General features: G+C 42.6%; 7 protein-coding genes across 7 annotated transcripts; all 7 read left to right on the top strand.

Moving 5' to 3' along the window:
* Positions 1–6,963: 6,963 nt before the first annotated feature.
* On the top strand, positions 6,964–16,546 carry LOC136053341 (protein maelstrom homolog). The gene is made up of 12 exons (XM_065744105.1): positions 6,964–7,095; positions 7,557–7,643; positions 8,339–8,435; positions 9,696–9,851; positions 10,375–10,416; positions 10,992–11,119; positions 12,468–12,522; positions 13,024–13,165; positions 14,289–14,351; positions 15,159–15,291; positions 15,566–15,644; positions 16,431–16,546. Exons 1-12 carry the CDS (start codon positions 6,964–6,966, stop codon positions 16,544–16,546), a joined length of 1,230 nt encoding a protein of 409 aa, XP_065600177.1.
* A 7,983-nt stretch (positions 16,547–24,529) lies between these two features.
* Positions 24,530–34,130, top strand: LOC136053342 (protein maelstrom homolog). The gene is made up of 12 exons (XM_065744106.1): positions 24,530–24,661; positions 25,143–25,229; positions 25,925–26,021; positions 27,282–27,437; positions 27,961–28,002; positions 28,578–28,705; positions 30,054–30,108; positions 30,610–30,751; positions 31,874–31,936; positions 32,744–32,876; positions 33,150–33,228; positions 34,015–34,130. Exons 1-12 carry the CDS (start codon positions 24,530–24,532, stop codon positions 34,128–34,130), a joined length of 1,230 nt encoding a protein of 409 aa, XP_065600178.1.
* Positions 34,131–42,121: 7,991 nt separating this feature from the next.
* On the top strand, positions 42,122–51,682 carry LOC136053343 (protein maelstrom homolog). Its single transcript, XM_065744107.1, has 12 exons — positions 42,122–42,253; positions 42,695–42,781; positions 43,477–43,573; positions 44,834–44,989; positions 45,513–45,554; positions 46,130–46,257; positions 47,606–47,660; positions 48,162–48,303; positions 49,426–49,488; positions 50,296–50,428; positions 50,702–50,780; positions 51,567–51,682. Exons 1-12 carry the CDS (start codon positions 42,122–42,124, stop codon positions 51,680–51,682), a joined length of 1,230 nt encoding a protein of 409 aa, XP_065600179.1.
* A 7,985-nt stretch (positions 51,683–59,667) lies between these two features.
* On the top strand, positions 59,668–69,206 carry LOC136053344 (protein maelstrom homolog). The gene is made up of 12 exons (XM_065744108.1): positions 59,668–59,799; positions 60,221–60,307; positions 61,003–61,099; positions 62,360–62,515; positions 63,039–63,080; positions 63,656–63,783; positions 65,132–65,186; positions 65,688–65,829; positions 66,950–67,012; positions 67,820–67,952; positions 68,226–68,304; positions 69,091–69,206. The coding sequence occupies exons 1-12, from the start codon at positions 59,668–59,670 to the stop codon at positions 69,204–69,206; spliced, it is 1,230 nt and encodes a 409-aa protein (XP_065600180.1).
* Positions 69,207–77,193: 7,987 nt separating this feature from the next.
* LOC136053345 (protein maelstrom homolog) lies at positions 77,194–86,773 on the top strand. Its single transcript, XM_065744109.1, has 12 exons — positions 77,194–77,325; positions 77,787–77,873; positions 78,569–78,665; positions 79,926–80,081; positions 80,605–80,646; positions 81,222–81,349; positions 82,698–82,752; positions 83,254–83,395; positions 84,517–84,579; positions 85,387–85,519; positions 85,793–85,871; positions 86,658–86,773. Exons 1-12 carry the CDS (start codon positions 77,194–77,196, stop codon positions 86,771–86,773), a joined length of 1,230 nt encoding a protein of 409 aa, XP_065600181.1.
* A 7,991-nt stretch (positions 86,774–94,764) lies between these two features.
* LOC136053346 (protein maelstrom homolog) lies at positions 94,765–104,344 on the top strand. Its single transcript, XM_065744112.1, has 12 exons — positions 94,765–94,896; positions 95,358–95,444; positions 96,140–96,236; positions 97,497–97,652; positions 98,176–98,217; positions 98,793–98,920; positions 100,269–100,323; positions 100,825–100,966; positions 102,088–102,150; positions 102,958–103,090; positions 103,364–103,442; positions 104,229–104,344. Exons 1-12 carry the CDS (start codon positions 94,765–94,767, stop codon positions 104,342–104,344), a joined length of 1,230 nt encoding a protein of 409 aa, XP_065600184.1.
* A 7,991-nt stretch (positions 104,345–112,335) lies between these two features.
* Positions 112,336–122,003, top strand: LOC136053347 (protein maelstrom homolog). The gene is made up of 12 exons (XM_065744113.1): positions 112,336–112,467; positions 113,010–113,096; positions 113,792–113,888; positions 115,149–115,304; positions 115,828–115,869; positions 116,445–116,572; positions 117,921–117,975; positions 118,477–118,618; positions 119,747–119,809; positions 120,617–120,749; positions 121,023–121,101; positions 121,888–122,003. The coding sequence occupies exons 1-12, from the start codon at positions 112,336–112,338 to the stop codon at positions 122,001–122,003; spliced, it is 1,230 nt and encodes a 409-aa protein (XP_065600185.1).
* The last annotated feature ends 7,255 nt before the right edge of the window (positions 122,004–129,258 follow it).

Consider the following 129,258-nt stretch of genomic DNA (forward strand, 5'->3'; position numbering starts at 1 on the left):
CTCTTTAACTCTAAATGCACTACATGATGTTACGATGTGGAATACCAGTACCAAAAATCATAAAACCATGACATTCCACCCCTTATTCCACATCACTACATCATGTTTGATATATATGTATAGAAGAACAGTGATTAACATGCATTATATACACACACACACAACATATATAAGTATATACATGGAATTACCGACTGCACTCGCCCAACATCAAATTCCCTTGTGGTACACACTGAACATCCCCATTCTTCTGCATCACCCACCAAGTGGACCCAGGTCCCTGAGCAAAAACAGTTCCACGGAGAGGTTTGCCCTTTCCAGAAGCTGGAAGGACCCAAACTGCTTTTCCCAACATGTTCTTTACATGTACTACAGGGACCTTATCTCCCTCTACAGTAGGTAGAGATCTGGATTGGGCAGGACCATCACGATTGATGGATCCTCGAGTGTTGACCAACCAGGTGGCTTCTGCCAAATGCTTCTCCCAGTGCTTAAATGTTCCGCCACCCATTGCTTTCAATGTGGTTTTTAACAACCCATTGTACCTTTCAATTTTACCAGAAGCTGGTGCGTGATAGGGGATATGATAAATCCATTCAATACCATGATCTTTGGCCCAAGTATTTACAAGAGAATTTTTGAAATGAGTTCCATTATCGGACTCAATTCTTTCTGGAGTGCCATGTCGCCACAGGACTTGTTTCTCGAGCCCTAAGATGGTGTTTCGGGCGGTAGCATGGGGTACTGCATATGTTTCAAGCCACCCAGTGGTTGCTTCCACCATGGTGAGCACGTAACGCTTACCATCGCGAGTTCGTGGCAAGGTGATATAATCAACCTGCCACGCCTCCCCATATTTATACTTTTGCCATCGCCCTTCTTCCCAAAGAGGTTTCATTCTCTTGGCTTGTTTAATTGTGGCGCACGTATCACAGTCATGGATAACCTGTGCAATAGCATCCATAGTTAAGTCCACCCCTCGGTCTCTAGCCCATTTATATGTTGCATCTCTTCCTTGATGGCCAGAGGTCTCATGGGCCCAGCGAGCTAAAAATAATTCACTCTTGTGTCGCCAGTCCAAGTCTGCTTGAGCCACCTTAACTTTGGCAGCTCGATCTACCTGATGGTTATTTTGTTGTTCCTCAGTTGCCCGGCTCTTAGGAACATGAGCATCTACATGGCGCACCTTTACAACCATATTCTTTATTCGGGCAGCAATGTCTCTCCACAGTTCAGCAGCCCAAATAGGTTTACCCCTCCGTTGCCAACCATTTTGTTCCCGTTGCTGTAACCACCCCCATAAAGCATTTGCCACCATCCATGAGTCAGTGTAAAGATAAAGCACTGGCCACCTCTCTCGTTCAGCAATATCTAAGGCCAGCTGGACAGCCTTTACCTCTGCAAATTGACTTGGTTCTCCTTTTCCTTCAGTGGCCTCAGCAACTCGTCGTGTGGGGCTCCACACAGCAGATTTCCATCTGCGGTGCTTACCCACAATGCGACAGGATCCATCTGTGAACAGGGCATATCTCTTTTCATTGTCTGGTAGTTCATTATATGGCGGGGCCTCTTTGGCACGTGATACCTCCTCTGCTGGTATTGTTCCAAACTTTTTACCTTCAGGCCAGTCCGTGATCACTTCTAGGATTCCTGGATGACTAAGGTTCCCCATCCGAGCTCGCTGTGTAATCAGCGCAATCCACTTACTCCAAGTGGCATCAGTAGCATGATGGGTAGAGGGAACCTTTCCTTTGAACATCCAGTTCAGCACTGGCAGTCGAGGTGCCAGGAGGAGCTGCGTTTCAGTACCGATTACTTCGGAAAGCAGCTCGAACCCCCTCGTACGCGGCTAAGATCTCCTTCTCAGTTGGAGTGTAGCGCTCCTCAGACCCCCTGTACGCCCGACTCCAGAATCCAAGGGGTCGGCCTCGGGTCTCTCCAGGAGCTCTTTGCCACAAACTCCAAGTGGGACCTTCCTTTCCAGCAGCAGTGTAGAGGATGTTCTTTACATCCTGTCCCGTCCGCACTGGCCCCAGGGCCACGGCACGGGCTATCTCCTGCTTAATTTGCTCAAAAGCCTGCTGCTGCTCAGGGCCCCACACAAAATCATTCTTCTTCCGCGTCACCCGATAGAGAGGGCTCACAATGAGACTGTAGTTTGGAACATGCATTCTCCAAAAGTCCACTACACCCAAAAAAGCTTGGGTCTCTGTCTTACTGGTGGGTGGAGACATGGCAGTGATTTTGTTAATCACATCTGTAGGGATGTGACGACGTCCATCTTGCCACTTTATACCTAGGAACTGAATTTCCTGTGCAGGCCCTTTCACTTTGCTTCGCTTGATAGCAAAGCCAGCTCGCAGAAGGATCTGGATTATTCTCTCTCCTTTCTCAAAAACTTCTCCTGCTGTATTGCCCCACACAATGATATCATCAATGTATTGTAAGCGCTCAGGAGCACCGCCCTGTTCCAATGCAGTTTGGACCAACCCATGGCAAATGGTTGGGCTGTGCTTCCACCCCTGGGGCAAACGGTTCCAGGTGTACTGAACGCCCCTCCAGGTGAAGGCAAACTGTGGCCTGCATTCTGTGGCCAAAGGAATTGAGAAGAAGGCATTAGCAGTGTCAGTGGTGGCATACCACTTGGCTGCTTTTGACTCCAGTTCGTACTGGAGTTGTAGCATGTCTGGCACAGCAGCACTCAGTGGGGGTGTGACTTCATTCAGGCCACGGTAATCTACCGTCAGCCTCCGTTCTCCACTGGCTTTACGCACCGGCCATATGGGGCTGTTAAAAGGTGAGTGAGTTTTGCTGATCACTCCCTGGCTCTCTAGCTGACGAATCAAATTATGAATGGGGAGCAAGGAATCCCTGTTGGTTCGGTACTGCCGTCTGTGCACCGTTTTTGTAGCAATCGGTACCTGTTGCTCCTCCACTTGGAGCAACCCCACAACAGACGGATCTTCTGATAGGCCAGGCAAAGCAGACAGCTGCTTAACGTTGTCTGCGTCCACAGCAGCTATTCCAAAGGCCCATTGATACCCTTTGGGATCCTTAAAATATCCCCTTTTGAGGTAATCAATACCAAGTATACATGGAGCCCCTGGGCCAGTCACAATAGGATGTTCTTGACAGTCTTTACCAGTGAGGCTTATTTCAGCCTCCAACATGGTTAACTCTTGGGAACCCCCAGTCACCCCAGAAATATAGATTATGAGAATGAGAAGGCTGCCTGATATCCTTGCAAAGCTGTTCTGTCCTGAAAAGGTCTCAGAAAGCATGAGAAGTGTAACAGTGGATGGAAGGCAAATATATTGCACCTATCTGCCGAAAGACAGTCTGGGGAACCATAAACTGATAAATTCCCGTGCTTCTTGGAAAGATCGTGGCTTGAGCCCTCTTGGAACACATTTTTTTGGGTATGTGAAGTAGGAGGAGAAGAGTGGCAGCGGTCAGCGTGGATTTGCCAAGCCAAAATCATGCCTCACCATCCCACTTGCCTTCCTTGATAGATTTGTGAGTGAAACAAGTATAACAGTGGCCATTTGCCTTGACTTTGGCTTGCTGGATTGTTGAAATGGACTTCTTTTTTTCCTTTGTACACTTCATTACACACGAAATAACTCCTAGATTTCCGAGGTACTATTAGAAGGAGGAAAAAATAATATATAAATATCTTAGCAAGATTTCTTTCAGCAAGCGTACTATTAATGATTTATCAGAATAATACTGTTCTGTTCTTCCCAGTTTGGCGAACAGATCTTGGTAGTCCTGCAGATGGGAAAATGGTTTGTGAGCACTTAAAATCTGGTGTTCTGTTGTTGCTTTCTTTTTCATGCACAGATAAAGCATATGCGTGTGTATTCTTCCGTCTGAAAGCTGAACATAACCAAATAGAAATATACTATTGACTGTCTGGAGTGCCACTCCATTTCTGCTCAGTTCCCATCTTGGGAGGGGTGTGAGTATCAACGTTAGGTATGTATACATTAATTCCTAGGAATTCATTAAGTGTTGTTCACTTCCCCATCTTCTCCCCAAATGTGTTGCAGGCACTGCTTTAGTGGATCACTGGGCAACATTAAATGGAATTGCTGCCATGTTGTTTTAGAGTAACTTTGTTCATCCTTCTGATAAACTGCTGTAAGAGGTTTCTTGGAAAGAAGGTCATTGCCACAAATCCTGAATGAATGAAGCAGCATTAGTGGCAACAAAGTTCCTGACAGTTTTTCAGTGTACACTGACCATATTTTGTGACATGCAATTTTTTGAGACATGTAATACATACATGGATGGGAAAGCACAGGTCTCCAGTTCTGGAGCTGGATTTCCAAGCCAGAGATCTAATAGTCAGGTGTTGGTATATTGAGTAATTTCACTGAATTAAGTAGTTAGTGAAAAAGTAACGTATAAACATTGGCACAACGCTTGCTTTTATCCCCTGGAACGGCCCCAATGCTGCAAAAATTATTTACAAATCAGCATAAATGCTTTAAAGGCCTCTTCTGCCAGCTAAGTTAAACAGCAGGCAACTGCATACTTAAAACATGAGTTTCTAGTTCAATCACAGGGAGATTTTCCCAGGGCCAGGGCTAGGAACACTGATGACACTGTGCTCCAAAGATGATCTCTGCCCTCTTTTTTTTCTCTTCCTTAACCTTATGTAGGAAAAACCTTTCCCTCCTTGTTGCTTATTCATTTTATTTTTCAACCACACATGTGGCCCTAGGAGTGCTATTACTGCAACCTTGTCCTTTTCAGAGTTGATGCACACATTATCTGAATTTTTTAAAAGGATGGACTGTTAAAGGGTGGGTCACAAAGCTGCACGAGAGAAAAGCACACTGTGAAAGAAACGAAAGCAAATGTGCACAGGTTCACTTCTAGCAACACTCACACAGTAATACAAAATAAATATTCACCTTTGGGGCTAAAAAGCTAGATTCTGCAAAAGTTTGTATTTAAAAGATGAGTTATTTCTTGCAGTCTCACTTGAGACATTTAGTATTAATATATCAGGAACTAGTCTGAGGTATAAATGATTTTGCACAAGAGTGATAGTGACTTTAAAAAGTTATTCTCGTTAAATTCACATCAAGATTTTATATGTTTTTAGTAATGTCATTGGCTCTTCCCATAAATTTAAGAGCAAACCCATTCAGTGGTTCACAAACAGCATAACATAAACTGTTTAATTGGATTTGAACAAGATATAAGAGCCTCCAGAAGACTGAACTGCATCCGCTTTTTTTAACCGTCAGAGAAACCAGCCACCAGTGAGATGCAAAAGCAATCTGATCTGACCTTATCTGCCAGCAGTTCCGGCAGTGACAAACGCAATTAGCTAAGTTAAAGATTTTAGCCTAGACAGCAGTTACCTCCTTTCAAGCTAAACAGACTCAGTTACCTAGACAGAAGATAAAGAAAGAAGCTACACTGAGGGGAAAAGGCAAAGTTGTCCTTTGGAAACACATGGAAGTCTTTAGAAGTATTTTTGATCCTTGTGTCTAGGTTTACAGTAAATTCACTCCGTGGTAGAAGATTGGAAGGAATCTTCCAAGCCAGAGCTACATTTTTATTGAGATTTCTGGGACACCTTCAGTTAAGTTGGCTGCATGAGAAGCAGTGAGCTGGCTCTTGTTCTGCTACACCACGCAGGCTATGCAGGAACTGCAACCACATCCTGAAGATGATTCCCCATCAAGGTGGTCCCCATAGGTAAAGGGAACAGCAAGCAATGTGGCAGACATCACACACCTAGGAGAAGAAAAATCTGGCTAGAACTTAATCAGATCTTATGCTGACACTGCCATTTCAGTTACCCTGCTTCAGATCAAACTTACAGTCTTCCATTGCAGGCAATCATATTTCACAATCCCTTCTGGTAACAGATTAAAATTTTCTTCTACAGTTAATTGTGGTTGTTGCTCTGTTAATTTCCTTTTAGTTTTTAATTTATTCTGGCCAGTGACAAGTACTTTGAGAGAGATCAATAGAAGGCTTAAGGGAGGAAGCAACTCATGCTGCTCACCATGATGATATACATCTGATTGTTTCCAGCTTTTATCTTATTTGAACCGTGGCTCAGCATGCAAATTTTCAATGAAACAAGTATCAGGTACTCGATGAGATATATCAAAACAAACAAACAAACAAAAACCCACAAGAGTCTATACAGATGTCTCAGTTTTGTAACAGACAGCATCATAGAACGGTTTTATCCTTAAAGGTCATCCAGTCCAACTCTCCTGCAACGAACAGGGACACCTCCAGCTCCATCAGGTGCCTGACCTTGGGTGTCTCCAGGGATGGGGCATCCACCTCTCTGGAAAACCAGTTCCTGCTTCTCACCACCCTTATTGTAATAAATTTCTTCCTTATATTCGCTCTAAATCTTTTAGTTTGAAACCATTTCCGCTTGTCCTATCACCACAGGCTCTGCTAAAGAGTCTGTCCTCCTCCTTCTTACAGCTTTAGATAGAGAGGTCTCTCCCAGGTCTCCCTGGAGCCTTCTCTTCTTGGGGCAGAACAGCCCCAGCTCTCAGCCTGTCCTCATAGGGAAAGCATTCTATCCCCAGGAATCTTTTTGCGGCCCTAAGACATGAGCTCTCAAAATATTTTTAATAACTAAGCTTGCCTTTCCAAGCAAATGCACGCCTTCTCAGCTCCTCCACACTCCTGTTACGTATCTCAAAACCAAGCTCGGGCCACGAGGCTGCCCCCCAGGCTCGAGCTTCAACGAACTCCAGCTCAGGGCGGCGTCCCAGGGCCGCTGCTGAGGCCGTTAACTGCCTTTGAGAGCCCTCAAGGCCTTCGGCAACTCTGCACCTGCAGGAGGCGGCACTACCCACACATTAAAAGGAAAGCAGGCGCCCTCTAATCCGCCGTACTCCCTCCCCGCCAGCAGCGCCCCTTTGCAGCGCTGTGGTGGTGTGGCTGTGGAGGACGAGGCGTGTGGCCGCCATGTCTCGCTCGCAGCGCTCTCGCAGCCCTTACTATTTCTTCGTGCGTGAGCATCTGCCCCTGCTGCGGCAGCGCGGCCTGCCCGTGAGCCGAGTGAGCGATGGCATTCCTCACCTCAGCCAGGAGTGGGCGGTGAGGGGAGAGGGCTGTTGTTCAGGGGAGAGGGCTGTTGTTCAGGGGAGAGGGCTGTTGTTCAGGGGAGAGGGCTGTTGTTCAGGGGAGAGGGCTGTTGTTCAGGGGAGAGGGCTGTTGTTCAGGGGAGAGGGCTGTTGTTCAGGGGAGAGGGCTGTTGTTCAGGGGAGAGGGCTGTTGTTCAGGGGAGAGGGCTGTTGTTCAGGGGAGAGGGCTGTTGTTCAGGGGAGAGGGCTTGGGGAGAATGGAGGGCGGCCTCAGGGGAAGACCTCTGTGGGATGGCAGCGCCTTTGGGTGCTGAGGGAGCGTGTGCTCGTGGGGTGCCCTGCGTTGAAGCCAAACGGCTTTGTGAGGGAGTTATGTGAGAATTGACAGACTCCGTTTGGAAGCAAGGAAACGTTGATTTGTGGGGTTGCTGAAGGGAGAGGTACAGAGGCATTGATGGTTCTCTTTGCTTCAAGCTGCTGACAAAGGAGGAGAAGATGGTCTATGCAGAGAAGGCTCTGAAGTGGAAGGAAAAGAAATCCTTGCAAGCTGCAGCCAAGGAGGTAAAGGTGCAGGAAGGAGCAAGTGGTGTTTGCATCAATGGGGCTAATTGCTCATTCTGAGTACTGTAAACTGATAATTATCAGCCCTTGTCAGGCAGAGACAATTATCTGGAATGTGAATGTGGATGTTACTCACACTTTATGCCTAGATTGCATCGTGTAAGCCTCTGAGGTTTCTGGGCATCTGCCCAAATCTTTTTGCTGCCCTAAGAGCTCACTGTTCGTGTATGGATGTGCAGGACTTTATTAATAGAACTGCAACTCCCTCTTGGTCTCATAGCCACAGAAAAGTCTAGTTACTCAGGGATTTATCAGCTCAGATGAATACCTATCCTAATCAAAGGCAAATGAGCGTTTTGAGGTTTCTTTATCAAAGTTGTGGGAATTGTTGAAGATTTCAGTCTGAAAACTTCCTTCTATGCATCATTAAGTTGAACAAAACAATTTTTTTTAATACTTCTATTACACTTCAGAAGCTTAGCTGAAATTCCTTCCAACTGTGTGTTGATTGAGGTACTAAGATAACCGTTCTCTGTTAGTATTCTTGCCTTAGCCTTCAAGTCTTCAGGCACTTGTATACACACTAAGAATTTGTTCCACTTAGCCATAATGAGCAGTGGACATCCTGTCTTTCTTTGGTAAGAGGTGATGAATTTCATTAGAGTTAGTTGATGGAGTTTTCTCATCTTTTCTAGGGCCCTAAGAATCCAGTACCTGCTCACGTGACTACAGAGACGTACAGAGTGACATCTCTTCTTGATGCCTCTGCTATATCATGGATGAGTGATCAGGGTACAGTGATCTTACAGTAGCCGGTGCTGTTAGATAAAAGCTTGCCTTCTAAAGATATTCTGTGTTGTACCCGTACGAAGATAGTTTTCATTTTGGCAGTAGTTGCCTTTGTCAGATGTGTGCTTGTTCTTAGTGATGGTGTAGGCCCACGAAGACCTTTCCTCGTGTAGTTGGTGCAAATGCTCCTCTGCATCCCTTGAAATAATTCCACTACCTGTTTTTCTTTTAGCTTAATGGGTGTATTGTTACTAATACATTACTTACAGTTCCCTCAGGGCTTTTTGCTCTGACATTTGTGATTTACAAGGCCTAATCCAAGTTTGGGATAATAGAATGTTCGTACTGAGATCCAAGGGCAAGAAGCTCAAACTAATCTAACACCTATATAATATAAATGATATAAATGGGTAAGTACTTGGTCAGTACCTGTGGGACATCCTGGCTAGTTTCCACGTGTCTTGAAAAGCAAGCTTTTTACCATCTGTACCTCGTCTTCAAATGGATGTTTGGATTAGAATTAAGTAACAAACATGTTTTATTGTGGAAAATGATAGATGGTGACACTTGCAATAGAAGTTAAACAGCCAGTTAATAGAAGCTGTATCTGTGCTGTTTGGTCAAGTTTCTGCTCAAGCCTTTTACCTAACTAGTCTCTTGAACATGTCATAGTTATGCAGGCTCAGAAAATAGTAGCTCTGTTGAAAAAGTGTAATATCTGTTAGCTTTCTCACTGCCAGAATCTATGCTCAGCTGTTGCTATAATGTAAACTTGATCAGGTTGATGATGGTGACTTGAGCTGGCATAACTGATCTTTCAGCTGAGTCCGAGATGCGTTTTATGATCTTGCTCCTTAATATTTCTCAGTGAAAGTCTTGCGTGGTTGCCCATACCGGATTCATTTTTTTTCTTTGTGAAAAGAGCTCCACTCAGGAGGTCTGTCTTCCTTTCCCACTGCAGCTTGTGGAAATCAAGATCCATGTAAAGTAGTGCCAGAACTTAAGCTTGGGACAGGTGGTGCTGAGTATCATAGAATCTAGCCTACTACATCATTTTAGTAGAACAAATAAGGTTTTTGTTTACTTGTTTTGATGAGGGGCACAGTGTAAGGGTGGGTACTATCTTTAACTTCAGAAACAGCATTATGTAGCGTTTGTGACTGTTAGTTAAAGTATTGTTTGGTCATTCAAAACCAATAGAAGATACTTTATTTTCTAATTTTAATTAAAGTAACAAAATTATATCTATTTTTTTCCTTTCAGCTGTGGTTGCAGACATCTTCTATTTCCTGGACATCTACAGTCACGGCAAGCTGCCGTCCCACTGTGATCAGCGCTTCCTCCCTTGTGAAATCGGGTGTGTCAAGTACTCCCTGAAGGAGGGCATAATGGCTGACTTCCATCACTTCATAGATGCAGGTGATTTCCAAGGAAGGGGGGTAGCCTGGAAGTAGTTCATCTTGCTCTGGGTTGAGAGGGAAGTTTTCTAGTGCCAGTTGCTGCTGTGCTCATTAGATTTCTGATATTAAGATAGGTTTCTTTCTTTAGCTACAAGCGATTAGACTTCTACTTTAAATAACTGAGCATTGCTGTTTTCTGCTTGCTTTTGAACATCTACTTAAGTACTTGGTCTGCATGAAGCTTTGTAGAGGGCAGAATAAATCCAAAGGGCACTTCTGATGTTTGTGCTTTATTTCGTGCTGAGGAATGTTTGTTCTGGGCTTAACTTATAAATGCAATGCAATATACTCTTCAAATGAATGCAACTGAAAATATTTGTTTTCAAGAATAGTTGTGGTAGTTGTACAAGGCCACAGGGGAAGGTGAAGCTGCTCCTTTGTATAAATAAAAATCTGCTGCCTATTTCAGAGTTAAGGATCTGTCACTGTGGTGATGGATGACGGTTGTTTCTTTTTCTCCCATTCCTCGTGTTTTTCTGCAGAAGTACCACCACTTGGTTTTCGGTATCACTGCCAGGCTGCTAGTGAGTATCAGTGGAGGAGAAGAAGAGTGCTATGCAAGGCTTTACAGTTTTGGATTCTGCTTATCTGTTCTATATCCAGTTGTTTTGTAAGTCTCACCTGGAAGCTTCCCCTTCTGGGGACTTCCTGTCATCTTTTGAAGAGCAAGGGGTGAGAGGACAGCTTGCTGCAGTCACCTTGCTTATTTCTTGTACCCTCAAACAGCAGAGCTCTTCACTGCTGTGTTTCCCTCGTGACTCTTAAGCAGTGTTTATAGATTGTCTCTTTCCGTTAGTACAATTACTCCCCTTGTGTGCACAGGGAACAAACTTGGCTTATGTTATCCTACGTCAAGTATTTAGATAATGACCTCTCAAAAGGGGTAGATGTGCATGCATCTGCTCACAGCCCAGATTGCTAGCCTTTTTCAGGAAATAAGGTTTTCGTAGCTTCAATTACACATCTTCTCTGTAGGGAAAGAGAGGCATTGTTTTTAAGTATAGATGTATATACATCAAATTACAGAGGAGGGCAGATGGTGGTTTAAGAAACAAAATTTCTCATAAATTAAAATTTTATCCTCTTCACCTTTTGCTAGGTGATGCCACTCATAAGATTCCTCTGTCTGGATTTTGTCTTTCGCGTACTTGCTACCCAGTTGTCATACGTGAACTTCTTAAGTTTGCCCAGCCAGCTGGAGGTGCTTGTCCTCGTTTTTACTGCAAGGTATGATCAGGGTGTAAGGGAACTGTTGAACCACTGATCACCTGAGGTGAGCAGTGAGGCAGCTGTGGGAGCACAGGTGAAGGCAGTGCACCTGTATGACTGGAAGGGGTGGTGTCTGACTCCACCTCTCCCGGACCCCATTTAAGGGCTGACCACCATCAGGGAAGGATCTCTTGTTGCAAGAGATCCCTCCCTTGTGGAGTTTCTTTTGCGAGCTTCAATCTTTGGAAACAGCTGAGTGTTTCTCTTCTTATCAATTGTCTGTTTAGAAGGATTATCCAGAAGATAAAGTATACAATCTCTTTTGACTAACTATACCATTTGGTATTAGTAATTTGTCTTAACCTACACAAGGTCAAAGTAAGGCACTCAAAATCAAAACCTGAGTTCTCTTCCAGTGGGTAATCAAGGAGAGACTTTGCTCTAATGCGCATTCTGTGTGCAAATGAGTGATGGGGGAGGTTGGGACGATGACACACTCAAAGTTTTCTTCCATTATAGAAAGAAATTACCTTACATAAGTTTGGCAGTTGAAACCTGTTTTTTTTGTTTCCAGCTTTTTGCAGGAACTAAAAATGATATGGAACCTAAATAAGCAAGCTTCCTTTTTTGTTCTTTTTCCTTCCACACCTAGCCACACATACAAACCCCTGCTCTGTTAGAGAAAGAAGCTAACCTTTCCAGAAATGAGCGACACAATTTCTGCCTACTTATTCACAGCCTGCGTGTCTGGCTCTGTCTATTGATGAGCATTTCAGACTGTTCTGACACTGTTTGGAATTTTTAAGATTGTACTTAACTTGAGTGTACTGGATAATAGTTGGGTAATCTCGCTTCTCTGAGGATGTTTTTACACTTTAATGACTTTTCACGTGAGAATGCTGTACATCTTATTTTTGCTGAATTGCTGATGAGTGAAATAAAACACTGAGGTTCAGAGGAATGTAAGCATCGTGCCAACTATATATAATTTTTTTTATTCCCCTTGAGCCTAGTGCTAGTTAACTCATAAAAGGAGTGGAGGATCTAGATCTTGGGCTCCATATATAAATACAAGTGCTGTGCATGGAGGGAAAATAACATACAGCAGTTAGTAGAGATGGCTGTAGTATGAGTTAACAGTTAACTTGTCTCCATGTATTAGCCCAGAATTTCTCCTGAGATTTGGTTGGAAGACTGCCTTGGTATTTGATTCCTCTTCAAGGTAATTTTCCGGGAGGTTGTATATAAACATGGACTTTTGTTTTGGGAATGATTTTTTTTAAGTGCAGCCTGAGGTCTTGCAGATATTAAATTATATACTGTACTTATTATGTTCTTGAATGTGACTGAGATTTTCTTTTTCTAGTCTGATGGCAGATTCCGAATCAGCTGGTGTCTTGAACGAATGGCTCGTGTAGCAGGTGGGAAAACAGTTGTTTTTGGCTTTTGTTTCTCCAAGAAAGGAGGGTTATCTGATCATGGACTGCTGTATTGGTCAGAAGGAGTTCAGGTCTCAGGAGTTTCATAAAAGCTGATACTGATAGCTAGAACTGTTGCGTGTGCTTCTTCTCTTCCTCCCCATAAATGCTGCATGGTTAGTCAGCTAACCGGCTAATGAGCAGATGAAGAGTACAACCAGAAAAAGGTGCAGAAGCAGTGAGATTACTGAGAAGGTGAGTGTAGGGGAACAGATGGGGGAACTAGCAGCTTCTGAGGAAAGATGGCCTGTAGGTAGGATATAGTGGAGTAAACTGAGAGAGTATAGGACCTGCCTTGATAAAATGCCAGATATTATTAATATCAGTGGCAGAATAATTTGTTGAGGTTTACGTGACTGTAGGGATAGAAGAAGATGAAGAGTGAACAAAGGCTGGCTGAAAAGAGTGGATGTTATGCTGATGTGGATTTCCTCTGGGCTATAGGTGTTCGGAGATCTCTGGAGCTTCTTACTGTAGAAGACCTGGTAATAAAACTGCACCAGAAGGAATGCCAAAAGGAGCCATCCAACGCTTGGGTGTTTAGAGAGCTAAATGTTGTCCTGTGGGATTTTTCCAGTAATACCAGGTATGTTGGTTTCTTTTTCTGTGGAAATGGGTATTGTTCTGATGTGTCTGGGTGCCTTAAGTGCAGCTTGTGCACAGCTAGGCTAAATTCTTCAGGAAACCATCTCATCAAAAGATTTCTTATCACAGCGTGGCTAAAACAGGAGATGTGCGTTGCTATCTTTCAAAAAAAAAAAAAAAAAAAAAGACCGGTGTCTCTAATGCTGAGTCTGGAGCTTGATTTAAAGGACAGTTAAAAAAAGAAAATATATTGTGATACTTGAAGTCATAGAAGTGAGGAGATTCAGAGCCTTGAGAAGCTGGATTTTAGTATGTACCTCACACTGCAACTGTGATGATGAGCTAGATGTGCTTTCTAGTGGCAGAAAACAAGCTCAAGAGTCAAGTTACATCTCACACTTTCCTGAAGGAATTCTTTTTATAATGCTAGAATGCATGTATTTCATAGGATTGTTTTTCTTCTTTTCCTTACATGTCTTGAACAGTAATGTTTTTACTACTTTTGGATCCTTGTGTTCTATTATATAGTACCTAGAGGCATTGCAGAATACTTAGCACTGATACAGTTAACAGTGGAGAAAAGCTGAAGTATGCTTCTGTTATAAAGAAGAATTAATAATTTGATCTTAATTCTATTGAATTTTTTGTCTACTAGCACTTATCCCTGAAAATCTGCTTATGCTATGGACATCTAGATCACTGAGTAATCACTGCTGTTTCTTTCCTTCTGAAAGAAACTACTACTTCACAGTAGAGGAAAGCATTAAAGAGAACGGAGGAAAAAAAAGTACTTCATAACATTTGCAGAATGAAACGGGGATGGTTGTATTAAGAGGGATTTTCGTTGTAGTGGGAAACTTAAAGATAATCAGAATTTAATGGGGTTTCCTTTTGTCTCTGCCACAGTGTCTGGAAGGTTGCTGGCTAAGTGCAGTTCTCAACTCTACATAAGTCATCTAGATCTGTTAGTAAATGTTGGTCATCTGTGTAATTTTAAATGGATGATCACTGAGACAAAAGATAACCTTTGATGTTTGCTCCTGTTCCTTCTGATCAGGCCAACTGTTCGCGTTGATTAAAGATGTAGATACTTAGACAGTAAACCTCCGTTTCATTTTATGTAGGTGCAAGTGGCATGAAGAGAATGATATACTTTACTGTGCTTTGGCATCCTGTAAGAAAATGGCGTGAGTATTTCACAGGAGTTATCTGCAGTGTGATGGCATTTCATTTTGTTACACACGCTTTTTGGCCCCGATTGCTTTGAGCACGGTGATTCTGAATCTTGAGTTTTATTTATTTCTTGCACTTCCAGGACTTCATTCTATTTTCACTTTAGTTTTTGTATTAATACTGTAAAGCAGTATGCTGCTGTAGCAGTTTGGTATAACGTGATGTCTATGATAATATCCATCACTTGGTCATCACTACCTTCGCTATTGGAGAGCTGAAAGAAATGTTCTTTGTTCAAATTCAGTGTTTGTCTTCAGAGGTTTACTAAGCTTCAGTTCGATGGGAAATTCTCAGTATATTTTAGTCCATCTCTAGAAATTTGTATACTGTTTTACATATAATGTAGATACGCAAGCTTCTCTTTTTTAGGTTGAGGGAAGGACAAATAGTTGGGAAAGAAATGCAGTTTAAGATCTCAGTCAATAGTAGTAATATTATTTGAGAGAAATAGTAATTAATTTTTTATTAAAAAAAACAACCAGTATTAAGCAAATTTCCAGTGATGGATTTAATGCTTATGAGTGGTTACATTTGACAGCATGGGGAAGTGACTGTGTTAATTTGATAGAATATGCTGGTGAACTTGGAAGCATTCAGGGTTGTTAGCTGCTTTGACAATATCCTTTTGCCCTCTGTCATCTCTGCGTCTTGATCTGTGGTGGCCTTGTCAGTTGAAGATCTAAGAATGCTGTGTTTCTGTATATAAGCATTACAACCCTATTAACAAAGCTTTTCTTGATTTCTTTATTTCCCTGGTCAAGTTATTGCATCAGTAGATCTTTCGCTGGTTCGTATGGAGTCTCACTGACAGCTGCTCACCTGCCTCTTGAAGACTTGTATTTCCGCTTCAGTCACAATCTGAGGCAACTGATACTGGATGCTGCACGTTTTCAGGTCAGGTTCTTCAAATTGTTTTCCTGTGTTATTTCAAGTTAACTCAAGTCTTCTAGACAGAACACACTTGGTAATTTCGGGTTAGCCATCTTCTGTTTTGGATGCTTTTTTTTTTTTGAGGAATACTTGGTAGACTGAGAAAAGGAAAATAATCTCTAGCTGGGCAGTTTCTTGTGGTGTGTTATTTATTACTACTACTCCCAGGTATCACAAATAGTTACGCATGCCACTTTAGAGAAGACTTCTTATTTTGAATGCTTATTTCTTTCTGCAGGAAATGAAGGCCAGGGGTTCTGGAAGGGGTAAATGCATCCTTTCTCCAAGTCGAGTTCAAGATCTTGTCCCTTCTAGATGTGAGTTCGAGATTTCCTCATTTGTAAAGGGAAAGAGAGTATTTAAACATAATCCAGTTGCAGCTTTTTCAAATTTCTGGGCTCAGAAGTTACTGTCTGTCAGCAGCATAGAACTCAGCTCTGCGTGAGCTAGGTTTGTGCAGATATCATTGAATTTCTCTAGATGAAATAACTACACTGTTACTGGACCAAAAACTGTGGTCAGTAGGTCTATACAAAATCAGATTTTTCTCATGAATGCTGCTGTTTTATAACACCTTATTGTTTTGTCATATTTACTTCTTTCTTGCATGTTTAGATGCTTTGAGGCAGGGCAACCTTTAAAATACCATCTCTCTTCTGGAGTTGTACCATTTGACTCTGCACATACTTCTTGCAAGTATTTTGTTACTCCTGGATTTATAAAAAAAAAACTTTGCTCCAAGTCCTCTTCTTGGAGCTAAAATCTTTCTAATATAAAGTATGTGCACTTGATTCATTTGTGCAATATGTGGCTAACCTTCAAAATGGAACAGAATAAGGTTTGCAAGACAAATAACTGTAAGAACTCTGAGTTTGCACCTTATGTTTTTGCGTGGATAACACACACTGAATTAAATGCTGAAACTGTTCTAAATATAAATCATGAGATCTTACATGGACTTGGTGGTTATGGAGGGCAGAACCTGTTTCTCACTTTTCCTGTTAGAAATACTGAACACATTCCACTCCACAGCATATAAAAGAAAATTCCATTAGTTTATGCAAGCTTCAAGGATTTATTTCATTTGTAAACTATTTCATTAGGTGATTCTTCACTCCTTTTGAAGATGTCTTCTTATGGAACAAGTACCACACGCGGAAGAGGAGTCACTCGATGGCTGGGAAATACACGTGACCTGAGCTCATCTTTCAGCCACTGAAAATCTTCTTTACATCTGTATCTTTTTCTTTTTCTTAAGGAAATAAACTGCTGTCTGGAGAAAATGTTGGTTGTCTTTACATCTTACGTGCAACTTTTGATTGTTCAAGTTCTTGTTGAAATGATGAAACTGTTACTTACTGGACTTAGAGAAGATCTGGAAGATGTTTTGAAGTTGTGTCCTCTCTAAAAAGAAATGCTATGGTAGTTCTGTTTCTTAATGGATGGAGTGCAAATTCAAGAGTGATTAGCAACATCATTGAATTAGAAATTCTTTAGTGGCCACTCCAGCTTTAAACAAGTGCTGCTTTATTTTTTTTCTTTAGTAACCCCCTTCACCTCATCTGTATATGGAAGATAAAATTTCAGTGTAACTCTCTACAAATGGAGAGAGCAGTGGAGGTATGACAGGATGCACTGGAGAGTATACAGTGTCATGGTCTCAAAGGATTGCTCAGAATTGGTTTCTTCCACCCACTGAGAACTCGAGTAGTCATTCGATGCAAAAAAGCAGATATTCTATGAAAAAGTGTGGTGACAGTTTGTCAAACGGTTTACGGGCAGGTTCGGCCCGGTTCTGTGACGATTGGTGCGGGGGACCCACGCCCCAGGGAAGGGGGAAAGGGAAAAGGGAGATGGGCCTAGGAACAAAACAGCGGCAGCGATCTGAGGAGGAAAGCTAATTTACTAAATAAGATATCGGAAAGCAAAATAACACAATGTAATACAATATAATTGGAATTAAAGCTAATAAATCAAATAAAATGAGCAAGAGAGAGTGTCCGATAAACCGAAGGCCTTACGCTAACGCTGAAGGCGGACGGCAGCGAGCACCCACTGCTGAGTCCATCCCAAAAGGAAAGAGAGTGTCCCGTGACCGCAGACAGTTTTTATCTTTCCCTCTGAGCGTAAACACGTAAGAACGCAAAGCATCGCAAAGTCCTCTGGGGAATGGAGTTCTTCTTCTCTTCTGAGACAGGTATACCTGGAACTATCGATGATCCACGGAGCTGGAGCATTAACTCTTTAACTCTAAATGCACTACATGATGTTACGATGTGGAATACCAGTACCAAAAATCATAAAACCATGACATTCCACCCCTTATTCCACATCACTACATCATGTTTGATATATGTGTATAGAAGAACAGTGATTAACATGCATTATATACACACACACACAACATATATAAGTATATACATGGAATTACCGACTGCACTCGCCCAACATCAAATTCCCTTGTGGTACACACTGAACATCCCCATTCTTCTGCATCACCCACCAAGTGGACCCAGGTCCCTGAGCAAAAACAGTTCCACGGAGAGGTTTGCCCTTTCCAGAAGCTGGAAGGACCCAAACTGCTTTTCCCAACATGTTCTTTACATGTACTACAGGGACCTTATCTCCCTCTACAGTAGGTAGAGATCTGGATTGGGCAGGACCATCACGATTGATGGATCCTCGAGTGTTGACCAACCAGGTGGCTTCTGCCAAATGCTTCTCCCAGTGCTTAAATGTTCCGCCACCCATTGCTTTCAATGTGGTTTTTAACAACCCATTGTACCTTTCAATTTTACCAGAAGCTGGTGCGTGATAGGGGATATGATAAATCCATTCAATACCATGATCTTTGGCCCAAGTATTTACAAGAGAATTTTTGAAATGAGTTCCATTATCGGACTCAATTCTTTCTGGAGTGCCATGTCGCCATAGGACTTGTTTCTCGAGCCCTAAGATGGTGTTTCGGGCGGTGCATGGGGTACTGCATATGTTTCAAGCCACCCAGTGGTTGCTTCCACCATGGTGAGCACGTAATGCTTACCATCGCGAGTTCGTGGCAAGGTGATATAATCAACCTGCCACGCCTCCCCATATTTATACTTTTGCCATCGCCCTTCTTCCCAAAGAGGTTTCATTCTCTTGGCTTGTTTAATTGTGGCGCACGTATCACAGTCATGGATAACCTGTGCAATAGCATCCATAGTTAAGTCCACCCCTCGGTCTCTAGCCCATTTATATGTTGCATCTCTTCCTTGATGGCCAGAGGTCTCATGGGCCCAGCGAGCTAAAAATAATTCACTCTTGTGTTGCCAGTCCAAGTCTGCTTGAGCCACCTTAACTTTGGCAGCTCGATCTACCTGATGGTTATTTTGTTGTTCCTCAGTTGCCCGGCTCTTAGGAACATGAGCATCTACATGGCGCACCTTTACAACCATATTCTTTATTCGGGCAGCAATGTCTCTCCACAGTTCAGCAGCCCAAATAGGTTTACCCCTCCGTTGCCAACCATTTTGTTCCCGTTGCTGTAACCACCCCCATAAAGCATTTGCCACCATCCATGAGTCAGTGTAAAGATAAAGCACTGGCCACCTCTCTCGTTCAGCAATATCTAAGGCCAGCTGGACAGCCTTTACCTCTGCAAATTGACTTGGTTCTCCTTTTCCTTCAGTGGCCTCAGCAACTCGTCGTGTGGGGCTCCACACAGCAGATTTCCATCTGCGGTGCTTACCCACAATGCGACAGGATCCATCTGTGAACAGGGCATATCTCTTTTCATTGTCTGGTAGTTCATTATATGGTGGGGCCTCTTTGGCACGTGATACCTCCTCTGCTGGTATTGTTCCAAACTTTTTACCTTCAGGCCAGTCCGTGATCACTTCTAGGATTCCTGGATGACTAAGGTTCCCCATCCGAGCTCGCTGTGTAATCAGCGCAATCCACTTACTCCAAGTGGCATCAGTAGCATGATGGGTAGAGGGAACCTTTCCTTTGAACATCCAGTTCAGCACTGGCAGTCGAGGTGCCAGGAGGAGCTGCGTTTCAGTACCGATTACTTCGGAAAGCAGCTCGAACCCCCTCGTACGCGGCTAAGATCTCCTTCTCAGTTGGAGTGTAGCGCTCCTCAGACCCCCTGTACGCCCGACTCCAGAATCCAAGGGGTCGGCCTCGGGTCTCTCCAGGAGCTCTTTGCCACAAACTCCAAGTGGGACCTTCCTTTCCAGCAGCAGTGTAGAGGATGTTCTTTACATCCTGTCCCGTCCGCACTGGCCCCAGGGCCACGGCACGGGCTATCTCCTGCTTAATTTGCTCAAAAGCCTGCTGCTGCTCAGGGCCCCACACAAAATCATTCTTCTTCCGCGTCACCCGATAGAGAGGGCTCACAATGAGACTGTAGTTTGGAACATGCATTCTCCAAAAGTCCACTACACCCAAAAAAGCTTGGGTCTCTGTCTTACTGGTGGGTGGAGACATGGCAGTGATTTTGTTAATCACATCTGTAGGGATGTGACGACGTCCATCTTGCCACTTTATACCTAGGAACTGAATTTCCTGTGCAGGCCCTTTCACTTTGCTTCGCTTGATAGCAAAGCCAGCTCGCAGAAGGATCTGGATTATTCTCTCTCCTTTCTCAAAAACTTCTCCTGCTGTATTGCCCCACACAATGATATCATCAATGTATTGTAAGCGCTCAGGAGCACCGCCCTGTTCCAATGCAGTTTGGACCAACCCATGGCAAATGGTTGGGCTGTGCTTCCACCCCTGGGGCAAACGGTTCCAGGTGTACTGAACGCCCCTCCAGGTGAAGGCAAACTGTGGCCTGCATTCTGTGGCCAAAGGAATTGAGAAGAAGGCATTAGCAATGTCAGTGGTGGCATACCACTTGGCTGCTTTTGACTCCAGTTCGTACTGGAGTTGTAGCATGTCTGGCACAGCAGCACTCAGTGGGGGTGTGACTTCATTCAGGCCACGGTAATCTACCGTCAGCCTCCGTTCTCCACTGGCTTTACGCACCGGCCATATGGGGCTGTTAAAAGGTGAGTGAGTTTTGCTGATCACTCCCTGGCTCTCTAGCTGACGAATCAAATTATGAATGGGGAGCAAGGAATCCCTGTTGGTTCGGTACTGCCGTCTGTGCACCGTTTTTGTAGCAATCGGTACCTGTTGCTCCTCCACTTGGAGCAACCCCACAACAGACGGATCTTCTGATAGGCCAGGCAAAGCAGACAGCTGCTTAACGTTGTCTGCGTCCACAGCAGCTATTCCAAAGGCCCATTGATACCCTTTGGGATCCTTAAAATATCCCCTTTTGAGGTAATCAATACCAAGTATACATGGAGCCCCTGGGCCAGTCACAATAGGATATTTTTGACAGTCTTTACCAGTGAGGCTTATTTCAGCCTCCAACATGGTTAACTCTTGGGAACCCCCAGTCACCCCAGAAATATAGATTATGAGAATGAGAAGGCTGCCTGATATCCTTGCAAAGCTGTTCTGTCCTGAAAAGGTCTCAGAAAGCATGAGAAGTGTAACAGTGGATGGAAGGCAAATATATTGCACCTATCTGCCGAAAGACAGTCTGGGGAACCATAAACTGATAAATTCCCGTGCTTCTTGGAAAGATCGTGGCTTGAGCCCTCTTGGAACACATTTTTTTGGGTATGTGAAGTAGGAGGAGAAGAGTGGCAGCGGTCAGCGTGGATTTGCCAAGCCAAAATCATGCCTCACCATCCCACTTGCCTTCCTTGATAGATTTGTGAGTGAAACAAGTATAACAGTGGCCATTTGCCTTGACTTTGGCTTGCTGGATTGTTGAAATGGACTTCTTTTTTTCCTTTGTACACTTCATTACACACGAAATAACTGCTAGATTTCCGAGGTACTATTAGAAGGAGGAAAAAATAATATATAAATATCTTAGCAAGATTTCTTTCAGCAAGCGTACTATTAATGATTTATCAGAATAATACTGTTCTGTTCTTCCCAGTTTGGTGAACAGATCTTGGTAGTCCTGCAGATGGGAAAATGGTTTGTGAGCACTTAAAATCTGGTGTTCTGTTGTTGCTTTCTTTTTCATGCACAGATAAAGCATATGCGTGTGTATTCTTCCGTCTGAAAGCTGAACATAACCAAATAGAAATATACTATTGACTGTCTGGAGTGCCACTCCATTTCTGCTCAGTTCCCATCTTGCGAGGGGTGTGAGTATCAACGTTAGGTATGTATACATTAATTCCTAGGAATTCATTAAGTGTTGTTCACTTCCCCATCTTCTCCCCAAATGTGTTGCAGGCACTGCTTTAGTGGATCACTGGGCAACATTAAATGGAATTGCTGCCATGTTGTTTTAGAGTAACTTTGTTCATCCTTCTGATAAACTGCTGTAAGAGGTTTCTTGGAAAGAAGGTCATTGCCACAAATCCTGAATGAATGAAGCAGCATTAGTGGCAACAAAGTTCCTGACAGTTTTTCAGTGTACACTGACCATATTTTGTGACATGCAATTTTTTGAGACATGTAATACATACATGGATGGGAAAGCACAGGTCTCCAGTTCTGGAGCTGGATTTCCAAGCCAGAGATCTAATAGTCAGGTGTTGGTATATTGAGTAATTTCACTGAATTAAGTAGTTAGTGAAAAAGTAACGTATAAACATTGGCACAACGCTTGCTTTTATCCCCTGGAACGGCCCCAATGCTGCAAAAATTATTTACAAATCAGCATAAATGCTTTAAAGGCCTCTTCTGCCAGCTAAGTTAAACAGCAGGCAACTGCATACTTAAAACATGAGTTTCTAGTTCAATCACAGGGAGATTTTCCCAGGGCCAGGGCTAGGAACACTGATGACACTGTGCTCCAAAGATGATCTCTGCCCTCTTTTTTTTCTCTTCCTTAACCTTATGTAGGAAAAACCTTTCCCTCCTTGTTGCTTATTCATTTTATTTTTCAACCACACATGTGGCCCTAGGAGTGCTATTACTGCAACCTTGTCCTTTTCAGAGTTGATGCACACATTATCTGAATTTTTTAAAAGGATGGACTGTTAAAGGGTGGGTCACAAAGCTGCACGAGAGAAAAGCACACTGTGAAAGAAACGAAAGCAAATGTGCACAGGTTCACTTCTAGCAACACTCACACAGTAATACAAAAGAAATATTCACCTTTGGGGCTAAAAAGCTAGATTCTGCAAAAGTTTGTATTTAAAAGATGAGTTATTTCTTGCAGTCTCACTTGAGACATTTAGTATTAATATATCAGGAACTAGTCTGAGGTATAAATGATTTTGCACAAGAGTGATAGTGACTTTAAAAAGTTATTCTCGTTAAATTCACATCAAGATTTTATATGTTTTTAGTAATGTCATTGGCTCTTCCCATAAATTTAAGAGCAAACCCATTCAGTGGTTCACAAACAGCATAACATAAACTGTTTAATTGGATTTGAACAAGATATAAGAGCCTCCAGAAGACTGAACTGCATCCGCTTTTTTTAACCGTCAGAGAAACCAGCCACCAGTGAGATGCAAAAGCAATCTGATCTGACCTTATCTGCCAGCAGTTCCGGCAGTGACAAACGCAATTAGCTAAGTTAAAGATTTTAGCCTAGACAGCAGTTACCTCCTTTCAAGCTAAACAGACTCAGTTACCTAGACAGAAGATAAAGAAAGAAGCTACACTGAGGGGAAAAGGCAAAGTTGTCCTTTGGAAACACATGGAAGTCTTTAGAAGTATTTTTGATCCTTGTGTCTAGGTTTACAGTAAATTCACTCCGTGGTAGAAGATTGGAAGGAATCTTCCAAGCCAGAGCTACATTTTTATTGAGATTTCTGGGACACCTTCAGTTAAGTTGGCTGCATGAGAAGCAGTGAGCTGGCTCTTGTTCTGCTACACCACGCAGGCTATGCAGGAACTGCAACCACATCCTGAAGATGATTCCCCATCAAGGTGGTCCCCATAGGTAAAGGGAACAGCAAGCAATGTGGCAGACATCACACACCTAGGAGAAGAAAAATCTGGCTAGAACTTAATCAGATCTTATGCTGACACTGCCATTTCAGTTACCCTGCTTCAGATCAAACTTACAGTCTTCCATTGCAGGCAATCATATTTCACAATCCCTTCTGGTAACAGATTAAAATTTTCTTCTACAGTTAATTGTGGTTGTTGCTCTGTTAATTTCCTTTTAGTTTTTAATTTATTCTGGCCAGTGACAAGTACTTTGAGAGAGATCAATAGAAGGCTTAAGGGAGGAAGCAACTCATGCTGCTCACCATGATGATATACATCTGATTGTTTCCAGCTTTTATCTTATTTGAACCGTGGCTCAGCATGCAAATTTTCAATGAAACAAGTATCAGGTACTCGATGAGATATATCAAAACAAACAAACAAACAAAAACCCACAAGAGTCTATACAGATGTCTCAGTTTTGTAACAGACAGCATCATAGAACGGTTTTATCCTTAAAGGTCATCCAGTCCAACTCTCCTGCAACGAACAGGGACACCTCCAGCTCCATCAGGTGCCTGACCTTGGGTGTCTCCAGGGATGGGGCATCCACCTCTCTGGAAAACCAGTTCCTGCTTCTCACCACCCTTATTGTAATAAATTTCTTCCTTATATTCGCTCTAAATCTTTTAGTTTGAAACCATTTCCGCTTGTCCTATCACCACAGGCTCTGCTAAAGAGTCTGTCCTCCTCCTTCTTACAGCTTTAGATAGAGAGGTCTCTCCCAGGTCTCCCTGGAGCCTTCTCTTCTTGGGGCAGAACAGCCCCAGCTCTCAGCCTGTCCTCATAGGGAAAGCATTCTATCCCCAGGAATCTTTTTGCGGCCCTAAGACATGAGCTCTCAAAATATTTTTAATAACTAAGCTTGCCTTTCCAAGCAAATGCACGCCTTCTCAGCTCCTCCACACTCCTGTTACGTATCTCAAAACCAAGCTCGGGCCACGAGGCTGCCCCCCAGGCTCGAGCTTCAACGAACTCCAGCTCAGGGCGGCGTCCCAGGGCCGCTGCTGAGGCCGTTAACTGCCTTTGAGAGCCCTCAAGGCCTTCGGCAACTCTGCACCTGCAGGAGGCGGCACTACCCACACATTAAAAGGAAAGCAGGCGCCCTCTAATCCGCCGTACTCCCTCCCCGCCAGCAGCGCCCCTTTGCAGCGCTGTGGTGGTGTGGCTGTGGAGGACGAGGCGTGTGGCCGCCATGTCTCGCTCGCAGCGCTCTCGCAGCCCTTACTATTTCTTCGTGCGTGAGCATCTGCCCCTGCTGCGGCAGCGCGGCCTGCCCGTGAGCCGAGTGAGCGATGGCATTCCTCACCTCAGCCAGGAGTGGGCGGTGAGGGGAGAGGGCTGTTGTTCAGGGGAGAGGGCTGTTGTTCAGGGGAGAGGGCTGTTGTTCAGGGGAGAGGGCTGTTGTTCAGGGGAGAGGGCTGTTGTTCAGGGGAGAGGGCTGTTGTTCAGGGGAGAGGGCTGTTGTTCAGGGGAGAGGGCTGTTGTTCAGGGGAGAGGGCTGTTGTTCAGGGGAGAGGGCTGTTGTTCAGGGGAGAGGGCTGTTGTTCAGGGGAGAGGGCTGTTGTTCAGGGGAGAGGGCTTGGGGAGAATGGAGGGCGGCCTCAGGGGAAGACCTCTGTGGGATGGCAGCGCCTTTGGGTGCTGAGGGAGCATGTGCTCGTGGGGTGCCCTGCGTTGAAGCCAAACGGCTTTGTGAGGGAGTTATGTGAGAATTGACAGACTCCGTTTGGAAGCAAGGAAACGTTGATTTGTGGGGTTGCTGAAGGGAGAGGTACAGAGGCATTGATGGTTCTCTTTGCTTCAAGCTGCTGACAAAGGAGGAGAAGATGGTCTATGCAGAGAAGGCTCTGAAGTGGAAGGAAAAGAAATCCTTGCAAGCTGCAGCCAAGGAGGTAAAGGTGCAGGAAGGAGCAAGTGGTGTTTGCATCAATGGGGCTAATTGCTCATTCTGAGTACTGTAAACTGATAATTATCAGCCCTTGTCAGGCAGAGACAATTATCTGGAATGTGAATGTGGATGTTACTCACACTTTATGCCTAGATTGCATCGTGTAAGCCTCTGAGGTTTCTGGGCATCTGCCCAAATCTTTTTGCTGCCCTAAGAGCTCACTGTTCGTGTATGGATGTGCAGGACTTTATTAATAGAACTGCAACTCCCTCTTGGTCTCATAGCCACAGAAAAGTCTAGTTACTCAGGGATTTATCAGCTCAGATGAATACCTATCCTAATCAAAGGCAAATGAGCGTTTTGAGGTTTCTTTATCAAAGTTGTGGGAATTGTTGAAGATTTCAGTCTGAAAACTTCCTTCTATGCATCATTAAGTTGAACAAAACAATTTTTTTTAATACTTCTATTACACTTCAGAAGCTTAGCTGAAATTCCTTCCAACTGTGTGTTGATTGAGGTACTAAGATAACCGTTCTCTGTTAGTATTCTTGCCTTAGCCTTCAAGTCTTCAGGCACTTGTATACACACTAAGAATTTGTTCCACTTAGCCATAATGAGCAGTGGACATCCTGTCTTTCTTTGGTAAGAGGTGATGAATTTCATTAGAGTTAGTTGATGGAGTTTTCTCATCTTTTCTAGGGCCCTAAGAATCCAGTACCTGCTCACGTGACTACAGAGACGTACAGAGTGACATCTCTTCTTGATGCCTCTGCTATATCATGGATGAGTGATCAGGGTACAGTGATCTTACAGTAGCCGGTGCTGTTAGATAAAAGCTTGCCTTCTAAAGATATTCTGTGTTGTACCCGTACGAAGATAGTTTTCATTTTGGCAGTAGTTGCCTTTGTCAGATGTGTGCTTGTTCTTAGTGATGGTGTAGGCCCACGAAGACCTTTCCTCGTGTAGTTGGTGCAAATGCTCCTCTGCATCCCTTGAAATAATTCCACTACCTGTTTTTCTTTTAGCTTAATGGGTGTATTGTTACTAATACATTACTTACAGTTCCCTCAGGGCTTTTTGCTCTGACATTTGTGATTTACAAGGCCTAATCCAAGTTTGGGATAATAGAATGTTCGTACTGAGATCCAAGGGCAAGAAGCTCAAACTAATCTAACACCTATATAATATAAATGATATAAATGGGTAAGTACTTGGTCAGTACCTGTGGGACATCCTGGCTAGTTTCCACGTGTCTTGAAAAGCAAGCTTTTTACCATCTGTACCTCGTCTTCAAATGGATGTTTGGATTAGAATTAAGTAACAAACATGTTTTATTGTGGAAAATGATAGATGGTGACACTTGCAATAGAAGTTAAACAGCCAGTTAATAGAAGCTGTATCTGTGCTGTTTGGTCAAGTTTCTGCTCAAGCCTTTTACCTAACTAGTCTCTTGAACATGTCATAGTTATGCAGGCTCAGAAAATAGTAGCTCTGTTGAAAAAGTGTAATATCTGTTAGCTTTCTCACTGCCAGAATCTATGCTCAGCTGTTGCTATAATGTAAACTTGATCAGGTTGATGATGGTGACTTGAGCTGGCATAACTGATCTTTCAGCTGAGTCCGAGATGCGTTTTATGATCTTGCTCCTTAATATTTCTCAGTGAAAGTCTTGCGTGGTTGCCCATACCGGATTCATTTTTTTTCTTTGTGAAAAGAGCTCCACTCAGGAGGTCTGTCTTCCTTTCCCACTGCAGCTTGTGGAAATCAAGATCCATGTAAAGTAGTGCCAGAACTTAAGCTTGGGACAGGTGGTGCTGAGTATCATAGAATCTAGCCTACTACATCATTTTAGTAGAACAAATAAGGTTTTTGTTTACTTGTTTTGATGAGGGGCACAGTGTAAGGGTGGGTACTATCTTTAACTTCAGAAACAGCATTATGTAGCGTTTGTGACTGTTAGTTAAAGTATTGTTTGGTCATTCAAAACCAATAGAAGATACTTTATTTTCTAATTTTAATTAAAGTAACAAAATTATATCTCTTTTTTTCCTTTCAGCTGTGGTTGCAGACATCTTCTATTTCCTGGACATCTACAGTCACGGCAAGCTGCCGTCCCACTGTGATCAGCGCTTCCTCCCTTGTGAAATCGGGTGTGTCAAGTACTCCCTGAAGGAGGGCATAATGGCTGACTTCCATCACTTCATAGATGCAGGTGATTTCCAAGGAAGGGGGGTAGCCTGGAAGTAGTTCATCTTGCTCTGGGTTGAGAGGGAAGTTTTCTAGTGCCAGTTGCTGCTGTGCTCATTAGATTTCTGATATTAAGATAGGTTTCTTTCTTTAGCTACAAGCGATTAGACTTCTACTTTAAATAACTGAGCATTGCTGTTTTCTGCTTGCTTTTGAACATCTACTTAAGTACTTGGTTTGCATGAAGCTTTGTAGAGGGCAGAATAAATCCAAAGGGCACTTCTGATGTTTGTGCTTTATTTCGTGCTGAGGAATGTTTGTTCTGGGCTTAACTTATAAATGCAATGCAATATACTCTTCAAATGAATGCAACTGAAAATATTTTTTTTCAAGAATAGTTGTGGTAGTTGTACAAGGCCACAGGGGAAGGTGAAGCTGCTCCTTTGTATAAATAAAAATCTGCTGCCTATTTCAGAGTTAAGGATCTGTCACTGTGGTGATGGATGACGGTTGTTTCTTTTTCTCCCATTCCTCGTGTTTTTCTGCAGAAGTACCACCACTTGGTTTTCGGTATCACTGCCAGGCTGCTAGTGAGTATCAGTGGAGGAGAAGAAGAGTGCTATGCAAGGCTTTACAGTTTTGGATTCTGCTTATCTGTTCTATATCCAGTTGTTTTGTAAGTCTCACCTGGAAGCTTCCCCTTCTGGGGACTTCCTGTCATCTTTTGAAGAGAAAGGGGTGAGAGGACAGCTTGCTGCAGTCACCTTGCTTATTTCTTGTACCCTCAAACAGCAGAGCTCTTCACTGCTGTGTTTCCCTCGTGACTCTTAAGCAGTGTTTATAGATTGTCTCTTTCCGTTAGTACAATTACTCCCCTTGTGTGCACAGGGAACAAACTTGGCTTATGTTATCCTACGTCAAGTATTTAGATAATGACCTCTCAAAAGGGGTAGATGTGCATGCATCTGCTCACAGCCCAGATTGCTAGCCTTTTTCAGGAAATAAGGTTTTCGTAGCTTCAATTACACATCTTCTCTGTAGGGAAAGAGAGGCATTGTTTTTAAGTATAGATGTATATACATCAAATTACAGAGGAGGGCAGATGGTGGTTTAAGAAACAAAATTTCTCATAAATTAAAATTTTATCCTCTTCACCTTTTGCTAGGTGATGCCACTCATAAGATTCCTCTGTCTGGATTTTGTCTTTCGCGTACTTGCTACCCAGTTGTCATACGTGAACTTCTTAAGTTTGCCCAGCCAGCTGGAGGTGCTTGTCCTCGTTTTTACTGCAAGGTATGATCAGGGTGTAAGGGAACTGTTGAACCACTGATCACCTGAGGTGAGCAGTGAGGCAGCTGTGGGAGCACAGGTGAAGGCAGTGCACCTGTATGACTGGAAGGGGTGGTGTCTGACTCCACCTCTCCCGGACCCCATTTAAGGGCTGACCACCATCAGGGAAGGATCTCTTGTTGCAAGAGATCCCTCCCTTGTGGAGTTTCTTTTGCGAGCTTCAATCTTTGGAAACAGCTGAGTGTTTCTCTTCTTATCAATTGTCTGTTTAGAAGGATTATCCAGAAGATAAAGTATACAATCTCTTTTGACTAACTATACCATTTGGTATTAGTAATTTGTCTTAACCTACACAAGGTCAAAGTAAGGCACTCAAAATCAAAACCTGAGTTCTCTTCCAGTGGGTAATCAAGGAGAGACTTTGCTCTAATGCGCATTCTGTGTGCAAATGAGTGATGGGGGAGGTTGGGACGATGACACACTCAAAGTTTTCTTCCATTATAGAAAGAAATTACCTTACATAAGTTTGGCAGTTGAAACCTGTTTTTTTTGTTTCCAGCTTTTTGCAGGAACTAAAAATGATATGGAACCTAAATAAGCAAGCTTCCTTTTTTGTTCTTTTTCCTTCCACACCTAGCCACACATACAAACCCCTGCTCTGTTAGAGAAAGAAGCTAACCTTTCCAGAAATGAGCGACACAATTTCTGCCTACTTATTCACAGCCTGCGTGTCTGGCTCTGTCTATTGATGAGCATTTCAGACTGTTCTGACACTGTTTGGAATTTTTAAGATTGTACTTAACTTGAGTGTACTGGATAATAGTTGGGTAATCTCGCTTCTCTGAGGATGTTTTTACACTTTAATGACTTTTCACGTGAGAATGCTGTACATCTTATTTTTGCTGAATTGCTGATGAGTGAAATAAAACACTGAGGTTCAGAGGAATTTAAGCATCGTGCCAACTATATATAATTTTTTTTATTCCCCTTGAGCCTAGTGCTAGTTAACTCATAAAAGGAGTGGAGGATCTAGATCTTGGGCTCCATATATAAATACAAGTGCTGTGCATGGAGGGAAAATAACATACAGCAGTTAGTAGAGATGGCTGTAGTATGAGTTAACAGTTAACTTGTCTCCATGTATTAGCCCAGAATTTCTCCTGAGATTTGGTTGGAAGACTGCCTTGGTATTTGATTCCTCTTCAAGGTAATTTTCCGGGAGGTTGTATATAAACATGGACTTTTGTTTTGGGAATGATTTTTTTTAAGTGCAGCCTGAGGTCTTGCAGATATTAAATTATATACTGTACTTATTATGTTCTTGAATGTGACTGAGATTTTCTTTTTCTAGTCTGATGGCAGATTCCGAATCAGCTGGTGTCTTGAACGAATGGCTAGTGTAGCAGGTGGGAAAACAGTTGTTTTTGGCTTTTGTTTCTCCAAGAAAGGAGGGTTATCTGATCATGGACTGCTGTATTTGTCAGAAGGAGTTCAGGTCTCAGGAGTTTCATAAAAGCTGATACTGATAGCTAGAACTGTTGCGTGTGCTTCTTCTCTCCCTCCCCATAAATGCTGCATGGTTAGTCAGCTAACCGGCTAATGAGCAGATGAAGAGTACAACCAGAAAAAGGTGCAGAAGCAGTGAGATTACTGAGAAGGTGAGTGTAGGGGAACAGATGGGGGAACTAGCAGCTTCTGAGGAAAGATGGCCTGTAGGTAGGATATAGTGGAGTAAACTGAGAGAGTATAGGACCTGCCTTGATAAAATGCCAGATATTATTAATATCAGTGGCAGAATAATTTGTTGAGGTTTACGTGACTGTAGGGATAGAAGAAGATGAAGAGTGAACAAAGGCTGGCTGAAAAGAGTGGATGTTATGCTGATGTGGATTTCCTCTGGGCTATAGGTGTTCGGAGATCTCTGGAGCTTCTTACTGTAGAAGACCTGGTAATAAAACTGCACCAGAAGGAATGCCAAAAGGAGCCATCCAACGCTTGGGTGTTTAGAGAGCTAAATGTTGTCCTGTGGGATTTTTCCAGTAATACCAGGTATGTTGGTTTCTTTTTCTGTGGAAATGGGTATTGTTCTGATGTGTCTGGGTGCCTTAAGTGCAGCTTGTGCACAGCTAGGCTAAATTCTTCAGGAAACCATCTCATCAAAAGATTTCTTATCACAGCGTGGCTAAAACAGGAGATGTGCGTTGCTATCTTTCAAAAAAAAAAAAAAAAAAAAGACCGGTGTCTCTAATGCTGAGTCTGGAGCTTGATTTAAAGGACAGTTAAAAAAAGAAAATATATTGTGATACTTGAAGTCATAGAAGTGAGGAGATTCAGAGCCTTGAGAAGCTGGATTTTAGTATGTACCTCACACTGCAACTGTGATGATGAGCTAGATGTGCTTTCTAGTGGCAGAAAACAAGCTCAAGAGTCAAGTTACATCTCACACTTTCCTGAAGGAATTCTTTTTATAATGCTAGAATGCATGTATTTCATAGGATTGTTTTTCTTCTTTTCCTTACATGTCTTGAACAGTAATGTTTTTACTACTTTTGGATCCTTGTGTTCTATTATATAGTACCTAGAGGCATTGCAGAATACTTAGCACTGATACAGTTAACAGTGGAGAAAAGCTGAAGTATGCTTCTGTTATAAAGAAGAATTAATAATTTGATCTTAATTCTATTGAATTTTTTGTCTACTAGCACTTATCCCTGAAAATCTGCTTATGCTATGGACATCTAGATCACTGAGTAATCACTGCTGTTTCTTTCCTTCTGAAAGAAACTACTACTTCACAGTAGAGGAAAGCATTAAAGAGAACGGAGGAAAAAAAAGTACTTCATAACATTTGCAGAATGAAACGGGGATGGTTGTATTAAGAGGGATTTTCGTTGTAGTGGGAAACTTAAAGATAATCAGAATTTAATGGGGTTTCCTTTTGTCTCTGCCACAGTGTCTGGAAGGTTGCTGGTTAAGTGCAGTTCTCAACTCTACATAAGTCATCTAGATCTGTTAGTAAATGTTGGTCATCTGTGTAATTTTAAATGGATGATCACTGAGACAAAAGATAACCTTTGATGTTTGCTCCTGTTCCTTCTGATCAGGCCAACTGTTCGCGTTGATTAAAGATGTAGATACTTAGACAGTAAACCTCCGTTTCATTTTATGTAGGTGCAAGTGGCATGAAGAGAATGATATACTTTACTGTGCTTTGGCATCCTGTAAGAAAATGGCGTGAGTATTTCACAGGAGTTATCTGCAGTGTGATGGCATTTCATTTTGTTACACACGCTTTTTGGCCCCGATTGCTTTGAGCACGGTGATTCTGAATCTTGAGTTTTATTTATTTCTTGCACTTCCAGGACTTCATTCTATTTTCACTTTAGTTTTTGTATTAATACTGTAAAGCAGTATGCTGCTGTAGCAGTTTGGTATAACGTGATGTCTATGATAATATCCATCACTTGGTCATCACTACCTTCGCTATTGGAGAGCTGAAAGAAATGTTCTTTGTTCAAATTCAGTGTTTGTCTTCAGAGGTTTACTAAGCTTCAGTTCGATGGGAAATTCTCAGTATATTTTAGTCCATCTCTAGAAATTTGTATACTGTTTTACATATAATGTAGATACGCAAGCTTCTCTTTTTTAGGTTGAGGGAAGGACAAATAGTTGGGAAAGAAATGCAGTTTAAGATCTCAGTCAATAGTAGTAATATTATTTGAGAGAAATAGTAATTAATTTTTTATTAAAAAAAACAACCAGTATTAAGCAAATTTCCAGTGATGGATTTAATGCTTATGAGTGGTTACATTTGACAGCATGGGGAAGTGACTGTGTTAATTTGATAGAATATGCTGGTGAACTTGGAAGCATTCAGGGTTGTTAGCTGCTTTGACAATATCCTTTTGCCCTCTGTCATCTCTGCGTCTTGATCTGTGGTGGCCTTGTCAGTTGAAGATCTAAGAATGCTGTGTTTCTGTATATAAGCATTACAACCCTATTAACAAAGCTTTTCTTGATTTCTTTATTTCCCTGGTCAAGTTATTGCATCAGTAGATCTTTCGCTGGTTCGTATGGAGTCTCACTGACAGCTGCTCACCTGCCTCTTGAAGACTTGTATTTCCGCTTCAGTCACAATCTGAGGCAACTGATACTGGATGCTGCACGTTTTCAGGTCAGGTTCTTCAAATTGTTTTCCTGTGTTATTTCAAGTTAACTCAAGTCTTCTAGACAGAACACACTTGGTAATTTCGGGTTAGCCATCTTCTGTTTTGGATGCTTTTTTTTTTTGAGGAATACTTGGTAGACTGAGAAAAGGAAAATAATCTCTAGCTGGGCAGTTTCTTGTGGTGTGTTATTTATTACTACTACTCCCAGGTATCACAAATAGTTACGCATGCCACTTTAGAGAAGACTTCTTATTTTGAATGCTTATTTCTTTCTGCAGGAAATGAAGGCCAGGGGTTCTGGAAGGGGTAAATGCATCCTTTCTCCAAGTCGAGTTCAAGATCTTGTCCCTTCTAGATGTGAGTTCGAGATTTCCTCATTTGTAAAGGGAAAGAGAGTATTTAAACATAATCCAGTTGCAGCTTTTTCAAATTTCTGGGCTCAGAAGTTACTGTCTGTCAGCAGCATAGAACTCAGCTCTGCGTGAGCTAGGTTTGTGCAGATATCATTGAATTTCTCTAGATGAAATAACTACACTGTTACTGGACCAAAAACTGCGGTCAGTAGGTCTATACAAAATCAGATTTTTCTCATGAATGCTGCTGTTTTATAACACCTTATTGTTTTGTCATATTTACTTCTTTCTTGCATGTTTAGATGCTTTGAGGCAGGGCAACCTTTAAAATACCATCTCTCTTCTGGAGTTGTACCATTTGACTCTGCACATACTTCTTGCAAGTATTTTGTTACTCCTGGATTTATAAAAAAAAAACTTTGCTCCAAGTCCTCTTCTTGGAGCTAAAATCTTTCTAATATAAAGTATGTGCACTTGATTCATTTGTGCAATATGTGGCTAACCTTCAAAATGGAACAGAATAAGGTTTGCAAGACAAATAACTGTAAGAACTCTGAGTTTGCACCTTATGTTTTTGCGTGGATAACACACACTGAATTAAATGCTGAAACTGTTCTAAATATAAATCATGAGATCTTACATGGACTTGGTGGTTATGGAGGGCAGAACCTGTTTCTCACTTTTCCTGTTAGAAATACTGAACACATTCCACTCCACAGCATATAAAAGAAAATTCCATTAGTTTATGCAAGCTTCAAGGATTTATTTCATTTGTAAACTATTTCATTAGGTGATTCTTCACTCCTTTTGAAGATGTCTTCTTATGGAACAAGTATCACACGCGGAAGAGGAGTCACTCGATGGCTGGAAAATACACGTGACCTGAGCTCATCTTTCAGCCACTGAAAATCTTCTTTACATCTGTATCTTTTTCTTTTTCTTAAGGAAATAAACTGCTGTCTGGAGAAAATGTTGGTTGTCTTTTCATCTTACGTGCAACTTTTGATTGTTCAAGTTCTTGTTGAAATGATGAAACTGTTACTTACTGGACTTAGAGAAGATCTACTGGAAGATGTTTTGAAGTTGTGTCCTCTCTAAAAAGAAATGCTATGGTAGTTCTGTTTCTTAATGGATGGAGTGCAAATTCAAGAGTGATTAGCAACATCATTGAATTAGAAATTCTTTAGTGGCCACTCCAGCTTTAAACAAGTGCTGCTTTATTTTTTTTCTTTAGTAACCCCCTTCACCTCATCTGTATATGGAAGATAAAATTTCAGTGTAACTCTCTACAAATGGAGAGAGCAGTGGAGGTATGACAGGATGCACTGGAGAGTATACAGTGTCATGGTCTCAAAGGATTGCTCAGAATTGGTTTCTTCCACCCACTGAGAACTCGAGTAGTCATTCGATGCAAAAAAGCAGATATTCTATGAAAAAGTGTGGTGACAGTTTGTCAAACGGTTTACGGGCAGGTTCGGCCCGGTTCTGTGACGATTGGTGCGGGGGACCCACGCCCCAGGGAAGGGGGAAAGGGAAAAGGGAGATGGGCCTAGGAACAAAACAGCGGCAGCGATCTGAGGAGGAAAGCTAATTTACTAAATAAGATATCGGAAAGCAAAATAACACAATGTAATACAATATAATTGGAATTAAAGCTAATAAATCAAATAAAATGAGCAAGAGAGAGTGTCCGATAAACCGAAGGCCTTACGCTAACGCTGAAGGCGGACGGCAGCGAGCACCCACTGCTGAGTCGATCCCAAAAGGAAAGAGAGTGTCCCGTGACCGCAGACAGTTTTTATCTTTCCCTCTGAGCGTAAACACGTAAGAACGCAAAGCATCGCAAAGTCCTCTGGGGAATGGAGTTGTTCTTCTCTTCTGAGACAGGTATACCTGGAACTATCGATGATCCACGGAGCTGGAGCATTAACTCTTTAACTCTAAATGCACTACATGATGTTACGATGTGGAATACCAGTACCAAAAATCATAAAACCATGACATTCCACCCCTTATTCCACATCACTACATCATGTTTGATATATATGTATAGAAGAACAGTGATTAACATGCATTATATACACACACACACAACATATATAAGTATATACATGGAATTACCGACTGCACTCGCCCAACATCAAATTCCCTTGTGGTACACACTGAACATCCCCATTCTTCTGCATCACCCACCAAGTGGACCCAGGTCCCTGAGCAAAAACAGTTCCACGGAGAGGTTTGCCCTTTCCAGAAGCTGGAAGGACCCAAACTGCTTTTCCCAACATGTTCTTTACGTGTACTACAGGGACCTTATCTCCCTCTACAGTAGGTAGAGATCTGGATTGGGCAGGACCATCACGATTGATGGATCCTCGAGTGTTGACCAACCAGGTGGCTTCTGCCAAATGCTTCTCCCAGTGCTTAAATGTTCCGCCACCCATTGCTTTCAATGTGGTTTTTAACAACCCATTGTATGTACCTTTCAATTTTACCAGAAGCTGGTGCGTGATAGGGGATATGATAAATCCATTCAATACCATGATCTTTGGCCCAAGTATTTACAAGAGAATTTTTGAAATGAGTTCCATTATCGGACTCAATTCTTTCTGGAGTGCCATGTCGCCATAGGACTTGTTTCTCGAGCCCTAAGATGGTGTTTCGGGCGGTAGCATGGGGTACTGCATATGTTTCAAGCCACCCAGTGGTTGCTTCCACCATGGTGAGCACGTAATGCTTACCATCGCGAGTTCGTGGCAAGGTGATATAATCAACCTGCCACGCCTCCCCATATTTATACTTTTGCCATCGCCCTTCTTCCCAAAGAGGTTTCATTCTCTTGGCTTGTTTAATTGTGGCGCACGTATCACAGTCATGGATAACCTGTGCAATAGCATCCATAGTTAAGTCCACCCCTCGGTCTCTAGCCCATTTATATGTTGCATCTCTTCCTTGATGGCCAGAGGTCTCATGGGCCCAGCGAGCTAAAAATAATTCACTCTTGTGTCGCCAGTCCAAGTCTGCTTGAGCCACCTTAACTTTGGCAGCTCGATCTACCTGATGGTTATTTTGTTGTTCCTCAGTTGCCCGGCTCTTAGGAACATGAGCATCTACATGGCGCACCTTTACAACCATATTCTTTATTCGGGCAGCAATGTCTCTCCACAGTTCAGCAGCCCAAATAGGTTTACCCCTCCGTTGCCAACCATTTTGTTCCCGTTGCTGTAACCACCCCCATAAAGCATTTGCCACCATCCATGAGTCAGTGTAAAGATAAAGCACTGGCCACCTCTCTCGTTCAGCAATATCTAAGGCCAGCTGGACAGCCTTTACCTCTGCAAATTGACTTGGTTCTCCTTTTCCTTCAGTGGCCTCAGCAACTCGTCGTGTGGGGCTCCACACAGCAGATTTCCATCTGCGGTGCTTACCCACAATGCGACAGGATCCATCTGTGAACAGGGCATATCTCTTTTCATTGTCTGGTAGTTCATTATATGGCGGGGCCTCTTTGGCACGTGATACCTCCTCTGCTGGTATTGTTCCAAACTTTTTACCTTCAGGCCAGTCCGTGATCACTTCTAGGATTCCTGGATGACTAAGGTTCCCCATCTGAGCTCGCTGTGTAATCAGCGCAATCCACTTACTCCAAGTGGCATCAGTAGCATGATGGGTAGAGGGAACCTTTCCTTTGAACATCCAGTTCAGCACTGGCAGTCGAGGTGCCAGGAGGAGCTGCGTTTCAGTACCGATTACTTCGGAAAGCAGCTCGAACCCCCTCGTACGCGGCTAAGATCTCCTTCTCAGTTGGAGTGTAGCGCTCCTCAGACCCCCTGTACGCCCGACTCCAGAATCCAAGGGGTCGGCCTCGGGTCTCTCCAGGAGCTCTTTGCCACAAACTCCAAGTGGGACCTTCCTTTCCAGCAGCAGTGTAGAGGATGTTCTTTACATCCTGTCCCGTCCGCACTGGCCCCAGGGCCACGGCACGGGCTATCTCCTGCTTAATTTGCTCAAAAGCCTGCTGCTGCTCAGGGCCCCACACAAAATCATTCTTCTTCCGCGTCACCCGATAGAGAGGGCTCACAATGAGACTGTAGTTTGGAACATGCATTCTCCAAAAGTCCACTACACCCAAAAAAGCTTGGGTCTCTGTCTTACTGGTGGGTGGAGACATGGCAGTGATTTTGTTAATCACATCTGTAGGGATGTGACGACGTCCATCTTGCCACTTTATACCTAGGAACTGAATTTCCTGTGCAGGCCCTTTCACTTTGCTTCGCTTGATAGCAAAGCCAGCTCGCAGAAGGATCTGGATTATTCTCTCTCCTTTCTCAAAAACTTCTCCTGCTGTATTGCCCCACACAATGATATCATCAATGTATTGTAAGCGCTCAGGAGCACCGCCCTGTTCCAATGCAGTTTGGACCAACCCATGGCAAATGGTTGGGCTGTGCTTCCACCCCTGGGGCAAACGGTTCCAGGTGTACTGAACGCCCCTCCAGGTGAAGGCAAACTGTGGCCTGCATTCTGTGGCCAAAGGAATTGAGAAGAAGGCATTAGCAATGTCAGTGGTGGCATACCACTTGGCTGCTTTTGACTCCAGTTCGTACTGGAGTTGTAGCATGTCTGGCACAGCAGCACTCAGTGGGGGTGTGACTTCATTCAGGCCACGGTAATCTACCGTCAGCCTCCTTTCTCCACTGGCTTTACGCACCGGCCATATGGGGCTGTTAAAAGGTGAGTGAGTTTTGCTGATCACTCCCTGGCTCTCTAGCTGACGAATCAAATTATGAATGGGGAGCAAGGAATCCCTGTTGGTTCGGTACTGCCGTCTGTGCACCGTTTTTGTAGCAATCGGTACCTGTTGCTCCTCCACTTGGAGCAACCCCACAACAGACGGATCTTCTGATAGGCCAGGCAAAGCAGACAGCTGCTTAACGTTGTCTGCGTCCACAGCAGCTATTCCAAAGGCCCATTGATACCCTTTGGGATCCTTAAAATATCCCCTTTTGAGGTAATCAATACCAAGTATACATGGAGCCCCTGGGCCAGTCACAATAGGATGTTTTTGACAGTCTTTACCAGTGAGGCTTATTTCAGCCTCCAACATGGTTAACTCTTGGGAACCCCCAGTCACCCCAGAAATATAGATTATGAGAATGAGAAGGCTGCCTGATATCCTTGCAAAGCTGTTCTGTCCTGAAAAGGTCTCAGAAAGCATGAGAAGTGTAACAGTGGATGGAAGGCAAATATATTGCACCTATCTGCCGAAAGACAGTCTGGGGAACCATAAACTGATAAATTCCCGTGCTTCTTGGAAAGATCGTGGCTTGAGCCCTCTTGGAACACATTTTTTTGGGTATGTGAAGTAGGAGGAGAAGAGTGGCAGCGGTCAGCGTGGATTTGCCAAGCCAAAATCATGCCTCACCATCCCACTTGCCTTCCTTGATAGATTTGTGAGTGAAACAAGTATAACAGTGGCCATTTGCCTTGACTTTGGCTTGCTGGATTGTTGAAATGGACTTCTTTTTTTCCTTTGTACACTTCATTACACACGAAATAACTGCTAGATTTCCGAGGTACTATTAGAAGGAGGAAAAAATAATATATAAATATCTTAGCAAGATTTCTTTCAGCAAGCGTACTATTAATGATTTATCAGAATAATACTGTTCTGTTCTTCCCAGTTTGGCGAACAGATCTTGGTAGTCCTGCAGATGGGAAAATGGTTTGTGAGCACTTAAAATCTGGTGTTCTGTTGTTGCTTTCTTTTTCATGCACAGATAAAGCATATGCGTGTGTATTCTTCCGTCTGAAAGCTGAACATAACCAAATAGAAATATACTATTGACTGTCTGGAGTGCCACTCCATTTCTGCTCAGTTCCCATCTTGGGAGGGGTGTGAGTATCAACGTTAGGTATGTATACATTAATTCCTAGGAATTCATTAAGTGTTGTTCACTTCCCCATCTTCTCCCCAAATGTGTTGCAGGCACTGCTTTAGTGGATCACTGGGCAACATTAAATGGAATTGCTGCCATGTTGTTTTAGAGTAACTTTGTTCATCCTTCTGATAAACTGCTGTAAGAGGTTTCTTGGAAAGAAGGTCATTGCCACAAATCCTGAATGAATGAAGCAGCATTAGTGGCAACAAAGTTCCTGACAGTTTTTCAGTGTACACTGACCATATTTTGTGACATGCAATTTTTTGAGACATGTAATACATACATGGATGGGAAAGCACAGGTCTCCAGTTCTGGAGCTGGATTTCCAAGCCAGAGATCTAATAGTCAGGTGTTGGTATATTGAGTAATTTCACTGAATTAAGTAGTTAGTGAAAAAGTAACGTATAAACATTGGCACAACGCTTGCTTTTATCCCCTGGAACGGCCCCAATGCTGCAAAAATTATTTACAAATCAGCATAAATGCTTTAAAGGCCTCTTCTGCCAGCTAAGTTAAACAGCAGGCAACTGCATACTTAAAACATGAGTTTCTAGTTCAATCACAGGGAGATTTTCCCAGGGCCAGGGCTAGGAACACTGATGACACTGTGCTCCAAAGATGATCTCTGCCCTCTTTTTTTTCTCTTCCTTAACCTTATGTAGGAAAAACCTTTCCCTCCTTGTTGCTTATTCATTTTATTTTTCAACCACACATGTGGCCCTAGGAGTGCTATTACTGCAACCTTGTCCTTTTCAGAGTTGATGCACACATTATCTGAATTTTTTAAAAGGATGGACTGTTAAAGGGTGGGTCACAAAGCTGCACGAGAGAAAAGCACACTGTGAAAGAAACGAAAGCAAATGTGCACAGGTTCACTTCTAGCAACACTCACACAGTAATACAAAAGAAATATTCACCTTTGGGGCTAAAAAGCTAGATTCTGCAAAAGTTTGTATTTAAAAGATGAGTTATTTCTTGCAGTCTCACTTGAGACATTTAGTATTAATATATCAGGAACTAGTCTGAGGTATAAATGATTTTGCACAAGAGTGATAGTGACTTTAAAAAGTTATTCTCGTTAAATTCACATCAAGATTTTATATGTTTTTAGTAATGTCATTGGCTCTTCCCATAAATTTAAGAGCAAACCCATTCAGTGGTTCACAAACAGCATAACATAAACTGTTTAATTGGATTTGAACAAGATATAAGAGCCTCCAGAAGACTGAACTGCATCCGCTTTTTTTAACCGTCAGAGAAACCAGCCACCAGTGAGATGCAAAAGCAATCTGATCTGACCTTATCTGCCAGCAGTTCCGGCAGTGACAAACGCAATTAGCTAAGTTAAAGATTTAAGCCTAGACAGCAGTTACCTCCTTTCAAGCTAAACAGACTCAGTTACCTAGACAGAAGATAAAGAAAGAAGCTACACTGAGGGGAAAAGGCAAAGTTGTCCTTTGGAAACACATGGAAGTCTTTAGAAGTATTTTTGATCCTTGTGTCTAGGTTTACAGTAAATTCACTCCGTGGTAGAAGATTGGAAGGAATCTTCCAAGCCAGAGCTACATTTTTATTGAGATTTCTGGGACACCTTCAGTTAAGTTGGCTGCATGAGAAGCAGTGAGCTGGCTCTTGTTCTGCTACACCACGCAGGCTATGCAGGAACTGCAACCACATCCTGAAGATGATTCCCCATCAAGGTGGTCCCCATAGGTAAAGGGAACAGCAAGCAATGTGGCAGACATCACACACCTAGGAGAAGAAAAATCTGGCTAGAACTTAATCAGATCTTATGCTGACACTGCCATTTCAGTTACCCTGCTTCAGATCAAACTTACAGTCTTCCATTGCAGGCAATCATATTTCACAATCCCTTCTGGTAACAGATTAAAATTTTCTTCTACAGTTAATTGTGGTTGTTGCTCTGTTAATTTCCTTTTAGTTTTTAATTTATTCTGGCCAGTGACAAGTACTTTGAGAGAGATCAATAGAAGGCTTAAGGGAGGAAGCAACTCATGCTGCTCACCATGATGATATACATCTGATTGTTTCCAGCTTTTATCTTATTTGAACCGTGGCTCAGCATGCAAATTTTCAATGAAACAAGTATCAGGTACTCGATGAGATATATCAAAACAAACAAACAAACAAAAACCCACAAGAGTCTATACAGATGTCTCAGTTTTGTAACAGACAGCATCATAGAACGGTTTTATCCTTAAAGGTCATCCAGTCCAACTCTCCTGCAACGAACAGGGACACCTCCAGCTCCATCAGGTGCCTGACCTTGGGTGTCTCCAGGGATGGGGCATCCACCTCTCTGGAAAACCAGTTCCTGCTTCTCACCACCCTTATTGTAATAAATTTCTTCCTTATATTCGCTCTAAATCTTTTAGTTTGAAACCATTTCCGCTTGTCCTATCACCACAGGCTCTGCTAAAGAGTCTGTCCTCCTCCTTCTTACAGCTTTAGATAGAGAGGTCTCTCCCAGGTCTCCCTGGAGCCTTCTCTTCTTGGGGCAGAACAGCCCCAGCTCTCAGCCTGTCCTCATAGGGAAAGCATTCTATCCCCAGGAATCTTTTTGCGGCCCTAAGACATGAGCTCTCAAAATATTTTTAATAACTAAGCTTGCCTTTCCAAGCAAATGCACGCCTTCTCAGCTCCTCCACACTCCTGTTACGTATCTCAAAACCAAGCTCGGGCCACGAGGCTGCCCCCCAGGCTCGAGCTTCAACGAACTCCAGCTCAGGGCGGCGTCCCAGGGCCGCTGCTGAGGCCGTTAACTGCCTTTGAGAGCCCTCAAGGCCTTCGGCAACTCTGCACCTGCAGGAGGCGGCACTACCCACACATTAAAAGGAAAGCAGGCGCCCTCTAATCCGCCGTACTCCCTCCCCGCCAGCAGCGCCCCTTTGCAGCGCTGTGGTGGTGTGGCTGTGGAGGACGAGGCGTGTGGCCGCCATGTCTCGCTCGCAGCGCTCTCGCAGCCCTTACTATTTCTTCGTGCGTGAGCATCTGCCCCTGCTGCGGCAGCGCGGCCTGCCCGTGAGCCGAGTGAGCGATGGCATTCCTCACCTCAGCCAGGAGTGGGCGGTGAGGGGAGAGGGCTGTTGTTCAGGGGAGAGGGCTGTTGTTCAGGGGAGAGGGCTGTTGTTCAGGGGAGAGGGCTGTTGTTCAGGGGAGAGGGCTGTTGTTCAGGGGAGAGGGCTGTTGTTCAGGGGAGAGGGCTGTTGTTCAGGGGAGAGGGCTGTTGTTCAGGGGAGAGGGCTGTTGTTCAGGGGAGAGGGCTGTTGTTCAGGGGAGAGGGCTTGGGGAGAATGGAGGGCGGCCTCAGGGGAAGACCTCTGTGGGATGGCAGCGCCTTTGGGTGCTGAGGGAGCGTGTGCTCGTGGGGTGCCCTGCGTTGAAGCCAAACGGCTTTGTGAGGGAGTTATGTGAGAATTGACAGACTCCGTTTGGAAGCAAGGAAACGTTGATTTGTGGGGTTGCTGAAGGGAGAGGTACAGAGGCATTGATGGTTCTCTTTGCTTCAAGCTGCTGACAAAGGAGGAGAAGATGGTCTATGCAGAGAAGGCTCTGAAGTGGAAGGAAAAGAAATCCTTGCAAGCTGCAGCCAAGGAGGTAAAGGTGCAGGAAGGAGCAAGTGGTGTTTGCATCAATGGGGCTAATTGCTCATTCTGAGTACTGTAAACTGATAATTATCAGCCCTTGTCAGGCAGAGACAATTATCTGGAATGTGAATGTGGATGTTACTCACACTTTATGCCTAGATTGCATCGTGTAAGCCTCTGAGGTTTCTGGGCATCTGCCCAAATCTTTTTGCTGCCCTAAGAGCTCACTGTTCGTGTATGGATGTGCAGGACTTTATTAATAGAACTGCAACTCCCTCTTGGTCTCATAGCCACAGAAAAGTCTAGTTACTCAGGGATTTATCAGCTCAGATGAATACCTATCCTAATCAAAGGCAAATGAGCGTTTTGAGGTTTCTTTATCAAAGTTGTGGGAATTGTTGAAGATTTCAGTCTGAAAACTTCCTTCTATGCATCATTAAGTTGAACAAAACAATTTTTTTTAATACTTCTATTACACTTCAGAAGCTTAGCTGAAATTCCTTCCAACTGTGTGTTGATTGAGGTACTAAGATAACCGTTCTCTGTTAGTATTCTTGCCTTAGCCTTCAAGTCTTCAGGCACTTGTATACACACTAAGAATTTGTTCCACTTAGCCATAATGAGCAGTGGACATCCTGTCTTTCTTTGGTAAGAGGTGATGAATTTCATTAGAGTTAGTTGATGGAGTTTTCTCATCTTTTCTAGGGCCCTAAGAATCCAGTACCTGCTCACGTGACTACAGAGACGTACAGAGTGACATCTCTTCTTGATGCCTCTGCTATATCATGGATGAGTGATCAGGGTACAGTGATCTTACAGTAGCCGGTGCTGTTAGATAAAAGCTTGCCTTCTAAAGATATTCTGTGTTGTACCCGTACGAAGATAGTTTTCATTTTGGCAGTAGTTGCCTTTGTCAGATGTGTGCTTGTTCTTAGTGATGGTGTAGGCCCACGAAGACCTTTCCTCGTGTAGTTGGTGCAAATGCTCCTCTGCATCCCTTGAAATAATTCCACTACCTGTTTTTCTTTTAGCTTAATGGGTGTATTGTTACTAATACATTACTTACAGTTCCCTCAGGGCTTTTTGCTCTGACATTTGTGATTTACAAGGCCTAATCCAAGTTTGGGATAATAGAATGTTCGTACTGAGATCCAAGGGCAAGAAGCTCAAACTAATCTAACACCTATATAATATAAATGATATAAATGGGTAAGTACTTGGTCAGTACCTGTGGGACATCCTGGCTAGTTTCCACGTGTCTTGAAAAGCAAGCTTTTTACCATCTGTACCTCGTCTTCAAATGGATGTTTGGATTAGAATTAAGTAACAAACATGTTTTATTGTGGAAAATGATAGATGGTGACACTTGCAATAGAAGTTAAACAGCCAGTTAATAGAAGCTGTATCTGTGCTGTTTGGTCAAGTTTCTGCTCAAGCCTTTTACCTAACTAGTCTCTTGAACATGTCATAGTTATGCAGGCTCAGAAAATAGTAGCTCTGTTGAAAAAGTGTAATATCTGTTAGCTTTCTCACTGCCAGAATCTATGCTCAGCTGTTGCTATAATGTAAACTTGATCAGGTTGATGATGGTGACTTGAGCTGGCATAACTGATCTTTCAGCTGAGTCCGAGATGCGTTTTATGATCTTGCTCCTTAATATTTCTCAGTGAAAGTCTTGCGTGGTTGCCCATACCGGATTCATTTTTTTTCTTTGTGAAAAGAGCTCCACTCAGGAGGTCTGTCTTCCTTTCCCACTGCAGCTTGTGGAAATCAAGATCCATGTAAAGTAGTGCCAGAACTTAAGCTTGGGACAGGTGGTGCTGAGTATCATAGAATCTAGCCTACTACATCATTTTAGTAGAACAAATAAGGTTTTTGTTTACTTGTTTTGATGAGGGGCACAGTGTAAGGGTGGGTACTATCTTTAACTTCAGAAACAGCATTATGTAGCGTTTGTGACTGTTAGTTAAAGTATTGTTTGGTCATTCAAAACCAATAGAAGATACTTTATTTTCTAATTTTAATTAAAGTAACAAAATTATATCTCTTTTTTTCCTTTCAGCTGTGGTTGCAGACATCTTCTATTTCCTGGACATCTACAGTCACGGCAAGCTGCCGTCCCACTGTGATCAGCGCTTCCTCCCTTGTGAAATCGGGTGTGTCAAGTACTCCCTGAAGGAGGGCATAATGGCTGACTTCCATCACTTCATAGATGCAGGTGATTTCCAAGGAAGGGGGGTAGCCTGGAAGTAGTTCATCTTGCTCTGGGTTGAGAGGGAAGTTTTCTAGTGCCAGTTGCTGCTGTGCTCATTAGATTTCTGATATTAAGATAGGTTTCTTTCTTTAGCTACAAGCGATTAGACTTCTACTTTAAATAACTGAGCATTGCTGTTTTCTGCTTGCTTTTGAACATCTACTTAAGTACTTGGTTTGCATGAAGCTTTGTAGAGGGCAGAATAAATCCAAAGGGCACTTCTGATGTTTGTGCTTTATTTCGTGCTGAGGAATGTTTGTTCTGGGCTTAACTTATAAATGCAATGCAATATACTCTTCAAATGAATGCAACTGAAAATATTTTTTTTCAAGAATAGTTGTGGTAGTTGTACAAGGCCACAGGGGAAGGTGAAGCTGCTCCTTTGTATAAATAAAAATCTGCTGCCTATTTCAGAGTTAAGGATCTGTCACTGTGGTGATGGATGACGGTTGTTTCTTTTTCTCCCATTCCTCGTGTTTTTCTGCAGAAGTACCACCACTTGGTTTTCGGTATCACTGCCAGGCTGCTAGTGAGTATCAGTGGAGGAGAAGAAGAGTGCTATGCAAGGCTTTACAGTTTTGGATTCTGCTTATCTGTTCTATATCCAGTTGTTTTGTAAGTCTCACCTGGAAGCTTCCCCTTCTGGGGACTTCCTGTCATCTTTTGAAGAGAAAGGGGTGAGAGGACAGCTTGCTGCAGTCACCTTGCTTATTTCTTGTACCCTCAAACAGCAGAGCTCTTCACTGCTGTGTTTCCCTCGTGACTCTTAAGCAGTGTTTATAGATTGTCTCTTTCCGTTAGTACAATTACTCCCCTTGTGTGCACAGGGAACAAACTTGGCTTATGTTATCCTACGTCAAGTATTTAGATAATGACCTCTCAAAAGGGGTAGATGTGCATGCATCTGCTCACAGCCCAGATTGCTAGCCTTTTTCAGGAAATAAGGTTTTCGTAGCTTCAATTACACATCTTCTCTGTAGGGAAAGAGAGGCATTGTTTTTAAGTATAGATGTATATACATCAAATTACAGAGGAGGGCAGATGGTGGTTTAAGAAACAAAATTTCTCATAAATTAAAATTTTATCCTCTTCACCTTTTGCTAGGTGATGCCACTCATAAGATTCCTCTGTCTGGATTTTGTCTTTCGCGTACTTGCTACCCAGTTGTCATACGTGAACTTCTTAAGTTTGCCCAGCCAGCTGGAGGTGCTTGTCCTCGTTTTTACTGCAAGGTATGATCAGGGTGTAAGGGAACTGTTGAACCACTGATCACCTGAGGTGAGCAGTGAGGCAGCTGTGGGAGCACAGGTGAAGGCAGTGCACCTGTATGACTGGAAGGGGTGGTGTCTGACTCCACCTCTCCCGGACCCCATTTAAGGGCTGACCACCATCAGGGAAGGATCTCTTGTTGCAAGAGATCCCTCCCTTGTGGAGTTTCTTTTGCGAGCTTCAATCTTTGGAAACAGCTGAGTGTTTCTCTTCTTATCAATTGTCTGTTTAGAAGGATTATCCAGAAGATAAAGTATACAATCTCTTTTGACTAACTATACCATTTGGTATTAGTAATTTGTCTTAACCTACACAAGGTCAAAGTAAGGCACTCAAAATCAAAACCTGAGTTCTCTTCCAGTGGGTAATCAAGGAGAGACTTTGCTCTAATGCGCATTCTGTGTGCAAATGAGTGATGGGGGAGGTTGGGACGATGACACACTCAAAGTTTTCTTCCATTATAGAAAGAAATTACCTTACATAAGTTTGGCAGTTGAAACCTGTTTTTTTTGTTTCCAGCTTTTTGCAGGAACTAAAAATGATATGGAACCTAAATAAGCAAGCTTCCTTTTTTGTTCTTTTTCCTTCCACACCTAGCCACACATACAAACCCCTGCTCTGTTAGAGAAAGAAGCTAACCTTTCCAGAAATGAGCGACACAATTTCTGCCTACTTATTCACAGCCTGCGTGTCTGGCTCTGTCTATTGATGAGCATTTCAGACTGTTCTGACACTGTTTGGAATTTTTAAGATTGTACTTAACTTGAGTGTACTGGATAATAGTTGGGTAATCTCGCTTCTCTGAGGATGTTTTTACACTTTAATGACTTTTCACGTGAGAATGCTGTACATCTTATTTTTGCTGAATTGCTGATGAGTGAAATAAAACACTGAGGTTCAGAGGAATTTAAGCATCGTGCCAACTATATATAATTTTTTTTATTCCCCTTGAGCCTAGTGCTAGTTAACTCATAAAAGGAGTGGAGGATCTAGATCTTGGGCTCCATATATAAATACAAGTGCTGTGCATGGAGGGAAAATAACATACAGCAGTTAGTAGAGATGGCTGTAGTATGAGTTAACAGTTAACTTGTCTCCATGTATTAGCCCAGAATTTCTCCTGAGATTTGGTTGGAAGACTGCCTTGGTATTTGATTCCTCTTCAAGGTAATTTTCCGGGAGGTTGTATATAAACATGGACTTTTGTTTTGGGAATGATTTTTTTTAAGTGCAGCCTGAGGTCTTGCAGATATTAAATTATATACTGTACTTATTATGTTCTTGAATGTGACTGAGATTTTCTTTTTCTAGTCTGATGGCAGATTCCGAATCAGCTGGTGTCTTGAACGAATGGCTAGTGTAGCAGGTGGGAAAACAGTTGTTTTTGGCTTTTGTTTCTCCAAGAAAGGAGGGTTATCTGATCATGGACTGCTGTATTTGTCAGAAGGAGTTCAGGTCTCAGGAGTTTCATAAAAGCTGATACTGATAGCTAGAACTGTTGCGTGTGCTTCTTCTCTCCCTCCCCATAAATGCTGCATGGTTAGTCAGCTAACCGGCTAATGAGCAGATGAAGAGTACAACCAGAAAAAGGTGCAGAAGCAGTGAGATTACTGAGAAGGTGAGTGTAGGGGAACAGATGGGGGAACTAGCAGCTTCTGAGGAAAGATGGCCTGTAGGTAGGATATAGTGGAGTAAACTGAGAGAGTATAGGACCTGCCTTGATAAAATGCCAGATATTATTAATATCAGTGGCAGAATAATTTGTTGAGGTTTACGTGACTGTAGGGATAGAAGAAGATGAAGAGTGAACAAAGGCTGGCTGAAAAGAGTGGATGTTATGCTGATGTGGATTTCCTCTGGGCTATAGGTGTTCGGAGATCTCTGGAGCTTCTTACTGTAGAAGACCTGGTAATAAAACTGCACCAGAAGGAATGCCAAAAGGAGCCATCCAACGCTTGGGTGTTTAGAGAGCTAAATGTTGTCCTGTGGGATTTTTCCAGTAATACCAGGTATGTTGGTTTCTTTTTCTGTGGAAATGGGTATTGTTCTGATGTGTCTGGGTGCCTTAAGTGCAGCTTGTGCACAGCTAGGCTAAATTCTTCAGGAAACCATCTCATCAAAAGATTTCTTATCACAGCGTGGCTAAAACAGGAGATGTGCGTTGCTATCTTTCAAAAAAAAAAAAAAAAAAAAGACCGGTGTCTCTAATGCTGAGTCTGGAGCTTGATTTAAAGGACAGTTAAAAAAAGAAAATATATTGTGATACTTGAAGTCATAGAAGTGAGGAGATTCAGAGCCTTGAGAAGCTGGATTTTAGTATGTACCTCACACTGCAACTGTGATGATGAGCTAGATGTGCTTTCTAGTGGCAGAAAACAAGCTCAAGAGTCAAGTTACATCTCACACTTTCCTGAAGGAATTCTTTTTATAATGCTAGAATGCATGTATTTCATAGGATTGTTTTTCTTCTTTTCCTTACATGTCTTGAACAGTAATGTTTTTACTACTTTTGGATCCTTGTGTTCTATTATATAGTACCTAGAGGCATTGCAGAATACTTAGCACTGATACAGTTAACAGTGGAGAAAAGCTGAAGTATGCTTCTGTTATAAAGAAGAATTAATAATTTGATCTTAATTCTATTGAATTTTTTGTCTACTAGCACTTATCCCTGAAAATCTGCTTATGCTATGGACATCTAGATCACTGAGTAATCACTGCTGTTTCTTTCCTTCTGAAAGAAACTACTACTTCACAGTAGAGGAAAGCATTAAAGAGAACGGAGGAAAAAAAAGTACTTCATAACATTTGCAGAATGAAACGGGGATGGTTGTATTAAGAGGGATTTTCGTTGTAGTGGGAAACTTAAAGATAATCAGAATTTAATGGGGTTTCCTTTTGTCTCTGCCACAGTGTCTGGAAGGTTGCTGGTTAAGTGCAGTTCTCAACTCTACATAAGTCATCTAGATCTGTTAGTAAATGTTGGTCATCTGTGTAATTTTAAATGGATGATCACTGAGACAAAAGATAACCTTTGATGTTTGCTCCTGTTCCTTCTGATCAGGCCAACTGTTCGCGTTGATTAAAGATGTAGATACTTAGACAGTAAACCTCCGTTTCATTTTATGTAGGTGCAAGTGGCATGAAGAGAATGATATACTTTACTGTGCTTTGGCATCCTGTAAGAAAATGGCGTGAGTATTTCACAGGAGTTATCTGCAGTGTGATGGCATTTCATTTTGTTACACACGCTTTTTGGCCCCGATTGCTTTGAGCACGGTGATTCTGAATCTTGAGTTTTATTTATTTCTTGCACTTCCAGGACTTCATTCTATTTTCACTTTAGTTTTTGTATTAATACTGTAAAGCAGTATGCTGCTGTAGCAGTTTGGTATAACGTGATGTCTATGATAATATCCATCACTTGGTCATCACTACCTTCGCTATTGGAGAGCTGAAAGAAATGTTCTTTGTTCAAATTCAGTGTTTGTCTTCAGAGGTTTACTAAGCTTCAGTTCGATGGGAAATTCTCAGTATATTTTAGTCCATCTCTAGAAATTTGTATACTGTTTTACATATAATGTAGATACGCAAGCTTCTCTTTTTTAGGTTGAGGGAAGGACAAATAGTTGGGAAAGAAATGCAGTTTAAGATCTCAGTCAATAGTAGTAATATTATTTGAGAGAAATAGTAATTAATTTTTTATTAAAAAAAACAACCAGTATTAAGCAAATTTCCAGTGATGGATTTAATGCTTATGAGTGGTTACATTTGACAGCATGGGGAAGTGACTGTGTTAATTTGATAGAATATGCTGGTGAACTTGGAAGCATTCAGGGTTGTTAGCTGCTTTGACAATATCCTTTTGCCCTCTGTCATCTCTGCGTCTTGATCTGTGGTGGCCTTGTCAGTTGAAGATCTAAGAATGCTGTGTTTCTGTATATAAGCATTACAACCCTATTAACAAAGCTTTTCTTGATTTCTTTATTTCCCTGGTCAAGTTATTGCATCAGTAGATCTTTCGCTGGTTCGTATGGAGTCTCACTGACAGCTGCTCACCTGCCTCTTGAAGACTTGTATTTCCGCTTCAGTCACAATCTGAGGCAACTGATACTGGATGCTGCACGTTTTCAGGTCAGGTTCTTCAAATTGTTTTCCTGTGTTATTTCAAGTTAACTCAAGTCTTCTAGACAGAACACACTTGGTAATTTCGGGTTAGCCATCTTCTGTTTTGGATGCTTTTTTTTTTTGAGGAATACTTGGTAGACTGAGAAAAGGAAAATAATCTCTAGCTGGGCAGTTTCTTGTGGTGTGTTATTTATTACTACTACTCCCAGGTATCACAAATAGTTACGCATGCCACTTTAGAGAAGACTTCTTATTTTGAATGCTTATTTCTTTCTGCAGGAAATGAAGGCCAGGGGTTCTGGAAGGGGTAAATGCATCCTTTCTCCAAGTCGAGTTCAAGATCTTGTCCCTTCTAGATGTGAGTTCGAGATTTCCTCATTTGTAAAGGGAAAGAGAGTATTTAAACATAATCCAGTTGCAGCTTTTTCAAATTTCTGGGCTCAGAAGTTACTGTCTGTCAGCAGCATAGAACTCAGCTCTGCGTGAGCTAGGTTTGTGCAGATATCATTGAATTTCTCTAGATGAAATAACTACACTGTTACTGGACCAAAAACTGTGGTCAGTAGGTCTATACAAAATCAGATTTTTCTCATGAATGCTGCTGTTTTATAACACCTTATTGTTTTGTCATATTTACTTCTTTCTTGCATGTTTAGATGCTTTGAGGCAGGGCAACCTTTAAAATACCATCTCTCTTCTGGAGTTGTACCATTTGACTCTGCACATACTTCTTGCAAGTATTTTGTTACTCCTGGATTTATAAAAAAAAAACTTTGCTCCAAGTCCTCTTCTTGGAGCTAAAATCTTTCTAATATAAAGTATGTGCACTTGATTCATTTGTGCAATATGTGGCTAACCTTCAAAATGGAACAGAATAAGGTTTGCAAGACAAATAACTGTAAGAACTCTGAGTTTGCACCTTATGTTTTTGCGTGGATAACACACACTGAATTAAATGCTGAAACTGTTCTAAATATAAATCATGAGATCTTACATGGACTTGGTGGTTATGGAGGGCAGAACCTGTTTCTCACTTTTCCTGTTAGAAATACTGAACACATTCCACTCCACAGCATATAAAAGAAAATTCCATTAGTTTATGCAAGCTTCAAGGATTTATTTCATTTGTAAACTATTTCATTAGGTGATTCTTCACTCCTTTTGAAGATGTCTTCTTATGGAACAAGTACCACACGCGGAAGAGGAGTCACTCGATGGCTGGGAAATACACGTGACCTGAGCTCATCTTTCAGCCACTGAAAATCTTCTTTACATCTGTATCTTTTTCTTTTTCTTAAGGAAATAAACTGCTGTCTGGAGAAAATGTTGGTTGTCTTTACATCTTACGTGCAACTTTTGATTGTTCAAGTTCTTGTTGAAATGATGAAACTGTTACTTACTGGACTTAGAGAAGATCTGGAAGATGTTTTGAAGTTGTGTCCTCTCTAAAAAGAAATGCTATGGTAGTTCTGTTTCTTAATGGATGGAGTGCAAATTCAAGAGTGATTAGCAACATCATTGAATTAGAAATTCTTTAGTGGCCACTCCAGCTTTAAACAAGTGCTGCTTTATTTTTTTTTCTTTAGTAACCCCCTTCACCTCATCTGTATATGGAAGATAAAATTTCAGTGTAACTCTCTACAAATGGAGAGAGCAGTGGAGGTATGACAGGATGCACTGGAGAGTATACAGTGTCATGGTCTCAAAGGATTGCTCAGAATTGGTTTCTTCCACCCACTGAGAACTCGAGTAGTCATTCGATGCAAAAAAGCAGATATTCTATGAAAAAGTGTGGTGACAGTTTGTCAAACGGTTTACGGGCAGGTTCGGCCCGGTTCTGTGACGATTGGTGCGGGGGACCCACGCCCCAGGGAAGGGGGAAAGGGAAAAGGGAGATGGGCCTAGGAACAAAACAGCGGCAGCGATCTGAGGAGGAAAGCTAATTTACTAAATAAGATATCGGAAAGCAAAATAACACAATGTAATACAATATAATTGGAATTAAAGCTAATAAATCAAATAAAATGAGCAAGAGAGAGTGTCCGATAAACCGAAGGCCTTACGCTAACGCTGAAGGCGGACGGCAGCGAGCACCCACTGCTGAGTCCATCCCAAAAGGAAAGAGAGTGTCCCGTGACCGCAGACAGTTTTTATCTTTCCCTCTGAGCGTAAACACGTAAGAACGCAAAGCATCGCAAAGTCCTCTGGGGAATGGAGTTCTTCTTCTCTTCTGAGACAGGTATACCTGGAACTATCGATGATCCACGGAGCTGGAGCATTAACTCTTTAACTCTAAATGCACTACATGATGTTACGATGTGGAATACCAGTACCAAAAATCATAAAACCATGACATTCCACCCCTTATTCCACATCACTACATCATGTTTTCTATATGTGTATAGAAGAACAGTGATTAACATGCATTATATACACACACACACAACATATATAAGTATATACATGGAATTACCGACTGCACTCGCCCAACATCAAATTCCCTTGTGGTACACACTGAACATCCCCATTCTTCTGCATCACCCACCAAGTGGACCCAGGTCCCTGAGCAAAAACAGTTCCACGGAGAGGTTTGCCCTTTCCAGAAGCTGGAAGGACCCAAACTGCTTTTCCCAACATGTTCTTTACATGTACTACAGGGACCTTATCTCCCTCTACAGTAGGTAGAGATCTGGATTGGGCAGGACCATCATGATTGATGGATCCTCGAGTGTTGACCAACCAGGTGGCTTCTGCCAAATGCTTCTCCCAGTGCTTAAATGTTCCGCCACCCATTGCTTTCAATGTGGTTTTTAACAACCCATTGTACCTTTCAATTTTACCAGAAGCTGGTGCGTGATAGGGGATATGATAAATCCATTCAATACCATGATCTTTGGCCCAAGTATTTACAAGAGAATTTTTGAAATGAGTTCCATTATCGGACTCAATTCTTTCTGGAGTGCCATGTCGCCATAGGACTTGTTTCTCGAGCCCTAAGATGGTGTTTCGGGCGGTAGCATGGGGTACTGCATATGTTTCAAGCCACCCAGTGGTTGCTTCCACCATGGTGAGCACGTAATGCTTACCATCGCGAGTTCGTGGCAAGGTGATATAATCAACCTGCCACGCCTCCCCATATTTATACTTTTGCCATCGCCCTTCTTCCCAAAGAGGTTTCATTCTCTTGGCTTGTTTAATTGTGGCGCACGTATCACAGTCATGGATAACCTGTGCAATAGCATCCATAGTTAAGTCCACCCCTCGGTCTCTAGCCCATTTATATGTTGCATCTCTTCCTTGATGGCCAGAGGTCTCATGGGCCCAGCGAGCTAAAAATAATTCACTCTTGTGTTGCCAGTCCAAGTCTGCTTGAGCCACCTTAACTTTGGCAGCTCGATCTACCTGATGGTTATTTTGTTGTTCCTCAGTTGCCTGGCTCTTAGGAACATGAGCATCTACATGGCGCACCTTTACAACCATATTCTTTATTCGGGCAGCAATGTCTCTCCACAGTTCAGCAGCCCAAATAGGTTTACCCCTCCGTTGCCAACCATTTTGTTCCCGTTGCTGTAACCACCCCCATAAAGCATTTGCCACCATCCATGAGTCAGTGTAAAGATAAAGCACTGGCCACCTCTCTCGTTCAGCAATATCTAAGGCCAGCTGGACAGCCTTTACCTCTGCAAATTGACTTGGTTCTCCTTTTCCTTCAGTGGCCTCAGCAACTCGTCGTGTGGGGCTCCACACAGCAGATTTCCATCTGCGGTGCTTACCCACAATGCGACAGGATCCATCTGTGAACAGGGCATATCTCTTTTCATTGTCTGGTAGTTCATTATATGGCGGGGCCTCTTTGGCACGTGATACCTCCTCTGCTGGTATTGTTCCAAACTTTTTACCTTCAGGCCAGTCCGTGATCACTTCTAGGATTCCTGGATGACTAAGGTTCCCCATCCGAGCTCGCTGTGTAATCAGCGCAATCCACTTACTCCAAGTGGCATCAGTAGCATGATGGGTAGAGGGAACCTTTCCTTTGAACATCCAGTTCAGCACTGGCAGTCGAGGTGCCAGGAGGAGCTGCGTTTCAGTACCGATTACTTCGGAAAGCAGCTCGAACCCCCTCGTACGCGGCTAAGATCTCCTTCTCAGTTGGAGTGTAGCGCTCCTCAGACCCCCTGTACGCCCGACTCCAGAATCCAAGGGGTCGGCCTCGGGTCTCTCCAGGAGCTCTTTGCCACAAACTCCAAGTGGGACCTTCCTTTCCAGCAGCAGTGTAGAGGATGTTCTTTACATCCTGTCCCGTCCGCACTGGCCCCAGGGCCACGGCACGGGCTATCTCCTGCTTAATTTGCTCAAAAGCCTGCTGCTGCTCAGGGCCCCACACAAAATCATTCTTCTTCCGCGTCACCCGATAGAGAGGGCTCACAATGAGACTGTAGTTTGGAACATGCATTCTCCAAAAGTCCACTACACCCAAAAAAGCTTGGGTCTCTGTCTTACTGGTGGGTGGAGACATGGCAGTGATTTTGTTAATCACATCTGTAGGGATGTGACGACGTCCATCTTGCCACTTTATACCTAGGAACTGAATTTCCTGTGCAGGCCCTTTCACTTTGCTTCGCTTGATAGCAAAGCCAGCTCGCAGAAGGATCTGGATTATTCTCTCTCCTTTCTCAAAAACTTCTCCTGCTGTATTGCCCCACACAATGATATCATCAATGTATTGTAAGCGCTCAGGAGCACCGCCCTGTTCCAATGCAGTTTGGACCAACCCATGGCAAATGGTTGGGCTGTGCTTCCACCCCTGGGGCAAACGGTTCCAGGTGTACTGAACGCCCCTCCAGGTGAAGGCAAACTGTGGCCTGCATTCTGTGGCCAAAGGAATTGAGAAGAAGGCATTAGCAATGTCAGTGGTGGCATACCACTTGGCTGCTTTTGACTCCAGTTCGTACTGGAGTTGTAGCATGTCTGGCACAGCAGCACTCAGTGGGGGTGTGACTTCATTCAGGCCACGGTAATCTACCGTCAGCCTCCGTTCTCCACTGGCTTTACGCACCGGCCATATGGGGCTGTTAAAAGGTGAGTGAGTTTTGCTGATCACTCCCTGGCTCTCTAGCTGACGAATCAAATTATGAATGGGGAGCAAGGAATCCCTGTTGGTTCGGTACTGCCGTCTGTGCACCGTTTTTGTAGCAATCGGTACCTGTTGCTCCTCCACTTGGAGCAACCCCACAACAGACGGATCTTCTGATAGGCCAGGCAAAGCAGACAGCTGCTTAACGTTGTCTGCGTCCACAGCAGCTATTCCAAAGGCCCATTGATACCCTTTGGGATCCTTAAAATATCCCCTTTTGAGGTAATCAATACCAAGTATACATGGAGCCCCTGGGCCAGTCACAATAGGATGTTTTTGACAGTCTTTACCAGTGAGGCTTATTTCAGCCTCCAACATGGTTAACTCTTGGGAACCCCCAGTCACCCCAGAAATATAGATTATGAGAATGAGAAGGCTGCCTGATATCCTTGCAAAGCTGTTCTGTCCTGAAAAGGTCTCAGAAAGCATGAGAAGTGTAACAGTGGATGGAAGGCAAATATATTGCACCTATCTGCCGAAAGACAGTCTGGGGAACCATAAACTGATAAATTCCCGTGCTTCTTGGAAAGATCGTGGCTTGAGCCCTCTTGGAACACATTTTTTTGGGTATGTGAAGTAGGAGGAGAAGAGTGGCAGCGGTCAGCGTGGATTTGCCAAGCCAAAATCATGCCTCACCATCCCACTTGCCTTCCTTGATAGATTTGTGAGTGAAACAAGTATAACAGTGGCCATTTGCCTTGACTTTGGCTTGCTGGATTGTTGAAATGGACTTCTTTTTTTCCTTTGTACACTTCATTACACACGAAATAACTCCTAGATTTCCGAGGTACTATTAGAAGGAGGAAAAAATAATATATAAATATCTTAGCAAGATTTCTTTCAGCAAGCGTACTATTAATGATTTATCAGAATAATACTGTTCTGTTCTTCCCAGTTTGGTGAACAGATCTTGGTAGTCCTGCAGATGGGAAAATGGTTTGTGAGCACTTAAAATCTGGTGTTCTGTTGTTGCTTTCTTTTTCATGCACAGATAAAGCATATGCGTGTGTATTCTTCCGTCTGAAAGCTGAACATAACCAAATAGAAATATACTATTGACTGTCTGGAGTGCCACTCCATTTCTGCTCAGTTCCCATCTTGCGAGGGGTGTGAGTATCAACGTTAGGTATGTATACATTAATTCCTAGGAATTCATTAAGTGTTGTTCACTTCCCCATCTTCTCCCCAAATGTGTTGCAGGCACTGCTTTAGTGGATCACTGGGCAACATTAAATGGAATTGCTGCCATGTTGTTTTAGAGTAACTTTGTTCATCCTTCTGATAAACTGCTGTAAGAGGTTTCTTGGAAAGAAGGTCATTGCCACAAATCCTGAATGAATGAAGCAGCATTAGTGGCAACAAAGTTCCTGACAGTTTTTCAGTGTACACTGACCATATTTTGTGACATGCAATTTTTTGAGACATGTAATACATACATGGATGGGAAAGCACAGGTCTCCAGTTCTGGAGCTGGATTTCCAAGCCAGAGATCTAATAGTCAGGTGTTGGTATATTGAGTAATTTCACTGAATTAAGTAGTTAGTGAAAAAGTAACGTATAAACATTGGCACAACGCTTGCTTTTATCCCCTGGAACGGCCCCAATGCTGCAAAAATTATTTACAAATCAGCATAAATGCTTTAAAGGCCTCTTCTGCCAGCTAAGTTAAACAGCAGGCAACTGCATACTTAAAACATGAGTTTCTAGTTCAATCACAGGGAGATTTTCCCAGGGCCAGGGCTAGGAACACTGATGACACTGTGCTCCAAAGATGATCTCTGCCCTCTTTTTTTTCTCTTCCTTAACCTTATGTAGGAAAAACCTTTCCCTCCTTGTTGCTTATTCATTTTATTTTTCAACCACACATGTGGCCCTAGGAGTGCTATTACTGCAACCTTGTCCTTTTCAGAGTTGATGCACACATTATCTGAATTTTTTAAAAGGATGGACTGTTAAAGGGTGGGTCACAAAGCTGCACGAGAGAAAAGCACACTGTGAAAGAAACGAAAGCAAATGTGCACAGGTTCACTTCTAGCAACACTCACACAGTAATACAAAAGAAATATTCACCTTTGGGGCTAAAAAGCTAGATTCTGCAAAAGTTTGTATTTAAAAGATGAGTTATTTCTTGCAGTCTCACTTGAGACATTTAGTATTAATATATCAGGAACTAGTCTGAGGTATAAATGATTTTGCACAAGAGTGATAGTGACTTTAAAAAGTTATTCTCGTTAAATTCACATCAAGATTTTATATGTTTTTAGTAATGTCATTGGCTCTTCCCATAAATTTAAGAGCAAACCCATTCAGTGGTTCACAAACAGCATAACATAAACTGTTTAATTGGATTTGAACAAGATATAAGAGCCTCCAGAAGACTGAACTGCATCCGCTTTTTTTAACCGTCAGAGAAACCAGCCACCAGTGAGATGCAAAAGCAATCTGATCTGACCTTATCTGCCAGCAGTTCCGGCAGTGACAAACGCAATTAGCTAAGTTAAAGATTTTAGCCTAGACAGCAGTTACCTCCTTTCAAGCTAAACAGACTCAGTTACCTAGACAGAAGATAAAGAAAGAAGCTACACTGAGGGGAAAAGGCAAAGTTGTCCTTTGGAAACACATGGAAGTCTTTAGAAGTATTTTTGATCCTTGTGTCTAGGTTTACAGTAAATTCACTCCGTGGTAGAAGATTGGAAGGAATCTTCCAAGCCAGAGCTACATTTTTATTGAGATTTCTGGGACACCTTCAGTTAAGTTGGCTGCATGAGAAGCAGTGAGCTGGCTCTTGTTCTGCTACACCACGCAGGCTATGCAGGAACTGCAACCACATCCTGAAGATGATTCCCCATCAAGGTGGTCCCCATAGGTAAAGGGAACAGCAAGCAATGTGGCAGACATCACACACCTAGGAGAAGAAAAATCTGGCTAGAACTTAATCAGATCTTATGCTGACACTGCCATTTCAGTTACCCTGCTTCAGATCAAACTTACAGTCTTCCATTGCAGGCAATCATATTTCACAATCCCTTCTGGTAACAGATTAAAATTTTCTTCTACAGTTAATTGTGGTTGTTGCTCTGTTAATTTCCTTTTAGTTTTTAATTTATTCTGGCCAGTGACAAGTACTTTGAGAGAGATCAATAGAAGGCTTAAGGGAGGAAGCAACTCATGCTGCTCACCATGATGATATACATCTGATTGTTTCCAGCTTTTATCTTATTTGAACCGTGGCTCAGCATGCAAATTTTCAATGAAACAAGTATCAGGTACTCGATGAGATATATCAAAACAAACAAACAAACAAAAACCCACAAGAGTCTATACAGATGTCTCAGTTTTGTAACAGACAGCATCATAGAACGGTTTTATCCTTAAAGGTCATCCAGTCCAACTCTCCTGCAACGAACAGGGACACCTCCAGCTCCATCAGGTGCCTGACCTTGGGTGTCTCCAGGGATGGGGCATCCACCTCTCTGGAAAACCAGTTCCTGCTTCTCACCACCCTTATTGTAATAAATTTCTTCCTTATATTCGCTCTAAATCTTTTAGTTTGAAACCATTTCCGCTTGTCCTATCACCACAGGCTCTGCTAAAGAGTCTGTCCTCCTCCTTCTTACAGCTTTAGATAGAGAGGTCTCTCCCAGGTCTCCCTGGAGCCTTCTCTTCTTGGGGCAGAACAGCCCCAGCTCTCAGCCTGTCCTCATAGGGAAAGCATTCTATCCCCAGGAATCTTTTTGCGGCCCTAAGACATGAGCTCTCAAAATATTTTTAATAACTAAGCTTGCCTTTCCAAGCAAATGCACGCCTTCTCAGCTCCTCCACACTCCTGTTACGTATCTCAAAACCAAGCTCGGGCCACGAGGCTGCCCCCCAGGCTCGAGCTTCAACGAACTCCAGCTCAGGGCGGCGTCCCAGGGCCGCTGCTGAGGCCGTTAACTGCCTTTGAGAGCCCTCAAGGCCTTCGGCAACTCTGCACCTGCAGGAGGCGGCACTACCCACACATTAAAAGGAAAGCAGGCGCCCTCTAATCCGCCGTACTCCCTCCCCGCCAGCAGCGCCCCTTTGCAGCGCTGTGGTGGTGTGGCTGTGGAGGACGAGGCGTGTGGCCGCCATGTCTCGCTCGCAGCGCTCTCGCAGCCCTTACTATTTCTTCGTGCGTGAGCATCTGCCCCTGCTGCGGCAGCGCGGCCTGCCCGTGAGCCGAGTGAGCGATGGCATTCCTCACCTCAGCCAGGAGTGGGCGGTGAGGGGAGAGGGCTGTTGTTCAGGGGAGAGGGCTGTTGTTCAGGGGAGAGGGCTGTTGTTCAGGGGAGAGGGCTGTTGTTCAGGGGAGAGGGCTGTTGTTCAGGGGAGAGGGCTGTTGTTCAGGGGAGAGGGCTGTTGTTCAGGGGAGAGGGCTGTTGTTCAGGGGAGAGGGCTGTTGTTCAGGGGAGAGGGCTTGGGGAGAATGGAGGGCGGCCTCAGGGGAAGACCTCTGTGGGATGGCAGCGCCTTTGGGTGCTGAGGGAGCGTGTGCTCGTGGGGTGCCCTGCGTTGAAGCCAAACGGCTTTGTGAGGGAGTTATGTGAGAATTGACAGACTCCGTTTGGAAGCAAGGAAACGTTGATTTGTGGGGTTGCTGAAGGGAGAGGTACAGAGGCATTGATGGTTCTCTTTGCTTCAAGCTGCTGACAAAGGAGGAGAAGATGGTCTATGCAGAGAAGGCTCTGAAGTGGAAGGAAAAGAAATCCTTGCAAGCTGCAGCCAAGGAGGTAAAGGTGCAGGAAGGAGCAAGTGGTGTTTGCATCAATGGGGCTAATTGCTCATTCTGAGTACTGTAAACTGATAATTATCAGCCCTTGTCAGGCAGAGACAATTATCTGGAATGTGAATGTGGATGTTACTCACACTTTATGCCTAGATTGCATCGTGTAAGCCTCTGAGGTTTCTGGGCATCTGCCCAAATCTTTTTGCTGCCCTAAGAGCTCACTGTTCGTGTATGGATGTGCAGGACTTTATTAATAGAACTGCAACTCCCTCTTGGTCTCATAGCCACAGAAAAGTCTAGTTACTCAGGGATTTATCAGCTCAGATGAATACCTATCCTAATCAAAGGCAAATGAGCGTTTTGAGGTTTCTTTATCAAAGTTGTGGGAATTGTTGAAGATTTCAGTCTGAAAACTTCCTTCTATGCATCATTAAGTTGAACAAAACAATTTTTTTTAATACTTCTATTACACTTCAGAAGCTTAGCTGAAATTCCTTCCAACTGTGTGTTGATTGAGGTACTAAGATAACCGTTCTCTGTTAGTATTCTTGCCTTAGCCTTCAAGTCTTCAGGCACTTGTATACACACTAAGAATTTGTTCCACTTAGCCATAATGAGCAGTGGACATCCTGTCTTTCTTTGGTAAGAGGTGATGAATTTCATTAGAGTTAGTTGATGGAGTTTTCTCATCTTTTCTAGGGCCCTAAGAATCCAGTACCTGCTCACGTGACTACAGAGACGTACAGAGTGACATCTCTTCTTGATGCCTCTGCTATATCATGGATGAGTGATCAGGGTACAGTGATCTTACAGTAGCCGGTGCTGTTAGATAAAAGCTTGCCTTCTAAAGATATTCTGTGTTGTACCCGTACGAAGATAGTTTTCATTTTGTCAGTAGTTGCCTTTGTCAGATGTGTGCTTGTTCTTAGTGATGGTGTAGGCCCACGAAGACCTTTCCTCGTGTAGTTGGTGCAAATGCTCCTCTGCATCCCTTGAAATAATTCCACTACCTGTTTTTCTTTTAGCTTAATGGGTGTATTGTTACTAATACATTATTTACAGTTCCCTCAGGGCTTTTTGCTCTGACATTTGTGATTTACAAGGCCTAATCCAGGTTTGGGATAATAGAATGTTCGTACTGAGATCCAAGGGCAAGAAGCTCAAACTAATCTAACACCTATATAATATAAATGATATAAATGGGTAAGTACTTGGTCAGTACCTGTGGGACATCCTGGCTAGTTTCCACGTGTCTTGAAAAGCAAGCTTTTTACCATCTGTACCTTGTCTTCAAATGGATGTTTGGATTAGAATTAAGTAACAAACATGTTTTATTGTGGAAAATGATAGATGGTGACACTTGCAATAGAAGTTAAACAGCCAGTTAATAGAAGCTGTATCTGTGCTGTTTGGTCAAGTTTCTGCTCAAGCCTTTTACCTAACTAGTCTCTTGAACATGTCATAGTTATGCAGGCTCAGAAAATAGTAGCTCTGTTGAAAAAGTGTAATATCTGTTAGCTTTCTCACTGCCAGAATCTATGCTCAGCTGTTGCTATAATGTAAACTTGATCAGGTTGATGATGGTGACTTGAGCTGGCATAACTGATCTTTCAGCTGAGTCCGAGATGCGTTTTATGATCTTGCTCCTTAATATTTCTCAGTGAAAGTCTTGCGTGGTTGCCCATACCTGATTCATTTTTTTTCTTTGTGAAAAGAGCTCCACTCAGGAGGTCTGTCTTCCTTTCCCACTGCAGCTTGTGGAAATCAAGATCCATGTAAAGTAGTGCCAGAACTTAAGCTTGGGACAGGTGGTGCTGAGTATCATAGAATCTAGCCTACTACATCATTTCAGTAGAACAAATAAGGTTTTTGTTTACTTGTTTTGATGAGGGGCACAGTGTAAGGGTGGGTACTATCTTTAACTTCAGAAACAGCATTATGTAGCGTTTGTGACTGTTAGTTAAAGTATTGTTTGGTCATTCAAAACCAATAGAAGATACTTTATTTTCTAATTTTAATTAAAGTAACAAAATTATATCTCTTTTTTTCCTTTCAGCTGTGGTTGCAGACATCTTCTATTTCCTGGACATCTACAGTCACGGCAAGCTGCCGTCCCACTGTGATCAGCGCTTCCTCCCTTGTGAAATCGGGTGTGTCAAGTACTCCCTGAAGGAGGGCATAATGGCTGACTTCCATCACTTCATAGATGCAGGTGATTTCCAAGGAAGGGGGGTAGCCTGGAAGTAGTTCATCTTGCTCTGGGTTGAGAGGGAAGTTTTCTAGTGCCAGTTGCTGCTGTGCTCATTAGATTTCTGATATTAAGATAGGTTTCTTTCTTTAGCTACAAGCGATTAGACTTCTACTTTAAATAACTGAGCATTGCTGTTTTCTGCTTGCTTTTGAACATCTACTTAAGTACTTGGTCTGCATGAAGCTTTGTAGAGGGCAGAATAAATCCAAAGGGCACTTCTGATGTTTGTGCTTTATTTCGTGCTGAGGAATGTTTGTTCTGGGCTTAACTTATAAATGCAATGCAATATACTCTTCAAATGAATGCAACTGAAAATATTTTTTTTCAAGAATAGTTGTGGTAGTTGTACAAGGCCACAGGGGAAGGTGAAGCTGCTCCTTTGTATAAATAAAAATCTGCTGCCTATTTCAGAGTTAAGGATCTGTCACTGTGGTGATGGATGACGGTTGTTTCTTTTTCTCCCATTCCTCGTGTTTTTCTGCAGAAGTACCACCACTTGGTTTTCGGTATCACTGCCAGGCTGCTAGTGAGTATCAGTGGAGGAGAAGAAGAGTGCTATGCAAGGCTTTACAGTTTTGGATTCTGCTTATCTGTTCTATATCCAGTTGTTTTGTAAGTCTCACCTGGAAGCTTCCCCTTCTGGGGACTTCCTGTCATCTTTTGAAGAGCAAGGGGTGAGAGGACAGCTTGCTGCAGTCACCTTGCTTATTTCTTGTACCCTCAAACAGCAGAGCTCTTCACTGCTGTGTTTCCCTCGTGACTCTTAAGCAGTGTTTATAGATTGTCTCTTTCCGTTAGTACAATTACTCCCCTTGTGTGCACAGGGAACAAACTTGGCTTATGTTATCCTACGTCAAGTATTTAGATAATGACCTCTCAAAAGGGGTAGATGTGCATGCATCTGCTCACAGCCCAGATTGCTAGCCTTTTTCAGGAAATAAGGTTTTCGTAGCTTCAATTACACATCTTCTCTGTAGGGAAAGAGAGGCATTGTTTTTAAGTATAGATGTATATACATCAAATTACAGAGGAGGGCAGATGGTGGTTTAAGAAACAAAATTTCTCATAAATTAAAATTTTATCCTCTTCACCTTTTGCTAGGTGATGCCACTCATAAGATTCCTCTGTCTGGATTTTGTCTTTCGCGTACTTGCTACCCAGTTGTCATACGTGAACTTCTTAAGTTTGCCCAGCCAGCTGGAGGTGCTTGTCCTCGTTTTTACTGCAAGGTATGATCAGGGTGTAAGGGAACTGTTGAACCACTGATCACCTGAGGTGAGCAGTGAGGCAGCTGTGGGAGCACAGGTGAAGGCAGTGCACCTGTATGACTGGAAGGGGTGGTGTCTGACTCCACCTCTCCCGGACCCCATTTAAGGGCTGACCACCATCAGGGAAGGATCTCTTGTTGCAAGAGATCCCTCCCTTGTGGAGTTTCTTTTGCGAGCTTCAATCTTTGGAAACAGCTGAGTGTTTCTCTTCTTATCAATTGTCTGTTTAGAAGGATTATCCAGAAGATAAAGTATACAATCTCTTTTGACTAACTATACCATTTGGTATTAGTAATTTGTCTTAACCTACACAAGGTCAAAGTAAGGCACTCAAAATCAAAACCTGAGTTCTCTTCCAGTGGGTAATCAAGGAGAGACTTTGCTCTAATGCGCATTCTGTGTGCAAATGAGTGATGGGGGAGGTTGGGACGATGACACACTCAAAGTTTTCTTCCATTATAGAAAGAAATTACCTTACATAAGTTTGGCAGTTGAAACCTGTTTTTTTTGTTTCCAGCTTTTTGCAGGAACTAAAAATGATATGGAACCTAAATAAGCAAGCTTCCTTTTTTGTTCTTTTTCCTTCCACACCTAGCCACACATACAAACCCCTGCTCTGTTAGAGAAAGAAGCTAACCTTTCCAGAAATGAGCGACACAATTTCTGCCTACTTATTCACAGCCTGCGTGTCTGGCTCTGTCTATTGATGAGCATTTCAGACTGTTCTGACACTGTTTGGAATTTTTAAGATTGTACTTAAGTTGAGTGTACTGGATAATAGTTGGGTAATCTCGCTTCTCTGAGGATGTTTTTACACTTTAATGACTTTTCACGTGAGAATGCTGTACATCTTATTTTTGCTGAATTGCTGATGAGTGAAATAAAACACTGAGGTTCAGAGGAATGTAAGCATCGTGCCAACTATATATAATTTTTTTTATTCCCCTTGAGCCTAGTGCTAGTTAACTCATAAAAGGAGTGGAGGATCTAGATCTTGGGCTCCATATATAAATACAAGTGCTGTGCATGGAGGGAAAATAACATACAGCAGTTAGTAGAGATGGCTGTAGTATGAGTTAACAGTTAACTTGTCTCCATGTATTAGCCCAGAATTTCTCCTGAGATTTGGTTGGAAGACTGCCTTGGTATTTGATTCCTCTTCAAGGTAATTTTCCGGGAGGTTGTATATAAACATGGACTTTTGTTTTGGGAATGATTTTTTTTAAGTGCAGCCTGAGGTCTTGCAGATATTAAATTATATACTGTACTTATTATGTTCTTGAATGTGACTGAGATTTTCTTTTTCTAGTCTGATGGCAGATTCCGAATCAGCTGGTGTCTTGAACGAATGGCTCGTGTAGCAGGTGGGAAAACAGTTGTTTTTGGCTTTTGTTTCTCCAAGAAAGGAGGGTTATCTGATCATGGACTGCTGTATTTGTCAGAAGGAGTTCAGGTCTCAGGAGTTTCATAAAAGCTGATACTGATAGCTAGAACTGTTGCGTGTGCTTCTTCTCTTCCTCCCCATAAATGCTGCATGGTTAGTCAGCTAACCGGCTAATGAGCAGATGAAGAGTACAACCAGAAAAAGGTGCAGAAGCAGTGAGATTACTGAGAAGGTGAGTGTAGGGGAACAGATGGGGGAACTAGCAGCTTCTGAGGAAAGATGGCCTGTAGGTAGGATATAGTGGAGTAAACTGAGAGAGTATAGGACCTGCCTTGATAAAATGCCAGATATTATTAATATCAGTGGCAGAATAATTTGTTGAGGTTTACGTGACTGTAGGGATAGAAGAAGATGAAGAGTGAACGAAGGCTGGCTGAAAAGAGTGGATGTTATGCTGATGTGGATTTCCTCTGGGCTATAGGTGTTTGGAGATCTCTGGAGCTTCTTACTGTAGAAGACCTGGTAATAAAACTGCACCAGAAGGAATGCCAAAAGGAGCCATCCAACGCTTGGGTGTTTAGAGAGCTAAATGTTGTCCTGTGGGATTTTTCCAGTAATACCAGGTATGTTGGTTTCTTTTTCTGTGGAAATGGGTATTGTTCTGATGTGTCTGGGTGCCTTAAGTGCAGCTTGTGCACAGCTAGGCTAAATTCTTCAGGAAACCATCTCATCAAAAGATTTCTTATCACAGCGTGGCTAAAACAGGAGATGTGCGTTGCTATCTTTCAAAAAAAAAAAAAAAAAAGACCGGTGTCTCTAATGCTGAGTCTGGAGCTTGATTTAAAGGACAGTTAAAAAAAGAAAATATATTGTGATACTTGAAGTCATAGAAGTGAGGAGATTCAGAGCCTTGAGAAGCTGGATTTTAGTATGTACCTCACACTGCAACTGTGATGATGAGCTAGATGTGCTTTCTAGTGGCAGAAAACAAGCTCAAGAGTCAAGTTACATCTCACACTTTCCTGAAGGAATTCTTTTTATAATGCTAGAATGCATGTATTTCATAGGATTGTTTTTCTTCTTTTCCTTACATGTCTTGAACAGTAATGTTTTTACTACTTTTGGATCCTTGTGTTCTATTATATAGTACCTAGAGGCATTGCAGAATACTTAGCACTGATACAGTTAACAGTGGAGAAAAGCTGAAGTATGCTTCTGTTATAAAGAAGAATTAATAATTTGATCTTAATTCTATTGAATTTTTTGTCTACTAGCACTTATCCCTGAAAATCTGCTTATGCTATGGACATCTAGATCACTGAGTAATCACTGCTGTTTCTTTCCTTCTGAAAGAAACTACTACTTCACAGTAGAGGAAAGCATTAAAGAGAACGGAGGAAAAAAAAGTACTTCATAACATTTGCAGAATGAAACGGGGATGGTTGTATTAAGAGGGATTTTCGTTGTAGTGGGAAACTTAAAGATAATCAGAATTTAATGGGGTTTCCTTTTGTCTCTGCCACAGTGTCTGGAAGGTTGCTGGTTAAGTGCAGTTCTCAACTCTACATAAGTCATCTAGATCTGTTAGTAAATGTTGGTCATCTGTGTAATTTTAAATGGATGATCACTGAGACAGAAGATAACCTTTGATGTTTGCTCCTGTTCCTTCTGATCAGGCCAACTGTTCGCGTTGATTAAAGATGTAGATACTTAGACAGTAAACCTCCGTTTCATTTTATGTAGGTGCAAGTGGCATGAAGAGAATGATATACTTTACTGTGCTTTGGCATCCTGTAAGAAAATGGCGTGAGTATTTCACAGGAGTTGTCTGCAGTGTGATGGCATTTCATTTTGTTACACACGCTTTTTGGCCCCGATTGCTTTGAGCACGGTGATTCTGAATCTTGAGTTTTATTTATTTCTTGCACTTCCAGGACTTCATTCTATTTTCACTTTAGTTTTTGTATTAATACTGTAAAGCAGTATGCTGCTGTAGCAGTTTGGTATAACGTGATGTCTATGATAATATCCATCACTTGGTCATCACTACCTTCGCTATTGGAGAGCTGAAAGAAATGTTCTTTGTTCAAATTCAGTGTTTTTCTTCAGAGGTTTACTAAGCTTCAGTTCGATGGGAAATTCTCAGTATATTTTAGTCCATCTCTAGAAATTTGTATACTGTTTTACATATAACGTAGATACGCAAGCTTCTCTTTTTTAGGTTGAGGGAAGGACAAATAGTTGGGAAAGAAATGCAGTTTAAGATCTCAGTCAATAGTAGTAATATTATTTGAGAGAAATAGTAATTAATTTTTTATTAAAAAAAACAACCAGTATTAAGCAAATTTCCAGTGATGGATTTAATGCTTATGAGTGGTTACATTTGACAGCATGGGGAAGTGACTGTGTTAATTTGATAGAATATGCTGGTGAACTTGGAAGCATTCAGGGTTGTTAGCTGCTTTGACAATATCCTTTTGCCCTCTGTCATCTCTGCGTCTTGATCTGTGGTGGCCTTGTCAGTTGAAGATCTAAGAATGCTGTGTTTCTGTATATAAGCATTACAACCCTATTAACAAAGCTTTTCTTGATTTCTTTATTTCCCTGGTCAAGTTATTGCATCAGTAGATCTTTCGCTGGTTCGTATGGAGTCTCACTGACAGCTGCTCACCTGCCTCTTGAAGACTTGTATTTCCGCTTCAGTCACAATCTGAGGCAACTGATACTGGATGCTGCACGTTTTCAGGTCAGGTTCTTCAAATTGTTTTCCTGTGTTATTTCAAGTTAACTCAAGTCTTCTAGACAGAACACACTTGGTAATTTCGGGTTAGCCATCTTCTGTTTTGGATGCTTTTTTTTTTTGAGGAATACTTGGTAGACTGAGAAAAGGAAAATAATCTCTAGCTGGGCAGTTTCTTGTGGTGTGTTATTTATTACTACTACTCCCAGGTATCACAAATAGTTACGCATGCCACTTTAGAGAAGACTTCTTATTTTGAATGCTTATTTCTTTCTGCAGGAAATGAAGGCCAGGGGTTCTGGAAGGGGTAAATGCATCCTTTCTCCAAGTCGAGTTCAAGATCTTGTCCCTTCTAGATGTGAGTTCGAGATTTCCTCATTTGTAAAGGGAAAGAGAGTATTTAAACATAATCCAGTTGCAGCTTTTTCAAATTTCTGGGCTCAGAAGTTACTGTCTGTCAGCAGCATAGAACTCAGCTCTGCGTGAGCTAGGTTTGTGCAGATATCATTGAATTTCTCTAGATGAAATAACTACACTGTTACTGGACCAAAAACTGCGGTCAGTAGGTCTATACAAAATCAGATTTTTCTCATGAATGCTGCTGTTTTATAACACCTTATTGTTTTGTCATATTTACTTCTTTCTTGCATGTTTAGATGCTTTGAGGCAGGGCAACCTTTAAAATACCATCTCTCTTCTGGAGTTGTACCATTTGACTCTGCACATACTTCTTGCAAGTATTTTGTTACTCCTGGATTTATAAAAAAAAAACTTTGCTCCAAGTCCTCTTCTTGGAGCTAAAATCTTTCTAATATAAAGTATGTGCACTTGATTCATTTGTGCAATATGTGGCTAACCTTCAAAATGGAACAGAATAAGGTTTGCAAGACAAATAACTGTAAGAACTCTGAGTTTGCACCTTATGTTTTTGCGTGGATAACACACACTGAATTAAATGCTGAAACTGTTCTAAATATAAATCATGAGATCTTACATGGACTTGGTGGTTATGGAGGGCAGAACCTGTTTCTCACTTTTCCTGTTAGAAATACTGAACACATTCCACTCCACAGCATATAAAAGAAAATTCCATTAGTTTATGCAAGCTTCAAGGATTTATTTCATTTGTAAACTATTTCATTAGGTGATTCTTCACTCCTTTTGAAGATGTCTTCTTATGGAACAAGTATCACACGCGGAAGAGGAGTCACTCGATGGCTGGAAAATACACGTGACCTGAGCTCATCTTTCAGCCACTGAAAATCTTCTTTACATCTGTATCTTTTTCTTTTTCTTAAGGAAATAAACTGCTGTCTGGAGAAAATGTTGGTTGTCTTTTCATCTTACGTGCAACTTTTGATTGTTCAAGTTCTTGTTGAAATGATGAAACTGTTACTTACTGGACTTAGAGAAGATCTACTGGAAGATGTTTTGAAGTTGTGTCCTCTCTAAAAAGAAATGCTATGGTAGTTCTGTTTCTTAATGGATGGAGTGCAAATTCAAGAGTGATTAGCAACATCATTGAATTAGAAATTCTTTAGTGGCCACTCCAGCTTTAAACAAGTGCTGCTTTATTTTTTTTCTTTAGTAACCCCCTTCACCTCATCTGTATATGGAAGATAAAATTTCAGTGTAACTCTCTACAAATGGAGAGAGCAGTGGAGGTATGACAGGATGCACTGGAGAGTATACAGTGTCATGGTCTCAAAGGATTGCTCAGAATTGGTTTCTTCCACCCACTGAGAACTCGAGTAGTCATTCGATGCAAAAAAGCAGATATTCTATGAAAAAGTGTGGTGACAGTTTGTCAAACGGTTTACGGGCAGGTTCGGCCCGGTTCTGTGACGATTGGTGCGGGGGACCCACGCCCCAGGGAAGGGGGAAAGGGAAAAGGGAGATGGGCCTAGGAACAAAACAGCGGCAGCGATCTGAGGAGGAAAGCTAATTTACTAAATAAGATATCGGAAAGCAAAATAACACAATGTAATACAATATAATTGGAATTAAAGCTAATAAATCAAATAAAATGAGCAAGAGAGAGTGTCCGATAAACCGAAGGCCTTACGCTAACGCTGAAGGCGGACGGCAGCGAGCACCCACTGCTGAGTCGATCCCAAAAGGAAAGAGAGTGTCCCGTGACCGCAGACAGTTTTTATCTTTCCCTCTGAGCGTAAACACGTAAGAACGCAAAGCATCGCAAAGTCCTCTGGGGAATGGAGTTGTTCTTCTCTTCTGAGACAGGTATACCTGGAACTATCGCTGATCCACGGAGCTGGAGCATTAACTCTTTAACTCTAAATGCACTACATGATGTTACGATGTGGAATACCAGTACCAAAAATCATAAAACCATGACATTCCACCCCTTATTCCACATCACTACATCATGTTTGATATATATGTATAGAAGAACAGTGATTAACATGCATTATATACACACACACACAACATATATAAGTATATACATGGAATTACCGACTGCACTCGCCCAACATCAAATTCCCTTGTGGTACACACTGAACATCCCCATTCTTCTGCATCACCCACCAAGTGGACCCAGGTCCCTGAGCAAAAACAGTTCCACGGAGAGGTTTGCCCTTTCCAGAAGCTGGAAGGACCCAAACTGCTTTTCCCAACATGTTCTTTACATGTACTACAGGGACCTTATCTCCCTCTACAGTAGGTAGAGATCTGGATTGGGCAGGACCATCACGATTGATGGATCCTCGAGTGTTGACCAACCAGGTGGCTTCTGCCAAATGCTTCTCCCAGTGCTTAAATGTTCCGCCACCCATTGCTTTCAATGTGGTTTTTAACAACCCATTGTACCTTTCAATTTTACCAGAAGCTGGTGCGTGATAGGGGATATGATAAATCCATTCAATACCATGATCTTTGGCCCAAGTATTTACAAGAGAATTTTTGAAATGAGTTCCATTATCGGACTCAATTCTTTCTGGAGTGCCATGTCGCCACAGGACTTGTTTCTCGAGCCCTAAGATGGTGTTTCGGGCGGTAGCATGGGGTACTGCATATGTTTCAAGCCACCCAGTGGTTGCTTCCACCATGGTGAGCACGTAACGCTTACCATCGCGAGTTCGTGGCAAGGTGATATAATCAACCTGCCACGCCTCCCCATATTTATACTTTTGCCATCGCCCTTCTTCCCAAAGAGGTTTCATTCTCTTGGCTTGTTTAATTGTGGCGCACGTATCACAGTCATGGATAACCTGTGCAATAGCATCCATAGTTAAGTCCACCCCTCGGTCTCTAGCCCATTTATATGTTGCATCTCTTCCTTGATGGCCAGAGGTCTCATGGGCCCAGCGAGCTAAAAATAATTCACTCTTGTGTCGCCAGTCCAAGTCTGCTTGAGCCACCTTAACTTTGGCAGCTCGATCTACCTGATGGTTATTTTGTTGTTCCTCAGTTGCCCGGCTCTTAGGAACATGAGCATCTACATGGCGCACCTTTACAACCATATTCTTTATTCGGGCAGCAATGTCTCTCCACAGTTCAGCAGCCCAAATAGGTTTACCCCTCCGTTGCCAACCATTTTGTTCCCGTTGCTGTAACCACCCCCATAAAGCATTTGCCACCATCCATGAGTCAGTGTAAAGATAAAGCACTGGCCACCTCTCTCGTTCAGCAATATCTAAGGCCAGCTGGACAGCCTTTACCTCTGCAAATTGACTTGGTTCTCCTTTTCCTTCAGTGGCCTCAGCAACTCGTCGTGTGGGGCTCCACACAGCAGATTTCCATCTGCGGTGCTTACCCACAATGCGACAGGATCCATCTGTGAACAGGGCATATCTCTTTTCATTGTCTGGTAGTTCATTATATGGCGGGGCCTCTTTGGCACGTGATACCTCCTCTGCTGGTATTGTTCCAAACTTTTTACCTTCAGGCCAGTCCGTGATCACTTCTAGGATTCCTGGATGACTAAGGTTCCCCATCCGAGCTCGCTGTGTAATCAGCGCAATCCACTTACTCCAAGTGGCATCAGTAGCATGATGGGTAGAGGGAACCTTTCCTTTGAACATCCAGTTCAGCACTGGCAGTCGAGGTGCCAGGAGGAGCTGCGTTTCAGTACCGATTACTTCGGAAAGCAGCTCGAACCCCCTCGTACGCGGCTAAGATCTCCTTCTCAGTTGGAGTGTAGCGCTCCTCAGACCCCCTGTACGCCCGACTCCAGAATCCAAGGGGTCGGCCTCGGGTCTCTCCAGGAGCTCTTTGCCACAAACTCCAAGTGGGACCTTCCTTTCCAGCAGCAGTGTAGAGGATGTTCTTTACATCCTGTCCCGTCCGCACTGGCCCCAGGGCCACGGCACGGGCTATCTCCTGCTTAATTTGCTCAAAAGCCTGCTGCTGCTCAGGGCCCCACACAAAATCATTCTTCTTCCGCGTCACCCGATAGAGAGGGCTCACAATGAGACTGTAGTTTGGAACATGCATTCTCCAAAAGTCCACTACACCCAAAAAAGCTTGGGTCTCTGTCTTACTGGTGGGTGGAGACATGGCAGTGATTTTGTTAATCACATCTGTAGGGATGTGACGACGTCCATCTTGCCACTTTATACCTAGGAACTGAATTTCCTGTGCAGGCCCTTTCACTTTGCTTCGCTTGATAGCAAAGCCAGCTCGCAGAAGGATCTGGATTATTCTCTCTCCTTTCTCAAAAACTTCTCCTGCTGTATTGCCCCACACAATGATATCATCAATGTATTGTAAGCGCTCAGGAGCACCGCCCTGTTCCAATGCAGTTTGGACCAACCCATGGCAAATGGTTGGGCTGTGCTTCCACCCCTGGGGCAAACGGTTCCAGGTGTACTGAACGCCCCTCCAGGTGAAGGCAAACTGTGGCCTGCATTCTGTGGCCAAAGGAATTGAGAAGAAGGCATTAGCAGTGTCAGTGGTGGCATACCACTTGGCTGCTTTTGACTCCAGTTCGTACTGGAGTTGTAGCATGTCTGGCACAGCAGCACTCAGTGGGGGTGTGACTTCATTCAGGCCACGGTAATCTACCGTCAGCCTCCGTTCTCCACTGGCTTTACGCACCGGCCATATGGGGCTGTTAAAAGGTGAGTGAGTTTTGCTGATCACTCCCTGGCTCTCTAGCTGACGAATCAAATTATGAATGGGGAGCAAGGAATCCCTGTTGGTTCGGTACTGCCGTCTGTGCACCGTTTTTGTAGCAATCGGTACCTGTTGCTCCTCCACTTGGAGCAACCCCACAACAGACGGATCTTCTGATAGGCCAGGCAAAGCAGACAGCTGCTTAACGTTGTCTGCGTCCACAGCAGCTATTCCAAAGGCCCATTGATACCCTTTGGGATCCTTAAAATATCCCCTTTTGAGGTAATCAATACCAAGTATACATGGAGCCCCTGGGCCAGTCACAATAGGATGTTCTTGACAGTCTTTACCAGTGAGGCTTATTTCAGCCTCCAACATGGTTAACTCTTGGGAACCCCCAGTCACCCCAGAAATATAGATTATGAGAATGAGAAGGCTGCCTGATATCCTTGCAAAGCTGTTCTGTCCTGAAAAGGTCTCAGAAAGCATGAGAAGTGTAACAGTGGATGGAAGGCAAATATATTGCACCTATCTGCCGAAAGACAGTCTGGGGAACCATAAACTGATAAATTCCCGTGCTTCTTGGAAAGATCGTGGCTTGAGCCCTCTTGGAACACATTTTTTTGGGTATGTGAAGTAGGAGGAGAAGAGTGGCAGCGGTCAGCGTGGATTTGCCAAGCCAAAATCATGCCTCACCATCCCACTTGCCTTCCTTGATAGATTTGTGAGTGAAACAAGTATAACAGTGGCCATTTGCCTTGACTTTGGCTTGCTGGATTGTTGAAATGGACTTCTTTTTTTCCTTTGTACACTTCATTACACACGAAATAACTGCTAGATTTCCGAGGTACTATTAGAAGGAGGAAAAAATAATATATAAATATCTTAGCAAGATTTCTTTCAGCAAGCGTACTATTAATGATTTATCAGAATAATACTGTTCTGTTCTTCCCAGTTTGGCGAACAGATCTTGGTAGTCCTGCAGATGGGAAAATGGTTTGTGAGCACTTAAAATCTGGTGTTCTGTTGTTGCTTTCTTTTTCATGCACAGATAAAGCATATGCGTGTGTATTCTTCCGTCTGAAAGCTGAACATAACCAAATAGAAATATACTATTGACTGTCTGGAGTGCCACTCCATTTCTGCTCAGTTCCCATCTTGGGAGGGGTGTGAGTATCAACGTTAGGTATGTATACATTAATTCCTAGGAATTCATTAAGTGTTGTTCACTTCCCCATCTTCTCCCCAAATGTGTTGCAGGCACTGCTTTAGTGGATCACTGGGCAACATTAAATGGAATTGCTGCCATGTTGTTTTAGAGTAACTTTGTTCATCCTTCTGATAAACTGCTGTAAGAGGTTTCTTGGAAAGAAGGTCATTGCCACAAATCCTGAATGAATGAAGCAGCATTAGTGGCAACAAAGTTCCTGACAGTTTTTCAGTGTACACTGACCATATTTTGTGACATGCAATTTTTTGAGACATGTAATACATACATGGATGGGAAAGCACAGGTCTCCAGTTCTGGAGCTGGATTTCCAAGCCAGAGATCTAATAGTCAGGTGTTGGTATATTGAGTAATTTCACTGAATTAAGTAGTTAGTGAAAAAGTAACGTATAAACATTGGCACAACGCTTGCTTTTATCCCCTGGAACGGCCCCAATGCTGCAAAAATTATTTACAAATCAGCATAAATGCTTTAAAGGCCTCTTCTGCCAGCTAAGTTAAACAGCAGGCAACTGCATACTTAAAACATGAGTTTCTAGTTCAATCACAGGGAGATTTTCCCAGGGCCAGGGCTAGGAACACTGATGACACTGTGCTCCAAAGATGATCTCTGCCCTCTTTTTTTTCTCTTCCTTAACCTTATGTAGGAAAAACCTTTCCCTCCTTGTTGCTTATTCATTTTATTTTTCAACCACACATGTGGCCCTAGGAGTGCTATTACTGCAACCTTGTCCTTTTCAGAGTTGATGCACACATTATCTGAATTTTTTAAAAGGATGGACTGTTAAAGGGTGGGTCACAAAGCTGCACGAGAGAAAAGCACACTGTGAAAGAAACGAAAGCAAATGTGCACAGGTTCACTTCTAGCAACACTCACACAGTAATACAAAAGAAATATTCACCTTTGGGGCTAAAAAGCTAGATTCTGCAAAAGTTTGTATTTAAAAGATGAGTTATTTCTTGCAGTCTCACTTGAGACATTTAGTATTAATATATCAGGAACTAGTCTGAGGTATAAATGATTTTGCACAAGAGTGATAGTGACTTTAAAAAGTTATTCTCGTTAAATTCACATCAAGATTTTATATGTTTTTAGTAATGTCATTGGCTCTTCCCATAAATTTAAGAGCAAACCCATTCAGTGGTTCACAAACAGCATAACATAAACTGTTTAATTGGATTTGAACAAGATATAAGAGCCTCCAGAAGACTGAACTGCATCCGCTTTTTTTAACCGTCAGAGAAACCAGCCACCAGTGAGATGCAAAAGCAATCTGATCTGACCTTATCTGCCAGCAGTTCCGGCAGTGACAAACGCAATTAGCTAAGTTAAAGATTTTAGCCTAGACAGCAGTTACCTCCTTTCAAGCTAAACAGACTCAGTTACCTAGACAGAAGATAAAGAAAGAAGCTACACTGAGGGGAAAAGGCAAAGTTGTCCTTTGGAAACACATGGAAGTCTTTAGAAGTATTTTTGATCCTTGTGTCTAGGTTTACAGTAAATTCACTCCGTGGTAGAAGATTGGAAGGAATCTTCCAAGCCAGAGCTACATTTTTATTGAGATTTCTGGGACACCTTCAGTTAAGTTGGCTGCATGAGAAGCAGTGAGCTGGCTCTTGTTCTGCTACACCACGCAGGCTATGCAGGAACTGCAACCACATCCTGAAGATGATTCCCCATCAAGGTGGTCCCCATAGGTAAAGGGAACAGCAAGCAATGTGGCAGACATCACACACCTAGGAGAAGAAAAATCTGGCTAGAACTTAATCAGATCTTATGCTGACACTGCCATTTCAGTTACCCTGCTTCAGATCAAACTTACAGTCTTCCATTGCAGGCAATCATATTTCACAATCCCTTCTGGTAACAGATTAAAATTTTCTTCTACAGTTAATTGTGGTTGTTGCTCTGTTAATTTCCTTTTAGTTTTTAATTTATTCTGGCCAGTGACAAGTACTTTGAGAGAGATCAATAGAAGGCTTAAGGGAGGAAGCAACTCATGCTGCTCACCATGATGATATACATCTGATTGTTTCCAGCTTTTATCTTATTTGAACCGTGGCTCAGCATGCAAATTTTCAATGAAACAAGTATCAGGTACTCGATGAGATATATCAAAACAAACAAACAAACAAAAACCCACAAGAGTCTATACAGATGTCTCAGTTTTGTAACAGACAGCATCATAGAACGGTTTTATCCTTAAAGGTCATCCAGTCCAACTCTCCTGCAACGAACAGGGACACCTCCAGCTCCATCAGGTGCCTGACCTTGGGTGTCTCCAGGGATGGGGCATCCACCTCTCTGGAAAACCAGTTCCTGCTTCTCACCACCCTTATTGTAATAAATTTCTTCCTTATATTCGCTCTAAATCTTTTAGTTTGAAACCATTTCCGCTTGTCCTATCACCACAGGCTCTGCTAAAGAGTCTGTCCTCCTCCTTCTTACAGCTTTAGATAGAGAGGTCTCTCCCAGGTCTCCCTGGAGCCTTCTCTTCTTGGGGCAGAACAGCCCCAGCTCTCAGCCTGTCCTCATAGGGAAAGCATTCTATCCCCAGGAATCTTTTTGCGGCCCTAAGACATGAGCTCTCAAAATATTTTTAATAACTAAGCTTGCCTTTCCAAGCAAATGCACGCCTTCTCAGCTCCTCCACACTCCTGTTACGTATCTCAAAACCAAGCTCGGGCCACGAGGCTGCCCCCCAGGCTCGAGCTTCAACGAACTCCAGCTCAGGGCGGCGTCCCAGGGCCGCTGCTGAGGCCGTTAACTGCCTTTGAGAGCCCTCAAGGCCTTCGGCAACTCTGCACCTGCAGGAGGCGGCACTACCCACACATTAAAAGGAAAGCAGGCGCCCTCTAATCCGCCGTACTCCCTCCCCGCCAGCAGCGCCCCTTTGCAGCGCTGTGGTGGTGTGGCTGTGGAGGACGAGGCGTGTGGCCGCCATGTCTCGCTCGCAGCGCTCTCGCAGCCCTTACTATTTCTTCGTGCGTGAGCATCTGCCCCTGCTGCGGCAGCGCGGCCTGCCCGTGAGCCGAGTGAGCGATGGCATTCCTCACCTCAGCCAGGAGTGGGCGGTGAGGGGAGAGGGCTGTTGTTCAGGGGAGAGGGCTGTTGTTCAGGGGAGAGGGCTGTTGTTCAGGGGAGAGGGCTGTTGTTCAGGGGAGAGGGCTGTTGTTCAGGGGAGAGGGCTGTTGTTCAGGGGAGAGGGCTGTTGTTCAGGGGAGAGGGCTGTTGTTCAGGGGAGAGGGCTGTTGTTCAGGGGAGAGGGCTGTTGTTCAGGGGAGAGGGCTGTTGTTCAGGGGAGAGGGCTTGGGGAGAATGGAGGGCGGCCTCAGGGGAAGACCTCTGTGGGATGGCAGCGCCTTTGGGTGCTGAGGGAGCGTGTGCTCGTGGGGTGCCCTGCGTTGAAGCCAAACGGCTTTGTGAGGGAGTTATGTGAGAATTGACAGACTCCGTTTGGAAGCAAGGAAACGTTGATTTGTGGGGTTGCTGAAGGGAGAGGTACAGAGGCATTGATGGTTCTCTTTGCTTCAAGCTGCTGACAAAGGAGGAGAAGATGGTCTATGCAGAGAAGGCTCTGAAGTGGAAGGAAAAGAAATCCTTGCAAGCTGCAGCCAAGGAGGTAAAGGTGCAGGAAGGAGCAAGTGGTGTTTGCATCAATGGGGCTAATTGCTCATTCTGAGTACTGTAAACTGATAATTATCAGCCCTTGTCAGGCAGAGACAATTATCTGGAATGTGAATGTGGATGTTACTCACACTTTATGCCTAGATTGCATCGTGTAAGCCTCTGAGGTTTCTGGGCATCTGCCCAAATCTTTTTGCTGCCCTAAGAGCTCACTGTTCGTGTATGGATGTGCAGGACTTTATTAATAGAACTGCAACTCCCTCTTGGTCTCATAGCCACAGAAAAGTCTAGTTACTCAGGGATTTATCAGCTCAGATGAATACCTATCCTAATCAAAGGCAAATGAGCGTTTTGAGGTTTCTTTATCAAAGTTGTGGGAATTGTTGAAGATTTCAGTCTGAAAACTTCCTTCTATGCATCATTAAGTTGAACAAAACAATTTTTTTTAATACTTCTATTACACTTCAGAAGCTTAGCTGAAATTCCTTCCAACTGTGTGTTGATTGAGGTACTAAGATAACCGTTCTCTGTTAGTATTCTTGCCTTAGCCTTCAAGTCTTCAGGCACTTGTATACACACTAAGAATTTGTTCCACTTAGCCATAATGAGCAGTGGACATCCTGTCTTTCTTTGGTAAGAGGTGATGAATTTCATTAGAGTTAGTTGATGGAGTTTTCTCATCTTTTCTAGGGCCCTAAGAATCCAGTACCTGCTCACGTGACTACAGAGACGTACAGAGTGACATCTCTTCTTGATGCCTCTGCTATATCATGGATGAGTGATCAGGGTACAGTGATCTTACAGTAGCCGGTGCTGTTAGATAAAAGCTTGCCTTCTAAAGATATTCTGTGTTGTACCCGTACGAAGATAGTTTTCATTTTGGCAGTAGTTGCCTTTGTCAGATGTGTGCTTGTTCTTAGTGATGGTGTAGGCCCACGAAGACCTTTCCTCGTGTAGTTGGTGCAAATGCTCCTCTGCATCCCTTGAAATAATTCCACTACCTGTTTTTCTTTTAGCTTAATGGGTGTATTGTTACTAATACATTACTTACAGTTCCCTCAGGGCTTTTTGCTCTGACATTTGTGATTTACAAGGCCTAATCCAAGTTTGGGATAATAGAATGTTCGTACTGAGATCCAAGGGCAAGAAGCTCAAACTAATCTAACACCTATATAATATAAATGATATAAATGGGTAAGTACTTGGTCAGTACCTGTGGGACATCCTGGCTAGTTTCCACGTGTCTTGAAAAGCAAGCTTTTTACCATCTGTACCTTGTCTTCCAATGGATGTTTGGATTAGAATTAAGTAACAAACATGTTTTATTGTGGAAAATGATAGATGGTGACACTTGCAATAGAAGTTAAACAGCCAGTTAATAGAAGCTGTATCTGTGCTGTTTGGTCAAGTTTCTGCTCAAGCCTTTTACCTAACTAGTCTCTTGAACATGTCATAGTTATGCAGGCTCAGAAAATAGCAGCTCTGTTGAAAAAGTGTAATATCTGTTAGCTTTCTCACTGCCAGAATCTATGCTCAGCTGTTGCTATAATGTAAACTTGATCAGGTTGATGATGGTGACTTGAGCTGGCATAACTGATCTTTCAGCTGAGTCCGAGATGCGTTTTATGATCTTGCTCCTTAATATTTCTCAGTGAAAGTCTTGCGTGGTTGCCCATACCGGATTCATTTTTTTTCTTTGTGAAAAGAGCTCCACTCAGGAGGTCTGTCTTCCTTTCCCACTGCAGCTTGTGGAAATCAAGATCCATGTAAAGTAGTGCCAGAACTTAAGCTTGGGACAGGTGGTGCTGAGTATCATAGAATCTAGCCTACTACATCATTTCAGTAGAACAAATAAGGTTTTTGTTTACTTGTTTTGATGAGGGGCACAGTGTAAGGGTGGGTACTATCTTTAACTTCAGAAACAGCATTATGTAGCGTTTGTGACTGTTAGTTAAAGTATTGTTTGGTCATTCAAAACCAATAGAAGATACTTTATTTTCTAATTTTAATTAAAGTAACAAAATTATATCTCTTTTTTTCCTTTCAGCTGTGGTTGCAGACATCTTCTATTTCCTGGACATCTACAGTCACGGCAAGCTGCCGTCCCACTGTGATCAGCGCTTCCTCCCTTGTGAAATCGGGTGTGTCAAGTACTCCCTGAAGGAGGGCATAATGGCTGACTTCCATCACTTCATAGATGCAGGTGATTTCCAAGGAAGGGGGGTAGCCTGGAAGTAGTTCATCTTGCTCTGGGTTGAGAGGGAAGTTTTCTAGTGCCAGTTGCTGCTGTGCTCATTAGATTTCTGATATTAAGATAGGTTTATTTCTTTAGCTACAAGCGATTAGACTTCTACTTTAAATAACTGAGCATTGCTGTTTTCTGCTTGCTTTTGAACATCTACTTAAGTACTTGGTCTGCATGAAGCTTTGTAGAGGGCAGAATAAATCCAAAGGGCACTTCTGATGTTTGTGCTTTATTTCGTGCTGAGGAATGTTTGTTCTGGGCTTAACTTATAAATGCAATGCAATATACTCTTCAAATGAATGCAACTGAAAATATTTTTTTTCAAGAATAGTTGTGGTAGTTGTACAAGGCCACAGGGGAAGGTGAAGCTGCTCCTTTGTATAAATAAAAATCTGCTGCCTATTTCAGAGTTAAGGATCTGTCACTGTGGTGATGGATGACGGTTGTTTCTTTTTCTCCCATTCCTCGTGTTTTTCTGCAGAAGTACCACCACTTGGTTTTCGGTATCACTGCCAGGCTGCTAGTGAGTATCAGTGGAGGAGAAGAAGAGTGCTATGCAAGGCTTTACAGTTTTGGATTCTGCTTATCTGTTCTATATCCAGTTGTTTTGTAAGTCTCACCTGGAAGCTTCCCCTTCTGGGGACTTCCTGTCATCTTTTGAAGAGCAAGGGGTGAGAGGACAGCTTGCTGCAGTCACCTTGCTTATTTCTTGTACCCTCAAACAGCAGAGCTCTTCACTGCTGTGTTTCCCTCGTGACTCTTAAGCAGTGTTTATAGATTGTCTCTTTCCGTTAGTACAATTACTCCCCTTGTGTGCACAGGGAACAAACTTGGCTTATGTTATCCTACGTCAAGTATTTAGATAATGACCTCTCAAAAGGGGTAGATGTGCATGCATCTGCTCACAGCCCAGATTGCTAGCCTTTTTCAGGAAATAAGGTTTTCGTAGCTTCAATTACACATCTTCTCTGTAGGGAAAGAGAGGCATTGTTTTTAAGTATAGATGTATATACATCAAATTACAGAGGAGGGCAGATGGTGGTTTAAGAAACAAAATTTCTCATAAATTAAAATTTTATCCTCTTCACCTTTTGCTAGGTGATGCCACTCATAAGATTCCTCTGTCTGGATTTTGTCTTTCGCGTACTTGCTACCCAGTTGTCATACGTGAACTTCTTAAGTTTGCCCAGCCAGCTGGAGGTGCTTGTCCTCGTTTTTACTGCAAGGTATGATCAGGGTGTAAGGGAACTGTTGAACCACTGATCACCTGAGGTGAGCAGTGAGGCAGCTGTGGGAGCACAGGTGAAGGCAGTGCACCTGTATGACTGGAAGGGGTGGTGTCTGACTCCACCTCTCCCGGACCCCATTTAAGGGCTGACCACCATCAGGGAAGGATCTCTTGTTGCAAGAGATCCCTCCCTTGTGGAGTTTCTTTTGCGAGCTTCAATCTTTGGAAACAGCTGAGTGTTTCTCTTCTTATCAATTGTCTGTTTAGAAGGATTATCCAGAAGATAAAGTATACAATCTCTTTTGACTAACTATACCATTTGGTATTAGTAATTTGTCTTAACCTACACAAGGTCAAAGTAAGGCACTCAAAATCAAAACCTGAGTTCTCTTCCAGTGGGTAATCAAGGAGAGACTTTGCTCTAATGCGCATTCTGTGTGCAAATGAGTGATGGGGGAGGTTGGGACGATGACACACTCAAAGTTTTCTTCCATTATAGAAAGAAATTACCTTACATAAGTTTGGCAGTTGAAACCTGTTTTTTTTGTTTCCAGCTTTTTGCAGGAACTAAAAATGATATGGAACCTAAATAAGCAAGCTTCCTTTTTTGTTCTTTTTCCTTCCACACCTAGCCACACATACAAACCCCTGCTCTGTTAGAGAAAGAAGCTAACCTTTCCAGAAATGAGCGACACAATTTCTGCCTACTTATTCACAGCCTGCGTGTCTGGCTCTGTCTATTGATGAGCATTTCAGACTGTTCTGACACTGTTTGGAATTTTTAAGATTGTACTTAAGTTGAGTGTACTGGATAATAGTTGGGTAATCTCGCTTCTCTGAGGATGTTTTTACACTTTAATGACTTTTCACGTGAGAATGCTGTACATCTTATTTTTGCTGAATTGCTGATGAGTGAAATAAAACACTGAGGTTCAGAGGAATGTAAGCATCGTGCCAACTATATATAATTTTTTTTATTCCCCTTGAGCCTAGTGCTAGTTAACTCATAAAAGGAGTGGAGGATCTAGATCTTGGGCTCCATATATAAATACAAGTGCTGTGCATGGAGGGAAAATAACATACAGCAGTTAGTAGAGATGGCTGTAGTATGAGTTAACAGTTAACTTGTCTCCATGTATTAGCCCAGAATTTCTCCTGAGATTTGGTTGGAAGACTGCCTTGGTATTTGATTCCTCTTCAAGGTAATTTTCCGGGAGGTTGTATATAAACATGGACTTTTGTTTTGGGAATGATTTTTTTTAAGTGCAGCCTGAGGTCTTGCAGATATTAAATTATATACTGTACTTATTATGTTCTTGAATGTGACTGAGATTTTCTTTTTCTAGTCTGATGGCAGATTCCGAATCAGCTGGTGTCTTGAACGAATGGCTAGTGTAGCAGGTGGGAAAACAGTTGTTTTTGGCTTTTGTTTCTCCAAGAAAGGAGGGTTATCTGATCATGGACTGCTGTATTTGTCAGAAGGAGTTCAGGTCTCAGGAGTTTCATAAAAGCTGATACTGATAGCTAGAACTGTTGCGTGTGCTTCTTCTCTTCCTCCCCATAAATGCTGCATGGTTAGTCAGCTAACCGGCTAATGAGCAGATGAAGAGTACAACCAGAAAAAGGTGCAGAAGCAGTGAGATTACTGAGAAGGTGAGTGTAGGGGAACAGATGGGGGAACTAGCAGCTTCTGAGGAAAGATGGCCTGTAGGTAGGATATAGTGGAGTAAACTGAGAGAGTATAGGACCTGCCTTGATAAAATGCCAGATATTATTAATATCAGTGGCAGAATAATTTGTTGAGGTTTACGTGACTGTAGGGATAGAAGAAGATGAAGAGTGAACAAAGGCTGGCTGAAAAGAGTGGATGTTATGCTGATGTGGATTTCCTCTGGGCTATAGGTGTTCGGAGATCTCTGGAGCTTCTTACTGTAGAAGACCTGGTAATAAAACTGCACCAGAAGGAATGCCAAAAGGAGCCATCCAACGCTTGGGTGTTTAGAGAGCTAAATGTTGTCCTGTGGGATTTTTCCAGTAATACCAGGTATGTTGGTTTCTTTTTCTGTGGAAATGGGTATTGTTCTGATGTGTCTGGGTGCCTTAAGTGCAGCTTGTGCACAGCTAGGCTAAATTCTTCAGGAAACCATCTCATCAAAAGATTTCTTATCACAGCGTGGCTAAAACAGGAGATGTGCGTTGCTATCTTTCAAAAAAAAAAAAAAAAAAAGACCGGTGTCTCTAATGCTGAGTCTGGAGCTTGATTTAAAGGACAGTTAAAAAAAGAAAATATATTGTGATACTTGAAGTCATAGAAGTGAGGAGATTCAGAGCCTTGAGAAGCTGGATTTTAGTATGTACCTCACACTGCAACTGTGATGATGAGCTAGATGTGCTTTCTAGTGGCAGAAAACAAGCTCAAGAGTCAAGTTACATCTCACACTTTCCTGAAGGAATTCTTTTTATAATGCTAGAATGCATGTATTTCATAGGATTGTTTTTCTTCTTTTCCTTACATGTCTTGAACAGTAATGTTTTTACTACTTTTGGATCCTTGTGTTCTATTATATAGTACCTAGAGGCATTGCAGAATACTTAGCACTGATACAGTTAACAGTGGAGAAAAGCTGAAGTATGCTTCTGTTATAAAGAAGAATTAATAATTTGATCTTAATTCTATTGAATTTTTTGTCTACTAGCACTTATCCCTGAAAATCTGCTTATGCTATGGACATCTAGATCACTGAGTAATCACTGCTGTTTCTTTCCTTCTGAAAGAAACTACTACTTCACAGTAGAGGAAAGCATTAAAGAGAACGGAGGAAAAAAAAGTACTTCATAACATTTGCAGAATGAAACGGGGATGGTTGTATTAAGAGGGATTTTCGTTGTAGTGGGAAACTTAAAGATAATCAGAATTTAATGGGGTTTCCTTTTGTCTCTGCCACAGTGTCTGGAAGGTTGCTGGCTAAGTGCAGTTCTCAACTCTACATAAGTCATCTAGATCTGTTAGTAAATGTTGGTCATCTGTGTAATTTTAAATGGATGATCACTGAGACAAAAGATAACCTTTGATGTTTGCTCCTGTTCCTTCTGATCAGGCCAACTGTTCGCGTTGATTAAAGATGTAGATACTTAGACAGTAAACCTCCGTTTCATTTTATGTAGGTGCAAGTGGCATGAAGAGAATGATATACTTTACTGTGCTTTGGCATCCTGTAAGAAAATGGCGTGAGTATTTCACAGGAGTTGTCTGCAGTGTGATGGCATTTCATTTTGTTACACACGCTTTTTGGCCCCGATTGCTTTGAGCACGGTGATTCTGAATCTTGAGTTTTATTTATTTCTTGCACTTCCAGGACTTCATTCTATTTTCACTTTAGTTTTTGTATTAATACTGTAAAGCAGTATGCTGCTGTAGCAGTTTGGTATAACGTGATGTCTATGATAATATCCATCACTTGGTCATCACTACCTTCGCTATTGGAGAGCTGAAAGAAATGTTCTTTGTTCAAATTCAGTGTTTTTCTTCAGAGGTTTACTAAGCTTCAGTTCGATGGGAAATTCTCAGTATATTTTAGTCCATCTCTAGAAATTTGTATACTGTTTTACATATAATGTAGATACGCAAGCTTCTCTTTTTTAGGTTGAGGGAAGGACAAATAGTTGGGAAAGAAATGCAGTTTAAGATCTCAGTCAATAGTAGTAATATTATTTGAGAGAAATAGTAATTAATTTTTTATTAAAAAAAACAACCAGTATTAAGCAAATTTCCAGTGATGGATTTAATGCTTATGAGTGGTTACATTTGACAGCATGGGGAAGTGACTGTGTTAATTTGATAGAATATGCTGGTGAACTTGGAAGCATTCAGGGTTGTTAGCTGCTTTGACAATATCCTTTTGCCCTCTGTCATCTCTGCGTCTTGATCTGTGGTGGCCTTGTCAGTTGAAGATCTAAGAATGCTGTGTTTCTGTATATAAGCATTACAACCCTATTAACAAAGCTTTTCTTGATTTCTTTATTTCCCTGGTCAAGTTATTGCATCAGTAGATCTTTCGCTGGTTCGTATGGAGTCTCACTGACAGCTGCTCACCTGCCTCTTGAAGACTTGTATTTCCGCTTCAGTCACAATCTGAGGCAACTGATACTGGATGCTGCACGTTTTCAGGTCAGGTTCTTCAAATTGTTTTCCTGTGTTATTTCAAGTTAACTCAAGTCTTCTAGACAGAACACACTTGGTAATTTCGGGTTAGCCATCTTCTGTTTTGGATGCTTTTTTTTTTTGAGGAATACTTGGTAGACTGAGAAAAGGAAAATAATCTCTAGCTGGGCAGTTTCTTGTGGTGTGTTATTTATTACTACTACTCCCAGGTATCACAAATAGTTACGCATGCCACTTTAGAGAAGACTTCTTATTTTGAATGCTTATTTCTTTCTGCAGGAAATGAAGGCCAGGGGTTCTGGAAGGGGTAAATGCATCCTTTCTCCAAGTCGAGTTCAAGATCTTGTCCCTTCTAGATGTGAGTTCGAGATTTCCTCATTTGTAAAGGGAAAGAGAGTATTTAAACATAATCCAGTTGCAGCTTTTTCAAATTTCTGGGCTCAGAAGTTACTGTCTGTCAGCAGCATAGAACTCAGCTCTGCGTGAGCTAGGTTTGTGCAGATATCATTGAATTTCTCTAGATGAAATAACTACACTGTTACTGGACCAAAAACTGTGGTCAGTAGGTCTATACAAAATCAGATTTTTCTCATGAATGCTGCTGTTTTATAACACCTTATTGTTTTGTCATATTTACTTCTTTCTTGCATGTTTAGATGCTTTGAGGCAGGGCAACCTTTAAAATACCATCTCTCTTCTGGAGTTGTACCATTTGACTCTGCACATACTTCTTGCAAGTATTTTGTTACTCCTGGATTTATAAAAAAAAAACTTTGCTCCAAGTCCTCTTCTTGGAGCTAAAATCTTTCTAATATAAAGTATGTGCACTTGATTCATTTGTGCAATATGTGGCTAACCTTCAAAATGGAACAGAATAAGGTTTGCAAGACAAATAACTGTAAGAACTCTGAGTTTGCACCTTATGTTTTTGCGTGGATAACACACACTGAATTAAATGCTGAAACTGTTCTAAATATAAATCATGAGATCTTACATGGACTTGGTGGTTATGGAGGGCAGAACCTGTTTCTCACTTTTCCTGTTAGAAATACTGAACACATTCCACTCCACAGCATATAAAAGAAAATTCCATTAGTTTATGCAAGCTTCAAGGATTTATTTCATTTGTAAACTATTTCATTAGGTGATTCTTCACTCCTTTTGAAGATGTCTTCTTATGGAACAAGTACCACACGCGGAAGAGGAGTCACTCGATGGCTGGAAAATACACGTGACCTGAGCTCATCTTTCAGCCACTGAAAATCTTCTTTACATCTCTATCTTTTTCTTTTTCTTAAGGAAATAAACTGCTGTCTGTCTGGAGAAAATGTTGGTTGTCTTTTCATCTTACGTGCAACTTTTGATTGTTCAAGTTCTTGTTGAAATGATGAAACTGTTACTTACTGGACTTAGAGAAGATCTACTGGAAGATGTTTTGAAGTTGTGTCCTCTCTAAAAAGAAATGCTATGGTAGTTCTGTTTCTTAATGGATGGAGTGCAAATTCAAGAGTGATTAGCAACATCATTGAATTAGAAATTCTTTAGTGGCCACTCCAGCTTTAAACAAGTGCTGCTTTATTTTTTTTCTTTAGTAACCCCCTTCACCTCATCTGTATATGGAAGATAAAATTTCAGTGTAACTCTCTACAAATGGAGAGAGCAGTGGAGGTATGACAGGATGCACTGGAGAGTATACAGTGTCATGGTCTCAAAGGATTGCTCAGAATTGGTTTCTTCCACCCACTGAGAACTCGAGTAGTCATTCGATGCAAAAAAGCAGATATTCTATGAAAAAGTGTGGTGACAGTTTGTCAAACGGTTTACGGGCAGGTTCGGCCCGGTTCTGTGACGATTGGTGCGGGGGACCCACGCCCCAGGGAAGGGGGAAAGGGAAAAGGGAGATGGGCCTAGGAACAAAACAGCGGCAGCGATCTGAGGAGGAAAGCTAATTTACTAAATAAGATATCGGAAAGCAAAATAACACAATGTAATACAATATAATTGGAATTAAAGCTAATAAATCAAATAAAATGAGCAAGAGAGAGTGTCCGATAAACCGAAGGCCTTACGCTAACGCTGAAGGCGGACGGCAGCGAGCACCCACTGCTGAGTCGATCCCAAAAGGAAAGAGGGTGTCCCGTGACCGCAGACAGTTTTTATCTTTCCCTCTGTGCGTAAACACGTAAGAACGCAAAGCATCGCAAAGTCCTCTGGGGAATGGAGTTGTTCTTCTCTTCTGAGACAGGTATACCTGGAACTATCGATGATCCACGGAGCTGGAGCATTAACTCTTTAACTCTAAATGCACTACGTGATGTTACGATGTGGAATACCAGTACCAAAAATCATAAAACCATGACATTCCACCCCTTATTCCACATCACTACATCATGTTTGATATATATGTATAGAAGAACAGTGGTTAACATGCATTATATACACACACACACAACATATATAAGTATATACATGGAATTACCGACTGCACTCGCCCAACATCAAATTCCCTTGTGGTACACACTGAACATCCCCATTCTTCTGCATCACCCACCAAGTGGACCCAGGTCCCTGAGCAAAAACAGTTCCACGGAGAGGTTTGCCCTTTCCAGAAGCTGGAAGGACCCAAACTGCTTTTCCCAACATGTTCTTTACGTGTACTACAGGGACCTTATCTCCCTCTACAGTAGGTAGAGATCTGGATTGGGCAGGACCATCACGATTGATGGATCCTCGAGTGTTGACCAACCAGGTGGCTTCTGCCAAATGCTTCTCCCAGTGCTTAAATGTTCCGCCACCCATTGCTTTCAATGTGGTTTTTAACAACCCATTGTACCTTTCAATTTTACCAGAAGCTGGTGCGTGATAGGGGATATGATAAATCCATTCAATACCATGATCTTTGGCCCAAGTATTTACAAGAGAATTTTTGAAATGAGTTCCATTATCGGACTCAATTCTTTCTGGAGTGCCATGTCGCCACAGGACTTGTTTCTCGAGCCCTAAGATGGTGTTTCGGGCGGTAGCATGGGGTACTGCATATGTTTCAAGCCACCCAGTGGTTGCTTCCACCATGGTGAGCACGTAACGCTTACCATCGCGAGTTCGTGGCAAGGTGATATAATCAACCTGCCACGCCTCCCCATATTTATACTTTTGCCATCGCCCTTCTTCCCAAAGAGGTTTCATTCTCTTGGCTTGTTTAATTGTGGCGCACGTATCACAGTCATGGATAACCTGTGCAATAGCATCCATAGTTAAGTCCACCCCTCGGTCTCTAGCCCATTTATATGTTGCATCTCTTCCTTGATGGCCAGAGGTCTCATGGGCCCAGCGAGCTAAAAATAATTCACTCTTGTGTCGCCAGTCCAAGTCTGCTTGAGCCACCTTAACTTTGGCAGCTCGATCTACCTGATGGTTATTTTGTTGTTCCTCAGTTGCCCGGCTCTTAGGAACATGAGCATCTACATGGCGCACCTTTACAACCATATTCTTTATTCGGGCAGCAATGTCTCTCCACAGTTCAGCAGCCCAAATAGGTTTACCCCTCCGTTGCCAACCATTTTGTTCCCGTTGCTGTAACCACCCCCATAAAGCATTTGCCACCATCCATGAGTCAGTGTAAAGATAAAGCACTGGCCACCTCTCTCGTTCAGCAATATCTAAGGCCAGCTGGACAGCCTTTACCTCTGCAAATTGACTTGGTTCTCCTTTTCCTTCAGTGGCCTCAGCAACTCGTCGTGTGGGGCTCCACACAGCAGATTTCCATCTGCGGTGCTTACCCACAATGCGACAGGATCCATCTGTGAACAGGGCATATCTCTTTTCATTGTCTGGTAGTTCATTATATGGTGGGGCCTCTTTGGCACGTGATACCTCCTCTGCTGGTATTGTTCCAAACTTTTTACCTTCAGGCCAGTCCGTGATCACTTCTAGGATTCCTGGATGACTAAGGCTCCCCATCCGAGCTCGCTGTGTAATCAGCGCAATCCACTTACTCCAAGTGGCATCAGTAGCATGATGGGTAGAGGGAACCTTTCCTTTGAACATCCAGTTCAGCACTGGCAGTCGAGGTGCCAGGAGGAGCTGCGTTTCAGTACCGATTACTTCGGAAAGCAGCTCGAACCCCCTCGTACGCGGCTAAGATCTCCTTCTCAGTTGGAGTGTAGCGCTCCTCAGACCCCCTGTACGCCCGACTCCAGAATCCAAGGGGTCGGCCTCGGGTCTCTCCAGGAGCTCTTTGCCACAAACTCCAAGTGGGACCTTCCTTTCCAGCAGCAGTGTAGAGGATGTTCTTTACATCCTGTCCCGTCCGCACTGGCCCCAGGGCCACGGCACGGGCTATCTCCTGCTTAATTTGCTCAAAAGCCTGCTGCTGCTCAGGGCCCCACACAAAATCATTCTTCTTCCGCGTCACCCGATAGAGAGGGCTCACAATGAGACTGTAGTTTGGAACATGCATTCTCCAAAAGTCCACTACACCCAAAAAAGCTTGGGTCTCTGTCTTACTGGTGGGTGGAGACATGGCAGTGATTTTGTTAATCACATCTGTAGGGATGTGACGACGTCCATCTTGCCACTTTATACCTAGGAACTGAATTTCCTGTGCAGGCCCTTTCACTTTGCTTCGCTTGATAGCAAAGCCAGCTCGCAGAAGGATCTGGATTATTCTCTCTCCTTTCTCAAAAACTTCTCCTGCTGTATTGCCCCACACAATGATATCATCAATGTATTGTAAGCGCTCAGGAGCACCGCCCTGTTCCAATGCAGTTTGGACCAACCCATGGCAAATGGTTGGGCTGTGCTTCCACCCCTGGGGCAAACGGTTCCAGGTGTACTGAACGCCCCTCCAGGTGAAGGCAAACTGTGGCCTGCATTCTGTGGCCAAAGGAATTGAGAAGAAGGCATTAGCAATGTCAGTGGTGGCATACCACTTGGCTGCTTTTGACTCCAGTTCGTACTGGAGTTGTAGCATGTCTGGCACAGCAGCACTCAGTGGGGGTGTGACTTCATTCAGGCCACGGTAATCTACCGTCAGCCTCCGTTCTCCACTGGCTTTACGCACCGGCCATATGGGGCTGTTAAAAGGTGAGTGAGTTTTGCTGATCACTCCCTGGCTCTCTAGCTGACGAATCAAATTATGAATGGGGAGCAAGGAATCCCTGTTGGTTCGGTACTGCCGTCTGTGCACCGTTTTTGTAGCAATCGGTACCTGTTGCTCCTCCACTTGGAGCAACCCCACAACAGACGGATCTTCTGATAGGCCAGGCAAAGCAGACAGCTGCTTAACGTTGTCTGCGTCCACAGCAGCTATTCCAAAGGCCCATTGATACCCTTTGGGATCCTTAAAATATCCCCTTTTGAGGTAATCAATACCAAGTATACATGGAGCCCCTGGGCCAGTCACAATAGGATGTTTTTGACAGTCTTTACCAGTGAGGCTTATTTCAGCCTCCAACATGGTTAACTCTTGGGAACCCCCAGTCACCCCAGAAATATAGATTATGAGAATGAGAAGGCTGCCTGATATCCTTGCAAAGCTGTTCTGTCCTGAAAAGGTCTCAGAAAGCATGAGAAGTGTAACAGTGGATGGAAGGCAAATATATTGCACCTATCTGCCGAAAGACAGTCTGGGGAACCATAAACTGATAAATTCCCGTGCTTCTTGGAAAGATCGTGGCTTGAGCCCTCTTGGAACACATTTTTTTGGGTATGTGAAGTAGGAGGAGAAGAGTGGCAGCGGTCAGCGTGGATTTGCCAAGCCAAAATCATGCCTCACCATCCCACTTGCCTTCCTTGATAGATTTGTGAGTGAAACAAGTATAACAGTGGCCATTTGCCTTGACTTTGGCTTGCTGGATTGTTGAAATGGACTTCTTTTTTTCCTTTGTACACTTCATTACACACGAAATAACTGCTAGATTTCCGAGGTACTATTAGAAGGAGGAAAAAATAATATATAAATATCTTAGCAAGATTTCTTTCAGCAAGCGTACTATTAATGATTTATCAGAATAATACTGTTCTGTTCTTCCCAGTTTGGCGAACAGATCTTGGTAGTCCTGCAGATGGGAAAATGGTTTGTGAGCACTTAAAATCTGGTGTTCTGTTGTTGCTTTCTTTTTCATGCACAGATAAAGCATATGCGTGTGTATTCTTCCGTCTGAAAGCTGAACATAACCAAATAGAAATATACTATTGACTGTCTGGAGTGCCACTCCATTTCTGCTCAGTTCCCATCTTGGGAGGGGTGTGAGTATCAACGTTAGGTATGTATACATTAATTCCTAGGAATTCATTAAGTGTTGTTCACTTCCCCATCTTCTCCCCAAATGTGTTGCAGGCACTGCTTTAGTGGATCACTGGGCAACATTAAATGGAATTGCTGCCATGTTGTTTTAGAGTAACTTTGTTCATCCTTCTGATAAACTGCTGTAAGAGGTTTCTTGGAAAGAAGGTCATTGCCACAAATCCTGAATGAATGAAGCAGCATTAGTGGCAACAAAGTTCCTGACAGTTTTTCAGTGTACACTGACCATATTTTGTGACATGCAATTTTTTGAGACATGTAATACATACATGGATGGGAAAGCACAGGTCTCCAGTTCTGGAGCTGGATTTCCAAGCCAGAGATCTAATAGTCAGGTGTTGGTATATTGAGTAATTTCACTGAATTAAGTAGTTAGTGAAAAAGTAACGTATAAACATTGGCACAACGCTTGCTTTTATCCCCTGGAACGGCCCCAATGCTGCAAAAATTATTTACAAATCAGCATAAATGCTTTAAAGGCCTCTTCTGCCAGCTAAGTTAAACAGCAGGCAACTGCATACTTAAAACATGAGTTTCTAGTTCAATCACAGGGAGATTTTCCCAGGGCCAGGGCTAGGAACACTGATGACACTGTGCTCCAAAGATGATCTCTGCCCTCTTTTTTTTCTCTTCCTTAACCTTATGTAGGAAAAACCTTTCCCTCCTTGTTGCTTATTCATTTTATTTTTCAACCACACATGTGGCCCTAGGAGTGCTATTACTGCAACCTTGTCCTTTTCAGAGTTGATGCACACATTATCTGAATTTTTTAAAAGGATGGACTGTTAAAGGGTGGGTCACAAAGCTGCACGAGAGAAAAGCACACTGTGAAAGAAACGAAAGCAAATGTGCACAGGTTCACTTCTAGCAACACTCACACAGTAATACAAAAGAAATATTCACCTTTGGGGCTAAAAAGCTAGATTCTGCAAAAGTTTGTATTTAAAAGATGAGTTATTTCTTGCAGTCTCACTTGAGACATTTAGTATTAATATATCAGGAACTAGTCTGAGGTATAAATGATTTTGCACAAGAGTGATAGTGACTTTAAAAAGTTATTCTCGTTAAATTCACATCAAGATTTTATATGTTTTTAGTAATGTTATTGGCTCTTCCCATAAATTTAAGAGCAAACCCATTCAGTGGTTCACAAACAGCATAACATAAACTGTTTAATTGGATTTGAACAAGATATAAGAGCCTCCAGAAGACTGAACTGCATCCGCTTTTTTTAACCGTCAGAGAAACCAGCCACCAGTGAGATGCAAAAGCAATCTGATCTGACCTTATCTGCCAGCAGTTCCGGCAGTGACAAACGCAATTAGCTAAGTTAAAGATTTTAGCCTAGACAGCAGTTACCTCCTTTCAAGCTAAACAGACTCAGTTACCTAGACAGAAGATAAAGAAAGAAGCTACACTGAGGGGAAAAGGCAAAGTTGTCCTTTGGAAACACATGGAAGTCTTTAGAAGTATTTTTGATCCTTGTGTCTAGGTTTACAGTAAATTCACTCCGTGGTAGAAGATTGGAAGGAATCTTCCAAGCCAGAGCTACATTTTTATTGAGATTTCTGGGACACCTTCAGTTAAGTTGGCTGCATGAGAAGCAGTGAGCTGGCTCTTGTTCTGCTACACCACGCAGGCTATGCAGGAACTGCAACCACATCCTGAAGATGATTCCCCATCAAGGTGGTCCCCATAGGTAAAGGGAACAGCAAGCAATGTGGCAGACATCACACACCTAGGAGAAGAAAAATCTGGCTAGAACTTAATCAGATCTTATGCTGACACTGCCATTTCAGTTACCCTGCTTCAGATCAAACTTACAGTCTTCCATTGCAGGCAATCATATTTCACAATCCCTTCTGGTAACAGATTAAAATTTTCTTCTACAGTTAATTGTGGTTGTTGCTCTGTTAATTTCCTTTTAGTTTTTAATTTATTCTGGCCAGTGACAAGTACTTTGAGAGAGATCAATAGAAGGCTTAAGGGAGGAAGCAACTCATGCTGCTCACCATGATGATATACATCTGATTGTTTCCAGCTTTTATCTTATTTGAACCGTGGCTCAGCATGCAAATTTTCAATGAAACAAGTATCAGGTACTCGATGAGATATATCAAAACAAACAAACAAACAAAAACCCACAAGAGTCTATACAGATGTCTCAGTTTTGTAACAGACAGCATCATAGAACGGTTTTATCCTTAAAGGTCATCCAGTCCAACTCTCCTGCAACGAACAGGGACACCTCCAGCTCCATCAGGTGCCTGACCTTGGGTGTCTCCAGGGATGGGGCATCCACCTCTCTGGAAAACCAGTTCCTGCTTCTCACCACCCTTATTGTAATAAATTTCTTCCTTATATTCGCTCTAAATCTTTTAGTTTGAAACCATTTCCGCTTGTCCTATCACCACAGGCTCTGCTAAAGAGTCTGTCCTCCTCCTTCTTACAGCTTTAGATAGAGAGGTCTCTCCCAGGTCTCCCTGGAGCCTTCTCTTCTTGGGGCAGAACAGCCCCAGCTCTCAGCCTGTCCTCATAGGGAAAGCATTCTATCCCCAGGAATCTTTTTGCGGCCCTAAGACATGAGCTCTCAAAATATTTTTAATAACTAAGCTTGCCTTTCCAAGCAAATGCACGCCTTCTCAGCTCCTCCACACTCCTGTTACGTATCTCAAAACCAAGCTCGGGCCACGAGGCTGCCCCCCAGGCTCGAGCTTCAACGAACTCCAGCTCAGGGCGGCGTCCCAGGGCCGCTGCTGAGGCCGTTAACTGCCTTTGAGAGCCCTCAAGGCCTTCGGCAACTCTGCACCTGCAGGAGGCGGCACTACCCACACATTAAAAGGAAAGCAGGCGCCCTCTAATCCGCCGTACTCCCTCCCCGCCAGCAGCGCCCCTTTGCAGCGCTGTGGTGGTGTGGCTGTGGAGGACGAGGCGTGTGGCCGCCATGTCTCGCTCGCAGCGCTCTCGCAGCCCTTACTATTTCTTCGTGCGTGAGCATCTGCCCCTGCTGCGGCAGCGCGGCCTGCCCGTGAGCCGAGTGAGCGATGGCATTCCTCACCTCAGCCAGGAGTGGGCGGTGAGGGGAGAGGGCTGTTGTTCAGGGGAGAGGGCTGTTGTTCAGGGGAGAGGGCTGTTGTTCAGGGGAGAGGGCTGTTGTTCAGGGGAGAGGGCTGTTGTTCAGGGGAGAGGGCTGTTGTTCAGGGGAGAGGGCTGTTGTTCAGGGGAGAGGGCTGTTGTTCAGGGGAGAGGGCTGTTGTTCAGGGGAGAGGGCTGTTGTTCAGGGGAGAGGGCTGTTGTTCAGGGGAGAGGGCTTGGGGAGAATGGAGGGCGGCCTCAGGGGAAGACCTCTGTGGGATGGCAGCGCCTTTGGGTGCTGAGGGAGCGTGTGCTCGTGGGGTGCCCTGCGTTGAAGCCAAACGGCTTTGTGAGGGAGTTATGTGAGAATTGACAGACTCCGTTTGGAAGCAAGGAAACGTTGATTTGTGGGGTTGCTGAAGGGAGAGGTACAGAGGCATTGATGGTTCTCTTTGCTTCAAGCTGCTGACAAAGGAGGAGAAGATGGTCTATGCAGAGAAGGCTCTGAAGTGGAAGGAAAAGAAATCCTTGCAAGCTGCAGCCAAGGAGGTAAAGGTGCAGGAAGGAGCAAGTGGTGTTTGCATCAATGGGGCTAATTGCTCATTCTGAGTACTGTAAACTGATAATTATCAGCCCTTGTCAGGCAGAGACAATTATCTGGAATGTGAATGTGGATGTTACTCACACTTTATGCCTAGATTGCATCGTGTAAGCCTCTGAGGTTTCTGGGCATCTGCCCAAATCTTTTTGCTGCCCTAAGAGCTCACTGTTCGTGTATGGATGTGCAGGACTTTATTAATAGAACTGCAACTCCCTCTTGGTCTCATAGCCACAGAAAAGTCTAGTTACTCAGGGATTTATCAGCTCAGATGAATACCTATCCTAATCAAAGGCAAATGAGCGTTTTGAGGTTTCTTTATCAAAGTTGTGGGAATTGTTGAAGATTTCAGTCTGAAAACTTCCTTCTATGCATCATTAAGTTGAACAAAACAATTTTTTTTAATACTTCTATTACACTTCAGAAGCTTAGCTGAAATTCCTTCCAACTGTGTGTTGATTGAGGTACTAAGATAACCGTTCTCTGTTAGTATTCTTGCCTTAGCCTTCAAGTCTTCAGGCACTTGTATACACACTAAGAATTTGTTCCACTTAGCCATAATGAGCAGTGGACATCCTGTCTTTCTTTGGTAAGAGGTGATGAATTTCATTAGAGTTAGTTGATGGAGTTTTCTCATCTTTTCTAGGGCCCTAAGAATCCAGTACCTGCTCACGTGACTACAGAGACGTACAGAGTGACATCTCTTCTTGATGCCTCTGCTATATCATGGATGAGTGATCAGGGTACAGTGATCTTACAGTAGCCGGTGCTGTTAGATAAAAGCTTGCCTTCTAAAGATATTCTGTGTTGTACCCGTACGAAGATAGTTTTCATTTTGGCAGTAGTTGCCTTTGTCAGATGTGTGCTTGTTCTTAGTGATGGTGTAGGCCCACGAAGACCTTTCCTCGTGTAGTTGGTGCAAATGCTCCTCTGCATCCCTTGAAATAATTCCACTACCTGTTTTTCTTTTAGCTTAATGGGTGTATTGTTACTAATACATTACTTACAGTTCCCTCAGGGCTTTTTGCTCTGACATTTGTGATTTACAAGGCCTAATCCAAGTTTGGGATAATAGAATGTTCGTACTGAGATCCAAGGGCAAGAAGCTCAAACTAATCTAACACCTATATAATATAAATGATATAAATGGGTAAGTACTTGGTCAGTACCTGTGGGACATCCTGGCTAGTTTCCACGTGTCTTGAAAAGCAAGCTTTTTACCATCTGTACCTTGTCTTCAAATGGATGTTTGGATTAGAATTAAGTAACAAGCATGTTTTATTGTGGAAAATGATAGATGGTGACACTTGCAATAGAAGTTAAACAGCCAGTTAATAGAAGCTGTATCTGTGCTGTTTGGTCAAGTTTCTGCTCAAGCCTTTTACCTAACCAGTCTCTTGAACATGTCATAGTTATGCAGGCTCAGAAAATAGTAGCTCTGTTGAAAAAGTGTAATATCTGTTAGCTTTCTCACTGCCAGAATCTATGCTCAGCTGTTGCTATAATGTAAACTTGATCAGGTTGATGATGGTGACTTGAGCTGGCATAACTGATCTTTCAGCTGAGTCCGAGATGCGTTTTATGATCTTGCTCCTTAATATTTCTCAGTGAAAGTCTTGCGTGGTTGCCCATACCGGATTCATTTTTTTTCTTTGTGAAAAGAGCTCCACTCAGGAGGTCTGTCTTCCTTTCCCACTGCAGCTTGTGGAAATCAAGATCCATGTAAAGTAGTGCCAGAACTTAAGCTTGGGACAGGTGGTGCTGAGTATCATAGAATCTAGCCTACTACATCATTTTAGTAGAACAAATAAGGTTTTTGTTTACTTGTTTTGATGAGGGGCACAGTGTAAGGGTGGGTACTATCTTTAACTTCAGAAACAGCATTATGTAGCGTTTGTGACTGTTAGTTAAAGTATTGTTTGGTCATTCAAAACCAATAGAAGATACTTTATTTTCTAATTTTAATTAAAGTAACAAAATTATATCTCTTTTTTTCCTTTCAGCTGTGGTTGCAGACATCTTCTATTTCCTGGACATCTACAGTCACGGCAAGCTGCCGTCCCACTGTGATCAGCGCTTCCTCCCTTGTGAAATCGGGTGTGTCAAGTACTCCCTGAAGGAGGGCATAATGGCTGACTTCCATCACTTCATAGATGCAGGTGATTTCCAAGGAAGGGGGGTAGCCTGGAAGTAGTTCATCTTGCTCTGGGTTGAGAGGGAAGTTTTCTAGTGCCAGTTGCTGCTGTGCTCATTAGATTTCTGATATTAAGATAGGTTTATTTCTTTAGCTACAAGCGATTAGACTTCTACTTTAAATAACTGAGCATTGCTGTTTTCTGCTTGCTTTTGAACATCTACTTAAGTACTTGGTCTGCATGAAGCTTTGTAGAGGGCAGAATAAATCCAAAGGGCACTTCTGATGTTTGTGCTTTATTTCGTGCTGAGGAATGTTTGTTCTGGGCTTAACTTATAAATGCAATGCAATATACTCTTCAAATGAATGCAACTGAAAATATTTTTTTTCAAGAATAGTTGTGGTAGTTGTACAAGGCCACAGGGGAAGGTGAAGCTGCTCCTTTGTATAAATAAAAATCTGCTGCCTATTTCAGAGTTAAGGATCTGTCACTGTGGTGATGGATGACGGTTGTTTCTTTTTCTCCCATTCCTCGTGTTTTTCTGCAGAAGTACCACCACTTGGTTTTCGGTATCACTGCCAGGCTGCTAGTGAGTATCAGTGGAGGAGAAGAAGAGTGCTATGCAAGGCTTTACAGTTTTGGATTCTGCTTATCTGTTCTATATCCAGTTGTTTTGTAAGTCTCACCTGGAAGCTTCCCCTTCTGGGGACTTCCTGTCATCTTTTGAAGAGCAAGGGGTGAGAGGACAGCTTGCTGCAGTCACCTTGCTTATTTCTTGTACCCTCAAACAGCAGAGCTCTTCACTGCTGTGTTTCCCTCGTGACTCTTAAGCAGTGTTTATAGATTGTCTCTTTCCGTTAGTACAATTACTCCCCTTGTGTGCACAGGGAACAAACTTGGCTTATGCTATCCTACGTCAAGTATTTAGATAATGACCTCTCAAAAGGGGTAGATGTGCATGCATCTGCTCACAGCCCAGATTGCTAGCCTTTTTCAGGAAATAAGGTTTTCGTAGCTTCAATTACACATCTTCTCTGTAGGGAAAGAGAGGCATTGTTTTTAAGTATAGATGTATATACATCAAATTACAGAGGAGGGCAGATGGTGGTTTAAGAAACAAAATTTCTCATAAATTAAAATTTTATCCTCTTCACCTTTTGCTAGGTGATGCCACTCATAAGATTCCTCTGTCTGGATTTTGTCTTTCGCGTACTTGCTACCCAGTTGTCATACGTGAACTTCTTAAGTTTGCCCAGCCAGCTGGAGGTGCTTGTCCTCGTTTTTACTGCAAGGTATGATCAGGGTGTAAGGGAACTGTTGAACCACTGATCACCTGAGGTGAGCAGTGAGGCAGCTGTGGGAGCACAGGTGAAGGCAGTGCACCTGTATGACTGGAAGGGGTGGTGTCTGACTCCACCTCTCCCGGACCCCATTTAAGGGCTGACCACCATCAGGGAAGGATCTCTTGTTGCAAGAGATCCCTCCCTTGTGGAGTTTCTTTTGCGAGCTTCAATCTTTGGAAACAGCTGAGTGTTTCTCTTCTTATCAATTGTCTGTTTAGAAGGATTATCCAGAAGATAAAGTATACAATCTCTTTTGACTAACTATACCATTTGGTATTAGTAATTTGTCTTAACCTACACAAGGTCAAAGTAAGGCACTCAAAATCAAAACCTGAGTTCTCTTCCAGTGGGTAATCAAGGAGAGACTTTGCTCTAATGCGCATTCTGTGTGCAAATGAGTGATGGGGGAGGTTGGGACGATGACACACTCAAAGTTTTCTTCCATTATAGAAAGAAATTACCTTACATAAGTTTGGCAGTTGAAACCTGTTTTTTTTGTTTCCAGCTTTTTGCAGGAACTAAAAATGATATGGAACCTAAATAAGCAAGCTTCCTTTTTTGTTCTTTTTCCTTCCACACCTAGCCACACATACAAACCCCTGCTCTGTTAGAGAAAGAAGCTAACCTTTCCAGAAATGAGCGACACAATTTCTGCCTACTTATTCACAGCCTGCGTGTCTGGCTCTGTCTATTGATGAGCATTTCAGACTGTTCTGACACTGTTTGGAATTTTTAAGATTGTACTTAAGTTGAGTGTACTGGATAATAGTTGGGTAATCTCGCTTCTCTGAGGATGTTTTTACACTTTAATGACTTTTCACGTGAGAATGCTGTACATCTTATTTTTGCTGAATTGCTGATGAGTGAAATAAAACACTGAGGTTCAGAGGAATGTAAGCATCGTGCCAACTATATATAATTTTTTTTATTCCCCTTGAGCCTAGTGCTAGTTAACTCATAAAAGGAGTGGAGGATCTAGATCTTGGGCTCCATATATAAATACAAGTGCTGTGCATGGAGGGAAAATAACATACAGCAGTTAGTAGAGATGGCTGTAGTATGAGTTAACAGTTAACTTGTCTCCATGTATTAGCCCAGAATTTCTCCTGAGATTTGGTTGGAAGACTGCCTTGGTATTTGATTCCTCTTCAAGGTAATTTTCCGGGAGGTTGTATATAAACATGGACTTTTGTTTTGGGAATGATTTTTTTTAAGTGCAGCCTGAGGTCTTGCAGATATTAAATTATATACTGTACTTATTATGTTCTTGAATGTGACTGAGATTTTCTTTTTCTAGTCTGATGGCAGATTCCGAATCAGCTGGTGTCTTGAACGAATGGCTAGTGTAGCAGGTGGGAAAACAGTTGTTTTTGGCTTTTGTTTCTCCAAGAAAGGAGGGTTATCTGATCATGGACTGCTGTATTTGTCAGAAGGAGTTCAGGTCTCAGGAGTTTCATAAAAGCTGATACTGATAGCTAGAACTGTTGCGTGTGCTTCTTCTCTCCCTCCCCATAAATGCTGCATGGTTAGTCAGCTAACCGGCTAATGAGCAGATGAAGAGTACAACCAGAAAAAGGTGCAGAAGCAGTGAGATTACTGAGAAGGTGAGTGTAGGGGAACAGATGGGGGAACTAGCAGCTTCTGAGGAAAGATGGCCTGTAGGTAGGATATAGTGGAGTAAACTGAGAGAGTATAGGACCTGCCTTGATAAAATGCCAGATATTATTAATATCAGTGGCAGAATAATTTGTTGAGGTTTACGTGACTGTAGGGATAGAAGAAGATGAAGAGTGAACAAAGGCTGGCTGAAAAGAGTGGATGTTATGCTGATGTGGATTTCCTCTGGGCTATAGGTGTTCGGAGATCTCTGGAGCTTCTTACTGTAGAAGACCTGGTAATAAAACTGCACCAGAAGGAATGCCAAAAGGAGCCATCCAACGCTTGGGTGTTTAGAGAGCTAAATGTTGTCCTGTGGGATTTTTCCAGTAATACCAGGTATGTTGGTTTCTTTTTCTGTGGAAATGGGTATTGTTCTGATGTGTCTGGGTGCCTTAAGTGCAGCTTGTGCACAGCTAGGCTAAATTCTTCAGGAAACCATCTCATCAAAAGATTTCTTATCACAGCGTGGCTAAAACAGGAGATGTGCGTTGCTATCTTTCAAAAAAAAAAAAAAAAAAAGACCGGTGTCTCTAATGCTGAGTCTGGAGCTTGATTTAAAGGACAGTTAAAAAAAGAAAATATATTGTGATACTTGAAGTCATAGAAGTGAGGAGATTCAGAGCCTTGAGAAGCTGGATTTTAGTATGTACCTCACACTGCAACTGTGATGATGAGCTAGATGTGCTTTCTAGTGGCAGAAAACAAGCTCAAGAGTCAAGTTACATCTCACACTTTCCTGAAGGAATTCTTTTTATAATGCTAGAATGCATGTATTTCATAGGATTGTTTTTCTTCTTTTCCTTACATGTCTTGAACAGTAATGTTTTTACTACTTTTGGATCCTTGTGTTCTATTATATAGTACCTAGAGGCATTGCAGAATACTTAGCACTGATACAGTTAACAGTGGAGAAAAGCTGAAGTATGCTTCTGTTATAAAGAAGAATTAATAATTTGATCTTAATTCTATTGAATTTTTTGTCTACTAGCACTTATCCCTGAAAATCTGCTTATGCTATGGACATCTAGATCACTGAGTAATCACTGCTGTTTCTTTCCTTCTGAAAGAAACTACTACTTCACAGTAGAGGAAAGCATTAAAGAGAACGGAGGAAAAAAAAGTACTTCATAACATTTGCAGAATGAAACGGGGATGGTTGTATTAAGAGGGATTTTCGTTGTAGTGGGAAACTTAAAGATAATCAGAATTTAATGGGGTTTCCTTTTGTCTCTGCCACAGTGTCTGGAAGGTTGCTGGTTAAGTGCAGTTCTCAACTCTACATAAGTCATCTAGATCTGTTAGTAAATGTTGGTCATCTGTGTAATTTTAAATGGATGATCACTGAGACAAAAGATAACCTTTGATGTTTGCTCCTGTTCCTTCTGATCAGGCCAACTGTTCGCGTTGATTAAAGATGTAGATACTTAGACAGTAAACCTCCGTTTCATTTTATGTAGGTGCAAGTGGCATGAAGAGAATGATATACTTTACTGTGCTTTGGCATCCTGTAAGAAAATGGCGTGAGTATTTCACAGGAGTTATCTGCAGTGTGATGGCATTTCATTTTGTTACACACGCTTTTTGGCCCCGATTGCTTTGAGCACGGTGATTCTGAATCTTGAGTTTTATTTATTTCTTGCACTTCCAGGACTTCATTCTATTTTCACTTTAGTTTTTGTATTAATACTGTAAAGCAGTATGCTGCTGTAGCAGTTTGGTATAACGTGATGTCTATGATAATATCCATCACTTGGTCATCACTACCTTCGCTATTGGAGAGCTGAAAGAAATGTTCTTTGTTCAAATTCAGTGTTTTTCTTCAGAGGTTTACTAAGCTTCAGTTCGATGGGAAATTCTCAGTATATTTTAGTCCATCTCTAGAAATTTGTATACTGTTTTACATATAATGTAGATACGCAAGCTTCTCTTTTTTAGGTTGAGGGAAGGACAAATAGTTGGGAAAGAAATGCAGTTTAAGATCTCAGTCAATAGTAGTAATATTATTTGAGAGAAATAGTAATTAATTTTTTATTAAAAAAAACAACCAGTATTAAGCAAATTTCCAGTGATGGATTTAATGCTTATGAGTGGTTACATTTGACAGCATGGGGAAGTGACTGTGTTAATTTGATAGAATATGCTGGTGAACTTGGAAGCATTCAGGGTTGTTAGCTGCTTTGACAATATCCTTTTGCCCTCTGTCATCTCTGCGTCTTGATCTGTGGTGGCCTTGTCAGTTGAAGATCTAAGAATGCTGTGTTTCTGTATATAAGCATTACAACCCTATTAACAAAGCTTTTCTTGATTTCTTTATTTCCCTGGTCAAGTTATTGCATCAGTAGATCTTTCGCTGGTTCGTATGGAGTCTCACTGACAGCTGCTCACCTGCCTCTTGAAGACTTGTATTTCCGCTTCAGTCACAATCTGAGGCAACTGATACTGGATGCTGCACGTTTTCAGGTCAGGTTCTTCAAATTGTTTTCCTGTGTTATTTCAAGTTAACTCAAGTCTTCTAGACAGAACACACTTGGTAATTTCGGGTTAGCCATCTTCTGTTTTGGATGCTTTTTTTTTTTGAGGAATACTTGGTAGACTGAGAAAAGGAAAATAATCTCTAGCTGGGCAGTTTCTTGTGGTGTGTTATTTATTACTACTACTCACAGGTATCACAAATAGTTACGCATGCCACTTTAGAGAAGACTTCTTATTTTGAATGCTTATTTCTTTCTGCAGGAAATGAAGGCCAGGGGTTCTGGAAGGGGTAAATGCATCCTTTCTCCAAGTCGAGTTCAAGATCTTGTCCCTTCTAGATGTGAGTTCGAGATTTCCTCATTTGTAAAGGGAAAGAGAGTATTTAAACATAATCCAGTTGCAGCTTTTTCAAATTTCTGGGCTCAGAAGTTACTGTCTGTCAGCAGCATAGAACTCAGCTCTGCGTGAGCTAGGTTTGTGCAGATATCATTGAATTTCTCTAGATGAAATAACTACACTGTTACTGGACCAAAAACTGTGGTCAGTAGGTCTATACAAAATCAGATTTTTCTCATGAATGCTGCTGTTTTATAACACCTTATTGTTTTGTCATATTTACTTCTTTCTTGCATGTTTAGATGCTTTGAGGCAGGGCAACCTTTAAAATACCATCTCTCTTCTGGAGTTGTACCATTTGACTCTGCACATACTTCTTGCAAGTATTTTGTTACTCCTGGATTTATAAAAAAAAAACTTTGCTCCAAGTCCTCTTCTTGGAGCTAAAATCTTTCTAATATAAAGTATGTGCACTTGATTCATTTGTGCAATATGTGGCTAACCTTCAAAATGGAACAGAATAAGGTTTGCAAGACAAATAACTGTAAGAACTCTGAGTTTGCACCTTATGTTTTTGCGTGGATAACACACACTGAATTAAATGCTGAAACTGTTCTAAATATAAATCATGAGATCTTACATGGACTTGGTGGTTATGGAGGGCAGAACCTGTTTCTCACTTTTCCTGTTAGAAATACTGAACACATTCCACTCCACAGCATATAAAAGAAAATTCCATTAGTTTATGCAAGCTTCAAGGATTTATTTCATTTGTAAACTATTTCATTAGGTGATTCTTCACTCCTTTTGAAGATGTCTTCTTATGGAACAAGTACCACACGCGGAAGAGGAGTCACTCGATGGCTGGAAAATACACGTGACCTGAGCTCATCTTTCAGCCACTGAAAATCTTCTTTACATCTCTATCTTTTTCTTTTTCTTAAGGAAATAAACTGCTGTCTGTCTGGAGAAAATGTTGGTTGTCTTTTCATCTTACGTGCAACTTTTGATTGTTCAAGTTCTTGTTGAAATGATGAAACTGTTACTTACTGGACTTAGAGAAGATCTACTGGAAGATGTTTTGAAGTTGTGTCCTCTCTAAAAAGAAATGCTATGGTAGTTCTGTTTCTTAATGGATGGAGTGCAAATTCAAGAGTGATTAGCAACATCATTGAATTAGAAATTCTTTAGTGGCCACTCCAGCTTTAAACAAGTGCTGCTTTATTTTTTTTCTTTAGTAACCCCCTTCACCTCATCTGTATATGGAAGATAAAATTTCAGTGTAACTCTCTACAAATGGAGAGAGCAGTGGAGGTATGACAGGATGCACTGGAGAGTATACAGTGTCATGGTCTCAAAGGATTGCTCAGAATTGGTTTCTTCCACCCACTGAGAACTCGAGTAGTCATTCGATGCAAAAAAGCAGATATTCTATGAAAAAGTGTGGTGACAGTTTGTCAAACGGTTTACGGGCAGGTTCGGCCCGGTTCTGTGACGATTGGTGCGGGGGACCCACGCCCCAGGGAAGGGGGAAAGGGAAAAGGGAGATGGGCCTAGGAACAAAACAGCGGCAGCGATCTGAGGAGGAAAGCTAATTTACTAAATAAGATATCGGAAAGCAAAATAACACAATGTAATACAATATAATTGGAATTAAAGCTAATAAATCAAATAAAATGAGCAAGAGAGAGTGTCCGATAAACCGAAGGCCTTACGCTAACGCTGAAGGCGGACGGCAGCGAGCACCCACTGCTGAGTCGATCCCAAAAGGAAAGAGGGTGTCCCGTGACCGCAGACAGTTTTTATCTTTCCCTCTGTGCGTAAACACGTAAGAACGCAAAGCATCGCAAAGTCCTCTGGGGAATGGAGTTGTTCTTCTCTTCTGAGACAGGTATACCTGGAACTATCGATGATCCACGGAGCTGGAGCATTAACTCTTTAACTCTAAATGCACTACGTGATGTTACGATGTGGAATACCAGTACCAAAAATCATAAAACCATGACATTCCACCCCTTATTCCACATCACTACATCATGTTTGATATATATGTATAGAAGAACAGTGGTTAACATGCATTATATACACACACACACAACATATATAAGTATATACATGGAATTACCGACTGCACTCGCCCAACATCAAATTCCCTTGTGGTACACACTGAACATCCCCATTCTTCTGCATCACCCACCAAGTGGACCCAGGTCCCTGAGCAAAAACAGTTCCACGGAGAGGTTTGCCCTTTCCAGAAGCTGGAAGGACCCAAACTGCTTTTCCCAACATGTTCTTTACGTGTACTACAGGGACCTTATCTCCCTCTACAGTAGGTAGAGATCTGGATTGGGCAGGACCATCACGATTGATGGATCCTCGAGTGTTGACCAACCAGGTGGCTTCTGCCAAATGCTTCTCCCAGTGCTTAAATGTTCCGCCACCCATTGCTTTCAATGTGGTTTTTAACAACCCATTGTACCTTTCAATTTTACCAGAAGCTGGTGCGTGATAGGGGATATGATAAATCCATTCAATACCATGATCTTTGGCCCAAGTATTTACAAGAGAATTTTTGAAATGAGTTCCATTATCGGACTCAATTCTTTCTGGAGTGCCATGTCGCCACAGGACTTGTTTCTCGAGCCCTAAGATGGTGTTTCGGGCGGTAGCATGGGGTACTGCATATGTTTCAAGCCACCCAGTGGTTGCTTCCACCATGGTGAGCACGTAACGCTTACCATCGCGAGTTCGTGGCAAGGTGATATAATCAACCTGCCACGCCTCCCCATATTTATACTTTTGCCATCGCCCTTCTTCCCAAAGAGGTTTCATTCTCTTGGCTTGTTTAATTGTGGCGCACGTATCACAGTCATGGATAACCTGTGCAATAGCATCCATAGTTAAGTCCACCCCTCGGTCTCTAGCCCATTTATATGTTGCATCTCTTCCTTGATGGCCAGAGGTCTCATGGGCCCAGCGAGCTAAAAATAATTCACTCTTGTGTCGCCAGTCCAAGTCTGCTTGAGCCACCTTAACTTTGGCAGCTCGATCTACCTGATGGTTATTTTGTTGTTCCTCAGTTGCCCGGCTCTTAGGAACATGAGCATCTACATGGCGCACCTTTACAACCATATTCTTTATTCGGGCAGCAATGTCTCTCCACAGTTCAGCAGCCCAAATAGGTTTACCCCTCCGTTGCCAACCATTTTGTTCCCGTTGCTGTAACCACCCCCATAAAGCATTTGCCACCATCCATGAGTCAGTGTAAAGATAAAGCACTGGCCACCTCTCTCGTTCAGCAATATCTAAGGCCAGCTGGACAGCCTTTACCTCTGCAAATTGACTTGGTTCTCCTTTTCCTTCAGTGGCCTCAGCAACTCGTCGTGTGGGGCTCCACACAGCAGATTTCCATCTGCGGTGCTTACCCACAATGCGACAGGATCCATCTGTGAACAGGGCATATCTCTTTTCATTGTCTGGTAGTTCATTATATGGCGGGGCCTCTTTGGCACGTGATACCTCCTCTGCTGGTATTGTTCCAAACTTTTTACCTTCAGGCCAGTCCGTGATCACTTCTAGGATTCCTGGATGACTAAGGTTCCCCATCCGAGCTCGCTGTGTAATCAGCGCAATCCACTTACTCCAAGTGGCATCAGTAGCATGATGGGTAGAGGGAACCTTTCCTTTGAACATCCAGTTCAGCACTGGCAGTCGAGGTGCCAGGAGGAGCTGCGTTTCAGTACCGATTACTTCGGAAAGCAGCTCGAACCCCCTCGTACGCGGCTAAGATCTCCTTCTCAGTTGGAGTGTAGCGCTCCTCAGACCCCCTGTACGCCCGACTCCAGAATCCAAGGGGTCGGCCTCGGGTCTCTCCAGGAGCTCTTTGCCACAAACTCCAAGTGGGACCTTCCTTTCCAGCAGCAGTGTAGAGGATGTTCTTTACATCCTGTCCCGTCCGCACTGGCCCCAGGGCCACGGCACGGGCTATCTCCTGCTTAATTTGCTCAAAAGCCTGCTGCTGCTCAGGGCCCCACACAAAATCATTCTTCTTCCGCGTCACCCGATAGAGAGGGCTCACAATGAGACTGTAGTTTGGAACATGCATTCTCCAAAAGTCCACTACACCCAAAAAAGCTTGGGTCTCTGTCTTACTGGTGGGTGGAGACATGGCAGTGATTTTGTTAATCACATCTGTAGGGATGTGACGACGTCCATCTTGCCACTTTATACCTAGGAACTGAATTTCCTGTGCAGGCCCTTTCACTTTGCTTCGCTTGATAGCAAAGCCAGCTCGCAGAAGGATCTGGATTATTCTCTCTCCTTTCTCAAAAACTTCTCCTGCTGTATTGCCCCACACAATGATATCATCAATGTATTGTAAGCGCTCAGGAGCACCGCCCTGTTCCAATGCAGTTTGGACCAACCCATGGCAAATGGTTGGGCTGTGCTTCCACCCCTGGGGCAAACGGTTCCAGGTGTACTGAACGCCCCTCCAGGTGAAGGCAAACTGTGGCCTGCATTCTGTGGCCAAAGGAATTGAGAAGAAGGCATTAGCAGTGTCAGTGGTGGCATACCACTTGGCTGCTTTTGACTCCAGTTCGTACTGGAGTTGTAGCATGTCTGGCACAGCAGCACTCAGTGGGGGTGTGACTTCATTCAGGCCACGGTAATCTACCGTCAGCCTCCGTTCTCCACTGGCTTTACGCACCGGCCATATGGGGCTGTTAAAAGGTGAGTGAGTTTTGCTGATCACTCCCTGGCTCTCTAGCTGACGAATCAAATTATGAATGGGGAGCAAGGAATCCCTGTTGGTTCGGTACTGCCGTCTGTGCACCGTTTTTGTAGCAATCGGTACCTGTTGCTCCTCCACTTGGAGCAACCCCACAACAGACGGATCTTCTGATAGGCCAGGCAAAGCAGACAGCTGCTTAACGTTGTCTGCGTCCACAGCAGCTATTCCAAAGGCCCATTGATACCCTTTGGGATCCTTAAAATATCCCCTTTTGAGGTAATCAATACCAAGTATACATGGAGCCCCTGGGCCAGTCACAATAGGATGTTCTTGACAGTCTTTACCAGTGAGGCTTATTTCAGCCTCCAACATGGTTAACTCTTGGGAACCCCCAGTCACCCCAGAAATATAGATTATGAGAATGAGAAGGCTGCCTGATATCCTTGCAAAGCTGTTCTGTCCTGAAAAGGTCTCAGAAAGCATGAGAAGTGTAACAGTGGATGGAAGGCAAATATATTGCACCTATCTGCCGAAAGACAGTCTGGGGAACCATAAACTGATAAATTCCCGTGCTTCTTGGAAAGATCGTGGCTTGAGCCCTCTTGGAACACATTTTTTTGGGTATGTGAAGTAGGAGGAGAAGAGTGGCAGCGGTCAGCGTGGATTTGCCAAGCCAAAATCATGCCTCACCATCCCACTTGCCTTCCTTGATAGATTTGTGAGTGAAACAAGTATAACAGTGGCCATTTGCCTTGACTTTGGCTTGCTGGATTGTTGAAATGGACTTCTTTTTTTCCTTTGTACACTTCATTACACACGAAATAACTCCTAGATTTCCGAGGTACTATTAGAAGGAGGAAAAAATAATATATAAATATCTTAGCAAGATTTCTTTCAGCAAGCGTACTATTAATGATTTATCAGAATAATACTGTTCTGTTCTTCCCAGTTTGGCGAACAGATCTTGGTAGTCCTGCAGATGGGAAAATGGTTTGTGAGCACTTAAAATCTGGTGTTCTGTTGTTGCTTTCTTTTTCATGCACAGATAAAGCATATGCGTGTGTATTCTTCCGTCTGAAAGCTGAACATAACCAAATAGAAATATACTATTGACTGTCTGGAGTGCCACTCCATTTCTGCTCAGTTCCCATCTTGCGAGGGGTGTGAGTATCAACGTTAGGTATGTATACATTAATTCCTAGGAATTCATTAAGTGTTGTTCACTTCCCCATCTTCTCCCCAAATGTGTTGCAGGCACTGCTTTAGTGGATCACTGGGCAACATTAAATGGAATTGCTGCCATGTTGTTTTAGAGTAACTTTGTTCATCCTTCTGATAAACTGCTGTAAGAGGTTTCTTGGAAAGAAGGTCATTGCCACAAATCCTGAATGAATGAAGCAGCATTAGTGGCAACAAAGTTCCTGACAGTTTTTCAGTGTACACTGACCATATTTTGTGACATGCAATTTTTTGAGACATGTAATACATACATGGATGGGAAAGCACAGGTCTCCAGTTCTGGAGCTGGATTTCCAAGCCAGAGATCTAATAGTCAGGTGTTGGTATATTGAGTAATTTCACTGAATTAAGTAGTTAGTGAAAAAGTAACGTATAAACATTGGCACAACGCTTGCTTTTATCCCCTGGAACGGCCCCAATGCTGCAAAAATTATTTACAAATCAGCATAAATGCTTTAAAGGCCTCTTCTGCCAGCTAAGTTAAACAGCAGGCAACTGCATACTTAAAACATGAGTTTCTAGTTCAATCACAGGGAGATTTTCCCAGGGCCAGGGCTAGGAACACTGATGACACTGTGCTCCAAAGATGATCTCTGCCCTCTTTTTTTTCTCTTCCTTAACCTTATGTAGGAAAAACCTTTCCCTCCTTGTTGCTTATTCATTTTATTTTTCAACCACACATGTGGCCCTAGGAGTGCTATTACTGCAACCTTGTCCTTTTCAGAGTTGATGCACACATTATCTGAATTTTTTAAAAGGATGGACTGTTAAAGGGTGGGTCACAAAGCTGCACGAGAGAAAAGCACACTGTGAAAGAAACGAAAGCAAATGTGCACAGGTTCACTTCTAGCAACACTCACACAGTAATACAAAAGAAATATTCACCTTTGGGGCTAAAAAGCTAGATTCTGCAAAAGTTTGTATTTAAAAGATGAGTTATTTCTTGCAGTCTCACTTGAGACATTTAGTATTAATATATCAGGAACTAGTCTGAGGTATAAATGATTTTGCACAAGAGTGATAGTGACTTTAAAAAGTTATTCTCGTTAAATTCACATCAAGATTTTATATGTTTTTAGTAATGTTATTGGCTCTTCCCATAAATTTAAGAGCAAACCCATTCAGTGGTTCACAAACAGCATAACATAAACTGTTTAATTGGATTTGAACAAGATATAAGAGCCTCCAGAAGACTGAACTGCATCCGCTTTTTTTAACCGTCAGAGAAACCAGCCACCAGTGAGATGCAAAAGCAATCTGATCTGACCTTATCTGCCAGCAGTTCCGGCAGTGACAAACGCAATTAGCTAAGTTAAAGATTTTAGCCTAGACAGCAGTTACCTCCTTTCAAGCTAAACAGACTCAGTTACCTAGACAGAAGATAAAGAAAGAAGCTACACTGAGGGGAAAAGGCAAAGTTGTCCTTTGGAAACACATGGAAGTCTTTAGAAGTATTTTTGATCCTTGTGTCTAGGTTTACAGTAAATTCACTCCGTGGTAGAAGATTGGAAGGAATCTTCCAAGCCAGAGCTACATTTTTATTGAGATTTCTGGGACACCTTCAGTTAAGTTGGCTGCATGAGAAGCAGTGAGCTGGCTCTTGTTCTGCTACACCACGCAGGCTATGCAGGAACTGCAACCACATCCTGAAGATGATTCCCCATCAAGGTGGTCCCCATAGGTAAAGGGAACAGCAAGCAATGTGGCAGACATCACACACCTAGGAGAAGAAAAATCTGGCTAGAACTTAATCAGATCTTATGCTGACACTGCCATTTCAGTTACCCTGCTTCAGATCAAACTTACAGTCTTCCATTGCAGGCAATCATATTTCACAATCCCTTCTGGTAACAGATTAAAATTTTCTTCTACAGTTAATTGTGGTTGTTGCTCTGTTAATTTCCTTTTAGTTTTTAATTTATTCTGGCCAGTGACAAGTACTTTGAGAGAGATCAATAGAAGGCTTAAGGGAGGAAGCAACTCATGCTGCTCACCATGATGATATACATCTGATTGTTTCCAGCTTTTATCTTATTTGAACCGTGGCTCAGCATGCAAATTTTCAATGAAACAAGTATCAGGTACTCGATGAGATATATCAAAACAAACAAACAAACAAAAACCCACAAGAGTCTATACAGATGTCTCAGTTTTGTAACAGACAGCATCATAGAACGGTTTTATCCTTAAAGGTCATCCAGTCCAACTCTCCTGCAACGAACAGGGACACCTCCAGCTCCATCAGGTGCCTGACCTTGGGTGTCTCCAGGGATGGGGCATCCACCTCTCTGGAAAACCAGTTCCTGCTTCTCACCACCCTTATTGTAATAAATTTCTTCCTTATATTCGCTCTAAATCTTTTAGTTTGAAACCATTTCCGCTTGTCCTATCACCACAGGCTCTGCTAAAGAGTCTGTCCTCCTCCTTCTTACAGCTTTAGATAGAGAGGTCTCTCCCAGGTCTCCCTGGAGCCTTCTCTTCTTGGGGCAGAACAGCCCCAGCTCTCAGCCTGTCCTCATAGGGAAAGCATTCTATCCCCAGGAATCTTTTTGCGGCCCTAAGACATGAGCTCTCAAAATATTTTTAATAACTAAGCTTGCCTTTCCAAGCAAATGCACGCCTTCTCAGCTCCTCCACACTCCTGTTACGTATCTCAAAACCAAGCTCGGGCCACGAGGCTGCCCCCCAGGCTCGAGCTTCAACGAACTCCAGCTCAGGGCGGCGTCCCAGGGCCGCTGCTGAGGCCGTTAACTGCCTTTGAGAGCCCTCAAGGCCTTCGGCAACTCTGCACCTGCAGGAGGCGGCACTACCCACACATTAAAAGGAAAGCAGGCGCCCTCTAATCCGCCGTACTCCCTCCCCGCCAGCAGCGCCCCTTTGCAGCGCTGTGGTGGTGTGGCTGTGGAGGACGAGGCGTGTGGCCGCCATGTCTCGCTCGCAGCGCTCTCGCAGCCCTTACTATTTCTTCGTGCGTGAGCATCTGCCCCTGCTGCGGCAGCGCGGCCTGCCCGTGAGCCGAGTGAGCGATGGCATTCCTCACCTCAGCCAGGAGTGGGCGGTGAGGGGAGAGGGCTGTTGTTCAGGGGAGAGGGCTGTTGTTCAGGGGAGAGGGCTGTTGTTCAGGGGAGAGGGCTGTTGTTCAGGGGAGAGGGCTGTTGTTCAGGGGAGAGGGCTGTTGTTCAGGGGAGAGGGCTGTTGTTCAGGGGAGAGGGCTGTTGTTCAGGGGAGAGGGCTGTTGTTCAGGGGAGAGGGCTGTTGTTCAGGGGAGAGGGCTGTTGTTCAGGGGAGAGGGCTGTTGTTCAGGGGAGAGGGCTGTTGTTCAGGGGAGAGGGCTGTTGTTCAGGGGAGAGGGCTGTTGTTCAGGGGAGAGGGCTTGGGGAGAATGGAGGGCGGCCTCAGGGGAAGACCTCTGTGGGATGGCAGCGGCCTTTGGGTGCTGAGGGAGCGTGTGCTCGTGGGGTGCCCTGCGTTGAAGCCAAACGGCTTTGTGAGGGAGTTATGTGAGAATTGACAGACTCCGTTTGGAAGCAAGGAAACGTTGATTTATGGGGTTGCTGAAGGGAGAGGTACAGAGGCATTGATGGTTCTCTTTGCTTCAAGCTGCTGACAAAGGAGGAGAAGATGGTCTATGCAGAGAAGGCTCTGAAGTGGAAGGAAAAGAAATCCTTGCAAGCTGCAGCCAAGGAGGTAAAGGTGCAGGAAGGAGCAAGTGGTGTTTGCATCAATGGGGCTAATTGCTCATTCTGAGTACTGTAAACTGATAATTATCAGCCCTTGTCAGGCAGAGACAATTATCTGGAATGTGAATGTGGATGTTACTCACACTTTATGCCTAGATTGCATCGTGTAAGCCTCTGAGGTTTCTGGGCATCTGCCCAAATCTTTTTGCTGCCCTAAGAGCTCACTGTTCGTGTATGGATGTGCAGGACTTTATTAATAGAACTGCAACTCCCTCTTGGTCTCATAGCCACAGAAAAGTCTAGTTACTCAGGGATTTATCAGCTCAGATGAATACCTATCCTAATCAAAGGCAAATGAGCGTTTTGAGGTTTCTTTATCAAAGTTGTGGGAATTGTTGAAGATTTCAGTCTGAAAACTTCCTTCTATGCATCATTAAGTTGAACAAAACAATTTTTTTTAATACTTCTATTACACTTCAGAAGCTTAGCTGAAATTCCTTCCAACTGTGTGTTGATTGAGGTACTAAGATAACCGTTCTCTGTTAGTATTCTTGCCTTAGCCTTCAAGTCTTCAGGCACTTGTATACACACTAAGAATTTGTTCCACTTAGCCATAATGAGCAGTGGACATCCTGTCTTTCTTTGGTAAGAGGTGATGAATTTCATTAGAGTTAGTTGATGGAGTTTTCTCATCTTTTCTAGGGCCCTAAGAATCCAGTACCTGCTCACGTGACTACAGAGACGTACAGAGTGACATCTCTTCTTGATGCCTCTGCTATATCATGGATGAGTGATCAGGGTACAGTGATCTTACAGTAGCCGGTGCTGTTAGATAAAAGCTTGCCTTCTAAAGATATTCTGTGTTGTACCCGTACGAAGATAGTTTTCATTTTGGCAGTAGTTGCCTTTGTCAGATGTGTGCTTGTTCTTAGTGATGGTGTAGGCCCACGAAGACCTTTCCTCGTGTAGTTGGTGCAAATGCTCCTCTGCATCCCTTGAAATAATTCCACTACCTGTTTTTCTTTTAGCTTAATGGGTGTATTGTTACTAATACATTACTTACAGTTCCCTCAGGGCTTTTTGCTCTGACATTTGTGATTTACAAGGCCTAATCCAAGTTTGGGATAATAGAATGTTCGTACTGAGATCCAAGGGCAAGAAGCTCAAACTAATCTAACACCTATATAATATAAATGATATAAATGGGTAAGTACTTGGTCAGTACCTGTGGGACATCCTGGCTAGTTTCCACGTGTCTTGAAAAGCAAGCTTTTTACCATCTGTACCTTGTCTTCAAATGGATGTTTGGATTAGAATTAAGTAACAAGCATGTTTTATTGTGGAAAATGATAGATGGTGACACTTGCAATAGAAGTTAAACAGCCAGTTAATAGAAGCTGTATCTGTGCTGTTTGGTCAAGTTTCTGCTCAAGCCTTTTACCTAACCAGTCTCTTGAACATGTCATAGTTATGCAGGCTCAGAAAATAGTAGCTCTGTTGAAAAAGTGTAATATCTGTTAGCTTTCTCACTGCCAGAATCTATGCTCAGCTGTTGCTATAATGTAAACTTGATCAGGTTGATGATGGTGACTTGAGCTGGCATAACTGATCTTTCAGCTGAGTCCGAGATGCGTTTTATGATCTTGCTCCTTAATATTTCTCAGTGAAAGTCTTGCGTGGTTGCCCATACCGGATTCATTTTTTTTCTTTGTGAAAAGAGCTCCACTCAGGAGGTCTGTCTTCCTTTCCCACTGCAGCTTGTGGAAATCAAGATCCATGTAAAGTAGTGCCAGAACTTAAGCTTGGGACAGGTGGTGCTGAGTATCATAGAATCTAGCCTACTACATCATTTCAGTAGAACAAATAAGGTTTTTGTTTACTTGTTTTGATGAGGGGCACAGTGTAAGGGTGGGTACTATCTTTAACTTCAGAAACAGCATTATGTAGCGTTTGTGACTGTTAGTTAAAGTATTGTTTGGTCATTCAAAACCAATAGAAGATACTTTATTTTCTAATTTTAATTAAAGTAACAAAATTATATCTCTTTTTTTCCTTTCAGCTGTGGTTGCAGACATCTTCTATTTCCTGGACATCTACAGTCACGGCAAGCTGCCGTCCCACTGTGATCAGCGCTTCCTCCCTTGTGAAATCGGGTGTGTCAAGTACTCCCTGAAGGAGGGCATAATGGCTGACTTCCATCACTTCATAGATGCAGGTGATTTCCAAGGAAGGGGGGTAGCCTGGAAGTAGTTCATCTTGCTCTGGGTTGAGAGGGAAGTTTTCTAGTGCCAGTTGCTGCTGTGCTCATTAGATTTCTGATATTAAGATAGGTTTATTTCTTTAGCTACAAGCGATTAGACTTCTACTTTAAATAACTGAGCATTGCTGTTTTCTGCTTGCTTTTGAACATCTACTTAAGTACTTGGTCTGCATGAAGCTTTGTAGAGGGCAGAATAAATCCAAAGGGCACTTCTGATGTTTGTGCTTTATTTCGTGCTGAGGAATGTTTGTTCTGGGCTTAACTTATAAATGCAATGCAATATACTCTTCAAATGAATGCAACTGAAAATATTTTTTTTCAAGAATAGTTGTGGTAGTTGTACAAGGCCACAGGGGAAGGTGAAGCTGCTCCTTTGTATAAATAAAAATCTGCTGCCTATTTCAGAGTTAAGGATCTGTCACTGTGGTGATGGATGACGGTTGTTTCTTTTTCTCCCATTCCTCGTGTTTTTCTGCAGAAGTACCACCACTTGGTTTTCGGTATCACTGCCAGGCTGCTAGTGAGTATCAGTGGAGGAGAAGAAGAGTGCTATGCAAGGCTTTACAGTTTTGGATTCTGCTTATCTGTTCTATATCCAGTTGTTTTGTAAGTCTCACCTGGAAGCTTCCCCTTCTGGGGACTTCCTGTCATCTTTTGAAGAGCAAGGGGTGAGAGGACAGCTTGCTGCAGTCACCTTGCTTATTTCTTGTACCCTCAAACAGCAGAGCTCTTCACTGCTGTGTTTCCCTCGTGACTCTTAAGCAGTGTTTATAGATTGTCTCTTTCCGTTAGTACAATTACTCCCCTTGTGTGCACAGGGAACAAACTTGGCTTATGTTATCCTACGTCAAGTATTTAGATAATGACCTCTCAAAAGGGGTAGATGTGCATGCATCTGCTCACAGCCCAGATTGCTAGCCTTTTTCAGGAAATAAGGTTTTCGTAGCTTCAATTACACATCTTCTCTGTAGGGAAAGAGAGGCATTGTTTTTAAGTATAGATGTATATACATCAAATTACAGAGGAGGGCAGATGGTGGTTTAAGAAACAAAATTTCTCATAAATTAAAATTTTATCCTCTTCACCTTTTGCTAGGTGATGCCACTCATAAGATTCCTCTGTCTGGATTTTGTCTTTCGCGTACTTGCTACCCAGTTGTCATACGTGAACTTCTTAAGTTTGCCCAGCCAGCTGGAGGTGCTTGTCCTCGTTTTTACTGCAAGGTATGATCAGGGTGTAAGGGAACTGTTGAACCACTGATCACCTGAGGTGAGCAGTGAGGCAGCTGTGGGAGCACAGGTGAAGGCAGTGCACCTGTATGACTGGAAGGGGTGGTGTCTGACTCCACCTCTCCCGGACCCCATTTAAGGGCTGACCACCATCAGGGAAGGATCTCTTGTTGCAAGAGATCCCTCCCTTGTGGAGTTTCTTTTGCGAGCTTCAATCTTTGGAAACAGCTGAGTGTTTCTCTTCTTATCAATTGTCTGTTTAGAAGGATTATCCAGAAGATAAAGTATACAATCTCTTTTGACTAACTATACCATTTGGTATTAGTAATTTGTCTTAACCTACACAAGGTCAAAGTAAGGCACTCAAAATCAAAACCTGAGTTCTCTTCCAGTGGGTAATCAAGGAGAGACTTTGCTCTAATGCGCATTCTGTGTGCAAATGAGTGATGGGGGAGGTTGGGACGATGACACACTCAAAGTTTTCTTCCATTATAGAAAGAAATTACCTTACATAAGTTTGGCAGTTGAAACCTGTTTTTTTTGTTTCCAGCTTTTTGCAGGAACTAAAAATGATATGGAACCTAAATAAGCAAGCTTCCTTTTTTGTTCTTTTTCCTTCCACACCTAGCCACACATACAAACCCCTGCTCTGTTAGAGAAAGAAGCTAACCTTTCCAGAAATGAGCGACACAATTTCTGCCTACTTATTCACAGCCTGCGTGTCTGGCTCTGTCTATTGATGAGCATTTCAGACTGTTCTGACACTGTTTGGAATTTTTAAGATTGTACTTAAGTTGAGTGTACTGGATAATAGTTGGGTAATCTCGCTTCTCTGAGGATGTTTTTACACTTTAATGACTTTTCACGTGAGAATGCTGTACATCTTATTTTTGCTGAATTGCTGATGAGTGAAATAAAACACTGAGGTTCAGAGGAATGTAAGCATCGTGCCAACTATATATAATTTTTTTTATTCCCCTTGAGCCTAGTGCTAGTTAACTCATAAAAGGAGTGGAGGATCTAGATCTTGGGCTCCATATATAAATACAAGTGCTGTGCATGGAGGGAAAATAACATACAGCAGTTAGTAGAGATGGCTGTAGTATGAGTTAACAGTTAACTTGTCTCCATGTATTAGCCCAGAATTTCTCCTGAGATTTGGTTGGAAGACTGCCTTGGTATTTGATTCCTCTTCAAGGTAATTTTCCGGGAGGTTGTATATAAACATGGACTTTTGTTTTGGGAATGATTTTTTTTAAGTGCAGCCTGAGGTCTTGCAGATATTAAATTATATACTGTACTTATTATGTTCTTGAATGTGACTGAGATTTTCTTTTTCTAGTCTGATGGCAGATTCCGAATCAGCTGGTGTCTTGAACGAATGGCTAGTGTAGCAGGTGGGAAAACAGTTGTTTTTGGCTTTTGTTTCTCCAAGAAAGGAGGGTTATCTGATCATGGACTGCTGTATTTGTCAGAAGGAGTTCAGGTCTCAGGAGTTTCATAAAAGCTGATACTGATAGCTAGAACTGTTGCGTGTGCTTCTTCTCTCCCTCCCCATAAATGCTGCATGGTTAGTCAGCTAACCGGCTAATGAGCAGATGAAGAGTACAACCAGAAAAAGGTGCAGAAGCAGTGAGATTACTGAGAAGGTGAGTGTAGGGGAACAGATGGGGGAACTAGCAGCTTCTGAGGAAAGATGGCCTGTAGGTAGGATATAGTGGAGTAAACTGAGAGAGTATAGGACCTGCCTTGATAAAATGCCAGATATTATTAATATCAGTGGCAGAATAATTTGTTGAGGTTTACGTGACTGTAGGGATAGAAGAAGATGAAGAGTGAACAAAGGCTGGCTGAAAAGAGTGGATGTTATGCTGATGTGGATTTCCTCTGGGCTATAGGTGTTCGGAGATCTCTGGAGCTTCTTACTGTAGAAGACCTGGTAATAAAACTGCACCAGAAGGAATGCCAAAAGGAGCCATCCAACGCTTGGGTGTTTAGAGAGCTAAATGTTGTCCTGTGGGATTTTTCCAGTAATACCAGGTATGTTGGTTTCTTTTTCTGTGGAAATGGGTATTGTTCTGATGTGTCTGGGTGCCTTAAGTGCAGCTTGTGCACAGCTAGGCTAAATTCTTCAGGAAACCATCTCATCAAAAGATTTCTTATCACAGCGTGGCTAAAACAGGAGATGTGCGTTGCTATCTTTCAAAAAAAAAAAAAAAAAAAAAAGACCGGTGTCTCTAATGCTGAGTCTGGAGCTTGATTTAAAGGACAGTTAAAAAAAGAAAATATATTGTGATACTTGAAGTCATAGAAGTGAGGAGATTCAGAGCCTTGAGAAGCTGGATTTTAGTATGTACCTCACACTGCAACTGTGATGATGAGCTAGATGTGCTTTCTAGTGGCAGAAAACAAGCTCAAGAGTCAAGTTACATCTCACACTTTCCTGAAGGAATTCTTTTTATAATGCTAGAATGCATGTATTTCATAGGATTGTTTTTCTTCTTTTCCTTACATGTCTTGAACAGTAATTACTGTTTTTACTACTTTTGGATCCTTGTGTTCTATTATATAGTACCTAGAGGCATTGCAGAATACTTAGCACTGATACAGTTAACAGTGGAGAAAAGCTGAAGTATGCTTCTGTTATAAAGAAGAATTAATAATTTGATCTTAATTCTATTGAATTTTTTGTCTACTAGCACTTATCCCTGAAAATCTGCTTATGCTATGGACATCTAGATCACTGAGTAATCACTGCTGTTTCTTTCCTTCTGAAAGAAACTACTACTTCACAGTAGAGGAAAGCATTAAAGAGAACGGAGGAAAAAAAAGTACTTCATAACATTTGCAGAATGAAACGGGGATGGTTGTATTAAGAGGGATTTTCGTTGTAGTGGGAAACTTAAAGATAATCAGAATTTAATGGGGTTTCCTTTTGTCTCTGCCACAGTGTCTGGAAGGTTGCTGGTTAAGTGCAGTTCTCAACTCTACATAAGTCATCTAGATCTGTTAGTAAATGTTGGTCATCTGTGTAATTTTAAATGGATGATCACTGAGACAAAAGATAACCTTTGATGTTTGCTCCTGTTCCTTCTGATCAGGCCAACTGTTCGCGTTGATTAAAGATGTAGATACTTAGACAGTAAACCTCCGTTTCATTTTATGTAGGTGCAAGTGGCATGAAGAGAATGATATACTTTACTGTGCTTTGGCATCCTGTAAGAAAATGGCGTGAGTATTTCACAGGAGTTGTCTGCAGTGTGATGGCATTTCATTTTGTTACACACGCTTTTTGGCCCCGATTGCTTTGAGCACGGTGATTCTGAATCTTGAGTTTTATTTATTTCTTGCACTTCCAGGACTTCATTCTATTTTCACTTTAGTTTTTGTATTAATACTGTAAAGCAGTATGCTGCTGTAGCAGTTTGGTATAACGTGATGTCTATGATAATATCCATCACTTGGTCATCACTACCTTCGCTATTGGAGAGCTGAAAGAAATGTTCTTTGTTCAAATTCAGTGTTTTTCTTCAGAGGTTTACTAAGCTTCAGTTCGATGGGAAATTCTCAGTATATTTTAGTCCATCTCTAGAAATTTGTATACTGTTTTACATATAATGTAGATACGCAAGCTTCTCTTTTTTAGGTTGAGGGAAGGACAAATAGTTGGGAAAGAAATGCAGTTTAAGATCTCAGTCAATAGTAGTAATATTATTTGAGAGAAATAGTAATTAATTTTTTATTAAAAAAAACAACCAGTATTAAGCAAATTTCCAGTGATGGATTTAATGCTTATGAGTGGTTACATTTGACAGCATGGGGAAGTGACTGTGTTAATTTGATAGAATATGCTGGTGAACTTGGAAGCATTCAGGGTTGTTAGCTGCTTTGACAATATCCTTTTGCCCTCTGTCATCTCTGCGTCTTGATCTGTGGTGGCCTTGTCAGTTGAAGATCTAAGAATGCTGTGTTTCTGTATATAAGCATTACAACCCTATTAACAAAGCTTTTCTTGATTTCTTTATTTCCCTGGTCAAGTTATTGCATCAGTAGATCTTTCGCTGGTTCGTATGGAGTCTCACTGACAGCTGCTCACCTGCCTCTTGAAGACTTGTATTTCCGCTTCAGTCACAATCTGAGGCAACTGATACTGGATGCTGCACGTTTTCAGGTCAGGTTCTTCAAATTGTTTTCCTGTGTTATTTCAAGTTAACTCAAGTCTTCTAGACAGAACACACTTGGTAATTTCGGGTTAGCCATCTTCTGTTTTGGATGCTTTTTTTTTTTGAGGAATACTTGGTAGACTGAGAAAAGGAAAATAATCTCTAGCTGGGCAGTTTCTTGTGGTGTGTTATTTATTACTACTACTCCCAGGTATCACAAATAGTTACGCATGCCACTTTAGAGAAGACTTCTTATTTTGAATGCTTATTTCTTTCTGCAGGAAATGAAGGCCAGGGGTTCTGGAAGGGGTAAATGCATCCTTTCTCCAAGTCGAGTTCAAGATCTTGTCCCTTCTAGATGTGAGTTCGAGATTTCCTCATTTGTAAAGGGAAAGAGAGTATTTAAACATAATCCAGTTGCAGCTTTTTCAAATTTCTGGGCTCAGAAGTTACTGTCTGTCAGCAGCATAGAACTCAGCTCTGCGTGAGCTAGGTTTGTGCAGATATCATTGAATTTCTCTAGATGAAATAACTACACTGTTACTGGACCAAAAACTGCGGTCAGTAGGTCTATACAAAATCAGATTTTTCTCATGAATGCTGCTGTTTTATAACACCTTATTGTTTTGTCATATTTACTTCTTTCTTGCATGTTTAGATGCTTTGAGGCAGGGCAACCTTTAAAATACCATCTCTCTTCTGGAGTTGTACCATTTGACTCTGCACATACTTCTTGCAAGTATTTTGTTACTCCTGGATTTATAAAAAAAAAACTTTGCTCCAAGTCCTCTTCTTGGAGCTAAAATCTTTCTAATATAAAGTATGTGCACTTGATTCATTTGTGCAATATGTGGCTAACCTTCAAAATGGAACAGAATAAGGTTTGCAAGACAAATAACTGTAAGAACTCTGAGTTTGCACCTTATGTTTTTGCGTGGATAACACACACTGAATTAAATGCTGAAACTGTTCTAAATATAAATCATGAGATCTTACATGGACTTGGTGGTTATGGAGGGCAGAACCTGTTTCTCACTTTTCCTGTTAGAAATACTGAACACATTCCACTCCACAGCATATAAAAGAAAATTCCATTAGTTTATGCAAGCTTCAAGGATTTATTTCATTTGTAAACTATTTCATTAGGTGATTCTTCACTCCTTTTGAAGATGTCTTCTTATGGAACAAGTACCACACGCGGAAGAGGAGTCACTCGATGGCTGGAAAATACACGTGACCTGAGCTCATCTTTCAGCCACTGAAAATCTTCTTTACATCTCTATCTTTTTCTTTTTCTTAAGGAAATAAACTGCTGTCTGTCTGGAGAAAATGTTGGTTGTCTTTTCATCTTACGTGCAACTTTTGATTGTTCAAGTTCTTGTTGAAATGATGAAACTGTTACTTACTGGACTTAGAGAAGATCTACTGGAAGATGTTTTGAAGTTGTGTCCTCTCTAAAAAGAAATGCTATGGTAGTTCTGTTTCTTAATGGATGGAGTGCAAATTCAAGAGTGATTAGCAACATCATTGAATTAGAAATTCTTTAGTGGCCACTCCAGCTTTAAACAAGTGCTGCTTTATTTTTTTTCTTTAGTAACCCCCTTCACCTCATCTGTATATGGAAGATAAAATTTCAGTGTAACTCTCTACAAATGGAGAGAGCAGTGGAGGTATGACAGGATGCACTGGAGAGTATACAGTGTCATGGTCTCAAAGGATTGCTCAGAATTGGTTTCTTCCACCCACTGAGAACTCGAGTAGTCATTCGATGCAAAAAAGCAGATATTCTATGAAAAAGTGTGGTGACAGTTTGTCAAACGGTTTACGGGCAGGTTCGGCCCGGTTCTGTGACGATTGGTGCGGGGGACCCACGCCCCAGGGAAGGGGGAAAGGGAAAAGGGAGATGGGCCTAGGAACAAAACAGCGGCAGCGATCTGAGGAGGAAAGCTAATTTACTAAATAAGATATCGGAAAGCAAAATAACACAATGTAATACAATATAATTGGAATTAAAGCTAATAAATCAAATAAAATGAGCAAGAGAGAGTGTCCGATAAACCGAAGGCCTTACGCTAACGCTGAAGGCGGACGGCAGCGAGCACCCACTGCTGAGTCGATCCCAAAAGGAAAGAGGGTGTCCCGTGACCGCAGACAGTTTTTATCTTTCCCTCTGTGCGTAAACACGTAAGAACGCAAAGCATCGCAAAGTCCTCTGGGGAATGGAGTTGTTCTTCTCTTCTGAGACAGGTATACCTGGAACTATCGATGATCCACGGAGCTGGAGCATTAACTCTTTAACTCTAAATGCACTACGTGATGTTACGATGTGGAATACCAGTACCAAAAATCATAAAACCATGACATTCCACCCCTTATTCCACATCACTACATCATGTTTGATATATATGTATAGAAGAACAGTGGTTAACATGCATTATATACACACACACACAACATATATAAGTATATACATGGAATTACCGACTGCACTCGCCCAACATCAAATTCCCTTGTGGTACACACTGAACATCCCCATTCTTCTGCATCACCCACCAAGTGGACCCAGGTCCCTGAGCAAAAACAGTTCCACGGAGAGGTTTGCCCTTTCCAGAAGCTGGAAGGACCCAAACTGCTTTTCCCAACATGTTCTTTACGTGTACTACAGGGACCTTATCTCCCTCTACAGTAGGTAGAGATCTGGATTGGGCAGGACCATCACGATTGATGGATCCTCGAGTGTTGACCAACCAGGTGGCTTCTGCCAAATGCTTCTCCCAGTGCTTAAATGTTCCGCCACCCATTGCTTTCAATGTGGTTTTTAACAACCCATTGTACCTTTCAATTTTACCAGAAGCTGGTGCGTGATAGGGGATATGATAAATCCATTCAATACCATGATCTTTGGCCCAAGTATTTACAAGAGAATTTTTGAAATGAGTTCCATTATCGGACTCAATTCTTTCTGGAGTGCCATGTCGCCACAGGACTTGTTTCTCGAGCCCTAAGATGGTGTTTCGGGCGGTAGCATGGGGTACTGCATATGTTTCAAGCCACCCAGTGGTTGCTTCCACCATGGTGAGCACGTAACGCTTACCATCGCGAGTTCGTGGCAAGGTGATATAATCAACCTGCCACGCCTCCCCATATTTATACTTTTGCCATCGCCCTTCTTCCCAAAGAGGTTTCATTCTCTTGGCTTGTTTAATTGTGGCGCACGTATCACAGTCATGGATAACCTGTGCAATAGCATCCATAGTTAAGTCCACCCCTCGGTCTCTAGCCCATTTATATGTTGCATCTCTTCCTTGATGGCCAGAGGTCTCATGGGCCCAGCGAGCTAAAAATAATTCACTCTTGTGTCGCCAGTCCAAGTCTGCTTGAGCCACCTTAACTTTGGCAGCTCGATCTACCTGATGGTTATTTTGTTGTTCCTCAGTTGCCCGGCTCTTAGGAACATGAGCATCTACATGGCGCACCTTTACAACCATATTCTTTATTCGGGCAGCAATGTCTCTCCACAGTTCAGCAGCCCAAATAGGTTTACCCCTCCGTTGCCAACCATTTTGTTCCCGTTGCTGTAACCACCCCCATAAAGCATTTGCCACCATCCATGAGTCAGTGTAAAGATAAAGCACTGGCCACCTCTCTCGTTCAGCAATATCTAAGGCCAGCTGGACAGCCTTTACCTCTGCAAATTGACTTGGTTCTCCTTTTCCTTCAGTGGCCTCAGCAACTCGTCGTGTGGGGCTCCACACAGCAGATTTCCATCTGCGGTGCTTACCCACAATGCGACAGGATCCATCTGTGAACAGGGCATATCTCTTTTCATTGTCTGGTAGTTCATTATATGGCGGGGCCTCTTTGGCACGTGATACCTCCTCTGCTGGTATTGTTCCAAACTTTTTACCTTCAGGCCAGTCCGTGATCACTTCTAGGATTCCTGGATGACTAAGGTTCCCCATCCGAGCTCGCTGTGTAATCAGCGCAATCCACTTACTCCAAGTGGCATCAGTAGCATGATGGGTAGAGGGAACCTTTCCTTTGAACATCCAGTTCAGCACTGGCAGTCGAGGTGCCAGGAGGAGCTGCGTTTCAGTACCGATTACTTCGGAAAGCAGCTCGAACCCCCTCGTACGCGGCTAAGATCTCCTTCTCAGTTGGAGTGTAGCGCTCCTCAGACCCCCTGTACGCCCGACTCCAGAATCCAAGGGGTCGGCCTCGGGTCTCTCCAGGAGCTCTTTGCCACAAACTCCAAGTGGGACCTTCCTTTCCAGCAGCAGTGTAGAGGATGTTCTTTACATCCTGTCCCGTCCGCACTGGCCCCAGGGCCACGGCACGGGCTATCTCCTGCTTAATTTGCTCAAAAGCCTGCTGCTGCTCAGGGCCCCACACAAAATCATTCTTCTTCCGCGTCACCCGATAGAGAGGGCTCACAATGAGACTGTAGTTTGGAACATGCATTCTCCAAAAGTCCACTACACCCAAAAAAGCTTGGGTCTCTGTCTTACTGGTGGGTGGAGACATGGCAGTGATTTTGTTAATCACATCTGTAGGGATGTGACGACGTCCATCTTGCCACTTTATACCTAGGAACTGAATTTCCTGTGCAGGCCCTTTCACTTTGCTTCGCTTGATAGCAAAGCCAGCTCGCAGAAGGATCTGGATTATTCTCTCTCCTTTCTCAAAAACTTCTCCTGCTGTATTGCCCCACACAATGATATCATCAATGTATTGTAAGCGCTCAGGAGCACCGCCCTGTTCCAATGCAGTTTGGACCAACCCATGGCAAATGGTTGGGCTGTGCTTCCACCCCTGGGGCAAACGGTTCCAGGTGTACTGAACGCCCCTCCAGGTGAAGGCAAACTGTGGCCTGCATTCTGTGGCCAAAGGAATTGAGAAGAAGGCATTAGCAGTGTCAGTGGTGGCATACCACTTGGCTGCTTTTGACTCCAGTTCGTACTGGAGTTGTAGCATGTCTGGCACAGCAGCACTCAGTGGGGGTGTGACTTCATTCAGGCCACGGTAATCTACCGTCAGCCTCCGTTCTCCACTGGCTTTACGCACCGGCCATATGGGGCTGTTAAAAGGTGAGTGAGTTTTGCTGATCACTCCCTGGCTCTCTAGCTGACGAATCAAATTATGAATGGGGAGCAAGGAATCCCTGTTGGTTCGGTACTGCCGTCTGTGCACCGTTTTTGTAGCAATCGGTACCTGTTGCTCCTCCACTTGGAGCAACCCCACAACAGACGGATCTTCTGATAGGCCAGGCAAAGCAGACAGCTGCTTAACGTTGTCTGCGTCCACAGCAGCTATTCCAAAGGCCCATTGATACCCTTTGGGATCCTTAAAATATCCCCTTTTGAGGTAATCAATACCAAGTATACATGGAGCCCCTGGGCCAGTCACAATAGGATGTTCTTGACAGTCTTTACCAGTGAGGCTTATTTCAGCCTCCAACATGGTTAACTCTTGGGAACCCCCAGTCACCCCAGAAATATAGATTATGAGAATGAGAAGGCTGCCTGATATCCTTGCAAAGCTGTTCTGTCCTGAAAAGGTCTCAGAAAGCATGAGAAGTGTAACAGTGGATGGAAGGCAAATATATTGCACCTATCTGCCGAAAGACAGTCTGGGGAACCATAAACTGATAAATTCCCGTGCTTCTTGGAAAGATCGTGGCTTGAGCCCTCTTGGAACACATTTTTTTGGGTATGTGAAGTAGGAGGAGAAGAGTGGCAGCGGTCAGCGTGGATTTGCCAAGCCAAAATCATGCCTCACCATCCCACTTGCCTTCCTTGATAGATTTGTGAGTGAAACAAGTATAACAGTGGCCATTTGCCTTGACTTTGGCTTGCTGGATTGTTGAAATGGACTTCTTTTTTTCCTTTGTACACTTCATTACACACGAAATAACTCCTAGATTTCCGAGGTACTATTAGAAGGAGGAAAAAATAATATATAAATATCTTAGCAAGATTTCTTTCAGCAAGCGTACTATTAATGATTTATCAGAATAATACTGTTCTGTTCTTCCCAGTTTGGCGAACAGATCTTGGTAGTCCTGCAGATGGGAAAATGGTTTGTGAGCACTTAAAATCTGGTGTTCTGTTGTTGCTTTCTTTTTCATGCACAGATAAAGCATATGCGTGTGTATTCTTCCGTCTGAAAGCTGAACATAACCAAATAGAAATATACTATTGACTGTCTGGAGTGCCACTCCATTTCTGCTCAGTTCCCATCTTGCGAGGGGTGTGAGTATCAACGTTAGGTATGTATACATTAATTCCTAGGAATTCATTAAGTGTTGTTCACTTCCCCATCTTCTCCCCAAATGTGTTGCAGGCACTGCTTTAGTGGATCACTGGGCAACATTAAATGGAATTGCTGCCATGTTGTTTTAGAGTAACTTTGTTCATCCTTCTGATAAACTGCTGTAAGAGGTTTCTTGGAAAGAAGGTCATTGCCACAAATCCTGAATGAATGAAGCAGCATTAGTGGCAACAAAGTTCCTGACAGTTTTTCAGTGTACACTGACCATATTTTGTGACATGCAATTTTTTGAGACATGTAATACATACATGGATGGGAAAGCACAGGTCTCCAGTTCTGGAGCTGGATTTCCAAGCCAGAGATCTAATAGTCAGGTGTTGGTATATTGAGTAATTTCACTGAATTAAGTAGTTAGTGAAAAAGTAACGTATAAACATTGGCACAACGCTTGCTTTTATCCCCTGGAACGGCCCCAATGCTGCAAAAATTATTTACAAATCAGCATAAATGCTTTAAAGGCCTCTTCTGCCAGCTAAGTTAAACAGCAGGCAACTGCATACTTAAAACATGAGTTTCTAGTTCAATCACAGGGAGATTTTCCCAGGGCCAGGGCTAGGAACACTGATGACACTGTGCTCCAAAGATGATCTCTGCCCTCTTTTTTTTCTCTTCCTTAACCTTATGTAGGAAAAACCTTTCCCTCCTTGTTGCTTATTCATTTTATTTTTCAACCACACATGTGGCCCTAGGAGTGCTATTACTGCAACCTTGTCCTTTTCAGAGTTGATGCACACATTATCTGAATTTTTTAAAAGGATGGACTGTTAAAGGGTGGGTCACAAAGCTGCACGAGAGAAAAGCACACTGTGAAAGAAACGAAAGCAAATGTGCACAGGTTCACTTCTAGCAACACTCACACAGTAATACAAAAGAAATATTCACCTTTGGGGCTAAAAAGCTAGATTCTGCAAAAGTTTGTATTTAAAAGATGAGTTATTTCTTGCAGTCTCACTTGAGACATTTAGTATTAATATATCAGGAACTAGTCTGAGGTATAAATGATTTTGCACAAGAGTGATAGTGACTTTAAAAAGTTATTCTCGTTAAATTCACATCAAGATTTTATATGTTTTTAGTAATGTCATTGGCTCTTCCCATAAATTTAAGAGCAAACCCATTCAGTGGTTCACAAACAGCATAACATAAACTGTTTAATTGGATTTGAACAAGATATAAGAGCCTCCAGAAGACTGAACTGCATCCGCTTTTTTTAACCGTCAGAGAAACCAGCCACCAGTGAGATGCAAAAGCAATCTGATCTGACCTTATCTGCCAGCAGTTCCGGCAGTGACAAACGCAATTAGCTAAGTTAAAGATTTTAGCCTAGACAGCAGTTACCTCCTTTCAAGCTAAACAGACTCAGTTACCTAGACAGAAGATAAAGAAAGAAGCTACACTGAGGGGAAAAGGCAAAGTTGTCCTTTGGAAACACATGGAAGTCTTTAGAAGTATTTTTGATCCTTGTGTCTAGGTTTACAGTAAATTCACTCCGTGGTAGAAGATTGGAAGGAATCTTCCAAGCCAGAGCTACATTTTTATTGAGATTTCTGGGACACCTTCAGTTAAGTTGGCTGCATGAGAAGCAGTGAGCTGGCTCTTGTTCTGCTACACCACGCAGGCTATGCAGGAACTGCAACCACATCCTGAAGATGATTCCCCATCAAGGTGGTCCCCATAGGTAAAGGGAACAGCAAGCAATGTGGCAGACATCACACACCTAGGAGAAGAAAAATCTGGCTAGAACTTAATCAGATCTTATGCTGACACTGCCATTTCAGTTACCCTGCTTCAGATCAAACTTACAGTCTTCCATTGCAGGCAATCATATTTCACAATCCCTTCTGGTAACAGATTAAAATTTTCTTCTACAGTTAATTGTGGTTGTTGCTCTGTTAATTTCCTTTTAGTTTTTAATTTATTCTGGCCAGTGACAAGTACTTTGAGAGAGATCAATAGAAGGCTTAAGGGAGGAAGCAACTCATGCTGCTCACCATGATGATATACATCTGATTGTTTCCAGCTTTTATCTTATTTGAACCGTGGCTCAGCATGCAAATTTTCAATGAAACAAGTATCAGGTACTCGATGAGATATATCAAAACAAACAAACAAACAAAAACCCACAAGAGTCTATACAGATGTCTCAGTTTTGTAACAGACAGCATCATAGAACGGTTTTATCCTTAA

Source organism: Cyrtonyx montezumae, unplaced genomic scaffold (genome assembly GCF_038088225.1).
Source record: "Cyrtonyx montezumae isolate F1298 unplaced genomic scaffold, pur_monq_1.0 scaffold_3, whole genome shotgun sequence".
In the NCBI taxonomy this organism is placed as follows: domain Eukaryota; kingdom Metazoa; phylum Chordata; class Aves; order Galliformes; family Odontophoridae; genus Cyrtonyx; species Cyrtonyx montezumae.

Coding starts and splice junctions, on each gene's coding strand:
- LOC136053343 (XM_065744107.1), top strand. CDS start 42,122: ATGTCTCGCTCGCAGCGCTCTCGCAGCCCTTACTATTTCTTCGTGCGT. Junction 47,661..48,161: donor ACGAATGGCTAGTGTAGCAG/GTGGGAAAACAG, acceptor TCTGGGCTATAG/GTGTTCGGAGATCTCTGGAG. Junction 48,304..49,425: donor GATTTTTCCAGTAATACCAG/GTATGTTGGTTT, acceptor CATTTTATGTAG/GTGCAAGTGGCATGAAGAGA.
- LOC136053346 (XM_065744112.1), top strand. CDS start 94,765: ATGTCTCGCTCGCAGCGCTCTCGCAGCCCTTACTATTTCTTCGTGCGT. Junction 97,653..98,175: donor CCATCACTTCATAGATGCAG/GTGATTTCCAAG, acceptor GTTTTTCTGCAG/AAGTACCACCACTTGGTTTT. Junction 103,443..104,228: donor AGATCTTGTCCCTTCTAGAT/GTGAGTTCGAGA, acceptor CTATTTCATTAG/GTGATTCTTCACTCCTTTTG.
- LOC136053341 (XM_065744105.1), top strand. CDS start 6,964: ATGTCTCGCTCGCAGCGCTCTCGCAGCCCTTACTATTTCTTCGTGCGT. Junction 7,644..8,338: donor TGCAAGCTGCAGCCAAGGAG/GTAAAGGTGCAG, acceptor CATCTTTTCTAG/GGCCCTAAGAATCCAGTACC. Junction 8,436..9,695: donor ATCATGGATGAGTGATCAGG/GTACAGTGATCT, acceptor TTTTCCTTTCAG/CTGTGGTTGCAGACATCTTC.
- LOC136053344 (XM_065744108.1), top strand. CDS start 59,668: ATGTCTCGCTCGCAGCGCTCTCGCAGCCCTTACTATTTCTTCGTGCGT. Junction 63,784..65,131: donor GTCCTCGTTTTTACTGCAAG/GTATGATCAGGG, acceptor TTCTTTTTCTAG/TCTGATGGCAGATTCCGAAT. Junction 67,953..68,225: donor TGGATGCTGCACGTTTTCAG/GTCAGGTTCTTC, acceptor TTCTTTCTGCAG/GAAATGAAGGCCAGGGGTTC.
- LOC136053342 (XM_065744106.1), top strand. CDS start 24,530: ATGTCTCGCTCGCAGCGCTCTCGCAGCCCTTACTATTTCTTCGTGCGT. Junction 24,662..25,142: donor ACCTCAGCCAGGAGTGGGCG/GTGAGGGGAGAG, acceptor CTTTGCTTCAAG/CTGCTGACAAAGGAGGAGAA. Junction 28,706..30,053: donor GTCCTCGTTTTTACTGCAAG/GTATGATCAGGG, acceptor TTCTTTTTCTAG/TCTGATGGCAGATTCCGAAT.
- LOC136053345 (XM_065744109.1), top strand. CDS start 77,194: ATGTCTCGCTCGCAGCGCTCTCGCAGCCCTTACTATTTCTTCGTGCGT. Junction 80,082..80,604: donor CCATCACTTCATAGATGCAG/GTGATTTCCAAG, acceptor GTTTTTCTGCAG/AAGTACCACCACTTGGTTTT. Junction 83,396..84,516: donor GATTTTTCCAGTAATACCAG/GTATGTTGGTTT, acceptor CATTTTATGTAG/GTGCAAGTGGCATGAAGAGA.
- LOC136053347 (XM_065744113.1), top strand. CDS start 112,336: ATGTCTCGCTCGCAGCGCTCTCGCAGCCCTTACTATTTCTTCGTGCGT. Junction 112,468..113,009: donor ACCTCAGCCAGGAGTGGGCG/GTGAGGGGAGAG, acceptor CTTTGCTTCAAG/CTGCTGACAAAGGAGGAGAA. Junction 120,750..121,022: donor TGGATGCTGCACGTTTTCAG/GTCAGGTTCTTC, acceptor TTCTTTCTGCAG/GAAATGAAGGCCAGGGGTTC.